The sequence below is a fragment of the Lepidochelys kempii genome, chromosome 1 (assembly GCF_965140285.1).
Source record: "Lepidochelys kempii isolate rLepKem1 chromosome 1, rLepKem1.hap1, whole genome shotgun sequence".
NCBI lineage: Eukaryota > Metazoa > Chordata > Testudines > Cheloniidae > Lepidochelys > Lepidochelys kempii.
In genome coordinates this window covers 81983430-82105927 of record NC_136380.1, presented here as the reverse complement: position 1 = coordinate 82105927, position 122498 = coordinate 81983430, and the positions used below count along the sequence as shown (strand labels likewise).

The following is a 122498-nucleotide window of genomic DNA, read 5'->3' as shown; positions in this document are numbered from 1 at the left end:
GTACTGTTACATAGGGTGGCTCCTATGCTGGCATTTCCTTTTTTATAAACTATATAATTAGAGTCTGGTAGCGTAGGGGGTTATAATTATGCAGATTTAGCTTGGTAGGGATGAAAAAAATCACACATAGAAGCCTTTATTCTGAAATAAATGCGTTAACCAGATGTTCATTTGTCACGCTATAGCCATGTATATGTGTGTGGGTGAGTGGGAGAATATATGTATTTGGGCGCCTGTAGTGCGTTGGGGTCTTTGAGTTGCTAATAAGGAATGTGCAAATATGTGGTCGAGAAAATACAGTAGCCATAGATAAAGCTGGAAAGAAATTTAATCGAAACTGAGTGAAATACTAGATAAACAACTGTTTATACATTTCAGAGTCACTGATTTTAACTCCCCTCCCCGCGAGATAGATTTCCTTTTTTGCTCAAAACATTTCGATTATCTTGTACTACAGTTTGAGTCTTAGTTTAATAATGGAATGATTAATAATTTTTATAGAGCTGAATTTGTTCAGTGTTTAAACAACACTATTGTTGTTTTACTCACTTCCGACTGGCAGTGAGACTGAAAGCTTATGTCTGTTCCACATGGTAGTTTACATCTGAAGAAGTTGGGGGTTACCCAGGAAAACTTATGCTCAAAAAAATCTGTTAGTCTTTAAGGTGCCACCGGACTCCTTGTTGTTTTTACTTGAATGCTGGCGCTCATAAAATGTAGTGTGTCTGTTTGCATGTTGCCCTTCCAAGATGGAAGGTAGGGATCATATAGTGAGTCTAATAACAGAAATTTAAAGAGCACACAGATACAACAGTAAACTAACTCCAAGTTATTCACTCTTAACAGTGAAGATAACAGTACTGGTGCATAGCCAATTAAGCAGTAGTTAAATGAATAACACTTTGCACTTAAATGGCACTTGACCCATTCAAATCACTGAACAAACATTAAACTAATTAATCAGCATAACATCCCTCTTAGGTAAATTAGGACTACTATCCCCATTTTAGAGAATGAGAAAGCAAGAGTAGTGATGTTATATGCCCAAGGTCTCTTAAGGAGTTAATTATAGAGCCAAATATGTCCAAAACCATGCTTTATGTACACCAATTTACACCAGATACACTACTATATTTTTATTTTAATCTGCATATTCACAGTGCCAACTCCCTACCTGGGATTTGACCTGAAGAGAAGATTAACCCTAATTTCCCTGTCCAGAATCCAAGTAGACATTGGACTCATTCAGTCCAGCACCATTTTGTCTTGTCTATTTAGATTCTTTGGAGCCAGACTGCCTTAATTTATGCTTGTACAGCGCCTAGCACAATTGGCCTCAGATCTTGTTTTGGGCTCCTAGGCACAATTGTTATTTGCATCACAATAACAGTAACTGTAATTGGGTGGAAGGGAAGATATGACAGGTTCTGAACGTTTTTGACTTCCAGATATTGTAAGTTTTCTCATTGTAGGATTAATACAATACCCAATGTAGGGGACAGTACCAAGATCCCCTTTAAAACAAGCAAATGAAAAGGGTTTTTTTTTCCTGTACTCTCTACCCATTACATAAAGGACATTTCAAAATATTAATAGAATAAAAAATTACTGAGGCCCCAATTCTGCCATCTTTACTTACAGTGAATAATACATTCCAGTTTTCTCAGCTACTGATAGGTGCAATCATTATTCCAGTTAGGTGAAGAAGAATAAGCTCCTACATATCTGCCTATGCATAGATGCAAGCCCCAGGCAAATTGCTGATCTCTCATTATACTGCAATAGATTTTATCATTGATTTTCTCATTTATCTTCAAGTAATCTATCCAGCGGTTGCTATCTAATTCTAAAAGGCAAATTGTATATTGTTTCTATTTTTTCTGAAATCTCACATATGACGGTCTTTCTTTCTCATCCACTTTATACTGTCATGAACTTTGCTCCTAACTTTTAGATACTTTTGAACTGATCTGACAGTTAACAAATTTCATCATCTTAAAGCTTGAGGTTGAAGAGGTAGTGAGTTTAAACCAATTCTTCAAAGACTGAATTGCTTTAATAAAATCCCTGCAGTATTTAGGGTCCAAATCATAAAATCAACATCAGTGAAAACACAATCTTATCTGGAAAAGCAGGTGTTAATATTACTAAGGCCAGGATGTCAAAGTAATTTACTAAATTACTAAGAAATTATCAACACATTTTCATAAATTTGCTAAAAGTGTTAACTAGCCATTTTTAGTATGAGAACCAAAGCAAGCTGGTCTTTGTTTATAATACTTGCTATTATTCTTTGTTCTACACTAACTCAAAAAGTAACATTAAAATTGTTCAGTTATGCATGCACTTCTATGAGAAGCAGAAATAGAAATATATTCAAGGACAAAGGAATGCACCAATTGCCATTAGGTATTTAACCACTAACAAAAGCAGTAAGCACTAACATTCAGAAGTATGCATGTGTTAACCCAGTAGGATTTATCACAAGACAACCAGAAGTGTATGTGAGTCAATGGCAAACACTAAATGTCAGTGTTAACATCAGCGGTGCACACACAGGAAGATGTGTGTGTGTGGATAGAGATACAGAAATAGAAAATGAACTTTGCTCCTTGAACCAGACAACCAAAGCAATTTAGTCAATTAGTGAGAATAGGTTATTGAATACCTGACTACCTTAGCTCTTTTCTGCACTAGACATTTTCTAAATTTTCCAACCATTTTTACCACTAGTTCAGCTACAAGGAGAGGTACTAGTGTGGACATGACACCAATTGTCCCCCTTGAACTGGACTAATGCTGTCACCATTGCAGACAGAGCCTCGGAGATGCCTTCTCATGTGACACCACAGCGAGAGGCAATGGAGGTAAAAGCCCCCAAGTTTAAACAGAAGGAACGTTGTGGCAGGTTCTTTTCCAGGAAGGGTCCTCAAGTTTGGAATTCATTGTCCTACCCTTTCCCCTTTCTTGGACGGAGCTTGAATTTGTTGACCATTAAGGAATATTACAGAGCCAGCCTATTTATTTTCCCAGGCATTCCTTAAAGGGGTGCATTGAGTAAGGAAGAGGTTCTTCTCTTTTGTGACCATTCTTTTAAATTTGCATGTATTTTTAATAATATTGTGCATGCACTCAGAGCTCTGGATGGGCACATTTTTATTAACAAAAATAAATGCATGTGCTAGAGCAAGGGTTATGGGGGCTTCAGTGCTTGTCTACGCATGTCCTTGTCTACACTCATGACAAAATCATATTTACCGTCATGTTCTTTAACAGTGCAGTTAACACATTTTCTACCCTGGCACATTTTTTCAGTGTTCACGTGACTAATGTCTCAACAGGGATCAACAGCTTTCGTCATCGACTCAATATTTGCCAACAAGGTTGGGCAAAAGAAAAAATGTTACCAGCTAGTTACATACCACAATGAAGTCCTTGTCATTTCATATTTCCTCCCTTTTTATTTATTGATCAATCTGTCTGATTCAAACTTATAATATTGTAACATGTGCCTGCCACCTGCTACTCCCAATCCTGAAAGAGTAAGCTAGCCCAAAGGGTGTCAAAACATTGGTCGAGTTAAACTACTTAGGTCTTCATGTAGTATTGTACAAATCTTTAAATCAAAACACATGCCAATAGACACCCACTGCAGAGAACAAAGCAGCAGGGGGACTGAGTCCCATCTGCCCATCCCTGATAATAAGCATGTTGCTCTCTTCCATAATAGCTACAGGCTAAAGCTGCTTCTTAGGCAACCCAAGATAGAAGGCACAGCAGTAATCCAGTCTTAATTACACAAAGGGATGTGTTGCATTAAAGACAGAACAGAGAAGGTAAGACCAAGGTCTGCTGATATTCTTAAAGTACAGTTCCACTGTGAAAAGTTATTGCAATAATGGATTATCGAGAGTTCTAGTTTGTCTCATCAATTCCATATCAAATTTTAAAATAATTTCTTTAGCCTCCCACCCGCCCCCTAAATGCTATAACTGAAAACCAAAATTCTAAAATTCACAGAGGGATGTTTCCTTCTCATGCATCATCATCATCACCAATAATAAAGACTGTACAAGCCAAATTACGCTCTCAGGGCCACTTGTGCAGCTGCATTTTCCTTCATGTACACCTGTAAATGAGGGTATAATTTGACCCACAGAGCCTGTATCACATATGCATGAAAAGTAAAGAACACAATCAGCCAGGTGTGCGTTCTGGGGACAGATGGGGTTACAGCTTATCATTAATGACATGATACTGTTAGAGTATCCATGTTTAAGATTATGCATGATCTGTCATGACAATGAACCAACCCATACAGCCTACCTCTGGAGAGAGAGACTTAAAAAGAGAGATTTAAAGCCCATGCATTTTGCCTTTAAACCAGATTTCAGCCTGACTTAACCCTACACCACAGCCTCTGCTTAACCAAAAGACATGCTCCCTGCTTCATCATGATGTAAAATATCACTACATACAACTCACAGTGATAGTTTTTCTTCCCTGTTTTCTCCTTTTCTGTCTTCCTTTTTATTTCTTTGTCTGTGTTTGGTTAGGGAAGCTGATTTAATAAAATCAACATATTTGTTATTAAGCTGAGAACAATTTTGATAGCAACTATGTCAGCACCTCCTCCATTCAGATAAATATACCTAGTTTTATAATTTGCAGTTTTCCTGTGAATTTAGGGTAATAGAATTGAATGCTAACTAACCTTCTTGTATTTAGAAATTAAAACTTAGACTGTGAAAAAGAACCCTGTATTTAGCATTGGCCACATGATGCATCAAGATGTGACGAGTTCCTTCTGGGGTGCCATCTGGAACTGGGTTACCACTGAGCCTCCCCACCCCAACCCACCAGGTTGGGCTCCCTTTACACTCTATTGCTGTGACAAACTCTCTCCAGGTTCCAGCCTGCATTTTCACCATCACACATACAGGCAGGGATACACCCAGCTGCAGTTACATGCAGACACTGTGATCAGCCCTGCATGGGAAGGCTCCAGCTAGGGAACTTCCCAACTACTCAGGCACGCACCCTCTCTGGAAGGTAAACCCAAAATTATACCTTCTTGTGCTGCACAGAGAACTGCACAGCGTAATGAAATGTGCCTCCTCCCTCAATGTGAAGAGGAATATACAACAGCTTTTTATCCCAAGTTATGACTCCCACACACTGGTTTTAGACAAAACAAAAACAAATTTCTTAACTACAAAAGATAGATTTTAAGTGATTATAAGGAATAGCAAACAGATCAAAGCAGTTTACCTAGCAAATAAACAAAACACAGAGACTAAGCTTAATATACTGTATAGATCAGATATGAATAGCAAAGTCTCACCCTAAGTGATGATACAAGCAGGCTGCAGATTCTTAAGGGGCAAGCTGCACTTGCTTACAGCTTGGAATCCCCAGGTGTTCCATTCATAGGCTCAAAATACCTTTAGCCTGGGTCTAGCATTTCCCCCAATTCTGTCTTTGTTCCACAGGTGCTTCCAGGAGTCTCTTTGGGTGGGGAGTCAGTGAAGAACCAAGATGATGTCACTCCCCTGCCTTATATAGCTTTTGCATATGGCAGGAACCCTTTGTTTCAAAGCTTGGTTCCCATGCCAGTCAGTGGAAAAATATTGATATCTCAAGATGGAGTCCAGCACCAGGTGACCTGGTCACATGTCTTTGTAGTGTCACAGCAGCCATTACTCAGAGGCTGTTTGTAGCCTCCTCAGAAAGGCCCCCAGGTAGGAGATAAGCTTCTTCTAAGGTCTATTGTTTTCTCTAATGGCCCTTCCCTACCCAGATTTTCAGAATGAAAGCATCTTGTTTGGTGGGCGTGCCTCATGTATAAACACATTTGTAATACAGATACATAGTCAATATTCCTAACTTCAGATACAAAAATGATATATGCATACAAATAGGATATCATATTCAGTAAATCATAATCTTTTCAATATCATCTCACATGACCTATCTTGCATAAAATACATCATAACTATGTCATAATCATATCATGATATCACTATGAAGAATATGGGGTGCAGTGTCACACAAGGAACATCTGAATAATTCACACACCACATCAGTCCCTATAGTAGATTTGTTTCCTGAGAAGGAAAAGATTGAAGGACAAGGTGAAAAAACAGGATACTGTGATTGAATAAAACCCCAAAGAACATAGTATGTTAGGTTGGATGTCCTTTTCTTGCTGTAAAACTGTATAAGCATATTATTGGGAATTGTTTAAGACTACTTTGCTAGGCGCCCCAAAAGCCACAATTCTACAGTCAAGGAAGAAGGCCATACTGGTTTAAAAATGACGTGATTTAAAAGGGGAGTGAAGCTAGCTATAAAAATATATATATAACAAGTGGAAGAAAGTAGAAGTTAATAGTAATTAATATAAATCAGAATCTAGCAATGGTAGAAAATAGATAAGAGAAGCAAAGGGGCACAAGGAGAAATCTATGGCCAGCACAGTTAAGAGCAATAAGAAGGCATTTTCAAGTATATTAGGAACAAAAAGAATCCTAACAATGGTATTGGTCCATTACTAGATGGAAATGGTGGAATTATCCATAATAGTGCAGAAAAGGCAGAAGTGTTCAATAAATCTGTTCTGTATTTGTGAAAGAACAGATGATGTAGTCATTCATATGATGGTGACAATGCTCTTTCCACTCCACTAGTATCTCTGGAGGATGTTAATCAGAAGCTACTAAAGTCAGACATTTTAAAATCAGCAGGTCCAGTTAACTTGCATCCAAGAGTTTTAAAAGAGATGGCTGAGGAGTTCACTGGACCATTAATGTTGAATGTCAGTAAGTCTTGGAAAACTAAGGAAGTTCCAGGAGACTGGAAGAAAGTTAATTTGTGCCAACAGTGTAAAAAGAATGAACCAGGTAATTATAGTCAGTCTTATATTGAGCCTGGACAAGGTAATGGAATGGCTGATATGGGACTTGATTAATAAAGAACTGAAGGAGAGTAATATAGAATGCCAATCAACATGGGTTTATGGCAAATAGAACCTGTCAAACTAATTTAATTTTTTTAATGAGATTACAAGTTTGGTTGATAAAAGCAATAGCGTAGCTAAAATACAGTTAGACTTCAGTATGGCATTTAAATTGACACCACAGATACATAATTAACATGGCACACATGAAATGGCTTAAAAACTGCCTACCTGATAGGTCCCATAATACAATTGTAAACAAGGAATCAACCATACAAGGCCTAAGGCCTTTGTCTGCAACCATATTAGGAGAGCAGCAGCCATTAGCCAAGAAGTAGAAAGTCAAAACCTCACATTCCATTTAAATTACATTAAAACAATGTAATATCAGGCTGTTAAGAAGATGATCCTGTCCTAATAGCATCCATCATCACCAGATAAAGAAACAGATCTTAAGATGATTAAAGAAAACTTAGTTTGATAGCATTCTGTCTGGCAAGAAATCACTTATCAATAGTTGTGTTGTGAAATCCTCATTTCTTTATTGTTTTGTCTTTGTGGTCCCCACTTCTCTATTGTTTATCTGTATGGTCTCTGTCTGGTTCTTGATTCTTTCTGTCTGTTACATAATTAATTTTGCTGATGTAAATCAATTAAGGTGATGGGGTATAATTGGTTAAAGGATTGTTTTACAGTCTGTTAGGATTGGTTAGAAAATTGTTTAGTAATATTTTAGTAAAATGATTTGTTAAGGTACAGCTAAGGAAGACTTAAGTTTCACTATATAAACTAGGGTCCAAAAGGAAGTGCTTGGGAACCAACTCCAGGACACAGCCTCAAGATCAGAGCTGCCAGATCTCAATATCCTACCAACCACACTGTGAAGAAGTGCCTGGGATCTGCCTGAGAGGAGGGCTGCATTAGGGAGGCTGTGTTGGTAAGTATCTGAGTGTCTGTTGTGGGGACAGTTTGACCGTGTGCTTGACTGGTTGTTTGAAAAGTGTGAATTGGGAGTGCTTTGTTCCAGGTGAGCCTTGAGTGGGCCTGACTGTTATAAAAAGCCAGTCAGCTGCGAACCAGCTGAGCAGCGAACAGCAGAGAGGCTAACAGAGGGAGTTTGCCTGGGGAGAGCCCACTGAGGCTTACATCTTGCCGGCTTCTCTGAGTAGTCACTACAACTCCTGAGGAAGCTCATAGTAGGATGGTAATATGGATGGGGAGTGTTCAGCTGTTGTGACCTGTACTGGATGTGCCATGTTTGTCTTTCTTCCACAGGACAGAAGCGACTTTGTCTGTACAAAGTGCAAGCTGGTCTCCATATTGGACGAGAAGCTTCAAGGTCTGGAGAAACAAGTATCGACCCTGCATTGCATAAGAGAAACTGAAGATTTCCTGGACAGACATCAGGATATGCTTCAACGGACACAATGTTCTGAAGATTCAGAGCAGGCTGCACTGCGGGGACAGGAGGACAGTGAAGAAATTTGGCAGCATGTGACCTCCAGAAGAAGAAAGGGGAGCGTCCATGTACCAGCAATGCAGATACAGGTAAGCAACCATTTTCATGGTCTCTCTACAGGTACTAATGCGGAGAGTGGACTAGATGATACATCTGAGGGAAGGGAACAGAAGGAGACTCCACCGATTGGAAGGCATGAAATGCACTGTCCTAGGGATGGGGGTTCCACGACCACCGCTCCCAAGAGAAGGAGGCGGGTGGTGTTGGTCGGGGACTCTCTCCTCAGGGGGACTGAGTCATCTATCTGCTGCCCCGACTGGGAAAACCGAGAAGTCTCCTGCTTGCCAGGAGCTAGGATACACGATGTGACGGAGAGACTGCCGAGACTCATCAAGCCCTCAGATCGCTACCCCTTCCTGCTTCTCCACATGGGCACCAATGATACTGCCAAGAATGACCTTGAGGGGATCACTGCAGACTACGTGGCTCTGGGAAGAAGGATAAAGGAGTTTGAGGTGCAAGTGGTGTTCTCGTTCATCCTCCCCGTGGAAGGAAAAGGCCTGGGTAGAGACCATCGAATTGTGGAAGTCAACGAACGGCTATGCAGGTGGTGTTGGAGAGAAGGCTTTGGATTCTTTGACCACGGGATGGTGTTCCAAGAAGGAGGAGTGCTAGGCAGAGTCAGGCTCCACCTAATGAAGAGAGGGAAGAGCATCTTCGCAAGCAGGCTGGCTAACCTAATGAGGAGGGCTTTAAACTAGGTTCACTGGGGGAAGGAGACCAAAGCCCTGAGGTAAGTGGGAAAGTGGGATACTAGGAGGAAGCATGAGCAGGAGAGCGCAAGAGGGGATAGCTCCTGCCTCATACTGAGAAAGCGAGACGATCAGCAAGTTATCTCAAGTGCCTATACACAAATGCACGAAGCCTGGGAAACAAGCAGGGAGAACTGGAAGTCTTGGCACAGTCAAGGAATTATGATGTGATTGGAATAACAGAGAGTTGGTGGGATAACTCACATGACTGGAGTACTGTCATGGATGGATATAAACTGTTCAGGAAGGACAGGCAGGGCAGAAAAGGTGGGGGAGTTGCCCTGTATGTAAGAGAGCAGTATGACTGCTCAGAGCTCCGGTATGAAACTACAGAAAAACCTGAGAGTCTCTGGATTAAGTTTAGAAGTGTGAGCAACAAGGGTGATGTTGTGGTGGGAGTCTGCTATAGACCACCAGACCAGGGGGATGAGGTGGACGAGGCTTTCTTCCGGCAACTAATGGAAGTTACTAGATCGCAGGCCCTAATTCTCATGGGAGACTTCAATTCCCTGATATCTGCTGGGAGAGCAATACAGAGGTGCACAGGTAATCCAGGAAGTTTTTGGAAAATGTAGGGGACAATTTCCTGGTGCAAGTGCTGGAGGAACCAACTAGGGGCAGAGCTCTTCTTCACCTGTTGATCACAAATCAGGAAGAATTCGTAGGGGAAGCAAAAGTGGATGGGAACCTGGGAGGCAGTGACCATGAGATGGTCAAGTTCAGGATCCTGACACAAGGAAGAAAGGAGAGCAGCAGAATACGGACCCTGGACTTCAGAAAAGCAGACTTTGACACCCTCAGGGAACTAATGGGCAGGATCCCCTGGGAGAATAACATGAGGCGGAAGAGAGTCCAGGAGAGCTGGCTGTATTTTAAAGAATCCTTATTGAGGTTACAGGGTCAAAACATCCTGATGTGTAGGAAGAATAGTAAATATGGCAGGCGACCAGCTTGGCTTAACAGTGAAATCCTTGCTGATCTTAAACACAAAAAAGAAGCTTACAAGAAGAGGAAGATTGGACAAATAACCAGGGATGAGTATAAAAATATTGCTCGGGCATGCAGGAGTGAAACCAGGATGGCCAAATCACACTTGGAGTTGCAGCTAGCAAGAGATGTTAAGAGTAACAAGAAGGGTTTCTTCAGGTATGTCAGCAACAAGAAGAAAGTCAAGGAAAGTGTGGGCCCCTTACAGAATGAGGGAGGCAACCTAGTGACAGAGGATGTGGAAATAGCTAATGTACTCAATGCTTTTTTTACCTCTGTCTTCACGAACAAGGTCAGCTCCCAGACTATTGCACTGGGCAGCACAGCATGGGGCGGAGGTGACTTGCCCTCTGTGGAGAAAGAAGTGGTTCGGGACTATTTAGAAAAGCTGGACAAGCACAAGTCCATGGGGCTGGATGCGCTGCATCCGAGAGTGCTAAAGGAGTTGGCAGTTGTGATTGCAAAGCCATTGGCCATTATCTTTGAAAACTCATGGCGATTGGGGGAGGTCCCGGATGACTGGAAAAAGGCTAATGTAATGCCCATCTTTAAAAAAGGGAAGAAGGAGGATCCTGGGAACTACAGGCCAGTCAGCCTCACCTCAGTCCCTGGAAAAATCATGGAACAGGCCCTCAAGGAATCAATTCTGAAGCACTTGCATGAGAGGAAAGTGATCAGGAACAGTCAGCATGGATTCACCAAGGGCAAGTCATGCCTGACTAATCTAATTGCCTTCTATGACGAGATAACTGGCTTTGTGGATGAGGGGAAAGCAGTGGACGTGTTGTTCCTTGACTTTAGCAAAGCTTTTGACACAGTATTCTTGCCAGCAAGTTAAAGAAGTATGGGCTGGATGAATGGACTATAAGGTGGATAGAAAGCTGGCTAAATTGTTGGGCTCAACGGGTAGTGATCAATGACTCCATATCTAGTTGGCAGCCGGTATCAAGTGGAGTGTCCCAAAGGTCAGTCCTCAGGCCGGTTTTGTTCAATATCTTCGTTAATGATCTGGAGGATGGCGTGGATTGCACCCTCAGCAAGTTTGCAGATGACACTGAACTGGGAGGAGAGGTAGATACGCTGGAGGGTAGAGATAGGATACAGAGGGCCCTAGACAAATTAGAGGATTGGGCCAAAAGAAATCTGATGAGGTTCAACAAGGACAAGTGCAGAGTCCTGCGCTTAGGATGGAAGAATCCCATGCACCGCTACAGACTAGGGACCAAATGGCTCGGCAGCAGTTCTGCAGAAAAGGACCTAGGGGTTACAGTGGACGAGAAGCTGGGTATGAGTCAGTGTGCCCTTGTTGCCAAGAAGGCCAATGGCATTTTGGGATATATAAGTAGGGGCATTGCCAGCAGATCGAGGGACATGATCATTCCCCTCTATTCGACATTGGTGAGGCCTCATCTGGAGTACTGTGTCCAGTTTTGGGCCCCACACTACAAGGAGGATGTGGAAAAATTGGAAAACGTCCAGCAGAGGGCAACAAAAATGATTAGGGGACTGGAACACATGACTTATGAGAAGAGACTGAGGGAACTGGGATTGTTTAGTCTGCAGAAGAGAAAAATGAGGGGGGATTTGATAGTTGCTTTCAACTACCTGAAAGGGGGTTCCAAAGAGGATGGATCTAGACTGTTCTCAGTGGTAGCAGATGACAGAACAAGAAGTAATGGTCTCAAGTTGCAGTGGGGGAGGTTTAGGTTGGATATTAGGAAAAAAATTTTCACTAGGAGGGTGGTGAAGCACTGGAATGCGTTACCTAGGGAGGTGGTGGAATCTCCTTCCTTAGAAGTTTTTAAGGTCAGGCTTGACAAAGCCCTGGCTGGGGTGATTTAGTTGGGGATTGGTCCTGCTTTGAGCAGGGGGTTGGACTAGGTGACCTCCTGAGGTCCCTTCCAACCCTGATATTCTATGATTCTTAAGCTGGAGTCCCCTAGATGACCTGATCCTGATTGGCCATCAAGAAAAGTTCATCTGCCTTACTGCAGTGAGCATTGTATGTTTAGCATGTGCATTCTGTTTTGCTAATTGTTAATAAATAGAGGTTAGGTCGGATATTACTGTGTAAGGCTCTTTCACTGGTAAAAGACCCTGCAAACTCACAGAGCGTAAGGTCATGCCTGAGCCCGAGGAATGGGGTAAGGGTGGGTGCCCCTAGAGTGTGTGAATGAAATATAATTTTGTGCGGGTAACTGCAGGTGTATTTCCAGCAGCAACGGGCAGGGATTGTTTCTTCGGTCTTATGCTATTTATCATCTTTATCAATAACATGGAAGAAAACATCACTGATAAAGTTTGCAGAGAACATAAGTATTGGGGGAGTGATAAATAATGTAAAGGATAAATCAATGATACAGAGCGATCTGAATCACTTGGTACGATGGACAAAAGCAAATTATATGAGTTTCAGTATGGCTATATTTAAATGAATACATCTAGGAACAAAGAATGTACGCCATACTTACAGGATGGGGACTCTATCCTGTGAAGCAGTGACTCTGAAAAACATGTGGGAATAGATTATCACTGAACAAGAGCTCCCAGTCCAATGCTGAGGCCAAAAGGGGCTAACACAATCCTGTGATGCATAAACGAGAATCTCGAGTAGGTTATTTTATCTCTGTATTTGGCACTGGTATGACTGCTGCTAGAATATTGCATCCAGTTCTGGTGTCCAAAAATTAGAAAGGATGTTGATAAATCGAAGAGGATTCAAAGAAGAGCCACAAGAATTGGATTAAGAAACATGCCTTATAGTAATAGACTAAAGGAGTTCAATGTATTTAGCTTAACAAAAATGAGGTTACAAGGTGACTTGACTAGTTGACTACCTATATGAGGAACAAATATTTGATAATGGGCTTTTCAGTCTAGCAGAGAAAGGTATAACATAATCCAATGGGTGGCATAAATGGGAATAAACATAAACGAATATATAAATTCAGACTGGACATAAGATATATATTTTTAACAGTGAAAGTAGTTAACCACTGGAACAATTGACCAAGGGTTGTGGTGGCAATTTTTAAATCAAAATGGTATGTTTTTCTAAAAGGAATTATTTTGGGAAAGTTATATGGTCTGAGTTATACAGGAGATCAGACTAGATGATCACAATGGTCTCTTCTGGCCTTCGAATCTACGAGTCTATATTAAGGGACCGATGGTTAAAAAATAAACCACCTAAACTTTCTTTCAAATTCAAATTGGACCAGGCACAAAACTTTTCTGAATTTCCAGAAATGTTCGTGTAATGAACCACTACACTTCCTGAATCTAGATGGGATTAGAACAGGAACTACCACACAAATCACTCTTCCTGCACCATTTCCGACCCATCTTTGTGAGAATTCCCATACACTTTCTCAACAGAGATTTGGATAAGGATGCAACAATTTGAATTCTTATGTAAACCAAGCATCTCACCTTTAAAGTTTTTTGCTCATCACTAGATGTATTTTAATCAAAGACTGAATTACCAACAAAAAGAAAAAAAAAGTGATGGTCAGTCTATGGAAACTCAAAAAGATAGGGTGTCACAACCATCATTCCAGTGCTGCTCTCTCAAGGGACACCAGACTGTTGTGATGGGCTCCAACTTCTGAATTCCACATTCTGCTAAGCCCCCGAGGTCTGGGTTGTGACTGATCACTGAGCCTCGCTCAGGGTCTCTCAGGTGCACAACTCGGGTGCAGACCCTCTGTCTGACACCACTCTTGAGCAGTAGGATCACACAGTCTGGCCACCTAGACCCCAGAACCAGTACCTCAGCCCATCCAAGCCCCCAGTTTGTTCAGACACCTTCCTCCCAGAGATCACCTAGCTATGGGGAGTGCTGTTTTCTAGTTAACACCTTCAGGCACAACATAACAGTACAGCAAGGAACACTGTCTTATCAAAGGAACTTCTTAAACAAACACACGTTGCTCCTAAAAAGCACAGGATTGTTACAGATCTATGGAAAACAACAAACTCCTGAACGTAACCTCCTTAGTCTGACCTTACACCCTTTTGTGAGTGCTGAGTTTGATCCAAGTCCTTTAGGGGAGGCAAAAATCTCTCCTGCTTCCACTCCTTCCAGTTGTGTCTACTGTTCTTGGCTATGAAAGGGATTCCCTGGCTTAGAAAGCAGCTACCTTTTGAAACGGTCCCTTGCCATCTTTGGATAGGTGGTCAAGCAGAGAAACTGTCAGTGTCCCAGCCATGTATTTAAACCTGGGAGAAGCAGGGGCAAATGCAGCTGTCTCCAACTCCCTTCTACCCTAACAGGCTACAGTGAAGAGTCCATTCAAAGGCCAAGGCTCTGCCAACAGAAACTCCATTGTTCAAGCAAAAGAGAGTGGTTCAGTGTTGTTCACCTGTGATTGCTCTATAACAGCTTTCCGGATATAGTCTCCTCACTCCATATTAAATCACTGTTATAAAATGGATGGTGTAATCCATAATGATGCAATTATGGCTGCAATTACAAATTACATTAATAAAACCAAATGAAATGCATTACTGGGCACAGACATGTTCCCCAAACTATCACAGTGGGGGTAAGAGGCTTGACTGAATGAGAAGTGTAAACTAAGGCTGACAAGTGATTAAAAAAAGTAATCGCAATAAAAAAAATTAATCACGATTAATCACACTGTTAAACAATAATAGAATACCATTTATTGAAATATTTTTAAACATATTGATTTCAACTGCAACACAAAATACAAAATGCAACACAGAATACACAGTGCTCGCTTTATATTATTATTTTTGATTACCAGTATTTGCTCTGTAAAAAAACAAAAGAAATAGTATTCTTCAATTCACCTAATACAAGTACTGTAGTGCAATCTCTTTATCGTGAAAGTTGAACTTACAAATGTAGAATTATGTACAAAAATAACTGCATTCAAAAATAAAACAACATAACACTTTAGAGCCTACAAGTCCATTCAGTCCTACTTCTTGTTCAGCCAATCACTCAGACAAACAAGTTTGTTTACATTTGCAGGAGATAATGCTGCCTGTTTCTTGTTTACAATAGTACCTGAAAGTGAGAACAGGCGTTCGCATGGCACTGTTGTAGCCATTGTCGCAAGATATTTATGTGGCAGATGCACTAAAGATTCATATGTCCCTTCATGCTTCAACCACCATTCCAGGGGACGTGCATCCATGCTGGTAACGGGTTCTGCTCAATAACCATCCAAAGCAGTGCAGACTGAAGCGAGTTCATTTTCATTATCTGAGTCAGAAGCCACCAGCAGAAGGTTGATTTTCTTTTTTGGTGTTTCGGATTCTGTAGTTTCCGCATCAGATTGTTGCTCTTTTAAGACTTCTGAAAGCATGCTCCACACCTCATCCCCCTCAGATTTTGGAAGGCACTTCAGATTCTTAAACCTTGAGTTGAGTGATGTAGCTATCTTTAGAAATCTCACATTGGTACCTTCTTTGTTTTTTTGTGAAATCTGCAGTGAAAGTGTTCTTAGAATGAACAGCATGTGTTGGGTCATCATCTGAGACTGTTATAATGAAATATATGGCAGAATGTGGGTAAAATAAAGTAGGAGACATACAATTCTCCCCCAAGGAGTTAAGTCACAATTTTATTTATGCATTATTTTTTTTAACAAGCATCATCAGCATGGAAGCATGTCCTCTGGAATGGTGGCCAAAGCGTGAAGGGACATACAAATGTTTAGCATATCTGGTACATAAATACCTTGCAATGCTGGCTACAAAAGTGCCATGCAAATGCCAGTTCTCACTTTCAGGTGACATTGTAAATAAGCGGGCAGCATTATCTCCCGGAAATGTAAACAAACTGGTTTGTCTTAGCGATTGGCTGAACAAGAAGTAGGACTGAGTGGACTTGTAGGCTCTAAAGTTTTACATTGTTTTGTTTTTGAGTGCAGATATGTAAGAAAAAAATCTATGATAAAGAGATTGCACTACAGCACTTGTATGAGGTGAATTGAAAAATACTATTTCTTTTGTTTGCCATTTTTACAGTGCAAATATTTGTAATAAAAATAATAATATAAAGTGAGCACTATCCACTTTGTATACTGTGTTGTAATTGAAATCAATATATTTTAAAATGTAGAAAAACAGCCAAAATATTTAATAAATTTCAATTGGTTTTCTATTGTTTAACAGTGCAATTAAAACGGCGACTAATTGTGATTAATTTTTTAATCGCAATTAATTTTTTAAAGTTAATCGTGAGTTAACTTTTTTAATCGCGATTAATCGACAGCCCTAGTGTAAACTGCTATAACTACACCAATGTAAACACATGGGCACAAAACCCTAATCTAGACACACTTGCCAATGCAGAATAGGGCTTGAACCTGTAAGCACCATGTAATATGGGAATATACACATTGCTAACATAGGAGTATGAATACATACCACCTTCACTTGTAAATAGCTTTATCTCCTAACTCCCTGCAGTAAAGTAAAATGCAAGCACCAATTACACTACTTTGTACACCTTCAAAACACTTTATAATTCAAAATATTTGATGGTTTTAAATCATAATAATAGAACTTCAGGGGGTTGCAGGTGCAGGTGGGGGGAATGAGGGCTCCGGCTCGGGGTACAGGCTCTGGGGTGCAGGAGGGTGGGACTGAGGGGTTCAGAGGGCAGGAGGGGGATCAGGGCTGGGGAAAAGGAGGGGGTCAAGGGTGCAGCCTCTGGGCAGCATTTACCTCAAGCATCTCCCAGAAGCAGCAGCATGTCCCCCCTCTGGCTCCTACATGGAGGTGTGGCCAGGCAGCTCTGCGCACTGCCCTGTCTGTAGGCGCCACCCCTGCACTTCCCATTGGCCCCTTTTGCTGGCCAATGGGAGCTACGGGGGCAGCGCTTGGGGTGGGGCAGCATACAGAGCCCCCTGGCTGCCCCTGCATGTAGGAGCCAGAGGGGGGATGTGCCACTGCTTTTGGGAGCCGCGCAGAGCAAGCCCTTGACCCCACTCCCTGGCAGGACCTTGAGGGCCAGATTAAAACGTCTGAAGGACCAGATGTGGCCCCCGGGCTGTACTTTGCCCACAAGGATAAAACAAATGTTTGCAAGGACCCCAGTTTTAAACACAAAAGGTTGGAGCCTGCTTCTTTTGAAATCACTGGAAGTTTTACCATTAACTTCAGTGGCAACAGAATATATGCCAACACTCCATGAATGGACATGTCCTGAGATTGTATGCTTATTATTGCTTTCCAAATTCTCATCCTCCACTTTTAAAAGCTCTGCGTCTACTTGTCCTTAACTTTTTTCTTTAAAGTTCTGCCTCTAATCTGTCTCCTCCTCCTGTCTCTTTTATGCTTCTTTTGAATACTTTGGTATAAAAGTACTCTCATGAACATCAGTTGCAGATTAGCAAAAATTCCTTGTTCCACATTAGGAGATATATTGGCTTGAACTTTTTCTCAGAAACAATTCAGATCTTGTGTTGTTGTCTTGGTAGGTGATTTTAAGTTCTGGATGCCCTTTTTTTAAACTCACTAACTGGCTGATTACTTTGAAAATAGGTGTCCGTTGAATGCATAATAGTGTCATGACTGACCCATGGGTTGTCTGCATGATTTAAACTCTGATATTGACTTTTATAGGACAAAACCAAGTAATTGCAAGTCTTGGTGTAGAGAATGAGAATGTAGCTGTTAATGTATAATTGTGATACGGCACTGAAGCTCCTAGCCAGTTATTAAAACTACAAGGTAGTTATTTTGAGGAAGATGTTCTGCTTTTGTCATGATCCATACACATAGTTATTAATTATGTTTTGATATGGTAGTAGTGCAGAGAGGCCCCAATCAGAATTGGGGCCCCATTGTGCTAGGCACTGCACCAAGATATACAAGATAAAGTCCCTGCCCTAAATAGCTCACAGTCTAGGAAGACAAGTGCATATTAAGGTTGAGAAAAGAGAGATTCAGTCAAATTAGTACAATTGTTACATATATTTGTATTTCAATAGTTGTAAATATTTATTATATTATTAATAATGATGAATTATCTATAAATAAAGTGCTAACTAAACTGCCTATGCCCTGAAAACCATCACTGGCTGAGTTCTTAAAAGCACCACAACAGACGTGGGTCTTAAAGAGAGATCTTAAGAACCACACAGTGGCCTGATGAATCACGTAAGAGTTAGCATTAAAAGAGGCATACTAAAAGAGGTGATTGTTGGAGAAACAGATGATTGGGTTAGCAGGGCTGGCACTGCTGGCAAAAGGGAGCGAGGCAGCAGGGATGATGAGGCAAGAAATAAGAGCAGACCAGTAAGGAGAGGGGTTGTAAAGAGTCTCGAAGGTTAGAATGAGAAGTGGGATCTCAATGTGGTGCCATTGCTATTAATCTTTGGTTTTGTTACAAAAAAGTCAACAAAAACCTCCGTTTTAGTCCTGAGCCACTTGTCACTGTCCTTTTAGCAGTAGAGATAAAAGGAGAGAGGGGGAATTTACACAGAAAAGAACCACAAGGCCAAGAACTGACCCTTGGGGAGGCCCACAGAAAAGAGGGCTCAGATACCACACTGATGTCCAGGAGAATGAGGAGGGAGGAGCCTGTGCCTGGTGCAGCTGAGGAGTGGGCAACATGGTGCTACCTTTCCATTCTCCTGACCTTGCACGAAAACAACCCCTGGTGTAACTTACAGCAGCTTTAAGATTTCTCTAAATGATGCTGCCTGCAGACAGTGCCTGAGGCAGCAGTATCAGAGTATCACTCTATCCCACCCACCCTGCTTCTGGCACATATCATAAGGCACATGCTAGGGATGAGTGGTGAGACAGGTAACATAGGAGGCTTTGCATATATTGATATAGGAATGATTATTCACGGCTCTGCACCTTGTGTAGTCATTGACATCTATGCAGATTGGGGTAAAATGCGACCGTTCCAATTTGGTATGTTCCATACCCACTTTGCATTCAGCTTTGAATCGCTGTAAATGATTTCACAAGGTGCAGGGAAATGGGGAATCCGCTTTCTTCTCCACTCACTCACACCTGTATAAATCAGGAGTCACTCCACGGATGTCAATAGATTTACACTGATTTTACATCACGGTAAGTAAGAGCAAAATCAGACCTGTGGTGGGGGGTATATAGAGATTTAATAAGTAAGCAGAAAAATGATATATATTAGAGAGTTAGAAAAGTTAGCCTCTGGTGCCTCCCCTTGTGCCCAGTCCTGCCCCTTCCCATCTGCCCCCCCCCCACGCCTGCAGGAACCAAGGTCACCCCCGCCCTGGCCCCCAGCCTCAGCGCTGGGCAGCCAGGGGGTGAGGCCTCAGCCCTGATGTGCCAGGCAGCAGTGCTCCTGGCCCCGGTGCTCCAGGAGGCGTGGCCAGCCCCCATGCTCCAGGCGGCACGGCCCCAGCACCAGCCGCCCTGACCTCCTGTAGGAAGCAGGCCAGCCAGCCCTAGCCAAGCAGTGTGCTTTGGAAACTGCAGGAGGGGGCCTGGCCTGGGGGCGGAGCATGGGCAGGGCCATGCTAGGTTGTTTGAGAAGGTACAGCCTACCCTTGCCTTTGATACCTGCCACCCAAGCACACAACATAGGGAGCCAAGAACAAATCACTGGGGAGGGAAGAGGCCTAAGAAGCAGGTAAAGTGACCAGATTATGTTAGAAGTGTCAGGAGAGCAAGGATGAGGGAGCAGAGACTAAAGAACCAGATCCAGATATCTATATAGAGTCCAAGTAAATGGGCTGCGCACAAACTACCCAGCCTATGAAAGGTGTAATAAAGTGGCCATGACATTTTGCTTTGGCTCAGAGGTCTGACTACAAGCATAAGGTTTCACCCTGGCTTTCTTCAGCCAAGTTACTCCTTGCAGAGTGCCCTCAACAACACCTTCTGGTCCCAAGTCTCCACAAATCTGTTTCCCAGAATTCTTAACTACCAGACACTTGGGCTTTTCCCCTCTGGTTCATCACAGAATGGCATGAAACCTGCCCCAAATATCAGTTCACTTTGGCACACACACAGTCTGCACACTAGAGACCTGCTTGGGGTAAAAATAAACAAAAAGTTTATTTAATGGAAAAATCACAGATTCAAAGATGGAAATAGTAAGGAAAAGCGAAAACATACAAGTTACTCAGAAAATAAACCATAAAGACGCATCATCAGGCATTGTACGTCTATGTTAGCTAAATTCCCTTTTCTAATACAAATTAACCACTGCCTCTGAACAGTTTCCCAGCATGCCCTCTGTCTGAAAGGGGATCCAGTGTTTCACAGACAGCACCCCACTTAGATGTTGGCCCTCTGTTTCTATAAACGTCACTTCAAAATCCTCCCTTCCTTTGTAACAGAGTTTGCAGGTTTTTTTCCTCTTTCTTTCAGACAATAGTAACGCAGAGCAGGGGAAACTTCCTCCTCCTTAGTCTTCTAAGGCCAGGTCTATACTACAAATTCAACCTTATGTCGACTTAGCCCTGTGTCTACACTACAGCACAATGCAGCCACTATAAGTCCTCCACTACACTGACCTAATAACTCTACCTCCACAAGAGGAGTAGTGCTTAGGTTGATGTAGTTAGGACAATGCAGTGTCTGTGTAGACCCTGCACTATTTACATTGCCTGTCAGTGCCATGCAGGCGGTCAGCACTGGTCAGCGGGGCTCCGCGCAGAGCCAACAGCCCAAGCTGTCAGCATCAGGCAGTGGGGCTCTGCACAGAGCCGACAGCCCGGGCTATCAACATCCAACAGTGGAACTCCCAGCTGAAGGATTCATGCAGAGTCTACAGAACTGGGCTGTCAGCGCCTCACACTGCCACACTTAAGTTGGTGCAAGCACTTGTGGTGAGGATTAGCACCACTGGCAGGGGAACTGTAGTGTGGACATGAAAAACCAAAGTAATTAGTGCGATGGCTGTACGTCTGTTACGTCAACTTAACCGTGTAGTGTAGACAAGGCCTAAGAATGGTGTTTCCTTTTCAGTGTCAATGTCTTTCCATTAACATTAATGATCCATCATTGATTTTTTCTGGGTTGTAAAATGCTAGGTGCTGGGAGTTTTATGTAAACAACTAGCCTGGAAGGTCCCCCAATTACAATTGCCATTTTCTACACGCATATACATGCATACATTCATAAACATAACCTGCATACATATCTCCTAATGACTCTTAAGTTCAGAACATTACAAGCTTTCAGCAGAGACTTTACGAGACATATTTATACATAACATTATATACAAGCTGTTGATTCAGTTGCTTGTTCTTTGGGGTTTCAGACACCCTTTTCTCTATTTAGGGTGTCTGGACCCTAATTGTCACACCTGTGTTATTCAATAAGTGAGTAATCCTCAAGTAAACTACATCTTTGAAACATATTAATATCTACTTTCCCATTCTATAAAGATTATTTCTTTCTCCATGCTTGTATTATTTTTTTCCTTATTGCTTGATTCCTCCCCTTCTTTGGAGCTGTGCCCCTGCTTTGTAAAATGAAGTATCCATTACATGTCGAGAAAATGGTCTTGATGAATCACAAAAACCCACATAATTTACTATAGCATCCCTCAATGCAGCTTTTCAGTATAATTTAAAGGCATTATTGAAGATAAAGGATTCATTAAAACAGCTGCCTGCAAAACTGTTCCTTTGGATGTTTCCATGAAGCACCAGTCAAAGAAAAATTAAACATTATACGCTAATGATATGCAAAAAGGATGCAAAAGAGATTTAGTTTTGCTACATGAGCATTGAGATGTTAATATGATATTTTTAAATAGATACTACTCTCCAGTCCTTTTATGTGCTAAACTTCAAGCGCCAAAAAACTGTTATTATTTTTCAGCACATATATACATATAATAAAAACAACAATAAAACATATGGCACAATTACCGTGGCTGCTTATCAAGTATGAATTCATGAGCACAGAATTATGTATTATTATTTTTATATTGCTGCTTCCCAGCCACTAAACATTTTTATTATGGATGGGCCTGAATCAAATCCCCAGATCTAAATGCCCCCACATTTGTTTAGATTTTCTACTGGCCCCTAACCTTTGCAATGGACTGAAACAAAATATCAGATGTGGACAACACTGGCCTCTAGATCCCAGTGCTATGTTTCTAATTCATAACTTCTTCTGTAACCACACACGGCCAATCTCTGCAGGCTTCCACTAGGACTGAATATGTATCCTCTAGTGTTAAATATTTTGGACCAACTCTCTCCACGTCATTGTGGACATTGTTCCCTTATGAAACAGAGAAGTCCCAGCACTCTAACTGGAAAGTATTTGTCAGCAGTTGGCTCAAACCAGGATTCATATTTACAATAACATGTTTATTAAAGTTGCTTTAATTAATTCACAAGAAGGTTTCATAAAAACCAGTAGGCCAAATAATCTTTTATGTAAGCGCTGCCTTGCCCTACACAATCTTAACTAGGCCCTGAAAGAGGGTACAGCTGAGGGACTTTCATGCCTATTACCCCTACTGCTACAGATTTGACAGGAAAGACAGGGGCGGGCATGTCTGGACGAAGGAAGTATGGACAGGACACCCTGCACTATGCTAATCTTCACCTGTTTTTAGCCCCTTGTGACCACTGCAACTCTGCTTAAATTGCAGCAGCCCTCACACTGCAGGGGGACTGAACTGCACAGAATAGTAGCAAAATCATAGGACTGCAAAGGTGAACTTTAAGCCACACCCCTGCACAGACTATACATGACGTGCACTCCACGCTGCTTGACCACATTGCAAGATCTAGCCCATTAAGTTTAACTTTTCCTCAAATAAATTGTTTTGATCTGCATTACCCAGTTGTCTTCTAAGTAACAGCAGAGAAGGAATAAGAAATACCCAGGTAGTTCTTTCAACTAAACGCTCCTTTCACCAGTAGGTTTTTGTCTGGGAACCAGTTGATTTCCACATGCATTTTTATTTTTTTTTACCCCTTTGAAAAAAAAGTATTCTTTCATAGTCACACTTGATCAATGATTTTTTGCTGAGATACAAAGGAGAAAAAATTAATGTTAATAATGTCAAATAATGTTAATGATGTAAAAGATCAAGCAAAGATCCCAAGACAGAATGCAGGAGCCAAAACCTATCACTGTAGCTCAATAAATCACTGAACTACTTTATGACTCTCAGTGAATAATGCAGAATATTGCTGACTCTTTGTGAACAGATGTATTATGACAAATAATGAACAGTTCTTTTCATTTCTTTAATATATTTTCTATGCCAAGAAAAGTGCTTTTTATGTTCTTTATAATTAGCAGTCACAAGGTGTTTGCATCCACCACCTTGCAAAAGTGTATACTGTATATAAGAAAGTAATGTCATGTAGAGTATACATTTTATAACTGTACTGGATAACCATAAGACCACTGGTTTTCAAAAACACATTGATTACAAATGTATCAATATTAAAAACATAGCATATAAAGATAACAATTCTTTATTTGTTACCAGGCATATTTTGGATAAACAGAAAACAGGTCCTTCAAAACTCACAGGCAGAGATATGTCCTTCCATATGATACATTTCTACTTTTGCTAAATCACATGTAGAAATAACTTTCATTCATCTGATGGACATACTGAACCATACATTCTGTTGCTTTCTGGAAGTATTTATAGTCATTTTAAGTCTCATAGATTATGTTCCTATAGTGACTATTTAGTAATATTATATTTAGAATATGTCAGTCTTAACAAAAAAAATTAAACATTTTACATAGGTTTAATTATTAGGAAGATGTATTTAACTAAATACTGGTGTATCTTTATCCTAGTTTCTGGAAGCCAAAACTAGTAGATCCATTTTTCTGCAAGACAAAGAAAAGACTGAGTAGAAGCATCACAGCAAATAGACAATCAACACTTTCTAAACACACAAAAATGAAGGCAATTGAATTGTTGTAAAGAGATATTGGGGCCAGATACTTAGTGGTCAGATACTATGGGTAGGCATCACCGTGCTAGGGTTGGGCTTCCTATGAGTAGGCATCCCCACCCCAGCATTACAGTTCTTCTGGGTAGGCATCTCCTCCCTAGCATTAGGGTTTCTATGGGTAGGGGACTTTGGGCTAGGCTTACCGTTCCTATGGGTAGCGGTCCCGGCCCAAGTTTTAGGGTAACGTAAGATCGAAACAATGTTAAGTGGAGAGTTACTGTATCACTAAGTTCAGCTTGCGTTGGTGGCAAGTTAGACTGGACTGCCCAATAAGACTGTCTGTGACTCCATGGTAAGATGGTTATAATGCTTAGAAATTCACACTTGTTACTGGGTTGGTGCAATCTAATTACAGAACATACAACTAGTTTGGGGTCTCTGCCCTGCTTCTTGACAGTCTGCCCTGATGTTGGCACTCACGGCTGTGAGCCACTCTAGACAGTGTGACAGATGTCACCAGAAACCGTCACTGAAACAAAAATGGTATTGCATTTTGTGAAAGATACTTTGGAAATTTGAGAGAGAAAACAGAGCATTTAATCCAATCTGCTACAGTGTAATCTTCCTACAACTTACCTTTAATTTTGAAATAGCAGGGTTCACAATGTACAGTATTTCTGTAAATCCAAATGCTGTCTCCTGCTTTCAGATCTTCCAGAGGTCTTTTGCACACTTCACACTTTAACACATAATTATATGCACAGTCTTATGTAAAAAAGACATCCAAAAATCTGTCTAATATTTATTTAAGTTCCAGCATGTAAGCATCCAAGGACAGAATTGTGGCCAATAGTATTTCAGTGTCACTGAACACAATCTCTCCAAGGAATAGCAATCCTAATCAGCATAGTCAAATTATTATTTTCATGCGGTGCCCAAGGTTCAGTACCTTCTGCCTTGCAAACTGTAGATTTTCCTCCCCAATATTCTTAATTCCCTTTTCCACTAAGGTGGTTCAGATAAGTGTGCTGTTTAACAATCTTGACCTTTATGAAATAGATAGCTGAAACAGGATTCACTTCCCAAAACACAGGCCATGCAAGACTGGTACAGAAACTGAGCTCTGAGTGCAAGAGCGAGGTGCATTCAGAAACACCACAAAAGGAGACCAAAAAAGGCAGCAAGGAAGAACCAGACACAGAAGCACTGATAGTTTGCCACTGAGAAAAAACTAAAAGCGTTGACTAGAAAAGGGCTTGGAACTGTGAGCAGTGAAATTGTCTCTTGCTTGATTCTTACTGTGTTCAGGGAAATGGGACTTTACATACATTCTAAATAAACATGATTACGTGAAAGAAATATCTGATTCCATCATCAATTTCTCTCCTAATAGAGACAACCCACAAGATTCCACATTTTGGCTAACTGTTCACATCAAAGGGGTAACTTTACCTATGCTGTACTGCCCAGCCTCACTAACTCCTACTAGTCCCTGGAAAATACAGCTCCTTCATAAGATTTCCAGAGCATCCTAACAATTAATGTCCCCTAAACTCCTCCTAGAAAGGAGTGGTAAGAGGGTTCTGTGACATGTAGGGGATAAGACTGCAAGTCAATACAACTGAAGGCTTCTCTTGCAGGATTAGCGGGTGGGAAAATCTGAAGCAGCCCTGCTGGTTCCCTCACCACCCATAGGACCGGAAGAGGGGAAAAAGAGGTGCATGGTGCCAAGGTAAAAACTTCTGTCTCCCAGTGCAGGCTCTGTTCTGCTCCTGGAGGGAGAGGTGCTAAGGCCTACACATTGTTTTATGATATATGTAATATAATTCATGTTGTTCAGGATATATTTTTATTTATATTTCATGGCAGGAAGTGAAACCCCTTCTTACCTTGAAGCAAGTTGAGTGACAGCAAATCTGTAAGGCATCTAAGATCATTTTGGAATCTATGCCCAACGGCTTCCGGCAGTATGTACACATATCTTTTTCAATTATACTCCTGTGTGTACATAATATAACACCAACTGTGAGAAAAGCAGCCCCCATTGAAATCAAGAGGGAGAACTGATTAATTTAGTATATTACTGTGGAAGGCCATTAGTATACAGCACATCGGTCAGGAATGTAATAATGATGCATCGATATTCCATGTTCTAATTAATGGTAGTGATGTATGCACTGCAGGGATGGGCAACCTGATTAATACATTTACCAGGTAGCAAGAATACTGGCCTTATTTGGTGAGCTGAATGATTCTAAATAGCAGTCAGAATGTATTAAGTTGCTGGCTACCTGGGAGTGTACACAGTAAGGTACCTGTGTACCCAGTAGCTGGGAGGGTGTTGCTCAGCACAGGTAGACAGTATCTCTGCTCCAGGTAGCACACTAAAACAGCAGTGTGGCTGCAACAGCATGGGTGGTGGGTCAGGCTAGCTGACTGAATATGTACCTGGAGGGGCCACACAAACGAGATTGTACTCGGATGGCTGGCCTGAGCCATCATCCATGCCACTACAGCCACACTGCTATTTTTAGCACACTGGCTCAAGAAGTTGCTGTACAGACATACCTTAAGTGGAGGGAGCAGGGATGGAAGCTAGTGATTAGGAGAACTTAATATCTCAGAGGAGCATTCCCAGCAACTTGATGGTTGGATTTAGACTCTCAGTCGAGTGCCCAATCATGCACTGAGTTTTGGTGCAGAAGCAGCTGGAAGCAGTTTCCTGCTCTCATTGCCGTCAAATTAACATGTGTACTGTTTGGATCATAGATATTAAGGTCAGAAGGGACCATTATGATCATCTAGTCTGACCTCCTGCACAATGCAGGCCACAGAATCTCACCCACCCACTCCTGCGATAAACCTCTCACCTATGTCTGAGCTATCGAAGTCCTCAAATTGTGGTTTAAAGACTTCAAGGAGCAGAGAATCCTCCAGCAAGTGACCTGTGCCCCATGCTACAGAGGAAGGCAAAAAACCTCCAGGGCCTCTTCCAATCTCCCCTGGGGGGAAATTCCTTCCCGCCTGCCCTGGGGGGAAATTCCTTCCCGACCCCAAATATGGTGATCAGCTGAACCCTGAGCATATGGGCAAGATTCACCAGCCAGATACCCAGGAAAGAATTTTCTGTAGTAACTCATCCTCTCAGTTCTCTTTACCGTTTTTTGTCATATTGTCCCCGATCTTTTCTCTAGACATCCTCATCTGCTGTTGCTGTGCTGGCTGCATAAATTGAACTAATTTTGCTCACATCCACACACTGTTATGCTCCTGTATCCATTCCCATTTACTGCTGCTGTTTGCTCTATAAGACTATCCATACCTACACCCCTAAACATTCACATTTTAGCCCTATTTTCATTATGAGTTTTTCTGACTGTGATTATTCCCAAATAATGGGAATGTGAATATTATCTGAATTTAAAATAGTGGGCACAGTTAAAAACTTATTTTTATTAATAGGTGAGGTATTACTGATTTGAGCAGGTATTCCCTCCGTACTTGGAAATATCTTACCTACTGTTACAAATAAAACTTAAGTGCACACCACCTCCCACTCCCCACATCAGTCTATTTATCCATCTCTGTGGTCTAAACATTTGTTCATTACAGACTGTCTCCACTATAGCAAAGAGAATTGTCCAAAACCAACATCTGCCAAAAGTAGATATATACAGAGCCAACTCTATCACCTAAAGCACTGGCCATTGTTTTATTAAAGATTGTAAATGTCAGCACTGGCAAGACTAAGGGCATGGCTATATGAACAGTTAGTGCATGGCAGGCTGGGGTATAAATCTACTTCGTGTTAGTCTGCCGTGCACTAACTGTCTGTGTGGATCTGTTGATCAAAGGGCACTAGGGAACATTTAGTGCATGGCAGGAGGATCTACACAAACAGTTAGTGTGCAGCAGGCTAGTTTGAGGTAGATTTGCACCCCAGCTTGTCGCAAACTGACTGTTTGTATAGACAAGCCCTAACGTAATGTAACCTATAACGCAGAGCACAAGGTCATGGAAATGGCAAGGTTCCATTGAAAGGCAGGCCTGTCTGAGTAGACAGTCTGATCATGATTGTGGTGGCTTCCACTCTGCTTGTTTGTCTGTAGATATGGGTGCTATTGTAAAATGTCAGTGTTCCTCGATAGCACACTGCACTATTCATAGATAGATACTTACCGATCAGAAGTAGAGTAAACAGTTTTGATAGACTTTCCAGCGACATTTTCTTCATATGCATCATTGGGTGATTTGCTGTAATGTAGTGAATGATTTGTAGTTAGCAAGCAATACTTTTGGCTTTTCAAAGCTTTCCTGAAATAAGGAAAATGTGCACTTCATAAATGCTAACATGTACCCGAACCAGTGGTCTCGTGGTAAAAATAAATTGAGAGATGAGTTTTGTCATTTTTTGTTTTAACACTCAATTGAGAAAATAAATCTCAGTTTAATGTAAATTAAAACTAAATGCTAAGTTTTATGCTGTGCTGTTTTATAATTCCTTAGCATTTCAAACTGAAATCACAAACCCATCAAGGAAAATCTGAAAAATGATATTTTTACTGCATGTGATCTAAATGTTATAGATTGATCAGTTATAAGGTCAGAAGAGATCACTATGATCATCTAGTCTGACCTCCTGTATTACCCAGGCCAGAGGACTCCCCTGAATTAATTCCTGTTTGAACTGAAGCATATCTGTTAGAAAAAGCATCAGGAGCCAGAGCAATGCCTTTTTTTTCTACCAGTGCAAGAAGAGCTGCCCTTTTAGTACTAGCCAATCATTTTTTGCTAAAATTGTGATGTATCCCTAGAAGTACAGTGAGCACCATTAAAATATAAAGTTGTTTGTTACAGAATGGTATGTCTAGTTACCACAGTAATTGTAAAGCTCCTTATACTGAGAACAGGAAATACTGTAGTAAATTTAACTATTTGGGGAGCTAAATGTTCAGTTTTTTAACAGAGCTTGTTCTGGCTACTTTATTGTCAAGAATAAATTTCATTGAGCACACCAATAACCAATATTTGCTTCAGGTTGGGGGGCTGTCTGTAGGCAAGGACTGGTCTGTCTCCCAGGATTTGAGAGAGTTTTGGGTCATCCTTCAGGATAGGTTGTAGATCCTTAATAATGCGTTGGAGGGGATTTAGTTGGGGGCTGAAGGTGACGGCTAGTGGCGTTCTGTTATTTTCTTTGTTAGGCCTGTCCTGTAGTAGGTGGCCAGAAGTCACCAATTCTTCAACAAAAAAAACTTCAAATCCAGACTCCAGCGAGAAACTGTTGAATTGGAATTCATTTGCAAACTGGATACAATTAACTTAGGCTTGAATAGAGACTGGGAGTGGCTAAGTCATTATGCAAGGTAACCTATTTCCCCTTGTTTTTTCCTAAGCCCCCCCCCCCCCCCCCGACGTTCTTGTTAAACCCTGGATTTGTGCTGGAAATGGCCTACCTTGATTATCATACACATTGTAAGGAGAGTGATCACTTTAGATAAGCTATTGCCAGCAGGAGAGTGGGGTTGGGGGAGGTATTTTTTCATGCTTTGTGTGTATAAAAGATCTTCTACACTTTCCACAGTATGCATCCGATGAAGTGAGCTGTAGCTCACGAAAGCTTATGCTCAAATAAATTGGTTAGTCTCTAAGGTGCCACAAGTACTCCTTTTCTTTTTGCGAATACAGACTAACACGGCTGTTACTCTGAAACCTGTCATAAAGTAATAATTACATAGTTTGTATCACCATTTTATAAATACAGTTAAAAATAAGTTTACAGTAGTGGTTACTTGTCTTAGATGCCTTCTTTCAGAGAGTGTAAGGGCGGTTTTGTGATTAAGGCACTAATTGGGACTCAGGAAATCCTGGTTCCATGCCTAGTTGTGCCACAGACTTCCAGACTCTCATGGGAGTTCCACCATGGCAGGACATCTCTAATTTTCACTAGAAAACTCCACAGTAGCCCAGGTGGCAGAGGCTGCCCCAAAGGGTTACAATGAACTGCATCCCACAGTCTGCATGACCATAACACTTCACGCATCTAGTGCTACCTACTTTTTAGGCTGTGTTGGCTTTTGAGGGGAGGCTGTAGTCGCATTACATCATTGCAACCTCTTTCCAGTGAGCGTCCCTCTGCTGAGAAACTTGTACCCTGGCTTTACACCAAGCCACCAAAAAACAGATCTGAATTTAGTTTGCCATGGTCTTTACTTTAATCACAAGTGGCCAAGTCAGAGAGGTTGCTATGCATGTGTAAACATCCATATAAGTCAGAGTCTCCTGTTCATCTCTGCATTTTTATATCTGTATTTTTCAGTTGTACCTGGCCTCTCTGAACTTCTCTTTGCTGTTCCAATTGTTTCTCTCCAATCTGCTCTCCAACTACCTTACATTAAGCTGCCCTATCTGATATTGGGATGTTATGATAGTTCAAACTTTAAAACTAAATCAGGGATGGAGATGTCATTGTATGTACTATGCATCCAGCACTCAACATAATTTTCATATTGGGTGCACTATGCCTGAAAATAACATTGTTCGTGCTTAAACTGATATTTTCAGAACTATTGCATAAATAAAAACTATAGAGAAAAATACCTGGACGAATCTTTCCCGTACCTAGTCTCCTCGTATGTCCTTGTGTACACGACTTTATTCTTTGGACTTGAGTAACTGGTTGAAGTATTATTTCTGAAATACACAAACACATGTATAACTACATCTTTAAAAAAAGATTAATTATACTATATGCAAAACAATTATGAGAGGCTGTAAATAATAACAAGGATAATTCCTAAACCTGAATTTCACTGATTATTTTAGGCTCCAATCTTGCCCTCATAAAGTTCCGGGGAGCCTGGGCCCTCAGTCAGCAACTGAGTGCATGTTGTTTCATATGATAGCAGGAAACTATTCACTACATAGAATAGAGATGTACAAAAATAATTAACATTGGGATGAAATCTAATCCTCCTTCCCCTGGAAATTCCATATTCTGAAGAATTGTTTTTAGTTTCAATCCTGCCACTCTCCCCTTAATTTGCCATGTTGCTACCTGGTCTAGTACCTATAGCACAGTACTTAGCACTCTTCTGAAGAATTAACTATGTAAAAATAGATAGAACAACATATGAGGACATTTCATTTCATTTAAATACTTTTAATGAATTAATCTGGTTTTCTAGTCCCAGTAAAGGGTACATATTCTGTCAAGTTTAAAGAGAACACTACATGCTGCAGCTCACTCTTTGCCTACTATTATGGTTTTATTTCCATTACACTACTCAAAGCTAGTCACAAGGTTACAAAAGCCATGACAACTGAGAAATTGTATGCCAGCTGCAAAATGTTGATGAATGTGTGTGTTGAATATTTATTCTGAGTCCTGAAGTTATGTTTCCTTTCATTCTTAGCCAAATTGTCGCCCAGGCCTATGTGGCAATGCACAAGTGTAAGAGTAAGCAAGAACCCTCAGCATCCTGTTGCAGATGTAGGAAGAAGAGCAAGGATTGTACACCTGGTTCTTTCTTCCCCTCTAAGCAAGAGGTAGGGAGTGGGTGGAGAGGGCAGGGATGGGTGGAGCCTTGGCTCCAGCTGACACAATGCACGTCCCATTCCTCAGGACTGAATGGCATCTTGAACTGCTTTGGATAAAGGTCAGTAGCAGAATTCTTCCACCCTCCTCTCTGACAAGGAGCAAGTGAGGAGGAGTGAAGGAATTATGGTTCAAAGTCACAGTTCCTTCCCTTTACTCCTCCTAGGTACGTGAAGTTATGGACTGCCACTTACACAGGACTGTGCTTAAAGGCACAGTCTAGCCCTGTGTTAGTAATATGGTTGTGCTGTTTGTTTTTGAAGAGTGACTATACTCATTTTCATGTTTAAACAGAAATGTCACTGAGGCTTTCAATTCCTCATCCAGAATGTTCTTTCAGTCAGGCAGAATGATATACTGTTTATTTGTTGTCAAAAGGTTTTTAATCATTTGATAATCCTGTTATGACTTTGTGCAGAAAAACATGTTATTTCTTATTTTCACCTGCTTTCCTGCTACCCTTCAATAAGTGGCAAATTGGTACTTTTTCCAGGCATCCAGCATATAAATTTGGTCAATTTTCACTGAGATTTACAATATAAGTGTCTGTAGTTACAGATTCTAGCTAAAGGAAGAGACTCCAGCACTGAAAGGGAAGCATCTTTTAAAAAAATCTATTTTGCTTCAGTCTGTGCATGGCCTGTAAGGCAGAAAACTCAGTACAGTTCTGCTGAGAAAGGTGAGAGATGACACACGGTGTCTCTGCCCACCATATGCCTTGGAGCAGTGTGACCTGGAGGTTCTGTCCATAGCAGCATGGAAGGAGGTTTCTGGGTGGGGCAGAGAGTGTAAGGGCACAACCCCAGTAAATATATCCTTTGTTTTCCTTGCCACTCCACAGGCTGGTGGGAGGATTCCAGTCTCTATGGAACTTCTGCACATAAAGCCTGTTCACCTGGATTTTGTGTAAGGAAGAGTGCTTGAGGCATTATTTATTTATTTAAACTTTGTAACTCATTGACTACAGCACCTGGATCCTCTGTTGTCATAAAAGTAGTTTGTGTCAGATCGGTTATTTGGAGCATTAGCAGAATCAGAGGGTTGCTCAGTTGTCCTGAAATAAACCAAGGACAAGACAAAGATTTATGACACAAAGTATATTTTTAAATCATGCACAGTCAGACCACTTTCAGTGACGCCTGAATGTGGCCCTGTGTTACTAACATTAGAAAGTGAACAGGAGACGTTTTTTCTTTCCTTTTTTTTAAAAAAGGGTGTGAATTTAGAAGCCATGAAATATGGCAGATTGGCAGTCCAGCAGACTAAATCCTTCTGCGTGCCCCCAGAGATCTCAAGCTGTGGGGGCAGCAACCATACAAGTTCTCATATAGCTTCTATGGTGACCTGGAGGGACCATCTCTAGGTTGTGAGCCAATTGTTCAGTGTCCATCCGCAAACAGTCCCTGGCAACTCTAATGAGAGTGGTGACAAGGTTGCCAATTAGTGCCTTGTGGCGGTGGTTTTGTGATGTGGACATTTACCAGTTGGCAACTGGACCAAGACCTCCAAATAAAGGATGGTCAAAACAAGAACCATTTTATTCACCCCCCGAACTCCTAAACTTTGGAAAGAGTTATTCAGCTGAAGATGACCCACATCCAAACTGATCTTAGTAGTTTGGGTCTATTTTCTGTCTGGAGCTAGTACTGGCTCTAGTTTGGTCATCACACACCTCCATCCTTTTGTCCAAGCCCATTCCCTGGCACATCCACTCTCGCCACCTGTCCAACGCCCAGTGATGTCACTTACCCGGGGAAGGAGCTTGGTGGCTTTTACCAACTGCTCCTCCTTGATAACTTCAGGGAGTCCTTATCAGCCATTTCAGGTGGCTCACTGAATGCTCCCTAATCCTTGAAGACACTAATAAGGAGCTACTACCTAGCCCTCTTGCCCTGAAGACATCAGGAGGGTGAAAGCTATAAAGACCACTACCCACACGAAAACAAGACATCTGCAGGTATGCGGTCAGCAAGGATAGGGGCAAGAAGAATCCCTTGTGGGTCTGTGAAAGAGGGAGAGAGCTGGGGAGGGTGGGGGGATAAAGAGGCTGTGCTTCCACCAGACAGGGTGCACAAATACACACATAGAATCTGAAAATGAGGCCACTAAAGACACCAAAAGGCCATAGAACCTCATGTCAAGATGACAACAGCAGCTAGTTTGGTATGGAGATGTTGGTATGATCACAAGACCTGTTCTGGCAAGGGGATTGTGTGGGGTACAAGGCTCTGGGTTTTGTTGGGGACCTCTGTAGACTTGGATACATGTCCAAACTTTTAAATGTTTTTCTCATTAATTGAATGCCAAACTCTGTAAGGTTCCCATTAATAGTTTTCATTTCTACTGTCAAATTGCTGTGTTGATTGTGGGGTTTTTATATGTTATCTGTATTTCTGCAATGTTGGCAATGGATTTTTGGATACATATTACATTTTAAATGGGGACTTTAAAAATACCAGCACAGAACAGATACACAGATTTTTAACAACAAAAAATAAGGAATCAATATTGGGGTTAATTTTTTTTAGAACTAGAGTTTTATTTCAGTTCAGGAACAAGCCACATGGAAAACAGGGTCCAAAGAACATGTTTTGGTGCAATACGGTGATGGGTGCATTAGAAATGACTAGCTAGCTGCTAGATAGACAAACAAAGCAGCACCAGGATTCCTGTATACATATCCCAGTTTCCTAGAGTTTTCATGGCTCTAAACAGGACATTCTACAGAGCATAAACTTAACCTCATCAACCTAATGCAGTGATTTAAATAGGAAATACTAACAATATTTGTGACTTTTTTTAAACAGTGAAGCTCAAACAAAAGGCGACTATCACCGTATGTCAAAAGTTACAACTCTGCCAAAAGTTAAATTCAGAGAGAAAGTGATAACCAGGAGCCTGAACACTGGTTATTTTGCCTGCTGTTTGATTTGCTGCAGTGAGATTGCCAAGGTCTGGATTCTCCACTAAATGAATCTTCCTCCATTTCAGTGTTTTACATGCACAGCATGTAGCATGAAGCGGTACCCTCCCTTGTGCCTCAACCTTGATGTGGCAGAACTAGTTTAAGAGCTGAGAGAGAAGTTGATTCTCTATATACTTTCAGTCTTTGCCTCTCTGATGAGACTGCTAGCCAGGGTAGTATCTTGATAGGGACTTTTGTGATGTGAACACCTCTATTTTAAGAAAAGGATTGAAATTATTCATTTACTGAAATGACTAATTCTTCTTAAATATTTAGAGTGGGAGGGGGTTCCATTCAGATATAAAGTTTAATGAAGGATTCTCTCTAAATGAAGACAAAATACCATGAATGTTTTCCCTGAAAGACTGACTGCTAAATTTAGTTACATTAAATGAATCAAGCATCAGAGGGGTCGCCGTGTTAGTCTGGATCTGTAAAAGCGGCAAAGGGTCCTGTGGCACCTTATAGACTAACAGACGTATTGGAGCATAAGCTTTCGTGGGTGAATACCCACTTCGTTGGATGCACACCCACGAAAGCTTATGCTCCAATATGACTGTTAGTCTATAAGGTGCCACAGGACTCTTTGCCGCTTTTAAATGAATCAAGACTTCAACAGCTCAAGTGACCAGGAACCCTAGAAGCACTGATGTACGCTTTAAACTATCAAACACCTTAATACACCTACAAGTACTTCTTTGTGACACCAAGACATTTGCATGCACTAAGGGAGTAATGTTTTCTGACTTTTTAAAAAAATAAATAAATACAGCTATATATTTATTATATTAGGCAAATTTATAAATACATTCATATGTCTTTCTAAAGATCTGAAACTTTGACATGCTTACATTGGTAAGGAACATTCCCATGCACAGTACTGCACAGGAAAATGCTCCACCACTACAAACCATTTTAATTTTCAATGACTGTAAGACCGTGCTATGAATTAAGTCTTACCGATTTTTATTTTGCTCCACAGGAGCCTTTACTTCAATGCGATCGTCAAGATCTTGGCCTCTGTGAAAATGAAATATACCTCAGTGTTGGTCAAAATGTTCAATTCAACTACAAATTAGCTATAAGGATGGACTTGCATTTTAAAAAGGAAAAAGCATAGAATTTTTCCACAAGTAAGAGATTGCTGACTACACTGCACCATTGTCCTGGTTGCTGACAAACACTACTTTCCAGGAGAGAGTCCCCCATCTTTATTATTTATTAAAGCAGATGTATGCTGAGCATTTTCAGTTTCAATAATAGAAAATAAAATCCTCTGTAATATCTACATTGAATTATTTCCATTTACTATCTTGTATTTATTTGCAAGTTAAAAAGAAATTAACATGGTTTTACTTTAATAACCTAGACCAAGACAATTAATTGTTGTTAGTTTTGACGCCTGTAACCACATTTACTGAAATAAACCCTCAGTAACAAGACTCACACTTAAGCAGCTACCCAACTACAAACTCTTCTACAATATGCGAGAAACCTCACTACAGGCCTTGCCTCTTATTTTTCTATGCAGCAGTATTTACAACAGTGAGATCATCAAGGTCTTTTCCTCTGTGAAACAACAAAAATAGAGTGATGTTAAAATATTCTGCTTGATTATAAAATTGGATATAAGTAGGATTTCTGTTTAAAAAATGAAGAAAAACATGCACATTCCCCAGGAAATAATGCATACTGAATAAGTTTGTTAATAGTTCACAAATAGTTATGCCAAATTGTTATTGATAGTCACAAAAATATGCTTAATTTTCCATTTGCAAGAGGAAAAATTCTGATGCTTCCCACAGAAGTATTCCCTTTTGTGGATCTAAATATATGAAAACTATCAAATGATTTAGATTCCTACTCTACATTATATGTGCCAGTGAAAAAAGAAATGAAGTTTCTGAAGAATTCTGACATTAATTCACAATCTTCTATGGCATAGATTTCTGTTTCTAGCATTAGTTCACAAAGATAAGAAATATTGTGAACACTAAAACTAAAGAAGCTTGCATTCTGCTAAGGAACTTCTGAATAAATATACATTTGTCCAGTTAGTGTGTTTTTTGGAATGACAGAAGTGATCTACTGTCATATATGATTACTGAGGCTTTATTTAAATTTCCGTCCTTGGACTAAAAATGTAAGCATTTAAAAACTAACAAAAATTAGAATTAAAAACATTAATTTTTCCACTTATTCTATTAAATTATTATACCAATAAATTATGGTAGATTTAAAGCTGTGCTAATCATCTTATGTTGTGAAGTATTTTAATACCACCTTCCTTAAATTAATATGAAGAATTAAACCATAACACATGACTGTATTACAAATACAACACGATTACAGTTTAAATGTAGAGAAACACTTTCACTTTTACAAGTAAGATTAAACAAGTAGCTGAATTTTAATACAGAACTTTATTTTGACTTTAAATAACTCTCTCTTTCTCTACTGACTTGAAAAAAATGGAACAATGTGTAACCAGTTGTAACCAGTACAACAAAAGGATAAATCCTTTCTAGGGCTGCAGGTGGGGAGTAAAACCATAAAGTTAACTTCACTCCAACTAGCCAGTTAGCTCTGACTACAAACTTCTTTTTTAGCTTGTTTTTTAAAGTTGTTCTTTGTGAACCAAGAAGATGCTAGTATAGATTTCATGTTGATGTGGAGGCCTCTCACACAGTTCAGCCTGCAAAGGGGAACATAGTTAACTGAGTCTACTCATAGTAGCTTAATCCTGCAAAAAGATGGATGCTTCCTAAGAGTCACTGAGCACCTCAACTTCCAGTTGTGTCAGTGACATGCAGGCCAGATCCACAAAGGGACTTAGGTATTGTGATGCTGTGGATATTCACTGTGAACAAATAATTAGTTACTGGTCCAGAGACAAAATGTCCAAGAGTTGTTAGGGCACCCACCTGGGAGACAGGAGACCTAGTGTCCAGTCCTCCTGCTCCAATGACTTTTTACCCACAGAGGAACAGCTTCAACTGGAGAGACTGAGGGAACCCCACATCAGAATATCCCACCTCTCAGTGGTTAGAGCACTCACCTGAGAGGTGGGAGATCCCTGTCCAAATCCTGTGTCTCCCTCTGCTGGGCAGGAGAGGGGGAATTAAACCGGGGCCTCCCACATCCTAGGTGAGTGCTCTAACCACTAAGCTAAACATTATAAGGTGAGCATCATGACCTCCATCTCCTTCTAGATTTTGAATGGGACTTGATCCAGTAGGCAGCCTCTGAGCATACCTACCAGATTGGGCCCTGCACACAAATTAGGTAGAAGGTGCCTATCTTTCTCCAGTTCGTGGATCGCTCTGAGGCTTAGGTGGGCGATGGTATCTGGGTACCTAGAGAGAAGTGGCAGTGTGCATGCCAAAAGGCAGAAATCTTCTACCCTGAAAATTTAGGCACTGAGCAAGTTTAGGCATCTACAGGGTTCAGCAGGAGTTTTGTGGATCACAGTGGAGCTTAAAACTGGAATTTAAACACTTAAGTACCTTTGTAGTTCCAGGCCTCTGTGTCTCTCAGACTCTGGCTCAATGTGAAAGCTACATTTCCCTTTAAATTAAAATTTGGACTGGATATGGTAGCACTGATGCTCAGGGAGTTATAGCTATGCCCAGACTGAGGGGGAAGGGGCGTAAAATAATGGGAGTGGTATGGAGTGGAAATCTATCAAGTTCATGAAAAAACTCATACAGATACAGACAGACATCTTCCTCTCCAAATGCAAACAGATGGACATCACACCAAAAGGACTGACGGTAAAAAATCCATTACAATCTACATACCACACAGACTATTCTGACAGCTTGTGCCACACGCTCTCAAAGAAACTGCGGAACCACCTGATCAACATCCTCTACAGCAAACAGGGAAAGATTAAAAATGAGCTCTCAAAACTGGATACTCTCATAAAAAAACAACCTTCCACACAAACTTCCTCGTGGCTGGACTTTACAAAAACTAGACAAGCCATTTACAACACACACTTTGCTTCTCTACAAAAGAAAAAGGACACTAAACTATCTAAACTACTACATGCCACAAGAGGCCACAACAGTGGTTCCCTTAACCCACCCAGCAATATTGTTAATCTATCCAACCATACTCTTAGCCCAGCAGAAGAATCTGTCCTATCTCGGGGCCTCTCCTTCTGCCCCTCCACCCCCACGAACATGATACAGTTCTGTGGTGACCTAGAATCCTATTTTCGACGTCCTTGACTCAAGGAATATTTCCAACACACTTCTGAACAACATACTAATCCACAGAGACCTTCCTAACAAGATTATAAAAAGAAGGATTCTGGGTGGACTCCTCCTGAAGGTCAAAACAGCAGACTGGACTTCTACATAGAGTGCTTCCGCCAACATGCACGGGCTGAAATTGTGGAAAGGCAGCATTACTTGCCCCATAACCTCAGCCATGCAGAACACAATGCCATCCACAGCCTCAGAAACAACATCATAATCAAAAAGGCTGACAAAGGAGGTGGCGTTGTCATCATGAATAGGTCGGAATATAAACAAGAGGCTGCTAGGCAGCTCTCCAATACCACTTTCTATAAGCCATTACCCTCTGATCCCACTGAGAGTTACCAAAAGAAACTACAGCATTTGCTCAAGAAACTCCCTGAAAAAGCACAAGAACAAATCTGCACAGACACACCCCTGGAACCCCGACCTGGGGTATTCTATCTGCTACCCAAGATCCATAAACCTGGAAATCCTGGACGCCCCATCATCTCAGGCATTGGCACCCTGACAGCAGGATTGTCTGGCTATGTAGACTCCCTCCTCAGGCCCTACGCTACTAGCACGCCCAGCTATCTTTGAGATGCCACTGACTTCCTGAGGAAACTACAATCCATCGGTGATCTTCCTGAAAACACCATCCTGGCCACTATGGATGTAGAAGTCCTCTACACCAACATTCCACACAAAGATGGACTACACGCCGTCAGGAACAGTATCCCCGATAATGTCACGGCAAACCTGGTGGCTGAACTTTGTGACTTTGTCCTCACCCATAACTATTTCACATTTGGGGACAACGTATACCTTCAAATCAGCAGCACTGCTATGGGTACCCGCATGGCCCCACAGTATGCCAACATTTTTATGGTTGACTTAGAACAATGCTTCCTCAGCTCTTGTCCCCTAATGCCCCTACTCTACTTGCGCTACACTGATGACATCATCATCATCTGGACCCATGGAAAAGAAGCTCTTGAGGAATTCCACCATGATTTCAACAATTTCCATCCCACCACCAACCTCAGCCTGGACCAGTCCACACAAGAGATCCACTTCCTGGACACTACCATGCTAATAAGCGATGGTCACATAAACACCACCCTATACGGAAAACCTACTGACTACTATTCCTACCTACATGCCTCCAGCTTTCACCCAGATCACACCACACGATCCATTGTCTACAGCCAAGCTCTACGATACAACCGCATTTTCTCCCACCCCTCAGACAGAGACAAACACCTACAAGATCTCTATCAAGCATTCTTACAACTACAGTACCCACCTGCGGAAGTGAAGAAACAGATTGACAGAGCCAGAAGAGTACCCAGAAGTCGCCTACTACAGGACAGGCCTAACAAAGAAAAGAACAGAACACCACTAGCCATCACCTTCAGCCCTCAACTAAAACCCCTCCAACGCATTATCAAGGATCTATAACCTATCCTGAAGGATGACCCATCACTCACAGATCTTGGGAGACAGGCCAGTCCTTGCTTACAGACAGCCCCCCAACCTGAAGCAAATACTCACCAGCAACCACACACCACACAGCAGAACCAACTAACCCAGGAACCTATCCTTGCAACAAAGCCCGTTGCCAACTGTGTCCACATATCTATTCAGGGGACGCCATCATAGGACCTAATCATATCAGCCACACTATCAGAGGCTCGTTCACCTGCACATCCACCAATGTGATATGCGCCATCATGTGCCAGCAATGCCCCTCTGCCATGTACATTGGCCAAACTGCACAGTCTCTACGTAAAAGAATAAATGGACACAAATCAGACGTCAAGAATTATAACATTCAAAAAACAGTCAGAGAACACTTCAATCTCTCTGGTCACTCGATTAGAGACCTAAATGTGACAATTCTTCAACAAAAAAACTTCAAAAACAGACTCCAATGAGAGACTGCTGAATTGGAATTCATTTGCAAATTGGATACAATTAACTTAGGCTTGAACAGAGACTGGGAGTGGATGGGTCATTACACAAAGTAAAACTATTTCCCCATGTTTATTCCCCCCCACACACCGTTCCTGAGACGTTCTTGTCAACTGCTGGAAATGGCCCACCTTGATTATCACTGCAAAAGGCTCCCGCCCCCACCCCACCCCCTGCTCTCCTGCTGGTATTAGCTCATCTTAAATAATCACTCTCCTTACATTGTGTATGGTAACACCATTGTTTCATCTTCTCTGTGTAAATAAATCTCCTCACTGTATTTTCCACTGAATGCATCCGATGAAGTGAGCTGTAGCTCATGAAAGCTTATGCTCAAATAAATTTGTTAGTCTCTAAGGTGCCACAAGTACTCCTTTTCTTTTTGCAAATACAGACTAACACGGCTGCTACTCTGAAACTGCTCCTAAGTGTGGAGATCATTGTCTAGCTCCTACTAGCAAAGTAGTGTGGCAGCTTCCTGCTTTAGCTCATTCCTAAAATGGTTTATGGACAACAAGGACCTTGGTCTGAATCTCTCTCTATTGACATTGAGGTCCAACACACAAGTCAGTCCCTTTAGAATGTGGGGCAATTTATTAACTGCTTAACTCTGCTCTGTCTCTGGCAAACACAGCTATTCTGAGTTCTTCAAAATTTTGTTTAATCCCCTACAAAATATATCTAAAGTTACATAGGAAGTTGTGCTGGACACTGATGAACTCTGAGGCAGCTATAAACGTGCATGGAGATTGCCAATGATTCTCACACAAACACACACACACCCTCCTGGGCTGGGGTGCTGGAAAAATTTGTGTAGTGAGAGTGCTGAGAGCCATTGAACCAAACCATAAACCCTATATATAATGGAAACCACTTCAAGCCGGGGGTACGGCAGAACCCCCATCATCCCTAGTCCCAGCACCTGGGTGCTGACTGATTAGTTAATAGTGCATAAGTGTTATTTCATCATTGCTATTATTTACATTCTAATGCCATCCTGTACTTCTGAACAGCCGGTGCTACTTTTTAGTCCTTTAAGGACTTTATGGATTTTAATATTAGTCTTTTTTCAAACTCCAATAGTTATACACTACCACCTGCATCAGAAAAATAGAAACCGAGATGCTTCCAAGACTTACCCCTTGTCATCTGTGTGAGTTGTGGGATTTTTTTTTAGATTATCAAGATCTTGGCTCCTATAAAAGATAAAGCAAAACCAGAGCAGGTCACAGTCAGTACATACAATTGTCCATTTGCTAAAATTAAGGACTTGCTTAAAGTAAAGAGGTTATTGACACATTTTTCAAGAAAGATGGAGTTAAATTGATGGCAAAGTTGAAAGCCTACATTGCTAATTCAATGATATATAACCTGTAAATATATACCCATTCAGGTATTTCCATTTGATCCAAGTAACACCTGATTATGTTTTAGAAACAACCAACTACACCTAACATATGCAACAAAAGGGTAAATGCCTTCTTAGCATTCATAATCATGATTTAAAAACCCCTACTTCAATAACTTTAAAAAAAATTGCATGCCTTTTAGCCAGCAATGAACTTTAAACCATGAGATTACTGAATCATAAAATCAGCAGAATATTACTATGATGTATGAAGAATGAGTCCTTGCTGAGAAAAAAAAACATAGCATAAACTAGAAGAAGCTAATCAGAGGGAAGACTATTCAATACAAGCCAAGAAGATTCAACAGTCACCCCTCTGGACCAGCAGAATTCTGATTTAATTCTCACTGTGTTGGTGGGACAGCATGTCCAGCTATGAACTGGGAGGCATGTTACTTGGATAAACCCACTCATTCTAGACCCTCTCGTCTCTAGCTGGCAGACAACACTTCCATTGTCTGACATATCACAATTTAAAGTTTGCTCTCCATAAAATTACAGCTGGTTGGAAAACAGAATTTCTGTTCCATGGAAAATTGTCACTTGTCAAAATGTATTTTCATTCCAAATCAGAAAGAAAAGCTGAAAATTTTAATATTTATTGCAGAATGAAAATTCCAAACAAATTCTGATTACAGAGCTATTCAAATATTTAGTTTCAGTAGCACTGAATCACTTCATTTCAAAAATGTTGAAGCAATATAAAATAATGTAATATATGATAATAAATTATGGTAATAATAAATGTTGAAATGAAATGAGTCAAAATGAAACATTTTTACCTTATTATAATTTCCTATTTCAACGTGTGTTTGCAAAATGTTTCCATTTCAGTAAACTGCATTTTCTAATGTAAAATTTTTGGTCAAAAACTTTTGCAACCAGCTGTACCTAAAAATCAATCCTAACATTGCCTGTATACTTTAATTAGGTTAATATCTTGTATCATTGATTTGTGAAGGAAATGAGAGTTGGGTTGGAAGTATAAAGCTGTTCTTAAATAGAGGACAACAAGAAAACAGCAATTCCCACTACAGTAACACTCTGACTTCCTGTAGAGCGCAGTCTCATTCTCCTAGTGCACAGTGTTGCATGTCTTATTACTTGACGTTCCAATAGCTGCACATTAAACAGTTCTATCTTCAAACACACATTTCGTGAAAGATAAAGACAAAGGGCTCTGCAAGATTTCCCCTTGTCATTTGTCAGCTGTGGGATTCACTTTGGGATTACCAAGATCTTGTCTTCTTTAAGGATCAAACAAAATTAGCATGAGGGACTCAGAGGACATTCAACATCAATTGTCTAACATTACGTAAGAGCTATTAATAAATATGTATTCTACATATTCTTCTAGAATCACGGGTAAGTTCAAATTTGTTATGTTTGTAATTCTGATATATTTGTGGCCACTAACACAGTGTTGCCAACTCTCACTATGTTATCACAAGTCTCATGGTATTTAATGTTTTTCTTAAAGCTCCAGATTCATTTGATTATGTGAGAATCTCAGCTTTCATTAAAAGAAAAGTAAGTTTCTAGCCCCTGGTTGTAGAGAAATGCTTGAAAACAAACCTTAAGGCTCAAAAAAGAAGGCGGATTAAAAGAATCCAAAATTTATTATTTTTAAGCCTATCTCATGATGATGCTCTCCCGCCCACATAGCTACCGCTGCTCATTTGAGATGGTTTAATTACGCTGATAGCGTGCCGCTGTAAGTCTCTAGTGTATAGCCCTAACATAGCCCTAGTTGTTTCTAACTCACCTGGGGCCTGATCCAAAGCCTATTGCAGTCAATGGGAGTCAGGCACTTGTTACATCTTGTCTTAATTAAACCCTGATCCTGGAATTGAAGACATGTCAAATGCCACAGATCTCATGTGACACTAATGTATGTAGGCAGACCTTCACACATTCCTGCATCCCAGAATGAATGTTACACATTCACTTGGGCTCTAGAAAGCAGGAGGGCTTGGACTGCTGCCACTACAGGGGCTACTGTGGTGCCTGATGAAGCATGCAGGTGCAAGATGAAGACCTCTCTGCCTTCCCCTTTGGCTGCTTTCAAATTGCCCTGCAGTTTCTCAGACACAAGGAGCAACAGAAAGGGGAAGAGGTAGCATTGGTGACATGACATGAGTGCTCCACAGGCAGGAAAGGTGAGGGGCTTCTGGGAATGTGTGAAGTGACAGGAACCATGGGGGCAGTTGGGAAACAAGGCAGGACCTACTGGAGGGTGGGGAGATAGGGGACAGGGTACTGGGGAGGACAAGGGAGACCAGAACTACAGGGGGACAGGAAGTAGTATCTGGCTGATGAATCTTGCCCATATGCTCAGGGTTTAGCTGATCGCCATATTTGGGGTCGGGAAGGAATTTTCCTCCAGGGCAGATTGGAAGGCCCTGGAGGTTTTTCGCCTTCCTCTGTAGCATGGGGCATGGGTCACTTGCTGGAGGATTCTCTGCTCCTTGAGGTCTTCAAACTACAATTTGAGGACTTCAATAGCACAGATATAGGTGTGAGGTCTTTTTTAGGAGTGGTGGGTGAAATTCTGTGGCCTGCATTGTGCAGGAGGTCAGACTAGATGATCATAATGGTCCCTTCTGACCTAAATATCTATGAATCTATGAATCTATAAGTAAGGGAGGAGCAGGAGCTGCTGAAGGGAGGAAGAGCAAATGGGGAAACAGAGTGGGTGGACAGAATAGGGACGGGAGCCTGCAGGAGGAAAGCAGCTAATAGTGCTAGTGCCGCCAGGTTGCCGACTCATGATTCTATCCTGATATTTGGTGTTTTTCTTAAAGCTGCAGCTCCTGGAGTCATGAGATTACACATGAAACTCAGTTTATCCTCACCATTGCTTTGTGACGTAATCCCTAAAGACAGAGCATTGGATGGTGGGGTTTTGGTTTGTTTTTTTTAAAGTATTCAAGAATATAGTGTGGCAGGGTGGGGGGGGGGGGGAGGGAATAGGATATATATGACTATTATTTTCCATATAGTAGTGATTCTTAAACTATTCTCCAGAAAGAGCTTGCTGGTCACATGATTCCAACTCTCCTGCTTGTTTCAAAAGGCTAAGTAACACAAAAAGCCATCTAAAAGCAAGATTAAAATACTTTCTATTACTTTTCCATGTAATTACTTTAGTTGCCACACAAATGTTATTTGCTCATCAGTAAGAGACAAGTTGGTCTGAGCAATCAGGGATGTTCCAAGAGACAGTCTCACTATTAAGATGAAAGATAAAGTTTTCAATAGTGCCTAAGTAACTTAGGATCCTAAGTCCCGTTGACTTTTAAAGAGACTTAGAGCTTGTCTACACAGTGCTGCGGAGTACTCTACAAGGGGTATGAACTGCAAAGTGCTCTACCATGTTGTGCTCTAACTGCCCCATATAGATCTTGCTGGAATATCCTACTGTTAATTGGCGCAAACTAAAAAGGTGCCTAGTTCACGTCGGTGTGATCCCATTCGGAGCCTCACTCACTTAGAGGTTTTTGAAAAATTGTACCCAAAGTCTGCAATAAAAAAATTTTGGCCACTCCTGCCTTATAAAAATTGTGTCACAATTTACAATTAACGGTATGTCGGCCCTACCTTGTTGTTCTTTCTGTTGTGATTCTTCTTTCAGCAGCAAATATGCCAGGTTTTGTTGGAGATACCTGCCTATAAAAAATTAAATGCTATTAATATAGTTATATGTTTTTATATAAATATATACAAGCACCTGCTCCAAAGAAGTTCAATCTAACACCCAAACTGCTACAGCTCTTCCTGTATTAATATTAGAGTCAAATGTTAAAAAGAATCCAGTGGTTTCCTACCAAATATTGCATAATAGGTACGGAAGTTAAAAATACAAACAAAATAGATTGAAATATTAAATTAATACATATTCAAGAAATCTCTATCTTAGGTACTTATAGAGCTCAAAACGTTACATTGTCTTAGTATCACAATGCAGTATTTAAGAATAGCACAAAAGTATAATCAAAGAGGGCTTTGTTGTTGCTATTCTAAGGGCTGGCCACATATAAACTGGGGAGGAGGGAGGGTTTCTTGAAGTCACAGCTTTTCTATGTTTGAGTGTTTTCCCTAGTGGCTGACATTTCTCTGTTAATGGAGAAGAAAGAAACTGCATTAAAAACACTTCTGATTTTCAACCCTGGTTTAGGTAAATTTCAATATGTATTTTAAAATTCTTTCCAGGTAAACATAGTTTATTTTAGCTAACTTATACTCCCAGACAGTGTCCAGAAATTTCAGATAAAGAAGAATTCCTTCGGATAGTCTATCCTTTATTCTTCATCATTGCTCCCTTAGAAATCTTCATCCTACTACACTCAGAGCAGAGGGTAGGTGAGATCAGGCCGCAGGGTGAGAAGGAGGATGTTTGTGCGGGAATCGCAGTCTGGGCTAAGGAAAGAAACAGATCACAGATATGCCATTTCTCTGGCAGGGCGAGTTATTTATTTTCATCTGGAAATCATGACAATAAAATAAAACCCAAACTTACGGCAACTCTCAGACAACATCCAATGTTTTAAATTAATCTTAAATTTTAATTAATACCTCCTCAGCTAACTGCATTTTTTTCCTTATAAGCTATTCTCAGTACACTGGGGAATAGAGTGTTGATTGGCTTGGGGAGGAGGGTGTAATTTCATTTCCTGTCTAAAGGGACATGAACAAAAAAGAGATACTTCTTCTGTAATAAAATATGAGTTCTACACTGTATTTACCCACCCTGTCAATTACTCCGATTTATAGAACAAAGTTGAATAATCCTAATAAATTATATATGTTGTGATCTGTGTGACTGATCTGTTTGGCTATGCTTTATGGTTCTCCTGGAACAAACGCTTCTTCCATAAAATGTAACCTGGATGATATATTAAAGTTTACACAGGTAACACTTCCTTAGTTCTCTCTCTCTCTCTCTCATGCAGCATCTGCTTGGCAGGATTAAAGTAAGTAATCAAGACTGATGTCTTGCAAATTCCTTCAGTTAGGGCAACTGGCTGACTGAAGGGAGTGGTAATAGGCTATAGATCCCTACCGCTCAGGTTAAAAACTACAGTTAAGATTTGATGGTTATTTATAAAGACACATAGCATAATAACTTCAATGGGATTACCTGCAGGACTAGTTAGATGAATCAGCATTTGCAAGACCCAGTCTGTCTGCAGTGAGCTTTTTCTTAAAAACTCCTACAGTTGCCTGATGAAGCTACACCTATGGTAGCAAAAATGTACTATAAAGCATCTGCCAGTGTTCATGCCTCTGTCTAATCTAATCTCTCTCAGAACAGGTCTGGCAGCTATTTACTGTAGTGCTTTCACCATTTCTACCACCAGTGTAGCTCCAGCGGTGGCGTATAACAGTGAGAGACTGAGAAAAACCTCAGTGTAAACACTGCTTAAATTAAGATGTAACTCACTGAGTGATGATTCCAAGAGCTGAGGCATTCCCTCCCTGAAGTTCCCAGCCAGCTCTGCTCTAGGACTCTAGACGCTCAGGACTCTGAACTTTCTGTCCTTTGGGCTCTCTCCCATTACTAACTCCCAATGGCAGTTCCTCTGTCCTAATTACACCATACTAGGGCACCCCTGGACTGGAACAAGAGAGCCAGCCCGAATTTAATTTAATAAGTCAGCTACCCTCTTACACCCACAAAGAGAGCAGTAGTGTTTGTGGCCAGAGCTCCCAATCCCTCTGTATCAGTTCATGGGGACAATGACTGCACCTGTAGAAGTCTGGCAGAACCCATCCAGCTGGTGTGTGCTGCTGCATAGTTCCCAAAGGCATTCTCACGGAGTTACCCAGAAGGCCACCATGAATTCTTATGGCTGCACAGCCCTTTTGCACAACACCCGCAAATAGGCTGTGGCTTTAAATATTACAGTACTTTTTTTTTTTTTACCACTTTTACAGTGGGAAAGCTCTGCTTGTGTTCGCACATCCATTAATACAAAGGTGAAAACTATTCTACAAGAGATATGGCTTTCTGGTCCAGCAAGCCAACAGCCACAATAATTTTAGAAGACTTGCGGTCATTCTATTTAAATAATGACTTGCAGTCATTAAGAGATAAGCCCCTCAGGTCTTAAGTCAGTCACTATACAACCAAGAAAAGGTTGACAAAACCCTTGAATACACTGACACTTCAATAATGAAGTTGAACTAAAACCTCAGAAGACATCACTGTCCTAATAACATCAGCATGGACAAGGGCAGTTTCAGGTTACAAAAACAACTACAAATTTCCAGCTGGAACATCCAAATTCTGGATCAAAAGGAATCGCACCCTGAAACGTAGTAAGTAATTCAGGATTTTCATGAGACGAAGATTGACATAACAGGCCTTTCTGAGCATTGACTGACTGTTCAGGGCCCCTTCAACACTCCTGTAACAGACTTTGTAAATGTGTAAATGAGAAAGAAAAAGTAAGTCGAGAAAGGAACAGCATTTATTCTGAATTAGCCTGCGTTTTCATTCCTGTTGCGATCCAGACTAATCAATGCCAGGTTTCTTTCAAAGGAGCCCTCATTTAAGCCTTGCACCAACAGAAGCCAAGGATGATGAAATTGAAGAGGTCTGCAGCTGACTGTGAAAACCCATTTATACAGTGCCAAAACACAATGTGCTGCATAGCACAGAGAATTTCAGAGCTTTAAATGCAGAGGAAAAGTTGTTTAGAATATTTTGAGGGGATGTGGACTGGGAAAGATCACTGAATAAAGGACAGCAATTCATTCAATTCTGCTTTGAGGAGAAGTATGACCTTGTAAACACTACAAGAAATAATGCATTTGGATCTCTTCACAGCAGCTCTGCAATGGCACATCATTTATATCATTGAACAGAAGAGATGCAAACCAGCACTTCTAACTTTAAAACTATCGGGTGCCATGTATACTAGAAATGAGATGCAGAATCTCTCACTCAGTATAAAGGCAGTTAACATGGGGCCTTTTTCGTATTTTGCTTTGGTGCAAAACTCTCTCACCAGAAATTTGTGTGTTAATTTTCAGAAGAAAAAGCAGTCTTGAAAGTCAAAAGCTACTTTTTATAACAATCAGCCTTTTCAGCCAAGCCCAGATGTGACAGCAGTTATTAGCACCATACACTCTATACCTGCTCCAGGATCAATCCTACTTTTTTAGTAACTAGGTACCCAACAGTCTTGTGGGTGAGTGAGTGGTGTCCCATGTCACATTCTAGTAGTCTGCCCAAATATATTACCTAGAAAGGGAAGATAAATTAGGAAGGCATCAAAGTGAGACAGCCAGAAAGGAAGACCTAGTGATGTTTTAGTGGGATACTTAAGCAGGGTGAGAGGCTAGATTAGACACAACTGAAAGATTCTTATTTATATATAGTAATAGAGTTTACTAAAGGCTTCAGGCCAGGGATAATTACCATCAAGTACAAATACTAGGAAAAAAGCAGATGAGCACAAGAAATAGCTAACTTTTTTATAGAGGATCTCAGTGTAAGTATTTGTATTGGTGTAAATATGTCAGAGATAGGTGTGGGGTTTTTTTGTTTGACCAAAAATAGTGATACAACTTTTCATATGGAAGCAGTTATGCCAGTATAAGACACCTTTATACCAGGATAGTTTATTCCTTTTCCCATATGAGTATAAGCTACACCAGTATTAGCATTTTTATACCAACATAATTGCACCCACATTAGGAAAGTTGTACCACCTTAACTGTAGCAGTACATTTGAAGCAGTACAACTTGTATGTTTAGACAAGACCATAGACTCTCAATTCCATCAGCCTGGAAGAACTCCAAGCTATTGTTGATTTCATAATAATCATTTGAAAAATTAGGGTGTCTGACTTTGCAGAAAGGTTAAAAAAATTCCTATTGTCAAAGTTTTGGCATGTTGGTAATATTCCATATATTATATGTTCTCACAAAATACACCACCATTACAAGAGGGAGTGAATGTGTTGTTCTTTTTATGAATTACTTTTATTTTTTTAAATGAAAGTTGGCAATGCATCTTAATTCCCAAACAAGAATATTACAAAAATGGAATATATAGATATATACAGCTACCATCTAAATTTGTTATTGCCTGACAGGAGTCTTTACCTCACGTTCCCTGAAGGAGACCCCAATGCCCCTCCAGAAGTACTAACATTCAGGTGACCATATGTCAGATTTAATGGAGAAAGAAATTCTCAGTATGATTCAGCCTATGTTGAAAGTGAAAAGGTTAATCTCTCATCTACCTGAGTCCCACATTTAAATCAGGCAAGGAGCTCTCACCACATATTACTAACTAAAATGTAACTACGCAAATTTAGGCCACTTACTCAAAAACATAGCTCAGAACCATAAGTCACTATCTAAGTACATGTGCTGTTATAAATAGCCAGTGGGAAGGACATATACATCAGTGTGGAAAAGCTACACTTGTGCGTTGTAAGAACTGAGGCACAGGTCATAATGGTATCCACTCTCCATATATGCTGTTTGCATGTAATTGGAACATCACCCTTTGCAAACATATTTTGTGTAGCAGCACATCCCTGCCCAAGTATTGCCCTATCCATGGCAGCTTCAACCTCCACCTTAAAAACAGCAGAAGGCTCTAGAAATGGCAGCAGTCAATGAAAAAGCAGAAAGTCACTTTTACATTTTTTCATTGTTCCACTGGATTGTTTTTAAATTACAACTTTCATCTCATATTAAATGGGATGACTATGGGAATGATCATTAGCTAGACAGAATCAAACCCCATGATTTCTGAAATTGTGGCATTTCATTTCCTTTTGAAAAGCAGTGGTTAGGGCAGCTTGAACAATGAAAGATGCTGAAAACACCTGCATAAAATAGACAATGGAAAGCTGGAGCTTGGTCTCTTCACCTCCACCCCCATCTCCTTCCAAGACAAAAGTTACTTAGTAAGACTACTCTTTGTAGACTTGCTCTCAAAGTACCTCCCTTCATTCACATACACACCACTGAAACATCTTACTCAACCCGCGTTTACTACACAGCCTGCAAAAAAGACAGGCTTAACACCTCTGCAGTGTTTACAGTACTCCTACAGTCTGACATTGAAGTTCAAGGCAGCAGCCAGCAGAACTAGAGGCAATTTGGCAGCTGAGTAAGATCTCTATCCAAGTTTTATAAGGCTCTCATGACCATAGTGTCTGAGCGACTTTTCAAATACTCCAAAACAGCTTGTGAATTTTAGAACTGATTAATAATTGAAGTTATTCTGTTATAGATTCATTATATTCTATTTAAATTCTTTGTGGCAATCCCTTCATTAATTATTTTAAACATACTGGCACAAATTCGTTCCTGGTATAATTCAGATTAAGTCAGCAGAGGTGCATTAGAGTTGTATCTGGCCCAGTGTATCCAATACTGACAGATGCTTTTAGATAGGTTTCACTGTGTGTGGACTTTATGTATAGTCTTTACCTAACCCTAAGACACCTACGTTGCTTGCCTACTAAAGGAGATCATTAATAGACAGTTGAATAAAATTATACTGGGAACCTTGAGGATGATTTATAATAGACAAACTGTATCACCTGTTGAACATACTGCTTAATGCAGGTTTTGAAATATTTGCAACGAACAAAAAAGAGTAACTATTATCATAGGTGTTACAATTATCTCATATCATAAAGTTATTGCTCAAGGCAAAGGGCAAAATAATCCTCTCAGTGCCTCATTGAAAGGGGAACATCACATAACAAACAGGCACAGGATAGTGATAACACAGCATGAATAAGATCCATCACACAGATCTGAAGGAAAAAGTGTGTCTATCTATGTTTCCTTTAGTAGTTATATACCATCATATGGGTATAAGATGGTAAGGCCCCTGCCCTGAGGAGCCTACTATCTAAATTATACATAATACACACAAATAATTTTTAGACACAAGGAGGAAAAATACAGGTGGGGAAGAGATGCAACATAAAAGAATATATGACTAGAAAGGTTAGTTTTAAGTTTTAATTTTTCAGTGTTAAAATATATATAATTTTAAAATGATATAACTAAATTGAAATTACTTACTTTAGTCATGTCAAGCACACGCTGATTGAATGTGAGAGTTAAGGAAATGTTACTAATGTGCCAGATGCTTCAGAGGAAACTCCCTGAAAAAGCACAAGAACAAATCTGCACAGACACACCCCTGGAACCCCGACCAGGGGTATTCTATCTGCTACCCAAGATCCATAAACCTGGAAATCCTGGATGCCCCATCATCTCAGGCATTGGCACCCTGACAGCAGGATGATCTGGCTATATAGACTCCCTCCTCAGGCCCTACGCTACCAGCATGCTCAGCTATCTTTGAGATGCCACTGACTTCCTGAGGAAACTACAATCCATCGGTGATCTTCCTGAAAACACCATCCTGGCCACTATGGATGTAGAAGTCCTCTACACCAACATTCCACACAAAGATGGACTACACGCCATCAGGAACAGTATCCCCGATAATGTCACGGCAAACCTGGTGGCTGAACTTTGTGACTTTGTCCTCACCCATAACTATTTCACATTTGGGGACAACGTATACCTTCAAATCAGCAGCACTGCTATGGGTACCCGCATGGCCCCACAGTATGCCAACATTTTTATGGTTGACTTAGAACAATGCTTCCTCAGCTCTTGTCCCCTAATGCCCCTACTCTACTTGCGCTACACTGATGACATCATCATCATCTGGACCCATGGAAAAGAAGCTCTTGAGGAATTCCACCATGATTTCAACAATTTCCATCCCACCACCAACCTCAGCCTGGACCAGTCCACACAAGAGATCCACTTCCTGGACACTACCGTGCTAATAAGCGATGGTCACATAAACACCACCCTATACCGGAAACCTACTGACCGCTATTCCTACCTACATGCCTCCAGCTTTCATCCAGACCACACCACAGATCCATTGTCTACAGCCAAGCTCTACGATACAACCGCATTTGCTCCAACCCCTCAGACAGAGACAAACACCTACAAGATCTCTATCAAGCATTCTTACAACTACAGTACCCACCTGCGGAAGTGAAGAAACAGATTGACAGAGCCAGAAGAGTACCCAGAAGTTACCTACTACAGGACAGGCCCAACAAAGAAAAGAACAGAACGCCACTAGCCATCACCTTCAGCCCCCAACTAAAACCTCTCCAGCGCATCCTCAAGGATCTATAACCTATCTTGAAGGATGACCCATCACTCTCACAGATCTTGGGAGACAGGCCAGTCCTTGCTTACAGACAGCCCCCCAACCTGAAACAAATACTCACCAGCAACCACACACCACACAGCAGAACCACTAACCCAGGAACCTATCCTTGCAACAAAGCCCGTTGCCAACTGTGTCCACATATCTATTCAGGGGACACCATCATAGGGCCTAATTACATCAGCCACACTATCAGAGGCTCGTTCACTTGCACACCTACCAATGTGATATATGCCATCATGTGCCAGCAATGCCCCTCTGCCATGTACATTGGTCAAACTGGACAGTCTCTACGTAAAAGAATAAATGGACATAAATCAGACGTCAAGAATTATAACATTCAAAAACCAATCGGAGAACACTTCAATCTCTTTTGTCACTCGACTACAGACCTAAAAGTGACAATTCTTCAACAAAAAAACTTCAAAAACAGACTCCAACGAGAGACTGCTGAATTCGAATTAATTTGCAAACTGGATACAATTAACTTAGGCTTGAATAGAGACTGGGAGAGGATGGGTCATTACACAAAGTAAAACTATTTCCCCACGTTTATTCCACTCCCCCCCTCCCCACTGTTCCTCAGACATTCTTGTCAACTGCTGGAAATGGCCCACCTTGATTATCACTACAAAAGGTTTTCTTCCCCCACTCCCCCCCTCGGGCTTCCTGCTGGTAATAGCTCACCTTACCTAATCACTCTTGTTACAGTGTGTATGGTAACACCTATTGTTTCATGTTCTCTGTGTATACAAATCTCCCCACTGTATTTTCCACTGAATGCATCCAATGAAGTGAGCTGTAGCTCACAAAAGCTTATGCTCAAATAAATTTGTTAGTCTCTAAGGTGCCACAAGTCCTCTTTTTCTTTTTTAGGGAGATTAATGAAGCCCCAGGGCTCTGCATGTCCTTTGCAAGAAATAGAGGGGCCAACATACACAGAAGCCCAGTGGCGGACTCATTCCCAACTATACCAAAGAGTCATGTTTGGCACTTTGGCCCAGATCCACAAAGGGACTTAAGTCCCAATTTTAGGCACCACTGTGATCCACAAAAACCCCACTCAGCCGCTGCCTGACCCTGTAGGTGCCTACATTTTTGCTGCAAAAGTTTCCTAAACTGTGGCCTCTGAGCATGGGCACTGCTGCCCCACTCTAGAGATCTGGATGCCGAAGCCCCAGTGCAATACTCAAACTGGGGGGAGATAGGTGGAGGAGCGCCTATCTTGCATGCGGGGCCCAATTCAGTACCCTCAGTGCATACCTACTAGATCAGGACCCATTCAAAATCATCCTTCTGCTCCAAGTGACCAGAAACTTTTAGCATAGTGGTTAGTGCACTCATCTGGGATGTGGGAGACTCGGATTCAATTCTCCTCTCTGTCTGACAGGGAGAAATTATTTGAACAGGGGTCTCCCACCTCTCAGGACAGTGCCCTAACCACTGAGCTATGCAATATTCTGAATGAGGAGGATGGGTGTCTCTCTCAGTCTCTCCTGTTGACACGGTTTCACTTTGAACAACTGCTTCAAACAGTCACTGAACCAGAGACAGAGAGAATGACTCTGTAGCCTGGGAGCTCCAGATTCCAGTCCCCCTGCTCCAAAGACTCTTGCATGATAAACTGCCCTGTGGACTTAACATTCGTTGCACCTTACAGCCATCTCAGCTAACCTCCCTCCAAATGATGCTCCTGCTAGCAATGACAGCTTCCACAGTGAGTCAGTTACAGTTCTCCTCAAAAGGGGTGATTTACCACAACTTGGATCCTATGTGGATGGCAAAGAAAATCAAGGACTGATTTGCCATAAAATGTAAACTGTAGTATCCAATAGCATACTTGACTGTTCCAGTTATATGTTTTTGCTTGCTAATACAGCCCTCTCAAAATGAAGAGGATTTGATAGCTATCGTGCCCTCATAAATATTAATAAGAATCCGTATTTAAGAATCACATAAGAATGAATAGAATGCTGTACTCTTACCCTACAGAAGACAAGGCAGGTGAATTAAGTATCATGGTCCGGTCATTTTAAATGGGGATTAATTCATTAATACTTTCACATCTCTCCAGAGAACAAACAAAATCCAAGTAAATATGTATCTTTAAAAATGCATTTAAATGTTACAGTTCTGAGTAAAATTACATGACAGTAAAGTATTTCACACTGAAGCTAAAATATTACCTTAATATTATTTTGGTGAACTTCATCATTATTAGACAATAGATTTACTGTTAATTTTCCTTGGTGTGGCATAAATATTTTTTGCCAAAATTATAGCATTAATGCAGGATTTTTAACAGAAAATGATGTTTCTGTTGAGCACTATTGGATATGTACATTTAGCAGAATTTGTAGGTTCATGAAACTGTAGGATTGGTTACATCAGGGATAAAGGGATAAATTTAGCCTCTGTTTTCCAGGCTACTTATAGTTTACATAGTGACACAAATAACTACAGAGCAAGGTTACCATAGTAACATAGTAGATCAGTCAAATACTGTTCCTACAGCTCTCCTCCAATGGAGGAACTGGAATATAAAGCTTGATATGTTAATGAGAACCACTAGGGGAGGATGGATCTGAACTGAATGAGAATGGGGATTAAGGAAGACTTTAAGAAGCCTTTATAGTGGGGAATGGCTGTAACATCCCTAATTAATGAACTGGTATATTTTATTCTGTAAAATCTCCAAGATTTGTGGATAGGAATGTTTCACTGAAGCATTGCTTTCTTCCTGGAGAATTACACTGCCAGACATCTTTGGTGTGTTTTCCTTGATTTTGTACTGTTCTAATGTACTGTAGAATTTACTGGAGAATACAAGGTAACATATGCTATGGCTCCAGATCTCCAAAAATTATACTTTGTTAATCAAATCAATTAAATTGAGCTAATTTAAACTGACTTAAAATCTGTAACCTTTCCTATTAAAAATAGCAAATTGTGAGCTACTATAATTCTCAGTACATCTCTAAATGTATCTTTATTTTAATGCATTCACAGTTTTAACCATGTAGCTGAATTGCATAGTCAGGGCACTATATTACAGGCAAGGGCGCAGAGTCAATGTTAGTGCACAGTTATTACTGAATACATTGAAAAAATTTACCATTTCCATGCTGACAAGCCTCCCAATTTGCCTGGATTTTAAATAATCAGCATTTTCACATTCTTCATTGACAACTTTTATAATTGATTAATATTATCTATGTGTATTTCAAAATACAGTACCATATACACTAACTCTTAAAAACACATTTTAATATTTGTCACATTAAATTGTGTTTACATTTTTCTCTCTAACACTAACATGGCTCTTTTACCCACATAGCACTGTGCAGACATTAACTATATGCTGCCTGTGAGTTGTGTTAAGCAGGTATAAACTACTATCATCCAGCCTCTTGCCCTTTAATGTGCTCCCTTGTGGCCAAACCTTTGAAAAAAAGGCAGCCGTGCCTCAGTTTCCTTTTTGGTATCCACTCCAAAATGTGGCCTGTAGTGCTCAGCCTCTTTTAATAGCTCCACACTGTGGCTGGGTCATTTGAGTCCCTCCCCTTTCAAGGCAGTAAGGGGTCTCACCCCAAGATCCTAAAGGTCCTGTGATGGGCTTCCAACCACCAGCCCTGACACCCAATATCCCTATCTCTCTTCTTCATCAGGAAGGAACAAAGAAAGTTAAAACAGGAACAAATATAAAGTCCAATAGTCTTAAGATAGGGCTGCCAGCCTGAATCTGGAGCTTCAGCAGTCCCTTCCTCCTTCTGTCCAGAAGGCTGTAGGAGGACCCAAGCTCACCTCTCCTCTGGGTCTCAGCATTAGGCAGGCAAGGACTGTTTGTTTAGGTCCCCTGCTGCCACCCTGGTCTGCTTATTACGTACAGCCTTTTCAGTCATTTTCCATGTAAACCTTTTCCTGGATCCTTCTGCCCGGAAGTTGCTCTCGCTAGATAGCTTCCCCCCAATCTAATGCTGTAGAACTTCTCCCTGGTGGCTCCCAACTTCTCCAGCAGCCACCCTGCTCTGTCTGGGTTGCAAATTTTTATCCCAGCTGTTACAAACTAGCCATGCAGCAGCACCTGGGGAGTGATTGCTCTCTTCATTAACCCTTTAGTATCTGCTGCTGCCTGTGGGGGGGGTCTTTACTTCCCACCACACTACTCCCATTTGACAGCTGTGGAAATTGAAGCACAAAAAGGTGTAATGACTTCTCCAAGATAATGCAGCAAATCACTGACAGAACCAAGGTTAGCACTCATGGAGTTCCTGGCTTCTAGTCCTAAACTTGGTCCACACTGCTTCCCCTCATCCACAGAACCCATGTAACCCACCAAATATTGAGGTCTAATAAATCTATTACAGTATATTTCTCTATCCCATTCCGTACCAATCATTCTGATTATGTCTATTTGTAATACCTTGTTCTGGTTTGATTGTCTACAGCAGTTTTTGATCTCTCAGGTGTAGTTTGTTCTGATGAATAGATAGTCCTGCAATACAATGTTAAATATATATTTAATCCATGAGTAACATGCCTGAGTTATATAAATCTCATTCCATATATATAAGTTATAATAGTACCCATCATTGTATCTCCTATGTTTATAATATAGTAATGAGTTAGGGTTTTTTTGAGAAAGGACAACTACTTTCCACAGATTTTTTATAATTACATATATACCCACACATACAACACTTCTTTGCACATCAGTGCTGTGACCCATTCAGCTTTGTGAAAAACTGGTGTTTCCGGATTGGTTGTTTTAACATTATGGATTTAGTAATAAATTGTGGTTTGTTTAAGGTTTGAAAATACTTGTAGTAAAAAAATCCCTGAAGATCTGATATGAACTTTTTCATATGAAGAGTAATGTGAGCAGAATACTGGTTGATTTTTCTTAACTTTTAAGATTATTTTTCTCTCTCACCAAAATAATAATTGCAACACCTTTAGCAGACTAAGGCCTTGATACTGCAAACACTTATGCACTTGAATAACTTTCCCATGAGTCAACAGGGCTACTTGTGGAAGTAAAGTTAAGCATGTGCAAAAGTGTTAGTAGGATCAAGAACTAACTAGACATTTTATTGTGCAGCAATGAATAGATGTGATATGAATGTCAAAAAGATCTGAGACCAGTGACTCTCAAACTGCTGTGTGGAACTTTTGTAATTAGTCCAAAGAGAGCAGGCTGTATATAGATCTAAGGGCTAAATCACATTAAAAGACAGCTAAAATACCTTAAATCATGCATAATATTAATTATTAATAATAATAATTAATATTATTGTTAATAAGTGGGGTTGTCTCTACAGGGATGTTATAAGATCATAAATGGGAGGGAAGGTGGGCTATCGGATTGGGAATAGGAGTGTGTGGTCAAAGAGACAATCTGTCTATTAAAATGGAATCTATACTATAACAAAGTTTGAGAACTGCTGTAGTAGATAGACCCAATCCATGAAATTACAGGTCAGTTAAGTGTTCTCTATGTGTGAATATTTTACTTATTTAACTAATAGGTTTAGAAACTGATTTAGTTAAACTGGCACAGGTCCTCTGTGTGGGCGCTCTTAAATCGGTCAGAGGGCCTTATATGGATTTAGCTTAAGTTAAGTCTTTACCTTAAATAATACCTTCATTTACCATTTCCCCTCCTATTATTTTGCTCTTTCCCTCATTTACTCTTCTTCCATTTATTGATTGCCTCCAAAGAGTCAGTTCAACATTGAGGGACATTAGTTGTGGTAATAACGACAACTGTGGAATTAAAATCAGGGAACAGTTTGGGGGGTGTGGGGGAGAGGGGTTGTTCGTTTTTTAAATGCTGAGCTCTGTACACTGAAATGCTCAAACTATTTGAAGGATAAGGAGATTTATACTGGGTGGTATGTCCTCTTTGCTTGCTCCTGTGTGATCAGGAAAATCTCAGATAAATTATCTATTCATTCTGTTATAAGCAAGTACACAACAATACGCACAGAACTGTGCTGTATTTCCAAGCTTAAGAGCTTTACAAGCGTAATATTTAAAATACCACAAACTTACATCTTTGGCCCTTCTGAATTTTCTGAAGAAGCAATTCTGTAGAAAGAGAACCATACGCGCTTCAGATGTGAAGTAGCAAACACTAGTATTGGAGCACCTCACAAGTATTTAAAAATCTAACCGTCCATCTTACTTTTCCTTCCTTATAAGACAATGTTTTCTTAGTGTATGAATAAAGCATAAATCAACATAGATAACATATTGAAAATAAAATACTAAGACATTTCTATCATATTTTTACATATTGTTTTTACTTTAGACAATCATGCCTCAATTAACTATTCTCCAAAGTACATACTCAGATCAATGCATCTTTGATTTCAGCACTCAGTTGACAGCCAAAAGCTCAATTATAGTGGAACTGATAAGATACTTAACATGGATTGCACGTTTCTTTTAAGTGTCCTGTAATTAGTGCTTAACTAACATGGAATTGAAATGGGACATCATAGAAATTCATGTCATGCTTGGACATAGTGAGTTCAGAAAAATTCAGAGCAGCTCTTTGGCTCATAAGACTACCTGAAAACTAGTGACAGCTTTCTTTGAAGTCAGACCATGTTTGGGTAACTCCCTTCCTGAAGATATCAGGACAACCTTGTATCTCACTGCTTTCAGATCCAAAGGAACGATTCATCTCTACGCTCTAGCTTTCTCTTAATAGCAATAATACAAATTTTAATTTTAAAAATCTGATGTCTAGCAAATTACCCTTTGCTACCACAGCAATGGGCCACCTGCTTGTTATCCGACTGCCTTCCAAGAAACCATAGTAATAAACATGGGATAGACAGACAGGGTCTTTTTCCTAGAATTAAGCTAGTGGTGCTCTGACTCACCACGCTTGGCCATGTTATGGTAGTCCTGCTTATGTAGTTTCCACATCTCTCTGTTTGCTTCTGATTTTAATCTTACTGCAACTCTGCTCAACACGCCACTTCATGGCCTTCGTGCTTCAAGCAAAGTGGGAAGCTCTCCTTTGATTGGTGGCTATTATTAGCTATAATAATACTGAGCACTGAAAAATAGCATGTCCATCTTCAAAGCGCTTTACGAATATGAACAACTGATCACTTCACTCCCATCTTTGATGGCCAAGTACAGGGTGGCAACACCAATCAGAGGTAGGGTGACCATATTTCCCAAAGGGAAATCAGAACGCCGCGTGGGGCTGGCCTGAGCCACTCACCTGAACCCTGCCCCCCCCCGCTACATGTGGTACTGGCCCTTTCCCTCCTCCCACCACACATGGGGCTAGCCCCAGCCCTGCCCCCCTCGCTCCCCATGCAAGCCCTCATCCAAGCCCAGCCTGCTCCCCATGTGGGGCTGGTGTCACTCATCATCCGAGCCCTGCTGCCCCCCACACCCTGTGTGGGTCTGGCATTGCCTAAGCCTGGCCTGTCCCCCTGCTTGGCTGGTGCTGCTGCTCGCCAAAACCCTGTCTCCCCACAGATTGCCGGAGCCCTTTCTCCTCCCCCCCCAGCCCCAAGAGCTGGCATTGCCACTCCCCCGTACCTGCATGTTCCTCTGCACCCACCTAAGGACGCGTGCCCCACTTTTTTTTGGCAAAAGTGGGCATTTGTCCTGTTTGTTCTTGCCAACTGATGATCAATTGGCAAAAGCAAATGGGACAAATGCCCACTTTTGCCAAAAAAGTTAGGACAGCCAGGACAGGTCTTAATAAAGGGACAGTCCCGGCCAAAACAGGACATATGGTCACCATAATCAGAGGTGCTCCAGGAATTAATTGTGTCATGAAAGTCTCATGAGGACAATGCCTGCCTTGCGGGGCAATTGTGTGTGTATGGGGTATGCACTGTGGGAGAAGAGAAGTAATGAAGGCAGGGGAATATACTAGCAGTGGGAAGGCCAGAATAAGGTGGAAAGAAGAAAGGAGGCCAAGGAATAGAATCATATCAATTTTGTCCAAAACAGGTTGTTATAAACATACAGTTATGGGTAGCATAAAATCCCTCCTTTACCTGTAAGGGGTTAAAAAGCTCAAATAACCTGGTTGGCACCTTACCAAAAGAACCAATAAGGAAAAAAGATACTTTCAAATCTGGGGGTTGCGGGGGAAGGTTTTATTTGTGGTCTCTTTGTTGTTCCCTCTCAGGACAAAGAGAAAGACCAAGCAGGTAACCCAGCTCCTACTGAAATGATACAGTTAAAATTACAAAACTTGTAAGTAATAGCAAAAAAGTGTGTTAGATTATCTTTTGTTTTAGCTTGTAAATTTTCTCTATGCTAAAAGGGAGGTTTATTCCTGTTTTTGTAACTTTAAAGTTAAGCCTAGAGGGAAATCTTTTTATTACCCTGTAAAATTACCTTCCATCCTAATTTTACAGAGGTGCTTCTTTTACTTTTTTCTTTATAATAAAGTTCTTCTTTTAAAAACCTGATTGGTTTTTAGTGTCCTAAAAACCCAAGAGTCGGGTCTGTGCTCACTTTGTTAACCTATTCGTTGGTCTATTATTCTCAAGCCTCCCCAGGAAAGGGGGTGAAGAGGTTTGGGGTGATATTTTGGGGAAATAGGAACTCCAAGTGGTCCTTTTCCTAAATCTTTGTCTAAATCACTCGGTGGCGACAGCAATGCCGTCCAAGGACAAGGAAAGAATTTGTGCTTTGGGGAAGTTTTTAACCTAAGATGGTAGAAATAAGCTTAAGGGGTCTTTCATATGGGTCCCCACATCTGTACCCCAAAATTCAGAGTGGGAAGGAACCCTAACACAGGTAAAACTCTCTACTCCTCCCTTGCTCAATACTTGGTGGTTGTCTGCTGGGAAGACATTACCAGTCATTCTGCAGTTCTCTTACTTGGGATACTTCTACAATTGCCATGACAGTAGTGAGATATTGAAATTAATCCAAAATAAATGCATTATGATCAGCATTTCTAAAAAAAATCCATCATTTTGATGAGAATGGGAGCAGCAAGCAATGATGTAACAGAAACTAAACTTCGGCATCAGGTGCCGTACTTCTATTGAGCAGTGATTTTGAATCTTGGTTAAACAGATAGATGATAGCGAACTAAGAAGGTTAAAATAATTGCAATGCTTACATCTTCATTTGACTCAAAACAGTCCTTGTATAGCAGGTTGGATAAAACCATAAAAGAAATATTATATGCTATGTGTATACAGTAGAAATACCTCTCACCATCTTTAAAAATTAAAATATGTTATGGTAAAACAAACAAAAAAAGAGTTGGAGTAATAAGAAGTGTCATAGTTCAACTCCTCTTTTTGCCAGTAGGCATAGCTGCAGTCATCTAAAATTATATAGTGGGCTAGATTATATGAAAATGACAGTGGCAGAAGATTAAATCAGCATAAAAACCCATATAGACAAAGATAGAAATTTCCTTATAAAATGCCACAAGCTGTTTGTTGGGCAGGGGGGAGGGCAATGGTTTATGCAGTGTATGTTTGTGTATTTTGTTGTTGGGTTTTGTAGTTGTTATTGTTGTTTTTTGCTTTCTTGTTTGCAACTTTCTATGGGCACAATCATGCCATCTCCACTGTAAAAGGAGGGAAAAGTGGGGAGCCTTTCCTCCCACAAAGCAAATAGTAGGGCATGATTAATACATTGCGCACAGATGTGGACTGCTGTGAGATCAAAACAGCTAATGCTCATGTCTATGCATCATATCCCCAAGAGGACTTAATCTGCTGCGTAGAGAACAGGACTCTTCCCCCTATGTTGGCTGGTGCGTGTCCTCTCTCAACAGCAAGCACTAGATGGCAGATGACGGGATGCAGGTTGCTTCCACTCACAGGAGCAGCAAAATGCACCCCACATCATGGAGCTGCAGCCCTCTGATGGAATCCTGCCCTGCCAGGATAACTATAGCAGACAACACCCCAGATTCCATTTCTGCTCTCCCCACAGTTACACTAGCCAGGGTATGAGTTAGTCATAAATCTTAGATACATACCCTACACTACAGCAAGAAAACAGTTTTTTATAGAAGGGTATGAAATTGGCTGTAATGTAATTTCCAGAAGAGCCCTAAAAGTCTTATGCATATAGACAGTTACTGAAGCTACGTTAATCGCATCCATGCTGAATTCTAACTTCCTGAAACTGCTGACTCTATGAACAGGGATATGGTGGGTGAGGTAATATCTTTTATTGAATCAACTTCTGTTAGTGAAAGAAGTTTTTGAGCTCCACAGAACTCCCTATCTCTTTCATATCTTGAGATCTACACAGCTACAACAACTCTATGGATACACACATAGTAAAGAAAATGAAAGGGGGAAAAAGAAAAAGAGCACAAGTGTTCAGGAAAATGCCAGGATACAAATTGTTTTTGAAATCAAAAGCAAAAGGAAGCAGAAGTATTGCATCTACTTATCCATTTGGAAGTTTATCCATTGGCAAAAGACCTCCAGAGAATACTCAGGATTATCACAGAGTTGCTATTCTGTAGTGCAGTGGTTCCCAAACTTGTTCCACAGCTTGTGCAGGCCAGTTTGTTTACTCGGGTCCACAGGTTTGGCCGATTGCGGCTCCCAGTGGCCGCGGTTCGCTGCTCCAGGCCAATGGGAGCTGCTGGAAGCGGCGCGGCCCGAGGGACGTACTGGCCGCCGCTTCCAGCAGCTCCCATTGGCCTGGAGCAGCGAACCGCAGCCAATGGGAGCCACGATAGGCCGAACCTGCGGACATGGCAGGTAAACAAACCGGCCCGGGCCACCAGGTGCTTTTCCCGCACAAGCGGCAGAATAAGTTTGGGAAGCACTGCTGTAGTGAGCTAAATGGCTTGAAAGGAACTGTACTGCAGCACAGAAAAAAACTCACTTCTACAGTATGTTTCAGAATTAATTATAACATAAACAGCGTGCTCATTCTTACCGTTTAGTATCAACTATGGTTGTGGTTGTTGAATCTGGTAGGGTTCTGGACTGCCTGTAGTAAAATATGCAATGAAAGGAATCGAAGCATTTTTCTTTAAGAAGAAAATTTATTTGCTAATTTACCATTTAGAAAGAGGTTCAAGAGGTGCAATAGAATACTGAGAATGGTGAAATTAGTGTGCTCCTTCACAAAAAGCTATACATTCATTTGTTATTACAGAAATATTCATAGCCACTCCACAGTAAAATTGGAAAGAGCATTCCAATGAAAGGCCAGTTTTCAGACTTCCACCCCCACAACTCCCAACAACTTAGTAAAAACAAAACAAAAGCAGCTGAAATTTGTCCGTATTGCATCCTACCATAAGAGAGTTAGTGGGTTTGTTTGTTTGTTTGTTTCTTTGACTGTTTGTTTCTTTGTTTGTTTGTGGCTTTTTGTTTTAATAAATTTTTGGGTAAATCAGATATCACATTTCAAGTTATGTAGGTATAAATTTTTTGACAGGTTGAAGATTTATTCAGCTTTATACATATAAAACTCCACATTTTATATACATACTTTTTATGCATAATTTGTATGTGCAAAGTTTTTCTTTTTACTGAGAAAAGTGCACGTGCTCAATATATGCAAGAATATATTTAAACAATTATAAGCAGGTCAACAATGGGCCCATGTGTTCATATAAGCTTTCACGTTTGCATACAACTTGGCAAAGTTTGGGTGGATTTTCATAGGAAAAAGGCTTATCCCTGACATAGGGCAACCCCCTATCAAATTTCAATGCCTTGCTCCAAAGCATAGACTTGCGAGAACGTCTCAGCAAAACATCTGTAGGAATTTTTTACATGAGCTAAGCAACATTTTCCCCCTAATTTTTTGTTTGTTTTAATTCTGCAGTCTGAGGCAGACACCTGACATAGGAAGTTTCAGCCCAGATGGTTAAAAGTTTGCAAACTGAAAACAGAGTCTTATAGTGGAAAGTGTCGGAAAGCACCGCCTATAACATATAAACAGATATCTACAAATAAAGCTTATGTACACATTTCTAACCACCATACTATCCTTCCTCATTCACTTCCCTGCAACAAAAATCATGCTCTGTGTCACTAAGAGGTAATGTTTTTAGGCCACAGTGGGGCCCGCAGGCATCACAAGTGAATTAGTGGCTAGCTCACTACAGCTTCAGAGGAGGTAGTGTAATCTGTCATTAGTCACCCACAGGTGGAAGCTGTGAAGAAAAAGACCAGGGCCCAAAAATTAAGAGACTGTGAAACCTTCTCTCTTGAACAACTCTAAGCTTTCAATAAATCAGTCCTTATGATGCTTCAGAAAATGGAGTGAGTGAAAGCCACCAATATACTCCTGACTAGTACATCCACCCCTGTCCTTATTTCACTGGGGAAGAAGAGAGAGGGAAATATAATCTTTACTAGACTACCCGCAGTATCGCAATGTAATAATTCTCCAACACTGTTGAAATTCATTGTAGTCTTTTTGCTTGTTTGTGTTTTTCCTCTCATAACTTTTTTAAATTGTATTTCTTTTTCAAAACAAACATTCTGGGCCAAATTCCCCACCACTTCTACAGCTACACACACTTCAGGGAGAATTTTACACACATAGCTGAGAGCAGAACTGCCATTTAGGCCCCAATCCTGCAAATATGTATGCACCTGCTTAAATTTATACATGTGAGTAGTCCAACTAAGTTCCATTAATATAATTTTGCTTCTGTAAATACAATTTCACTTAGAAACACTGAGATCACAAAGCAATTTTTCACTAGTATGAATAATAAAGATAACGCCCACATCTTATGTGTGCATATATACACATTTTCAATAATTCATCCATATTTAACATTGAGATGTGAGCAGTTTCATTATTCATCAGATAGAAAGCAGATGCAGCTGTAGCATTAAAAACTAAACATTCACTTCTTACATAACTACAGCTAATTTTAGCACAAGTTTTTCTGAATATCCTAAACATCTGTTACTGAGAGCTGATTCAGTGGAAATTAAGGGTCCTCAGCACCTTGCAGGATCAGGTATAATAATAATAATAAACACCTAAATGCAATTTTTAGTTCTTACCCTTTGTTTTCCACAGTAACTGTGGTGTTCTTATAACCGGAGACTGGTGGTGGCATCCAAGACTGCCTGTTAAGTATTAATGAATAATTCAATTATAGAGTATGAGCACATAGCGTTTAGTGGATGAACAGCAATTTAATTCTATTTATCCCTACAATATTTGGAAAGGAGAATATTAGAATATCAGAGGTAACATAGAAAATGCTTATAACATTTCCTAAATTATTTTTCTTCTCTTAAACTTATTTTCCAGTGCCTTCATAGCAACCACCATCTTGACACACCATTCTGTTCACTCTGTTAGAGCATTTTTATGGAAATTTAATGCAAGTGGACATAAAGCGAAACCTTTAATTATAATGGTGCCACCAATGTACAAAATACAATCTCTGGTCCAAGGTCTTCTTTGATGCAAGTCAAGTGAAATAAGAATTTAGCCCCTTGTGCCAATAAAACAGGTCTCATGAGGGACAACCGGATGGGTGAAACACCCAAGCCCAGCTGACAGATCTGGACAGCTTGATGTATTTACGTGGCCTCCATAACACATTCAGATTCTGCAGAATCTAAATTTTCATTTGAACAAAAGTAAGTTTGTAGCCATCATTGCTGTGAAGAAAATCCTTCCAAATGTGAACCAAGTATAATTCATGCAGTGGTGTCTTCCCAAGTCTGCAGACAGCCTAAGGAAAAAGCCTAATGACTGAGGGGAGTAAACTGTCTGACCTCCATTAATCTCATTAGGGATGTTAATGCTAGCACACAACAATACTTTAATTTCAATGTCAACAATTTAATTGCTGATCATGTTAATATATGGAATGGAGATGGAACTGGAGCAAAGCCAGAAGGGACGGAATTTGGGAGGTGCTGCCAGGAAGGAAACGCACGAGAAAATGGATATCCACCAGCAGCCTATTTTTAGTTAATAATTCAGTTCTCTGCTAGGGGTGCCACCTGGGCAGGTTTTCCCAGAATCTCCCTTTTCTGAGGTAACTTTCCTGGGAAATCTGTAAGGGTACTCAGTACACACTGCCAGTTGTCCAGTTTTATCGACTCAGGATCCAACTGCGTGTCCCGGTGTTCTGAACCTTACAGGTGGCAACTCTGTTCTCTATTCCATAGCCAATTCTCTCCATCTCCCAGCTAATGCCATTGAAATCAAACAAGTTTCTAACCCTCGTTTTTATCCATTATAGAAGACAGTACTATTATTGTTCATTGGTAGTGCAGTAGTGTGTAGCGGCTCTAATCAAGAATCAGTGGTAGACCCCACCCAAATAGGCAGTAAAAAGAATGTCCCGGCCCTCACAGTGGTCCAGTGGGGAATAGCCAGATAATGATAATTTTCAGGAGCAGAATTCTTTTTAAAAGAATTCCAAACTTGTTAGAGGAAGTCATTGTTCCAATATATCTTAACACATTACTGATGCACAACAGTACTGTATATATCCTCGGAGAGCAAAACAAAGGTGACCTTGAATACCTTTTGTGCTTCACAGGAGGTGTAGAGGTGGTGGCTGATGTGTTAGAAGGAGTCCAGGACTGTCTGTTAACGAAAGAGACTTAGTTTGCTCATTGTTCTTCAGTGAAGTTATGATTTTAATTGATAAACTAAGGAATGAGATCTTTACTATCACAGCACTCTTTAATGGATGGAATTATAAACACTAATTGGTACAATTATAGTTACATATGTTGGCTAAGATTTTCAAAAGTGATTAGTGATTTCAGGACCCTCAGTTTTGGATGCCCAATTTAAGATACCTTGAAGGGTCCTTATATTCAGAGGGTATTCTGAAAAATCAGAGTACTTTAAAGTGTCTCAAATTGGGCACCCAAAATCATTAGCCACTTGTAAAAATCTTGATCATTATATATCCATCCATGTCACCACACTACATTTTATAGCCACCAAAACATTTAAAAAATCTCTTGTTTTCACATTTTGAATTGTATGTTTCTTAATCAGATACTATTATTGTGGCAATGCTGTACATTCTCGATTCCCTTCATCTTCATCTGTAACCAAAGCCAGCAACCACCTCCATCAGCACTGGTTTGGTTTCAGCTGCTTTCTTAGTACAGTCTTATTATTAGAATGGAAGTTCAACAAAGTTCAACATTTACTGAGGAATGCCGCTTTAGAGTCAGCGATCATGTAGTCACCAAAAGCTTTGGAGTTGTAATAAGATCATCAATGATGGCCATGGACTGAATATCCAGCCAGAACCATCTTAAGAACTAGAGATCAATCTGGGTGGCGCATGATTTACAAGGAGACTACATCCCTTTGGGAGTTGCCGTGATGGATGATGATGGATGATGAATGCTGTATATTTAAGTACATGCCTACAAGATTATTTGACATTCTACCCTATAGCGATTTCCTCATAAGAGTTTTGCATTTCATAAGTCCTATTGTCCTACTGTCTCAACTTTTGAACTAGTGAGGATAAATATAGTATGGAATCTATCACAATTCTTGTTATGAACATTCATCAGGGGAACATGAGTAGAGGGCTAGTGCAAATCCTATGTACCATTTAAGTTCCACATGAGTCCTCTTTTGAATTTCCCTCTAGGCATATTCAGAATTATCTTCAGCCACAACGTAAAACCCAGTTTATATAATATTTCACATATCATTACCATACTGATTTACAACAAAGTTGTGAGAAATCTTAATACGAAAGCATAGTCTCACTTGTACGTGTCATAGTCACTCAGTTTCACTTTAGAGTTATCTCACCACTTCCCAGGGTTACACTTACGTGTACTGTTTGGTTATCAAAACCAACTATATTGGACATAATTTAGCACTGATATAACTGACTTTGATGAAGTTGGACCAGCAGGGAATTTGACCAATTGCATTTATAAATATAATAGCTGAGCTTTTATGACCTTTATCTTCTTAAATGGAGACTTAAATTACTCATGTGCCAACATTAATTTAGATGGTATGTTTACAGTATTGTTCAGTCATCCCAGCATATATTTAATGTGGTCATCCCTGACTCAACAAAAAACCTAGAACAGGTCAAAACTTTTTGAGAATGGAAAATTGGGTTTGACAAAATGAAAATTTTCACAGAAAGTGTCTGGTTTCCTCAAAACTTTTCGATATTTTTCTCTGAAAAACCAAAAACCTCCAACCCATTTTTTTTATTTTTTTTTTAGTTTTCAGCTACCAAAACTGCTTTCAGTTTTTCAGTTTTCATTTGTTCAACAAAGTCAAAGTTTTCTGCTGAAAAGTTTGATGAAAAAATTTTTCACCTAAATTAAAAAAAAATTCTGACCAACTCTGAAATCTTTGTCACTTCACACACCATTGTTTATGTTCTCTATTCATCCTTGATATATGCATCACTAATAAAATAAAAGTAATAAGAATGTATAAGGATCTTTTTAAGGGTTAGCAGGTCTCAGACTCTTACCTGTCAGTTGTCCTATTTTCTGAGCGTGGGGAATTATTTGCTTTATCAGCATCTCTTGTGTCTGAAATTCTGTACAGAAATACAGAACAAAATACATTTTCATAAAACTTTAGATTAGAATCAAGTCTTTAAAAATACACTAAGAATAAAATGGCAACATCAACTATTACCTGGTGAGGCTGCATAGCTTATGACAGCCAGTACATCAAACGTTGATGAGTAAGAATAGTAACTGAACCAATATAATTTCAATGCATACATGTGTCTGAAAAAAAGGTTATAAACTGTGTCCAAATTCTGAATGGTTAAATATTCTGTAACTACCACAGTCGTCATTAAAATGAAATGATTAGAATTTTTCCTTTAAAGTGGCTGTGACTACTATTAAGATCAAACTGTTAAAAAGTCTTTTGATGAGGCAGTACTGTATATTTACAATCAAACCCCTCTTCCAGTGTCCCATGAGAGGTACAATATTCTTTCATGATGGCTTTTAGAGATCAATGTGATTTGAAGAAACTCTAGTACAGAATCAGTGATGGAACAGACGTGAGACCTTCAGGGGTAACATCAGCCAAAAAGGTTAGATCAGTGGGTCCCAAACTTGTTCCACCGCTTGTGGGGGGAAAGCCCCTGGCGGGCTGGGCCAGTTTGTTTACCAGACAGGTCCTCAGGTTCAGCCGATCGCAGCTCCCACTGGCCGCTGTTCACTGCTCCAGGCCAATGGGAGCTGCTGGAAGTGGCGACCAGTACATCCCTCGGCCCACGCCGCTTCCAGCAACTCCCATTGGCCTGGAGCAGCGAACCGCGGCCACTGGGAGCCGCGATCAGCCGAACCTGCGGAAGCAGCAGGTAAACAAACCAGCCCAGCCCACCAGGGGCTTTCCCTGCAGAAGCGGCGGAACAAGTTTGGAAACCACTGGGTTAGATTATTTGTACTTAATATTGATTTTATTCAGCCATTAGATTTGCATTAAGGATCAAGCACATGACCTTTCATGCCTTTTATTAATTCTATAGTCATTGCCTAAAACTTTTCCAAACTGTTAGTGAATTCACTATTAGGATAAGATAGCATTTTTATCTTTCATTAAAGTCTGAGTATCACAAATATTCTAGCAGAACTGGTAACACTTACCCAGTTCTATCCTCGTTCCATGTGTGGAACTCCCATTGGTATCAATAGGAGTTCTGCACAAAGATCAAGTGTACAATATATACTTTAAGGTTGATTATGACTACTAAGTTGGGGTTGTTTATATTAAATGTGCTTAAATAACTGAAAGCATTTGAAGAGCTCTGAAGAAAAAAAAATACCTGAAGAAGAGCTATGTGGCACACAAAAGCTTCTTTCTTTCACCCACAGAAGTTGGTCCAATAAAACAAGGGTTCTCAACCTTTTCCTTTCTGAAGCCCGCCCCAACATATTATTAAAAACGCCATGGCCCACCTGTGTCACAATAACTGGTTTTCTGCATCTAAAAGCCAGGGCCGGCATTACAGGGTAGCAAGCAGGGCAATTGTCTGGGGCCTTATGTCACAGGAGCCCCCACAGAGCTACATTGCTCTGCTTCAAGCTCGGGTGGGGGAGCTTAGGGCCCGGGCTTCAGCCCCATATGGCAAGGCTTTGGCTTTCTGCCCTGGGCCCCAGCAAGTCTCATGCTGGCCCTGGTTGGTGGCCTCCCTGAATCCTGCTCGTGGGCCCTCAGGAGGCCTTGGACCCCTGGTGAGAATCACTGCAATAAAAGATATTATCTCACCCACTTGTCTCTGAAAAATGGTTGTCAGTCAAGACCCATTTATTTAAATACAAAAATGAGAATAATTCCAGTATTTTTTTTATAAAAGGGTGCCTATCCAGTGCAATAGACACAGAACAATAATTAGCCATAGGACCACTAATCAGATGTCACTGACTGAAACAAAGAATTACATATTCTGCCTTCAGATACGCACGTGGGGCACCGATTGCTTTCAATGGAAATTCTTGCATAGCCATTCCAGGGCCCAGTTTGTGCAATGTGTTTTCTAGATTTTTTTTTTTTTAATTCTTAAAATTAGATATGTAAGTAGTTCAAGTTGCTCATGCCCCAGACAGTTTGTGACTGTAGCCAGCAGTTATTCAGCAGACCACTAGAGGTCTCACTAAGCTTGCTCACATTACAGGGGCCACAGGGATGAAAATTTCTTAAAGTACTGATAATTCTCAACCAGCGGTTATTCACTATGAGACTTACACACTTGTCCTTCATTCTGCTTTTTATTGAGGACATTGCAGAAAAATCCAATTCTACATCTTTAATTTCCCTAGTGTTACTGTCCCAGCACCTCAGCCTCTCATTCCAACAATGGAGTGGAAGACTGAGGTTGGCGTGAGTGTTCTTTTTATTTACTTCAGTTGCCTTTTTCAAGACTCAGATATCATAGAAGGCAATTGTTAGTGTTTATTCTTCACTGCATCAGTTTTGGAGTCAGTAATATTTTGTACAAAGAAATAAAAGCATAAAGATCATCATGATGACTAGCTGATTTTAAGGCATGTCTTCCACCTCTTCCCCACATATCTAATTAGCTCTCAGTAAGAAGGGAGAAAAAATCTGGGTAGAATAAGACACATCCCCTTCCCCTACACTTTTCATAAATAAAGTAGGGGTTTATGATCCATTGTAGGAGGGAAGTGTAGGGACTTGGAAGGAATGAGAAACTTGGGTGAGGCTTCCTCAATGTGAATGTTTTGAGGCTGGCCACATACATGACAGAGACTGTATTTGCTGGCAGAAATGTTGTATATATTTATATTATACACAGACGACCCAATTCACCACTCACTTACATGAGAGTAAATCTGAAGGAATTCCATTTACAATACTACTTTTTATAGGAGAACCTATTCAGTGCTACAGACACAGAATAATAAAAATAGGAACTCCCTATTGAACGTGCATACAAGTCTAAGCATCAACATAAGCTCATGTGCAAACTGGTACACCATTCTGCTATCTGAATGCTTTCTGGACACAGAACTATGCAACCAATATATCCCTCCTCACAAAGGCGCTGATTCCATGGGTGCTCTGGGGCTGGAGCACGCATGGAAAAAATATAGAAGGTGCTCAGCACCCACTGGCAGTCCCGCTGATCAGCGCCTCCCTCCCCCCTCCCCCCACGCCTCCCATATGCCACAAATCAGCTGTTCAGCAGCATGCAGGAGGTGCTAGGAGGGAAGGGGAGGAGCAGGGCAGGAAGAGATGGGGGACGGAGTGGAAAGAGGCAGGGCAGGGGCGGAGTGGAGGCTGGAAGAAGTGGGGCAGGGGTGAGGGCTTGGGGGAGGGGTGGAGTGGGGGCAGGACCCAGGGCAGAGCAAGGGTGGGGCCTGGGGAAGAGCGGGGACGGGAAGAGGTGAGGCAGGGGTGGGGCTTGAGAGAAGAGGTGGAGTCGGGGTGGAGGCTGGGGTGGAGCAGGGGTTGAGTGCCCCCCAGGAACAGAGGAAGTCAGCGCGTATGCCTCCTCAAGACAAAAGATCTTGGAGAGAAAAATACATGTACAGTATTTTTAAAAAATAAATAAATCAGACTACCGTGGTATAAATGCAAAAGTTAATATGCCACTTATGTCATTTTACTTGTTAATACTTTTCCTTTTGCAGACAAAACAGATACAAAACACCACTTGCATGACAATGACAAAATATTGTATATAAGAATATGCTACCTGTCTAAAATAGTATCAGATCTGTATCGGCCAAGGAAAACTTTCTGATCTTCCTTTTCATTCAAGTTACTGGTATAAAGAAAAATTAGTTAGACGTAATTAAAAACAGACTATTTTTAAAGTTTGCATTTGTTTGCAAAAATGACATTTTATTCTAAATAACCATATATACATTTTTATTCATTTGATTAAAATGAAAACAATATGCAAATATTGATGTACGACATTATGCAGTACTCCAATATATTCAGAGTTAAAGGCCAGATCCTGTTCCCATTGAAGTCGATAGGAGGTAAGTAATTAATGATAATGGGAGAAAGAGCAGGGTCAAATTGAACAAAACAGGTTCTTTGCATAAACAGGACTTTAGTGTGTGTATTTTCCTTTATCTGTGGCAATACCATTTGACAGACATAAAGACATACTGCTTACTGTACCTGTTTAAGCTATCTTGAGATTTGTATTGGTTAAGCACAACTCTGCCATAGTTTTCATTAGTACTGCAATTAAAAAAAGTCAGATCTTTGGTGAAAATCAAATTATTTAAACAAAGACCAATTTCTTGACAAAAATTTATGTCTTGACTCAGATCTAACACCAGTTTTAAACCATTTGAACTCCACTGACAGCAGCTCTTGTCTGTAAGCTCTTTGGAACAGGGACTATCTCTTACTACGTATTTGTATGGTGCTTAGCACAATGGATGCCTGAACTTAGTTGGGGTTTCTAGGCATTATTGTATCACCAATCATAATAATAGGGCACCATAAGAGGTTAAAGTATTGGTCCTGACGCAATTAAGTTCCTTAAATGAATGTGTCAACATTAAATGATTGGCATTTTTCCAGACATGAAAAATTAGGTATTCCAGTAATCAAAGCATAAGGGAATGTCATCTTGAGCCCATCCTGTGAGGTGCTGAGCACATCTGGCAAGATGCTGTGCACCCCAAACTCCCACTGAGGTAACAGCGGACGTTAAGGATGTTCACAGCTTGCAGGAGGCATTCAGCAGCACCTCAGGGTTGGGCCAATAGAGATCTTACAGTGAAATAAATGCCAACCCACTTGCTAAAGCATTACTCTTGCAAAAAATTAGATAATAGAACAAATTTAAAAAAAAACGGAAGAGTATGTTAACCTGCAGTCAGGGAAAATATGCTGCACATGATCTTTACTGCCTGAACTGAAATCAATTCTTTCCTTACCTCTCCTCCTCAGGTCTTTTCTTTATCCAGCTGCTATCCTGCAACAGGGTCCTTCGCTTGCTGTTGTCATCATGAACAACCTGTTGTCTGTTTTTCCCTGTAAGAGTGGGACTCTTTGTATCTATCAATGCAGAACACAGCTTTTGAAAATAATATGCGATAAAGGTCTAAAACTTAGAGTAGCATTAGAAATCCTTGTTTTTCTGAGAAAGTTTGCAATATACCTAGATATATTTATGGCACAAACTGAATCTTTAGATATTACACCCAAGATCAAGGCTTCTGTAATATCAGTCTGTTAAGCCACACCTGCGATCATTCAGCAGGGTCATCTGGGTGTTAGAAGTTACCTTCCTAAGAGTCCCGTGTTTTACCGATAAATAACCTGCAGTGCAGCAACCCGTGTAGAAGTCCCTGAATCCCACTTTACCAGTTTGAATTCACAATTTCAGCTTAAATATCAACAGCTTGATTTACTTTTGAACGAACACAAGGAGAGTTGATTTGATGAGTGAATTAGAAAATGTCCCGGAATGTGTTGCAAACATGCAAAATAACCTTAACAAACAGTCTTAATGCCTGGTACACTGAAGAATATTATTTCACATGATCCATGAGAACATATTCTCAGTGCACTAGACAGCTGATGAATAACTGTGCTTTTAGTGGTAGTTTGGCCCCATGGGCAAAGCCTCCCCGTTCATTCTTAAGCCTATTACGGCTATACCCTTTTCTCCCCATCTGAGCTCCCTACCATCACTTTGTTTTCTAACATTACTGCACCTTTCCTTTAATTGTGTGTTCAGCTGCAGTGGAGGCTCAATCCTGCAGTCATGACACATGGAAACTCCTTTTGAAGCCAAGTTGGAGGTGACAAATTAGACATATGACATTTACATATGAGACCCTCATTAAGGACACCCACTTACTCAATAAATTGGAGTGCTAAGAAACAATGGGTTCAGCACCCTTTCTTTTGGGAAGCCTATTGGATTATCTCTATAATGTGCCTACCCTCTGAGCACCACAGAAAAAAACTTCAAAACTCCTTGCTTCACTCAAAATGGATTTGAACAGATAGAACTAAATGTCATTCAGATAGAAAGTATATGGTTATGCTCTTCGTGTTTGGAAAAACATATCACTTCACAAACAGAGTATACACAGTCAGTATTGTGTTCATTTGTCACACTGGTATTTTGACTTATAAAAAGAGGAAACCAAGTTCCTTTTATCCATGAAATTCACGTGTAGTGACAAGTATGAAGAACCACAAATACATAGGCCAGATAGAGGAAGGGAAACACAGCAAAGGGGCTGATAGTTTGTTTTAAGGGAGAGTGCCTACAGTACATTCTTCAGAAATATTTTCTTTCGTAAAAAAACAATGTCAGAGAACAAAGATGGAATTCTGTATTACATTTAAAATCAGTAAAAGACTGCAAGCCATAACGTGTCCTCTACCATTTTCTGTGGTTCCCTGTGGGACGACTGGGATGTTCACATGCAGACCAAGTACAGATTTTTGTCACTGGACCAGTGATGTTACCAATATTTTAATATGAGCTTCCAAAAATGTCTCCCTAATTTCTCCTTCTCTTAAGCTGTGATATATCCTTTGTACCAGGCACATGTGCACATAGATTTTTAAGGCCAGAAGGAGTCATTATAATAATCTAGTCTGACTGCCTCCTAACCCAAGCCAAAGAACCTCACCCAATAATTTCTGCAGCAAGCCCATAACTTCTGTTTGAGCTATAGCATATCTTTTAATAAGATGGCCACTTTTCAATTAAAAACTTCAAGTGATAGAGAATGCAGTGCATTCCTACATAAGTTGTTCGAATGGTTAACTACCCTCACTGTTAAAATCTACACCTTAATTCTTGCAGAGTGGAGGGGTGAAGGAGTGGGGAAAGTATTTATTTCTCTTTCCATTTAAACATTTTTTTTTCTCATAGTTACAGTCAAAGATGGAGAGAGCACCAATTAGCAAACAAACCTATATTAAATGCACTTGCTATAAAATGTATACTTTGCTCAGTGTATTGATAATATATCACAGTATTCAATAGTATAGTAATGGACACGGAATAAAAATAACAAATAGAACTTCCGACATTTTACAACTGAGGATGGAGGTTTGAAGACTTTGTAAAGGGAACTGTACGCTCCCCCCGAGTAATTTTGTTTAATACCTTACATCTTGTGCAAAATGTTTGCTCTTCAAAATTACTTTTATGAGCCCCAAGCATAAAAGCCATCTTCAGCAAGAATAGTTTAGCAGTATCCAAAAGGAAGAACTCCATCGGAAGCAAGGAAATCTTCCCAGCACTCCCTTCATATTGATAACATCTTCTTAAGCAAAGAACTCCTGCAAACCCTTTCCAACACATTTAAGGCTCTGCTCTAAAGTCAGTTACATTCTCACATGTCTCTAAAAATCTGCTATTATGCATAAGCACAAGCATAGATGTGGTGTTTTCAAGATGCACATCAATATATACCCAAGAGTACATCAAGCCTAGTGTGTGGAATATTCATTTCTCCCCAGTGGCATATCATGAAAGTGAAATCACTCCAAAAGTCCATTTTGGATTTTTTAATCATAATCATAATTCTTAATTTAAATAATCCAATTAACTTGAAATGAAGCCCCATCTATAGGCAGCAGCTAAACAATATGCATTTAATGTTTGCTTGTAATACTGTAGTTCAAAGAGTTTACTGTTAATGTGCGTTTCTACTTTATGTGTGGCCCTATCTGCATCAAACAGTATCTGTACTGATTAAGTCAAGGATGAAATATATTAATGTGCTTATACAGATTTAATGTATATATATTTTGCTGCAGCTTGTCCTTAGTCCTTGAACAAGTACAAAAGGGAGGAGAGGGAAACAAGGAGCAACCTTTAATGCATGGGCAAAACTGAGCTGTAAGCTTTACATGGCGCCGAGCACATGCGGCCATTTCAAGGATGTAACGGTGGCTTTGCTCCATAAGAATTCCTGCTTGAGACATTCTCCTTTGTGTAGTGAGGTTCCTTGCTATGGCTGCTCTGTGGCAATGAAACAACTAACAAAGCCTCATATTACTGTCATTAAAAATGGCAATATAAATATATTTGCTTAAAACCAAGGAAAACATTTTAATTAGGGTTGTCAATTGATCGCAGTTAACTCAAGCGATTAACCCAAAGCAAATTAACTTGATTAAAAAAATTAATCGTGATTAATTGCAGTTTTAAGTGCACTTTTAAACAGTAATAGAATGCCAATTGAAATTTGTTATAAATAGTTTTGGATGTTTTTCTACACTTTCCAATATGTTGATTTCAATTACAACACAGAATACAAAGTGTACATTGTTACATTGTTTTGTTTTTGAGTGCAGTTATGTAACAAAAACAACCTACATTTGTAAATTACACTTTCACGATAAAGAGATTGCACTACCGTACTTTTAAGAGATGAAGTGAAAAACACTATTTCTTTTCTTTATCTTTTTTACAGTGCAAATATTTTTAATAAAAATAATAATATAAAGTGAGCACTGTACACTTTGTATTCTGTACTGTAACTAAAATAATTATACTTGAAAATGTAGAAAAACATACAAAATATTTAAATGAATGGTATTCTATTACTGTTTACCAATTTGATTAAAACTGTGATTAATCATTAATTTTTTTTATCTCACGATTAATCGTGATTAATTTTTTTAACCGTTTGACAGTCCTAATTTTAATAGATCAGGTGAAGTAAGAAGCCCATTTAGCCTTTTCTTGTTTTGGAGCTGGTTTTGAACGAAGCCTTTTCTGAGGTTCTCTAATGTTCAGCTATGAGTCTTTCCATAGCTGGGTCCTGATCCTGCTTTCAATGTAGTCAGTGGTAAAATTGTAACTGACTTTCATTTTCGTAGGAGAGGACTCTTGGTGTCCAGCCAAAACCAGAACCTGAAAGGCTTGAAATCTTTTAAGATTTTTAACACACTTGTGTCAAATGCAGATGAATAGGTGTCATTAGGCTTCTAATAAACACCTGGACATTTATCCAAGCAGAACCCAAACTCCCAACCTTCTGCCATCAGTCTTTTCCTAATCACCATCCATATTTCTCCTTTCTAAGGCATTGTTACAGACAGGGTTGACAGTAACAAAAATCTTGCCTGATAACCACCAATCAGTTACATTTTCTTTCCCTGTGTCCTGTCTTCCCAAGTCCTCTTTCCCCAGTCTCTCCCTCTCCAACAATCTCAAATTACAGGGTGTATTGGGGAGAGGGCAATGTTACAGGGAATAAGCCCGCCCCTTCCTTTCTCTCTCTGCAAAGCCTTAGCCTGCTCTGCTCATGCTGCCTGTTCTCTCTGCTTCCCTCAACAGCTGCTGGCCATGTCCCCCACTATACTGCTTCTTGGTCTCCAGGCTAACCACAGGCACTAATGCGAGCAGAAGCCATGCTCTAGCCTGGCTGTTTCCCTCCCCCACTCCTCCCTTGTGTGGTGCTGGCATTCCCAGTGCTTCAGGCAGAATGAAAATGCTGATAAGGATCAGGCAGCACTGCTGCCTCTGCCTCCCAAAGCGGTCCTTACATGCATTGCCTAATCAAATAACTAGTCCGCCATTGTTCCAGGGTGGGCAGCATGCAGTCTGATTTGAAACCGTGTTGAAACAAGAATATGGAGGCAGAGGTGAAAGTAAGCCGGTACACCGTACCAGGCCGGCTTCTCCAAGCAGCAATTTAAAGGGCCTGGGGCTCCACTGCAGCAGCAGCGGCTGGGAGCCCCTGGCCCTTTAAATCACCGCCAGAGCCCCGCCGCCACTACCCCAGGGCTCTGGCAGCAGGGCTCAGGTGGCAATTTAAAGGGCCCGGGGCTCCGGCCACCACTACCGCCCCAGGCCCTTTAAATTGCTGCTGGAGCCCCACCGCCACTACCCCAGGGCTCCGGCAGCACGGCTCCGACGGCGATTTAAAGGTTGAGGCCACACCCCTTCCGTTTAGGCCCCACCCCCTGCTCAGGACTCCAGCATACCGGTAAGTCCTTTAAATTACTTTCGCCCCTGTATGGAGGGCACAATGGCACCTGGATTAGGTTCACATACTGCACACATGCAATGAAAAGAGCTTGTTGTTTCCCCCTATGCTTTAAATACCCTGAAAGTAACAGCATCAACATACCACTTTGATTAGGGGATGATTTTCCTATGGTGAAAGTCGACATTTTATTCAGGGATGTATCCTCCTTTGGGATCTAAAAGAAAAAAACATTAAAGAACAACACTGTGGTGAGATTAAGAATTAGCCACAAAGACAGTTAGAAATGTGAAACATTCTGTCTCTTGGAGAGTTTTAGCAGGTTGTAGTATTAATAGCTAGATTTCAAAACTTAAAAGCATCTTAATAAATACTCACTACAAATCAGAACCTGATCAAGAAATACTTGAGGTCTTCAAGGAGTCATGAAAGCCTCTCATAGTCAATGATATCAGTAGAATGTGAACTGTCCAAATCTTAATACAACAGTCTGATACATGAATTCACACAAACAAAAAAAATCAAATCCAAAATATTGGGCTGCTGCAATACTTCAAATTGTTTAATAATTTGAGACATAATTTATTTAAAACGAAGCTAGCTTTCTAGAGCAACCAGCTGTAGAGTGTAGAAAATAAGATGCTTGTCCAAAAGGAGAAGGGTTCACAGGATTCACAGGATATTAGGATTCACAGGATATTTTATTAGTAAGTGTGGCCGGGTCAGGGTAGTTTGTGCAGGAGGATTTGGATGCTGGAGAAGAGAGAAAAACTACCATTCCCTTCTGTACATGTTCTATGTTTTAAGATTTTGGCTTGTTTTTCTTCCCCTTTCTCCTCTCCTTTTCCCTTTGCTTCAGCCTTCACTTTCTTTCCTCTTCCCTCTCCAGCTCTCACCTTTATAGCCTTTCCTCATTCTCTCTATCACATTCATACACTCTCTCAGTCCTTTGTCTTCCCCTTGATCCCTTCCGCTCTGTGTACCTGATCCATCACTCGCTTATACCGGTTTTACACTGATGTAAGCAAGTAGTGAATCAGGGCCTATATTTGGAGGGGATGTTTGCTGGAGGACTTTATTAGAGGTCTGGTGGCAACATTTTTGTTCTTCAACATATTCATTAATGATCTGGATGATGGGATGGATTGCACTGCTAAGGCTAGGGACCAACTGGCTAAGTGGCAGTTCTGCAGAAAAGGACCTGGGGAGTACAGTGGATGAGAAGCTGGGTATGAGTCAGCAGTGTGCCCTTCTTGCCAACTAACTAACGGCATATTGGGCTGCATTAGTAGGAGCGCTGCCAGCAGATCGAGGGAAGTGATTATTCTCCTCTATTCAGCACTGGTGAGGCCACATCTGGAGTATTGTGTCCAGTTTTGGGCCCCCTACTACAGAAAGGATGTGGACAAATTGGAGAGAGTCCAGCAGAGGGCAACAAAAATTATTAGGGGTCTGGGGCACATGACTTATGAGGAGAGGCTGAGGGAACTGGGGTTATTTAGTCTGCAGAAGAGAAGAGTGAAGGGCAATTTGATAGCCACCTTCAACTACCTGAAGGGGGGTTCCAAAGAGGATGGTGCTAGGCTGTTCTCAGTGGTGGCAGATGACAGAACAAGGAGTAATGGTCTCAAGTTTCAGTGGGGAAGGTCTAGGTTGGATATTAGGAAAAACTTTTTCACTAGGAGGGTGGTGAAACACAGGAATGGGTTACCGAGGGAGGTGGTGGAATCTCCATCCTTAGAGGTTTTTAAGGCCCAGCTTGACAAAGCCCTGGCTGGGATGATTTAGTTGGGGTTGGTCCTGCTTTGAGCAGAGGGTTGGACTAGATGACCTCCTGAGGTCTCTTCCAACCCTAATCATCTATGATTCTATGAACATTATATTAGAACATTCTCTGGGATGGCCCCCAAGGGTATGCCTACACAGTTGTTGGGAGCGTGTCTCGCAGCTCATGTCGACAGACTTGCACTAGCGGGGCTCGGGTTAGCGCGCTAAAAATAGCTGGGTAGCTGTTGCTTAGACATTTGGACTCGGGCTGGAGCTCAAGCTCTGAAGCTCACCCCACTCCTTAGGCTTCAGAGTCCGAGCTCCAGCCCAAGCCGGAATGCCCACATTGCTATTTTCAGTGCTGTAGCACAAGTCTGTCCATCCAGGCTGGAAGACTAACTCCCAATAGCTGTGTAGACATACCCTCTGGAGCTCATCAGCAGGCCTGCAGTTACTTCAGGTGTCCAGTCTGCTAGAGCTTACAAAAACCAGGACAAAACAGTTGTCTGTAAGAATGACAGAGAAATTCCCTGAAAACAGTGACATATGGTTACCCTATTTATTTATACTATTTGAGATTGATGTGATTGAACAATATAAGGCAGAGTGATATGAGAATGACAGACAAGAGTCAGGGCCAGGGGAAGGAAGAGACTTTGCGGGGAGGTGGTGGGTGACAAAAAGTTCCTCAATTTTGGAAAAAAATACTAAGGGCAGCCCTGCCAGTGTATTATTTAAAATTCACGAAAACTAGCACTGACAAGAAATTGCATTTTTACTGCATTTTTACTTATTTAATTGAGCTTTGCAAAGTCATTCAGTGAAAACGCTTAAGATTCCTGACATCATAATAATAATTGAAACAGCCAAGACTCTGATTAAAGCAAATGGGAATATTTAACAAGGTATTTCTAAAGACAAAAATCAGGTCTGAGTCAGAAAATCTTTAAAACTTTCCTACACCCTTAATATCTCACAGTTTAATAAGGAATCTAAATTCCAACATGTTGATATTAAATCACTAACAACACCCTTTCCCTGTTGACTTGTCTGTTGGTACAAAGCACGCACTGGTACTGTGTAATGTACAAAACATGTGATTGCATTATTTAGTTCCCACCCAATAAAAATATGTTCAAGGCTCTGGTAAACCTATCTGACTCTGTAATAACACATAAAATACCCTTTAAAAATTCTGCCAACACATTAAGCAGAGATATCTGAATTCTTCCAAAGACATTCAGTGTAAGTTATCATACAGGCATCTCTAGTTAGCAATGAGTTTTGTCGCATAATTTAGGGTACCTAAATTGCTATAAAAAGCAAGAAGACCAGACAGTCTCTGATCTAAAAAAACCCACAACAGCACACCATGGCAACAGCTGACCATCTATTGCTCTTCATTTCATCCAGTACTTGAATAATAGTAGGAAGTTTGACATTTTGACAAGTTTAACAAGCAATCAACTCTGGCACTGCTTCATCTGCGATAGCCCCGTTGTTTCTACAGAAAGGGATTGGGTTTATTTTCCAATAAAGACTTTGATTTTTTTTTTAAAAAGGCAGTTTTCTTAGGGAAGTGATTCCCAAACATTTGAAAGCTGAGCACCTCTTTAGGAAATGAAATCAGCTATGGCCCCAACAATCTCAACATGATTTTGGAAAGGCCTACTCTTCTTAATTTTATAGATCTTCTATGATGTCAGGGTAATGCTGATGTAGGTCTTCATAATATCATACCCTTTCCTTTCCTAAATGCTTTATAAGCAGTGAAATAGTTAACAATGTTGACTCTTAGAGTAGCATTATTGTTATCTGTATAGAATGAATGGGGCCATTCATTTCAGAACTGTTGTTTCAGGCTCTCTGCAAACTCAGACAGACACCACTGCATTGGCTATTTACATTTTATGTTTTTAATGTTTTCTTTGCAAAAGTAACAGCTACAAATAATTTTTTTAAAATGAAAGCCGAGATTCTGGAGAACAATTTAAAGATCTGGTTGCAGTCTTTCCCGTGGATAGGCCTCCACTTTAAGAAACCTGCTTTAGGATTAGCACCTTCAGCATGCTCCAAAAGGCCCAGTATTGCGAAATTACAATTCCAAGATATTTTTCTAGTGTTTCAGTCTTACAGTGTATGATCACATTGTCCTTAAAGTTCCATATAAGTTTTGGTATACTCAAAGGTATATCCATTAAAGCAGTGGTGGGCAACCTGTGGCCCGCAGACGGCCCATCAGGGTAATCTGACTGCGGGCTGCGAGACATTTTGTTGACATTGACCGTCTGCAGGCACGGCCTCCCACAGCTCCCAATGGCTGCGGTTTGCCGTTCCCAGCAATGGGAGCTGTGGGAAGCAGTAGCCAGCACATCCCTGTGGCAAACCGCGGCCACTGGGAGCTGCAGGAGGCCATGCCTGCAGGTGGTCAGCATCAGCAAAATGTCTCGCGGCCCGCAATCAGATTACCCTGATGGGTCACATGTGGCCTGCAGGCCTCAGGTTGCCCACCACTGCATTAAATGCAATATAAGATTTCCTGCTCTACGCTCCAGCATAGTCAATCAGGAACACAGGAGTCAGTTATTGGGTACAGCTACATTTCAAGTAGAAGGTGTAGTTTCCAGCTCCATACCATGCTAGCTTTGATCGAGCTAGTGCACTAAAAACAAAAGTGTAGTTGTGGCAGCACGGGTGGTGGCATGGGCTAGTTGCCCAAGAAAGTACCTATGGTCCTGGGAGGAATTATACTCAGGCGGCTAGCCCAAGCTGCAGCCCACGCTGTCACAGCTACACTCCTATTTTTAGCACCCTAGCTCCATCAAAGCTAATGTACATACACCTACTCTGTTTCATTCCCAACAAGTGAAGAGGAATGCAAATTAATTTGAACAAGTGAACCTTTATTAGACCCTGTGGACTGCTCTCTGCCCATGTGGCTGAGTTTCTCCCAGCCTTACTCTCTGGTGTTCCCTGTTCCATTTGTGTCTGTCAATAACCATCTCTCCAGGGAACATTGACCCTCTGACTTCATGGCACACCTTCCCTCTTTCAAAACATTTTAACATAAACACTAAAAACAAATAATTGATGTCCAAGTTCCAACCCATGTCCCTTCGGTAAGATGTTGCTAGCATACTGCCAAGTTGGTGTCTTGTCTTTACCACAGACTCAGCTGGTTACAGAGTCTTTGAGATAGCTTGGTCTCCTCAACAGACAACCCCACTGGGAAAGAGCTATCTCTGTCTTTGTCACCTGTCTCTGAGTCTGGCCTACTCTATCTCTCTGAGGGGTCTCCTCCCTCCTTGTGGGATTGGCTTCGGGATGGTTCTCTGTCTCTCCATTCAGTGACAATCTCTGTATCTCTGCAGGCTCTCTCTGGGTGTTGTATCTGCTGACTTATAAGAGTCTTCTGTTCCTTGAGATCACCTGTCCCTCTTGCATAGTTGCCTCATACGACCTGGGTGCCTCTGCAGTCCTCACAACTTCTTTAGTCCACTCCTTCTGGTGTCTCTCTAATGGTTAGATCTTCACAGGAGTCTCCAGGGCCAGTAGGTCCTTGGCTGACCTGCCATACTCTACTGCCAGCTTTCATTGATTATTGGTCATCTACTCTCTTAGGTATATCCATCCTTCTGGCTGCAATAGGTAGCAGGGTTTTGGTCCTTCATCCCATCAGTGCTTGTGCAGGACTTTTTTGGCCATCTCACCATTCCTCTGTGGGTATTTTAGGGAGGAATTGTGGTGGTCAAACTCCCATATGAGCACAAACTCCATGAATTCTTCCAAGGCAAATTGAGGTCTGGTATCAATGACTACGGTGTCCGGAATGCCATATCTTTCAAAGTGGGCCTTCAGTTTGCCAATCACTGACTTGCTTCTTTTATCAGGCAGTGCACTGACCTCCAAGAAGTTTGAGTAGAATCCACTGTAATCAAGTACTGGTTTTCTTTGAAGGTACATAAGTCCACTCCCACCTTCTCCTATGGTCAGGCGGGCAGCTCACATGGTCTCTTTCTACTGGTGATTATCACACAGCTGATAGGTATCATACCCTACTAACAAGGAGTCCAGTTGTGTATTCATTAATGGCCAGTAAATACGCTTTCATGCCCATCTAAAATAGCGGTCAGTGTCCAGGTGTGAGGTATGAATTTTTTCCACAACACTCTTTTGTAATGAGGCAAGAAAAACAACTCTCTGCCCTCGAAATATGATTCCATTCTGCTCACTCAGCACATCTTTATTTTGAAAATATGGTTCTGCTCTGAGAATAAGTTGAGCAACTGTCTTGTCAAGCTTGAATGGAATAGAAGTATTGCAAATGTTAGGCCTCAAACTTCCGTATACTTCAAAATGTAAGCCTTGCAAAAACAAAGCTTAAGCTTGTGGCCAGGACGCACTGCAACCAAATAACAATTTATGCTAACTCTTATGTACTTATCAACCCCAAATTACCCATATTCAAGATCTAATTGGCTACAGAAAATAAATAGGCCTAAATTATATGAACAACTAACAATTGGACATAAAAATTAAATACGCATCAATTATACAACTAGGGCAACCACATAAACAATGTGGCCCACCCTGATTGGTTGGTCTGTTCTAAAACACTGCCATCAGACCAGATAAAAAGAACGAAGGCACGGGACTGTGTGTGTGTGTGTTTTTGGTAAACCTGACCCACACCCCCAAACCAAAGGGACATGCACTTCTCAACTGTCTGTACCTGGTCAGTGCGGAAAGTGGCCAACTGAAGGGTAACGTATTTCCGGTCGAATGCAGGGTAAGTCTATGGAGTAAAGAAGTTTGGTCGCTCAAGCCAAATTGATCATAGTTATATCGATACTGTAGCATAAAATCAATAGTAGATGGCGGATGCATAATAGCTTTGCATGTATTTGTGCTTGTCTTTTAAGTAGTCCGAGCAGATGCATGTCGTGCTGTCATTCATCAGCTTTATGTTGCCTTTGAAATAGTTTGTCACCAGGAATAAAGAGCTGGTGAATAATAGCTTTACTTATGCTTGTCTTCGGGGTTTTTATTATGATCTCCCAGGACCAGCATATTAGAGTCACTGTTCAGGAACTCGCAAATGGTCCACAGTATTACATGTACTTGCGCTTGTCTTCAATATGATCTGCCTTTTGTATTAATCCTTATTCAGTGCTGGTCTTTGGTTTTCCTTTTCTTGTTTTGTTTATGCTGTTATTGTAGTTGGAAATCATTAAAAGCCTTTCTTGAGGAATAATTAGTAGTGCTTACTTATTCTATACGGACACCACTTCACCTCATTACATCTGTGTTGGGTGGTTGGAAGTAGCAAACACCCCGGGGTGAAATAGGGCCCCAACGCATGCCTCCTTCTTCCTTTATCTCCCCATGCTCCTACCAGTACTTGACTTTTGTCTTCTGGCCAGCCTCATAATATTTGGTTTCAGAGTAACAGCTGTGTTAGTCTGTATTTGCAAAAAGAAAAGGAGTACTTGTGGCACCTTAGAGACTAACCAATTTATTTGAGCATAAGCTTTCGTGAGCTACAGCTCACTTCATCGGATACATACTGTGGAAACTGCAGAAGACATTATATACACAGAGACCATGAAACAATACCTCCTCCCACCCCACTCTCCTGCTGGCAATAGCTTATCTAAAGTGATCACTCTCCTTACAATGTGTATGATAATCAAGTTGGGCCATTTCCAGCACAAATCCAGGTTTTCTCACCCTCCGCCCCCCCCCCCCACACACACACACAAACTCACTCTCCTGCTGGTAACAGCCCATCCAAAGCGACCACTCTCCCCACAATGTGCACGATAATCAAGGTGGGTCATTTCCAGCACAAATCCAGGTCTTCTCACCCCCACCCCCCACACACAAACTCACTCTCCTGCTGGTAATAGCTCATCCAAACTGACCACTCTCCTTACAATGTGTATGATAATCAAGGTGGGCCATTTCCAGCATAAATCCAAGTTTAACCAGAACGTCTGGGGGGAGGGTAGGAAAAAACAAGGGGAAATAGGCTACCTTGCATAATGACTTAGCCACTCCCAGTGTCTATTTAAGCCTAAATTAATAGTATCCAATTTGCAAATGAATTCCAATTCAGCAGTTTCTCGCTGGAGTCTGGATTTGAAGTTTTTTTGTTGTAAGATAGCAACCTTCATGTCTGTAATTGCGTGACAAGAAAGATTGATATTGATAATATTGCTTTCTCGACTGCCTGTACTCATAGATGTCCTTTCCCATAGCCTCTTTGATTCCATCAGCTTTGCCATTGAAATTGGGCATTAGTGGGAGCTAGAATATTAATGGATTCAATACCCTCATCCCTTTCCCCCCAACTCACTCATGCTGGGTATATATGCACTGCTCAAGGTGTCAGCTAACGTCAATAATTGTCCTGGACAATATCTGATCTCTACCTGGCAGCGCTACAGGTGCCTCAACATGCACTGCAATCTCTTTGGAGCACTGAGAAGGGGCTTTGTGATGATTGTCTCTAGGAGTTTGTAGTTTGATTGCACTATTACTAGCTGACCACAGAAGTACTGATATAATCGCTCCACCAGATACCACAGCCAGAAGCTCTTTTTCTATTTGGGTGTGCCCCTATTCAGTCTCACAGGGCTCTGCTGGCAAAAGAGACTGGCTTCTCCTGCAAAGGAGCTATACCCAAAACTTCCTCCGATGCATCACTGTGATGCGCTGGGGTTCTAACCAGTCCAGTAATCGCCTGCCCTGTAGCTCTGGCTGTTTGTTCTGGGCAGTTGTGGCTCAGAGCCCTGATACTAGCAGCCTGCTCACAGCACAGTGGCCTCACCCTGGCTTCCACCAGCCTGGTCACTCCTTTGCAGGGTTACACCAACAGCCCCTCCAGCCCCGAGTTTCCCCAAAACCATCTCCCCTGTAGTGTCCACTCCTCTCACTGGAACACACCAAACCTTACAAGTTCACTGCTCCTTTAAAGAGACAGTACACAGCACCAGCCTGTTAATTTGGCTTCACTGTTCCATTTGAAACACTAAACTGAGGTAGTTACTGAGATGAAGTTTATTAACAAAGAACAGATATGCAAGTAATACCAAGTAGAAGTAATTTGGATAGAAATGGTTACAAACAAAAGTAAAAATACACTTCTAAGACTAAAACCTCACTGAGCAAACTGGAGTCTTTTGTTGACAGCAATTTTCTCACCACAGTCCTTCTCCCAGTATGGCTGGCCAGTCCTTAGCCAGGATTGAACATGCAGAGCACAAAGCAGTTGGTTTCTTTGTCTCCTCACATGAAGAATGCCAAAATTTCTCTCTCTCTCTCCTTATATCTACCACAGTTCAATGACCTTGTTTCAGGAGGCAGGAAGGTTTCCTGGAGCTGCAGCTTCCATTCCGCGCCCCTCCTCCCCGCCTCCTTGAGAGTGTTAAGTGGCCCTCCCCAACCCTGGTTTGCCAGATGGCTTTGTCTACCTTGCATATAAATGTAATTTCGTTGTCTCTTCTTGCTTAATTTACATTGGAGACACATTCAAGCAGCCAGAACCACATTCCTTTGTCTAGGATGAGGGACTTAAGACCACCCTGCCTTACACCTTTTCAGAACATGTGAAAAATTATAAATGTGTGCTGGAAACATCACCCATACATACACTACACAATAATATTAATAACCAGCCAGTTTGCCTCTGATATCTTAACATGACAGAGGATAGCAGTGAGTTGGGGTACACTGAGCTGGTCTGGCCAGCTGTGGCTCACTACTACATACCGGAGAGCCCCTTCCCCTCTGGCATTGGGATGCTATTAGGGTCAGAAGTACACTGGAGTATCAGTGGCTCTCCCAGCTGGTAGTAGTTCTGGACAGGGACATCCATTATCATTTGTTTCAGTGTGTCAAATGCTTCCTGTTGGGGACCCACTCAGTCCCTCTCAACATCCTGCCTTGTGAGCTGATGTATGGGTTCTGTTACTCCAGCCACATGTGGACAGAACTTGGACAGAAAATTTATCATTTCAATAAAGTGCTGTATCCCTTTCACATCCACTGGAGCTGGCATGTTTCTGACTGCCTTGATCTTGTTGGGATCTGTTTTCACTTCCTCCACTGTGAGCACATGTCCATGTATGCCACCTCATGCTGTTTGAGTTGCATTATTTCTGTATTGAATTTTATGCTCTTGTCCCTGTATCAGTCTAGAAAACCTTGTAATTTTCTGTCTTTTCAATGCCTGGTTTAGTGACTCTGGGTCTGTGCAGATGGATAATTTGCCCAACTGTCATCTCCAGGTGCTATGATACCCCTGCTCTGCAAACTTTTGAGCTTTTCGTGTATTGGTTTTCATAGTGCCACCAGAATTTCCTTAGTGGTAAGCACACAGGTTTGACTGTCGGGTTGACTTCCCATCACAGCTTTCCTTTGAGTCACCTGTCACCTTTGAAAACATCCCCATATGCTTTTAAAATGGTCTCCATTGTCCATGAAACTCCCCTTTTGGTTCTTGCACTACAGCATCCTGATCAGATCCATGGCACGTATGGCCAAGAGGGATCTGTGGTGCTTACTATCCACCACCACAAACTTCAGTCAGTACTGCCTGTTATTTTTCAAGTTAGTTACTATGAGGTCACATTTTCCTATGGACTGCATTATGCTCTCATTGTACATTATTAGATTGTGCCTGAGCAATCACATTGCAGGAGGCCCTGCTGTCCAGCTGAAATCACATGGGGGATTTCCCTATTAATATTGTTGCAAGCACAGAGGTTAGTGTTGTCCCTTGTTGCTTCCCTGTTCCATTAGTCTGAACCTGTTATGCTCTCAGACTCAAGATGTCATCACCACTGTCTAATGTGCCATCCCTATCTTGTACAAGTCTGACCGAATCATGCTGGGACCATCCTCTGCTTTTAAACACACTGCTAAAATGGTTCAGCTTTCCACATTCCTTCCAATGCTGTCCTTCCCCAATGGAACTTCCTATGGATATAGAACCCTGGCTCCTCTCCTTTGCTGTCATCTCCCTGCATGCATTTCTGGGCTTTCATCCTCTCTCTTGAGGCTTCCGCTGTATGCCCCACGTCTAGGCATCTGTCTAATGTGAGATCGCCTTCCCGGAGTAGCTGCTCCTTCAGGTGGTGATCCCACGTGCCACAGACTACCTTGCCCCAAATCAGGGAGTCTGTCAAGTTCCCAAAATGGTATGTAGCAGCCAGTGTCCATAAGGCAGTAGCACAGAGGTGTATGCCTTCCTCTTCAGATTGGTGTCTAGTGAAAAACCAGTGTTACTCCATAGTTTCCTTCTGCTTTGGGGAGCAATATTTCCTCATGGCTCCTAGCACTATTGTGAGGTTTGAGGCTATGGTGAGCTTCAAAGTGCTGCAGATCTCTCTGCCTTTTTTCCCAATAAGGTAAAGTAAGAGTTTTCTTTTCCTGCTGTTGCTATCCTCTTGTACGCCCAGATGTAGATCCCACCTTGTTCCACCAGGTCCATTGCTGGGCTAGGTTTCTGTCTTAAAAATCAAGCATTCCAGGGGGCTCCAGACAAAGTTCCATGACTTATGTTGCCAGCTGGTGCACTTCAGAAAACTCCCAGCTCAGATACTGCCACCATATTTCATTTGCAATGAGTGAAGCTAAATGCAGGTTAAGTTGAACAAGTGAAACTTTAATAAACCCTGTGGACTATTCTATTCGTGTCATAAGTTGCTCCCAGCCTAACTCTCTGCATTCCCTGTTCCATTGATGTCTCATCAATAACAGTTCCTCCAGGGAACATCGACCCTCTGACTTCAATTCCACTGATCATGATACATACCCAAGCTGGAAATTACACCTCCAGCTCCAGGATAGAATCCAGACTCTTAATAGTGTGGAGGAGATCGAGCCTAAAGAGACAGTGTATGCCACAGAGAGACTATTCAACTTGTCCTTCACCAATGTGAACCATAGATGGTGGAAGTGAGGGATGCTAAAGTCCTCCTTTAGTCTCCCACTTCCAGCGCTGAAGAATTGGAGACATCACATTACTCTGAAGTAATTCTATGAGTCTTCTGAGCATTGTTTAGAGGACTGCTCAAGATAGTTAAGACCAAAGCAGACTGTGAAGAACTTCAAAAAGATCTCACAAAACTAAGTGATTGGGCAACAAAACGGCAAATGAAATTTAATGTGGATAAATGTAAAGTAATGCACACTGGAAAAAATAACCCCAACTATACATAGAATATGATGGAGCTAATTTAGCTACAACTAATCAGGAGAAAGATCTTGGCGTCATCATGGATAGTTCTCTGAAGACGTCCCCGCAGTGTGCAGCGGCAGTCAAAAAAGCAAACAGGATGTTAGGAATCATTAAAAAAGGGATAGAGAATAAGACAGAATATCTTATTGCCCTTATATAAATCCATGGTACGCCCACATCTTGAATACTGCATACAGATGTGGTCCCTTCATCTCAAAAAAGATATACTGGCATTAGAAAAGGTTCAGAAAAGGGCAAGTAAAATGATTAGGGGTTTGGAACGGGTCCCATATGAGGAAAGATTAAAGAGGCTAGGACTTTTCAGCTTGGAAAAGAGGAGACTAAGGGGGGATATGATAGAGGTATATAAAGTCATGAGTGGTGTGGAGAAAGTGAATAAGGAAAAGTTATTTACTTATTCCTATAATATAAGAACTAGGGGCCACCAAATGAAATTAATAGGTAGCAGGTTTAAAACAAATAAAAGGAAGTTCTTCACTCAGCGCACAGTCAACCTGTGGAACTCCTTGCCTGATGAGGTTGTGAAAGCTAGGACTATAACAGGATTTAAAAGAGAACTGGATAAATTCATGGAGGTTAAGTCCATTAATGGCTATTAACAGCCAGGTCCCTAGCCTCTGTTTGTCAGAGGGTGGAGATGGATGGCAGGAGAGAGATCACTAGATCATTACCTATTAGGTTCACTCCCTCTGGGGCACCTGGTATTGGCCACTGTCTGTAGACAGGATACTGGGCTGGATGGATCTTTGGTCTGACCCATTATGGCCATTCTTATGTTCTTGACATCAGAAAGAATTTTTGAAAAACTAAGTTAAAGTGAGAAAAAGAAGTTTGGCTCAATTTCAGTGTAGCAGTAAATTAAGTATCAGATGTTCACAATAAGATTTCAACCAGCAGAGCAGAACTGCTCAAACAGGAAAAACACCAGCACTACACAAACAAACTGGAATGCAGTTCCAATGAAATTCAAGCTTAAAAACAACTCCAGGATACTTTAAATGAAAATGAAAACAGCTCCAGACAGGCCCATAAGCAGCCTCCAACAAATTTTAAAAAAAGGTACTGCTGGACTCAGAAACCCTCAAAATACTTAGAAATATCTCTCTCTTCCTCCTCACCCCCCCTAATAAAATACCAAAGAAATGCAGGCAAAACTTCAAAATGACCCCACCTGAGTACAAAACCAGCCATAGCAAAGCCCAAAAGCCACTCCAAGCTGCTAAGTGATCACTCTCAGACCAGGGGCAACAAACTGCCCTCTGCTGCAACCCTTCAGGCAGCATAGAGGCCCTGACATCTTCCACATCTGCGCCCCACGGAGGGTGGAATCTGCCCTAGTGCAGACAGCCAATAGAAGGCTTGTGCACCACTTTACCCCCCAAAATAGGGCTTAAGCGATTCCTAGGCCTCCTCTACACACAGGGCTGAATTTCAGCTGGTGTAAAACAAAACAAAGCCAGCTTCCAATTCAGAATATGGATAGTCAAGTTTTCTTGCACATAAACAAATGTAACCATACATCACATGTATGCAACACTTATCCAAATCCCTCATTTGAAAATATCATAATACAAGTAATCTAAATCAGGTTCACATTTCTCCATGTCAAATTGTACTTACTCACAAGAAAGTTTCTCTGTTCTTTAGCATCTAAATACGACAATGATTAAGTGCTTATTTATAAATACTTAGAGATACTTTTTTTTTTTTTTGCTTTTAATGGACAAGTTTTCAATTTCCATCTTTAAGGTACTGCACATCAATACACCATGTCATGAGCTTGTCACTGTACACAAGGGAGGAGGAAATATGGCTTCTTACTAAAGGCTGAATGTGGGGTACACACTCAGCACATAAAAAGCGGAGGTCAGTTGTGTTTATGCTGCAGATTCCAGTTTGCAGAGGATAGTTGTTGCCTTGTTAAAAAAAGATTCAGAGCCTCTCCTGTCATCTTTCTTCTCATGTGACTACGGGCTTGTCTACACATGAAAGTTAATTCAGAATAAGATTAGGTGAATTTAAAATGGATTAAATAGTCTTGATTAACTTCCTCTATGGACACTCTTTATTCTGAAATAAATTGGGAATAGTTCACCAGGATCAGTTCCCTGTGTAGACAAGTCCTCCCTAAAGTTGTACAGTAAACTTTAACTTTGGTATTTCCTCCTTTAGAGTCCCATATGAAATAAAGCAGACTCCTTCTACACACCATAAAACTATGCAGAATTCTGGGATAAACTGCTTTTATTATTCACCTGTATTCTCTCCTGCAATCTGTCTCCCAGGAACTATTGTACTTCTAATATTCCAGCCTTCTCAATAGCTTTAAAACTTTGCTGTTAAAAAGAATAAAGCAGACAGATAATTATTTCCTGCTTTGTCCAGAATGTGGAATTTCCCCACAAAATTATACTTCCCTGAGGTGATATTCAGCTCTAGACCAGGTTGTCTCTCCAAAGCTTTGTGACCAATCAGAGTAGAAACTGGACATTTATTCCATTAGAAATCCAAGAAATCCTATTCTCGCATTGTGGTATAAGGATTTTGGTTGCTCTCTTTTTCCCCTCTTTTCCTCTCCATACTTACTGTTTCTAAAGTATGTAACATTCCAATATTATTTGTTATCAGATATATTTAGAACTGTTTAGGCTAGGGATCGGCAACATTTGGCACGCTGGTTGTTTACCTGCCATGTTTGCAGGTTTGGCCGATCGCGGCTCCCACTGGCCAGGGTTCGCCGCTGCAGGCCAATAAAGGCTGTGGGAAGCTGCGGCCAGCACATCAATCAGCCCCTGCCGCTTCCCACAGCCCCCATTGGCCTGGAGCGGCAAACGGCGGCAAGTGGGAGCCACGATCAGCCAAACCTGCAGACGTGGCAGGTAAACAAATCAGCCTGGCCCGCCAAGGAGCTTACCCTGGCGGGCCGCATGCCAAACATTGCCAATCCCTGGTTTAGGTCATTATATTTAGCCATAACCTTGTGCCCCAGCAGAATGAAAATACCTTCAGTTTGATCTTCCCGATAAAGTAGGGTTTTTTCAAATTCTGTTACAACATGAGTATGCTCTATTTGCATCTTTTTTAATCAAACGGTCAGGCCACAGTGTCACCTAATAAAACTCTACATATTGTAGACACAATAAGCAGTAGATTAAGCCAAATACAGAACTAGCAATGCAGAGCTGTGGCCCTTATTCACTGCAATGATGAAATGACATGTGTGTGTGTACCAGATATCTTGAAAGTTGTAGCATTCAGTATTATACTGATGTTTTCTGATTTTCTTAAGAACAGAAAAAATGCGAGCTTGCTAACATCTGTGTCGACTTGCAGGCAAGGCTGCAAAGGAGCCAGTTGCAGCTCCTGATCCTGGCACCAGCCCCTGTGGCAGCATAATTTAGCGTGGACTCAGGACTGCTCTAAAATACACTGGTTCAAAATGGCCCATGGAGGTCCCTGCACAAGCTGAAAATAGCCAGATGCAGCAGCACCCCACACAGGCCTTTGATGGTTAGTGTAGGGGAGTGTCCTGTGTCAGGGGAATTCCCAGATGGGGACATCCTCTGACTTTATAGCCCTTTGCCCTTAAAGGACATCACAAAGGTGCCAGTCAAAGAACCTGTTTTCAGGAAAATGAATCTACTGCTTATTTTTTAAAACTGTAAGGAGAAAGCTCATGCAAGTTTAATCAGTATAACTAAATACTATGATGAATTTCCCAGACATATAATATCTTAAAAGCCTAAGTTGTTTTGGTAACTATTCGATACACAAACTAGAAAATAAAATTTAGTGACAATGAAACCCTTCTGTTTCTCTGTAGTGGCCCATCGTATTTCTGTATTTTAAATTTCCTCATCTGAAATCCACTCAATTTTTCAGTCAAAAAACTGCTTTTCGGAACATGGTCTTAGGTTTCAATGTTACTTTTTTTTCTCCTTTTATTTACAGTAAAAGCTGTGTTATCCAGCAGTTTACCAACTGGAAGGCTCTATAAACCAGCATTTCTGATCTTCATTGAAAGTCTGGTTTACAGTCTGGTTGGCGCGGGGCCGGCAGGCTCCCAACCTGCCTCCGCGTGGCTCCCTGGAAGTGGCGACATGTCCGTGTTGCTCCTGGGTGGAGGAACAGTCACAAGGGGTTCAGAGTGCAGCAGGGGGTGCGGGGCTCAGGCTCTGGGAGGGAGTTTGGGTACGGTAGGGGATGTGGGGCTGGGGGTTGGAGCAAGGGAATGGGGGTGGGGTGCTGGCTCCAGCTGGTGCTCACCTCAGGCAGCTCCCCACAAGCAGCGACATGTCCATGCTTCTTCTAGGCAGAGGCGCAGCTGGTTGACTCTGAGCACTGACCCTGCCCCAAGTGCTGGCTCTGCAGCTCCCATTGGCGAGGAACTGCGGCCAATGGGAGCTGTGGGGGTGGTGCCTGTGGGTGGAGGTAGCGTGCAGAGCCACCTGCACGTGCCTTTGCCTAGGAGCAGGAGGGACATGTCACCTCTTGCAGGGAGCCACCCGAGGTAAACACCGCCTGGATCCAGCACCCCGCACACAAACACACCCTTGCCCCAACCCTTTGCCCTGAGCCCCCTCCTGCACCCACATACCCTCCCTCTTAGTTAACCAAAATATTTTGCTTACCGGCACCCTCCATTTCCCCAACATGCTGGATAACAAAGCTTTTGCTGTACAAAGTATACAATTCAGGGTTTCTCATAGATATACATTGTTCCACCTTCCTACTCCATAGAACAGAAATAAGCAACCAAAACAAAACAAAACAAAAAAGCACTAGATGCCTGTAAAGCATGGTGCTTTAGGGACATCTGCTATGACAAGTTTTCTTCCCAGCTACCTTACAATCTATTTCAGAATCAGGATATTAAACCAGAAGGACAAGGGAAATCATATCTTGCAAAACTGAAGTAAGAGGAGAAATTCTGTGGGAATGCATCCGATGAAGTGATCTGTAGCTCACAAAAGTTTATGCTCAAATAAATTTGTTAGTCTCTAAGGTACCACAAGTACTCCTTTTCTTTTTGTGGGACAGAAGTAATTCCACGAAAGCTTATGCTCAAATAAATTTGTTAGTCTTACGGTGCCACAAGTACTCCTTCTCTTTTTGCGGATACAGACTAACATGACTGCTACTCTGAAAAGTGTTACAATGATTTGTGTTATCTTGTGTTAATATCTTTTTTTTTGCTATGTTTACTTATTTTTGGTTTTAGTTTTATAACATTATAATGGCAAGGCAAGGGAATGGCAGCTATACCCACGTGGAGATTAGTGTTAGAATGCTAGGCTTACAGAGAGGATTTGAAGGAGGAAAGAAAAGTCACTGGGCACACAGGAGGAGTGAGATTGTTCTGAGTGTAGAAAGCAGCACAAAAAAACACAAGATGCAAAAGGAGACAAAGCGAACAATAAGGTGAGAGCAATGGACAGAGTGTAGGACCCATGTGATTTGTAAAACCTGGAAGGATAAGGAGTTTGATTGTGATGGGGAAGCAGACAGCAGGCAAGGGATTGGAGTGGAAGCTTATTTTCATTGTAGCATGTTGAATAGAGTGGAAGCTTACAATACGAGAGGTGGGAAGACAGCGATGACTAGAATTTTTCTACAAATTTTCGACAAAATTTGTCTATTGAAGCGAAAGTGTTTTGCAGAAACCGATTGGTTTTGATTAATTTTTTCTCAGGAAGGTTTCTCAGATCCAGGATGGAATTTCTGGTCAAAACATAGATGAAAACCCACAATAGCCAGAAGCCTGGTGATTAAGACTTGCCTATGAGGTGGGGAACCCAGGTTCAAGTCCCTGCTCCAAATCTTATTAAAGGGGAAAAGGCAAAATGCCACATTTATTGTGAATACAGAAAGAATCATAGTAAGCAGTTAGTTGTAGCTATAACATTCCATTCAATCTCATATTTATTCACTCATTCATTCATACACACACACACGCAGAGGTTCTGCAAGGTTGTTATCATAGGTACCAGCCTTAGAGTTGCTCATGCCAAGCCACTGGCCAGGTGGCCTGGACATGAGGAGGGAGCAGGGCCTTGTCAGATGCTCATCTGATGCTCCTGGAAGTTGGTTTGCAGAATCAGACCCCAAAGTTCTCACTTTCTAGAGTCCATTTTTATAGGAATTTCTTCCTATGCCAGTCTATGGGAATTGCTTCATCAAGCTGTTGCTGAATCAATCAGCAGATGGCACATTCCTGACGGCTCCGTGCTGCTAGATGTTATCTTGTTCTTTGGTTCTCCCATTCTTGAGGCTATTGGGTGGATTCCAGTCTGCCTTCCGGGGGTCCTCTGGTTATTTCCACTTGACTCCTTCTTCAGCTGATGGACACTGGATTCTTAGGCTGTCACCTCCCTGATCATTCAGTTATTATCCACACCAAGCATCCATCCAGATACATCCTCTATCTCTATTTTAATCACAATTGTTAACAAAGCGAGGTGAATACAACAAAAGGGCAGGGAGTCTCTGGGTGCTGTTTCTGTTGTTACAGAGTATTGCTTTGAGTCTCTCTCTGTGTGAGTAGTTGTTGTTACAAACAATTGCTTTGAGAACAGACTCTGTCTTAGAATGTACTAACACAATTAGCAGCTTGCAAGTTTCACACATAGAGGGAGAGAAACAGTACCAAAAACCAAGAGTCCTCTTAATTAGTAATACCCTGGAATTTAAACTCTGGGGAATCAAACTCATTTGTGATTTTAATACAGGACTCCTTTAATATGATCCAACAAAGACACTTGCCTATGAGGTGGGGAACCCAGGTTCAAGTCCCTGCTCCAAATCAGGCAGAATTTAGGTCTCCGATATCTCAAATGAGTGCCCAGCTACCAGGCTATTGTGAGGTGGAGAGTGACACCAGGAAGTTTTTTCACAAAGTAGAATTGGTTTCCAGCCAGTCCTAGTTGTGATAGATTGTTATTTCACATGCAAAGGAATTTTAATAAAGCTTTTAGAAGCAGGGATCTATCTAGGTTCTTATACCACATCACAGTATCTAAGCAAGTAGAATGGAGAGGAAAGGATGAATTGCACATTTTCTAATGGATTGTGCATTTAAATGCCTCCAAAAATGGGGATTTCACAGCTTCACTTAATAAGTTATGCCACAGTCTAATTCACCTCCATGTTAGGAATGTTCCTAATTAATGTTCTACATTTTCCCTGTTTTAACTTATTGCATTTATTTTTGCTTAAGTTCAAGAGACATTTTGGCAGTAAGAATCTATTCTGGTAGATTATTAGAGTAAAGGGATCTCTCTGCTCTACTTTGTTTTGTTCTCTTGAAACAACTATTAATCCTCTTCTGCATGGCTTATTGTTTACTTGTAAAATATGGCCAGGGTATATCTGACATTTTAACTGAAAAATACATTTAGTCCTATTTAACTCCAATTTCAAAAGTAAGTTAACTACAGTATTTCCTTAAAAGTTGCCATCAGTTGATGACGCAGTTGGTCAGATCAGGTCCGACAATTTTATGTTCTCCCTTCTTTCCCATGAAAATAACAAGGCTTATGAGTATGTGTCAATGAATAGTAACTATCCACACAACTAAAAACTCATTTAAACCTAAACTGTATTTTTCGCCATGCTAACAATTATAAATCTCTTGTTTGAGATTTCCAGGTGTTAGAAAGCAAACATTATGGGCAACTAATCATCATTTGGAAATATCAGTCTAACATTTGAATCCATATTTAGATAGTTTTAGAATTAATTTCACCCTTATATTCCATAACATTTCTTCAGTGCAATATGTGTCAGTGCATGGGGTGAAATCCTGACTCTTTGGAAGTCAATGATAGCTTGCTATTGACTTCTATGAGTCCAGAATTCCACTCCTAGTCTAGACACCGAATTTGGACTACCCAGCAGTATATTCTTATTTATTATTTCATTGCAGTGGTGCCCAGATACCCCATCAAGACTGGCATCCCTTGTGCTATTGGTCCTTATTAATGAAGCCTCAATTCAAATGTTTAGTTGTGTTTTTCAGCCCTTGCTTTCCCTTCCTGATTGAAGATAGGGCCTCTTCCTTCCTCTCCCACTAAACCCAGCTTTATCTACCACAGCACAGTGGTGCCACCCCGTCTCATTCCAAAGCTAATTCTTTTGGAAAGAGTAGGGTGATAAGAGGGGAAACATTTCTCCTTAACTGATGCCTTGTCTACACTACAAAGTTTTGTTGACAAAACAGTGAACGCATACACATTACGATGCGATTTTTGGCAGCAAAAATGCCCTGTTTTGGCAACAAAATACAACCACCCTGATGGGAGACATAAGTCTTTTTCCTCTAAATGTTTGTTGACAACATGCCAGTGTAGGGTTAGGCTTGATTTTATCACTTTAATTGGCTTCCAGGAGGTGTCCCACAATGCCCATTGTGACCATTCCGGTCAGCAGTTTGAACTCCACTGTCCTGCAGCCAGGTAAACAACCATCTGCCCTTCCCTCTTAGAAGCCCCAGGAATTTTTGAAATCCATCTCCTGTTAGCTCAGCATGGAGAGGTCTCATCACATCTTCCCAGGTGAGCTTGGCAGGTTATTGCAGCAAACACTGTCCCGCTTGGACCACTGTGGAGCTGCTGGAGCTGCTCAGAATATTGGGAGAGGAGGCTGTGCAGTCCCAGCTGTGCTTGAGCCGTAGGAATTGGGATACCTAAGGGCACATTTCTTGAGGCTTGTGCGAAAAGGGCTGTGATCGGGACACACTGCAGTGCAGAGCGAAGATAAAGGAGCTGAGGCAGGTGTACCATAAGGCAAGGGAGGCAAACTGTCACTCCAGTGCTGCTCCTAAAACCTGCCAGTTCTCTAAGGAGCTGGTCGCTATCCTCTGTGGTGGCCCACTTGCATCGCCAAGAGCCTCGTGGATACTTTGGAGGGCACAGAGGCAGTGGAAAGAGGTCCTAATTTGGAGGATGAAGTTATTGATGAAGAGATGGAGTTAGATGAGGATGTGGCGGGGGGGGCAGGCAGCCAGGAACTGTTCTCCACTTCAGAGGTGTCTAGCCAGGTGAGCAAGCAGCAGGAGATGAGACTCCTGATAAGTAGCTGTGGCTTGTGTAGTCCGGAGGTGGGTTCAGGGCATAGAAATGTGGGAGGCTGGCAGTGATTCTGTGAGCTGGGCATTTCCCTGCATAGCTAATCAGTACAATGGAACAGGGAGTTGATGCGCGCCGAGCTCCCACAGGAATCCTCCAGAGAGATCTCCAGGAAAGTTTCCTGGAGGTACTCGGCAATCACTTGTGCAGGGACCAAAGCAGCACACAGGGGAGCAGCATACGGAGCAGGACAGGAGCCACAAGCATGTAGTAAATGTACTTGTTTCCCTGTTACCCTTAGCAGTGAGATATCTGCTTGAATGACACCTGCCTATGGAAAAGTGTGGGAGAATTTTAGAATTTTTCCCCAAGTTGGCTGCACCACAATCCTTGCAGAGTGAGTGCTCTCTTCCCCATGTGGAGCACCCCCACGCCGCCGCCAACACTCAGCATGCTTTGAGTGTTCGCAGAGATGTGTGCTCGCCGAGGGTCAGTGAGAAAGTGATTGTTACCAGAGGTGTATTTTACTGAAATGTTTCAATGCTGTGCATGAATTTAACAATCATGCTTCTGTGCATTGTTTCTTGTGCTTCTGCAGATATGGCCTTCAGGAACACCCCTCACACGTAGGCTGAGCCTCTCTGCCAAATAAAAAAGTGCCCAAGATGGAGCAAAGAAGACATGTTCCGGGAGGTACTGCACTACTCCAATGTAGAGAAAAGGGAATGTCAAGGAGTGGTGGGAAGCTGAAAGGCAGGGCAGAAAAGAAAATAGTTTGTTAAGGACGCAACTGAGTGGATGAAGCAAACGCAGATGCTAAAGTCCTTAATAATGCTGCAGACTGAGCAGATCTGTGCCCACCCTCCCCTGCAGCACATTCAGAATTCTTTTCCATGCTCCCCCCCCAAAACTCCACCCACACAGTCCTTTCCGCTTTCCGGGATTTCTCGGTTTCCCTTTCACTCCATCCCCTTGGACAACTTTCACAATGATAGCAGGACCTACACACAGCTTTGAAAGTCTGCCCTTTCCTGGTACCTCCTTTCCCAGCAGGCATCTGTGTGTGTGTGTGTGTGTGTGTGTGTGTTGCTTCTTGTGCAACAAAAGCAACGGTTTTGAATGGTAACTCAGCTTTATTCGTTTCCTACGAATTGAGATTGCAGGCGTTACCAATACATGCACAGGCAGTTTATTCCTGTGCTTGCTGGAATGTAAAGCCCCAAATGTCACCATTCCTTCCTGGGAAAACTACATGTGATGTAACCTTGCAGCACCAATCAGAGTGACAGTACTGGTTCCCATTTTCAAAGTGTTGCTTCAAAGCCTCCACGCTTCAAATTGCCCCCCTCTGTGCTCCTCTGATAGCACTGGTATCTGGCTGCTCAAAATCAGCAGCCAAGTGGTCTGCCTCAACACTCCACCCCTGAGCAAACCTTTCACCCTTAGCTTCACAAAGATGATGCGACATACAACACGCGGCTATGACCATGGGAATATTATCCATATTAAGGTCTAACCTGCCATAAAGGCATTGCCAGCGTGCCTTTAATCTACCAAAGGTACATTCCACTGTCATCCGGCACCTACTCAGCCTGTTGTTGAACTGCTTCTTATTGCTATCCAGGTGTCCCGTGTAAGGTTTCATGAGCCACGGCTGTAAGGGGTAAGCTGGGTCTTCCAGGATCACTATGGGCATTTCAATATCCTGCACTGTAATCTTCTGGTTTGCAAAGAAAGTCCCTGCTTGTAGCTTTCTATACAGGCTGATGTTCTTGAAGATGTGTGCGACATGAACCTTCCCGGACCACCCCATGCTGATGTCAGTGAAATGCCCTCAGTGATCCACAAGTGCCTGCATGGAGAAGTACATGGAGAAGTACCTCTTCCTATTCATGTACTCTGTCGCAAGGTGGTCTGGTGCCAAAATTGAAACATGTGTGCCATCTATCACCCTGCCACAGTTAGGGAAACCCATTTCTGCAAAGCCATCCACTATTTCCGGCACATTTCCCAGAGTCATGGTCCTTCGTAGCAGGATGTGATTAATTGCCCTGCACACTTGCATTAAAGCAGCCCCAATGGTTGACTTCACAACTCCAAATTGATTTGCGACTGACCGGTAGCAATCTGGAGTCGCCAGCTTCTACACAGCATTTGCCACATGCTTCTCTACCAATAGGGCAGCTCTCATTCTGGTGTCCTTGCACCACAGAGCTGGGGCGAGCTCCGCACGCAGTTGCAGGATGGTGGTTTTCTGCATCCAAAAGCTCTGTAGCCACTGCTCATCCTCCCACACCTGCATGACGATACAATCCCACCATTCAGTGCTTGTTTCCCGAGCCCAAAAGCAACATCTGTCCTATGCAGCTGTTTTGTGAATGCCAAAAGCAATCTAAAGTTGCTCCTATCCATATCATGCAGCGTGTTGAGCAACTGGGAGTCTTCTTCAATTAGGAACTTCATGATTAATTGCATTGCTATCCATGATGTCTTCATGACAGTTATCAGATCATAGGAGAGCGGAGTGGGATCCATCTCTTCTCACAAAGGTGCACAGCAAAGAAGGACCATTGAAAAATGCCATGAAAGATAGCTAGAAGCCCATGGAGTGCTGGGACAGAAAGCAATGCATCATGGGACATTGAGCCCGGTCCCAAGATGCACCGCAATCCACTCCGCCTTCCCACAACACCAAGCGACAGAAGACGTCGACCTGGACTGTGGGATAGGTACCCGCTCTGCCAACAGAGGGAGCGAGTGTAAACATGACATTCCTGTGACGTTGCACCCCATAATGCTTTATGGAAATATGCTTATGGATGTATATATGACATAACTGGAATATGTCTTATGCTACATTTGCCATGTAACATATCTCTGTAAACATACATATGATCTACTGAATATATTCATCCTACTTGTATGCATATATCACTTTTGTATTCAAAGTTATGAATGTTGACTGTGTACTTGTTTGATTTTAAGTAGCCCTAGTAAGACATTTGGTCAGCTTCTTAAGAACTGAATTTGCAAGTTAAGTGCCCAATCAAGAAACACTTAATGAACAATGGAACCTTGGAAGACTCCAATCCACATAAGACGTCTACCTGGGGACATTCAAGGTAGCATGTGAACAATGACTGCCACCTGTAAAGTTCTGAGTCATGCATAGAAATGTGACTTGCCGATGTGACTCCAAAACTCCAGCTTGCAGCTGGATTCTGCATAGGAGAGAAGAGGGGGTCTCCACCCACAAGAGAAAGTTTATTTAAGCCCCTGGGAGACCCCTCCATTTTGTCTTCAGCTGGTTCCAGAGATAGCCTCTCCACTCCCAAAGGATACCCGAAAGAAACTGGAACAAAGGACAGTAACCACAGGGGTGTGAGTGATTGCTGGACTCAGACTAGAAGGAGAGATTTCATCTGTAATCACTTACTTACCATATTAAGTTTAGACTTGGGTGTTTTATTTTATTTTGCTTCGTAATTCATTTTGTTCTGTCTTTTATTACTTGGAACCACTTAAATCCCACTTTTTGTATTTAATAACATCACTTTTTACTTATTAATTAACCCAGAGTATGTATTAATACCTTGGGGGGAGGGCAAACAGCTTTGCATATTTCTCTGTCAGTGTTATAGAGGGTGAACAGTTTATGAGTTTGCCCTGCTTAAGCTTTACACAGGGTTGTCAAGGTTCCTTCCCCACTCTGAACTCTAGGGTACAGATGTGGGGACCTGCATGAAAACCCCCTAAGCTTACTTTTACCAGCTTAGGTTAAAACTTCCCCAAGGTACAAACTATTTTACCTTTTGCCCTTGGACTTTATCGCTGCCACCACCAAAGGTCTAACCGGTATATTACTGGGAAAGAGTCCATTTGGAAACGTCTTTCCCCCCAAAATCCTCCCAAACCCATTTACACCCATTTTCCTGGGGAAGGTTTGATAAAAATCCTCACCAATTTGCATAGGTGAACACAGACCCAAACCCTTGGATCTTAAGAACAATGAAAAAGCATTCAGATTCTTAAAAGAAGAATTTTAATAGAAGAAAAAGTAAAAAGAATCACCTCTGTAAAACCAGGATGCTAAATACCTTACAGGGTAATCAGATTCAAAACATAGAGAACCCCTCTAGGCAAAACCTTAAGTTACAAAGAGACACAAAACCAGGAATATCCATTCCATTCTGCACAGCTTATTTTCTCAGCCATTTAAAGAAATCAGAATCTAACGCATATCTAGCTAGATTACTTACTAAGTTCTAAGACTCCATTCCTGTTCTGTCCCCGGCAAAAGCATCACACTGACCGAGAGAGAGAGGCTTTGTTTCTCCCTCCCCCCAGCTTTTGAAAGTATCTTGTCTCTTCATTGGTCATTTTGGTCAGGTGCCAGCGAGGTTATCCTAGCTTCTTAACCCTTTACAGGTGAAAGGGTTTTTCCTCTGGCCAGGAGGGATTTTAAAGGTGTTTACCCTTCCCTTTATATTTATGAAAAGGGTAAAACAAATTTATTTGGGGTTTGGACCACATTGGGAGCTGGGTACCTGAGTCTTGGAGACAGGAACACTTCTTAAGCTGTTTTCAGTTAAGCCTGCAGCATTTGGGGGATGTGGTTCAGACCTGGGTAGTCTCAGCACATCACTTGGCAGTTCCTAAGGGGATTTTTTGTGATCCAAGCCATCACAATTCTGATTTTTATTATGCCGATTTTTGAGTGTCAACATCACTTTTGTCAACCAAACTTGGCAGTGTAGACAAGGCCTGAGTCAGAGTTCCAGCTTTTCAGCTGGGATCCTGCACAAGGGGGGCTGATCAGGTGCTATTTCCCCCAATCTATTACCAGAGCAGAACCTTGCCTTCAATTCTGAAGTGGAGACAAGGAGACTAAAAGTAGGGAAATTCAGTTGCTAAGTAAACACAATACCTAGTACATTGTTGTGCCTAGCAAATAAATACACACAGTTAAATTCCACCCTCATTTACACCCTTGAGAAATTGACTCACAATTTTTTTAATCCCAAATTGGAGTTTACCTAGCAAGGGCTGACTATTTCAAGTGCCCTTATTGTTGAGAGCCACACTTCCAAGTAGCCACACACATTTTACACAAATTTAAATAAAAAATGACTCCCAGGCTCAAAATTTCTTCTCAAGACTCAGGCTTTAGCAACATTGTTACAGCACAGTTCAAAAAACAGGTCCGTGTACTTTATAGGATATTTTAACATTTAGATTGGGCTGAGGAGTTGCTCATAACTTTAAGAGAGGTCATTAATATCCCATATATCTGAATTACAGGAAAAATTACAAGTTAAAAAGGAAAAAGTTTACCAAAAGAGCAGATGAGTGTAAGACAGAAATAAGTTGTCAATCCACAGCACAGAGAGCTACCAAAACTGGTTTTTCAGGACATGGGTGGAGAAGATTCTGTTTTGAAAGAAATTAAGCTTTGAAATTGTAACTAGTAGAAAAAACACCCTACAAGGTCAGAACACTGAGTTTTATGCACCTTGTTTTCACTAAGAAATATATGAAAGATTAATTTTAAAATTTTGCATACAGTGCAGCAGGGTTTTTTTTTCAACTGTATAACTTTTACTGCAACCTGAATATCTCTGAAATATTTTCAGTGAAGAAACTAAATGCCTTGTTATCCATAAGCATATGTTTCATTTCATGATGCACTAAAATGACTGTCTTGTATCTAAACAGCTATTTTACTCCTTTATACACACTTTGCAAGTGTGTTAGTATCTTCTAGATACTTTACTGATAATTTACCCCTAAAAGGTTAACTACTGATGGTGTTTTCAGCATTTACCATAAGTTCAAGTAAAATGAGATCTGTTTATTTTATCACCTCTATTTCCTGTGATATTTTCATTTTAAAGAAGAAATGCCATAGAAATTATAAAGAAGCATCAAAACAAAGGGAAAATACCAGTAAAACACCTCTCATTGAAAGCTGGGTGAGCAGCCAGTTTGTCGATTGAGAAATAAAAAATATAATTAAATAAAATCAAACGCAAGATAACAAATGATAATATATAATGTAATGCACACACTGTGGCCAAGATTTCTAAAAGTGTGCAGTGATTTTGGGTTTCCAGCTTGAGACACCATAAAGTTGCTTGACTTTCACAGGGCGTGCAGTCCTTTCTGAAAAATCAGGCCCCTTTATGGGGCACAAATTGGGCATCCTAAATTACTGCACACTTCTTAAAATCTTGCACTTTAAACATATGGTATATTTTAAAAAGTAAAGCTTACCACTATACGATAAATAAGTCCTCTGTAGCTGGCCCACTCCAGTGATTGTCTTGGTGGTCACCTGGAACTGATGTGTAGTTAAAGTTCACAGAGAGCAGTATCACACTCCATCTGACTGTCTGAAAGGCTCAGAGGTTTCTCCTTCAGAGGCTGAGTCACTTATGGAGGAGGTGGGAGGTGTGGAAAAGGGTGTCACCCAGTACAAATACTAATTCAATTAAAAATACCTGTGAGATTACTATAGTCCTGTACTTCTGTATTCTTTACATAAAGCAGGGCTGGGTTCACAAAGTAAAAATGCTTTCATGGACCCAGAAATAGCCCACAGGCTGTTGATACCTATACTATACATGATTTAGTCTGGATTCTCCACGCAAATAAAAGCTCACTGGGCAATGGACCTGCCTCTCAAATAGAGGTTTTAATGAATGTAATACACATATTTACATGCAAAAAGTATGTGAGGAAGCACCATCTTTCATAAAGGAAAGGTCTCCAGAAGTGTTATGCGAGGAATGTACACTGGAATCTGACACCCATTAAATAGCTGTCTCATTTTGTTATGTTAGAAGAGAAAAACCACCAGCCAAGAAAAAAAAATCTCATGCCAGAACCTGTTTCAAATCCCTGCCATTTGTGTTTCATTTTATTACTGCTAATATTAACAGGGCAAAGGCAAAAGATTGCCTCCATTTTCCTCTGCTGTTGCAATTCATTACTCTGTACGTTAAGAAGAGGCTCTATCCATGAGCAAGGGACAAAGGAACACAGGATTCTATAGCACTGAAACGGCCACGCTCAAGATCTAGGGGCGACAAAAAGTGCATATTAAACAGGCCCACATTGGTTCTATAATTTGGGGACATTTTTATAGTAACAAATGTAAGACCGGATATTGCAAGCTGACTTCACTGGGAGTTGACATTGCTCAGCCCCCCATAAGATCAGGTGTGTAGATGTATTAACATAGCAAATGTGCCTTTAGAGCAAAATTTTGTAACCTCTGTTCTTGGTAAAGGGTACTTCATGTCAGAAAAGTAAGCTCCGTACTTTGCTGAATGAAGATATATTCTGCACATGTCTTATATTTTACAAAACACAGTTGATTAAAATAATTCTGCCAGCGGGGCAGCTCTTGAAAAGTAAAAGTAGTATATAAGTTGCCAACCACCACAAACTTCAGAATTAATTAATGGAAGCTAATGGGCCTTTCTATACCTCTGAATTACCTGGTTTCTAGAGGTGAAATATTTACAGGAGATAGGGCATGTTCAGGGAAACTATTCAGTATGTTTATCTTTTCAATATCAAACAAACTGCTGAGTGAATCCATCCTTCTAAATAAATGTTAGATATGAGGAAAACCTTTGGGCTTGGCTACACTTGCGAGTTGGGGCGCATTAAAGGAGCCCCAGGCGCACTAGCTCACTACCCGTCCACACTGGCAAGGCACGTAGAGCACTCTGACTCTGCAGCTAGAGTGCTCCTGGTACTCCACCTCGGCGAGTGGAATAAGGTTTTGTGCGCCCCCACTGAAGCGCCGCGGTGCCAGTGTGGACTCCCTGATCTGCTAGTGCACTCTGACCGGCCTCCAGAAGTGTCCCACAATGCCTGTTCTAGCCACTCTGGTCATCACTTTGAACTCTACTGCCCTGCCCTCAGGTGACCAACCGTCACACCCACCTTTTAAATTTTCTGGTAATTTTGAAAATCCCCTTCCTGTTTGCTCAGCCAGGCATGGAATGCTCTCAGCGAATCTTTCCAGGTGTCCATGCCTCCACGCGCCAGCCGATCCCCAGTATGGAGCAATGGCGAGGTGCTGGACCTCATCAGTGTTTGGCGGGAGGAAGCTGTCCAGTCCCAGCCACGCTCCAGCCATAGGAATTACGATACCTTCGGGCAGATATCAAGGGACAGGCTGGAAAGGGGCCATGACCGGGACGCATTGCAGTGCAGGGTTAAAGTTAAGGAGCTGTGGAATGCCTACCGCAAAGCCCATGAGGCAAAAAGCTGCTCTGGTGCTGCCCCGGAGACCTGCAGTTTCTACAAAGAGCTGGCTGCAATACTTGGGAGTGAACCCACCTCCACTCCGAGTACCACCATGGACACTTCAAAGCCCAGTCCAACAAGGAGGGAGGAGGGGGAGGAGGAGCAAAGTGAGAGCAAGGGTGCTGAGGTGGAGGAAGACACGCCAGAAACCCTAGATGCATGCAGCCAGGAGCTGTTCTCAAGCCAGGAGGAAGGTAGCCAGTCGCGGCAGCCGATGCTTGGGGAAGGACAAATACCAGAGCAGGTTCCTGATAAGGGGCTTTTATTTTGGGAAGGAAGTTATTTGTTGCGGGCTCTTGGGGCGAGGAGGGTTAGGGCAGCATGCATGCCTAGATGTGGAATAGGGCGTTGATGTGCTCTCTCACATTGCAGCAATCGGCCTCAGTGATCTCTTCAAAGATCTCACCCAGAACTTGGGCAATGCGCTTGCACAGGTTTCTCGGGAGAGCCACTGTGGTCCTTGTCCCAGTAAGGCTAACTTGTCCGCACCACTGTGCTGTGAGGGGTGGGGAGACCATTGCTGCACACAGGCAAGCTGCATATGGGCCAAGGTGGAATCCACATTGCAGTAGAAGACCCTCCCTTACTTCCCAGGTCACCCTCAGCAGCAAGATATCTTCCAGGACGAACTCCTGTGGAAAACATGGGGACAGTGTTCAGCATAGGGGTCCCCTGCCGCTGTTGGCTCTCCCCAAGGCACAGAAACCCAGAGGACAGCACAGCCATGAAACAGTCAGTCACGCTTGACCCTGTGCTTACTCACCATTTTGGGGTTCCTGTGGGTTATGTGTGCTCGCTTTGGGATGGGCAAATTATGCTGTTGTGTAGACTGTACTTGCCCTTAAGTATAGGGGAATCATTGCTCTGTCTGGTGTGAACAATGCTGCCTTTGTTAAGTGTTGCATTTTGCCTTTACAGATGCAACCTTGAGATCGCAGCCATCTGTGTTATCACTGGCCAAAAGACTCCAACGAATCAGAAAGAGGCCACGTAGAAGCAAGGAAGACATGTTGCATGAAGTAATGCAGCATTCAAGTAATGAAAATCAAAAAGTGCAGGAGTGGAGGGAGAGTAAAAGGAGGATCCGCCAGCAGAATGAGGCGCTCCGGCACAAAAGCACAATGCTCCGGCAGCAAAGCACGGCTCGGCTGATAAGCATAATGGAGCGCCAAGCGGACTCTATCCAGGCGCTCGTAGCCATGCAGGCGGAGCACTACCTCGCCTGTCCTCCCCGCAGCCCTTGTCCCAAAACTCTTTCCCTTGCACTCCCATGTCACCTCCAAACCACTTTCCCCAACATCCGGGTTCTTACCACCACCAGCTGCCTCCAACACCTGTAGCTTCACCACCCAGCCCTGAAAACCACGACCCTTACCCACTGCACTCAACCCCCATCACGATGCTGTATAGCCATCCTGAAATGCAGCACTCATTGCACAGCACTCCAGACAGGAGGGCTGAGTATGATAACAGGACATACACAAATCTGTGATTGTATCGTTCCCCACCCCACCCCCTTGCCCTTTCTGTTTCCCAAGCAGTTGTGTTTCTTTTCAATAAATGAATTTTCTTTTCAATAACTGGATTTTTGGCTTTAAAAACATTCTTTATTATTGCATAAAGTAAAAGATACCTTAGCCCAGGCACTGCAAGTCAGCGTAGCAAACACAGATTCCTACTAACATTGGAATCACTGCACTTCACTCCTGTGCAGGGCACCAGACATTTCAGTCTCAAATTGTTCCCTCAAGGCATCCCTAATCCTTGCAGCCCCGCGCTGGGCCCCTCTAAGAGCCCTGCTCTCTGGATGTTCAAATTCAGCCTCCAGGTGTTGAACCTCCGAGTTCCATGCCTGAATGAATTGTTCACCCTTCCCTTCACAAATGTTATGGAGGGTACAGCATGCAGATATAACAGCAGAGGTGCTGTCATCGGTCAGGTCCAGCTTCCCATACAGAGAGCGCCAGCAGCCCTTTAAGTGGCCAAAAGCACACTCCACAGTCATTCTGCATCGGCTCAGCCTGTTGCTGAACTGCTCCTTGCTGCTGTCAAGGCTCCCTGTGTAGGGTTTCATGAGCCACAGCATTAAAGGGTAAGCGTGGTCTCCAAGGATCACAATGGGCATTTCGACTTCCCCTATGGTGATCTTCTGGTCTGGGAAAAAAGTCCTGGCTTGCAGCTTCCTGAACAGGCCCATGTTCCAAAAGATGCGTGAGTCATGCACCTTTCTGGGCCAGCCTGCATTAATGTCAATGAAACGCCCACGGTGATCCACAAGCACCTGGAGAACCATAGAGAAATACCCCTTCTGATTAACGTACTCGGAGGCTATGTGGACTGGTGCCAGAATTGGAATACATGTGCCATGTATTGCCCCTCCACAGTTAGGGAAACCCATTTGTGCAAAGCCAGCCACAATGTCATGCACTTTACCCAGAGTCACGGTTCTTCTGAGCAGGATAAGATTAATGGCCCTGCAAACTTGCATCAACACGATTCCAGCGGTCGACTTTCCCACTCCAAACTGATTAGCGACCAATCGGTAGCTGTCTGGAGTTGCTAGCTTCCAGATTGCAACCTGCTTCTCCACCATCAGGGCAGCTCTCAATCTCATGTCCTTGCGCCACAGGGTGGGGACGAGCTCCTCACACAGTCCCATGAAAGTGGCTTTTCTCATCCAAAAGTTCTGCAGCCACTGCTCGTCATCCCAGACTTGCAGAATGATGTGATCCCACCACTCGGTGCTTGTTTCCCAAGCCCAAAAGCGCCGTTCCATGGTGGTGAGCATGTCCGTGAATGCCACAAGCAAACTTGTGTCATATGCGATACTCGAGTCGATATCATCGTCAGAGCCCTCACTGTCACTTTGGATCTTAAGGAATAACTTGACTGCCAAATGTGACATGCTGGTGAGACTCGTCAGCATACTCCTCAGTAATTCAGGCTCCATTCCCGCAGACCGAAAGGGCAGACAGAGTGCACAGTACAAAAACCATTGAAAGATGGCGCCAAATTTGGATGGAGACATAGGGATTGCTGGGATGCGAACCGATGCATCATGGAGTGTTGGGCCAGGATCCAGAATGCCCTGCAGCCCCCGCCCCCTTCCCACAAGCCACAGCGCCAGAATGGGAAGAGGTGCTCTGTGGGATAAGTGCCCATAATGCACTGCTCCCAATGCCACTGCAAGTGCCACAAATGTGACCCCACCAGTGCACTTGGAGCTGTCAGTGTGGACAGACTGCAGCACTTTCCCTACTGCACTCTCCGAAGGCGGGTTTAACTCAAAGCGCTCTACATCTGCAAGTGTAGCCATGCCCTTTCTAACTGTATGGGTAGTTAAGCTCTGGAATTGGCTTCCAAGGGAGGTTGTGGAATCCCCATCAATGGAGGTGTTTAAAAACAGGTTGGACAAAACCTGACTGGGATGGTCTAGGACCGGTTTACTTGGTCCTACCACAGCACAGAGGGCTGGACTTGACAACTTCTCAAGGTCTCTTCCAGTCCTTCATTGCTATGATTCTAACTCAGAGTTCAGGTGCTGGGTATGATCCATTGGTCATCATTCTACATTTGCTAGTCAAATGCTGCTCACAAAGCACATAGAGGTAACCTCCAACTGTCTTCCAGTGCTGCCCCATTTAGCCAAAAATTTCAGAAGACTGCTATCAGTTTCCGATAGAGTTTTGGAAAAATTAACATCCAGCTTCGAAAAGGTCACACTCTGTATCACAGCTTTGAAACTCAGAGAAGAAACTGCACCAGAGACAGACAGACAGACAGCATATAGAGCCCTGCAAATCTGCGGATATCCGCGGATGCGAATGAGGTTATTTGTTTCCCATCTTTGCGGATCACAGATTGGATGTGGATCTAATTTTTTTTCAATCTGTGCAGGGCTCTAGATTAGTGGATCTCAATGTGGGCTTCAATCCAAAGCCCAGAGCACTGGTGCCCACTGTGAGGCTGAAGCCCCGAGACCTGGCATCCCCAACAGGGCTAAAGCTTGGAGCCCTGCAGGAAGGGAGTACCGAGGCTCGAAGCTCCAGGCTTGGGGGAGGGGAGGCGCCAGCAGGCTCTGGGCTTTAGCCCCATGGGAGAGGAGGAGACATTGGGGCTCAGGCTCTACAGCAGCAGTTCTCAAGGGGGCCACGGTTTCAAGGGTCTGCCTGCAGGGCTGAAGCCTAGAGCACCAAGCTCTGGTGATGCTGTGGAGCTAAAGCCCCAAGCCCTGGTGGCCCATATGGTGGGTAGCGCTGAGGCTCCAGGCTCTAACCCTGTGGGGGGGAGGACATTGCAGCTCCGGGCTTTAGCTCTGCGGGGGTGGGGGAGCACCGGGGCTTGGAGCTTCAGCCCTGTGGGACCACGGACCCCCTGAAACCAGCTTACAGCCCCCCGGGGCTCAACAGACACCCAGTTGAGAACTGCTGCTCTAGAGGATGCTGCTGTGGGTGCAGATGAAGATCTATATAAAAGGTGGAGTGCAGATCACGGGTTGGATACAATTTAATTACCAGGGATGCAGATCAGGTACAGATCCAAATTTTTGTATCCATGCAGGGCTCTATTCGTTAACCATAAGCAGAGCTTCCCTGAACAGGTGTTGATACAACAAGTGAAAGCTGTACATGAAAATGTTGATAAATATAAGATAAATATGGAATGATACTGGGTTTCCCTTAAGTATAGAGTAGACCTATCACAAAACAAATTACTCTTGTGCTGTCTGCAGATTCAATAAATGGAGGCTGTTTGATAAAGAGGAATGCTACAGAAGTTGATTGTGTGGCTTACCCATATTTCAAGGCTGAAACTGGAAGAAGGAAAAGAGAGAAAACTTTTACACATTTCTACAGAGTACAGCAGCCCATCACACAGATTACAAGCCATTCTCCTCTATCTCTGTTGCTGTCATGTGCAAGTGAACTATATGGTCAAAAAGAAATACCCACACAGTATGCCAAAAAATAAACATTTAAAAATATATACACAATAAAAATGACCCAAATCCACCCTCAGAAACAAACATCCCCAAACTCTTAGGAAATTCAGATTAGGACACATACTTTATGTCTGGATCTCAATATGAGAGGTCAAACCAAGACCACAAATCCCCAGACATTTTGAACTGCACACTCAGAGTTCTGAACTCTGCTTATTTCTAGTATACAGTGCTTCATAAATTATTTAATTATTATTTGTATTATCATATTATTTGTTCTACTGCTTTTTGAAACAGCAGTACACGAAGTGCACTACGGAACTTTTAGTGCATCGCAGGCTAGCACATGGTAGATTTAGCTCCCCGCTTGCGCATGGTAGATTTAGCTCCCCACTTGCTCCTTGTAGACATGCCCAGCCTAAGTAGCTGTAAAAGAGAGAAGAAAACCCGTCCACGTAACTATCATAGTGCATCCTCACCGCACAGGCAGCATCACCATCTCCTCCATCAAAGAACCATTCAAAATTGCTGCAGTTTTCCCAGAGCTAGGTAACCTTGCGGACAAAAACATGTTCTGTGTTCTTCCGAGAACAGCTTTGCAGAGCAGCGCAACAAATGCAGAGGACCACATACCTAAATGTCACCCACCAATAGCTTTCTTCCCCAAAGGACATAATTTCTGATTCATCTCTTACCTAATACACTAGCTTAAGGCATGGGATCATGGTTTGCTCCGAGAGCCTGCTATTTTACTCAGAGCTAAGGAATTCTCCTTTAGCTCAAGCAGTAAAGTCCTGTGGTTTGTTCATAACAGCCCCCGTTTGATCCCTATCTACTGCTTTGGTGCCTTATGTAAACAGTCATGGTTCATTGTTCTTAGGAGATAATCAAATACCATTGGCTGGAGCATACTAGGGCATGCACTTAGCGTTAAATTGCTAGAGCGTTACAAAAAATCTTAGAAAACAAAAGAGAAACAGCCCCCAAAATAAGCATATGAATAAGGGGCCAGGTGCTCACCTGGTGTAAACTGGTGCAGCTCTACTGAATTTAATAGTATTATGCTGATTTAGAATCTGGCCCAAAAAAGTCATGGTATACCAAAAGCATAAGGCTTAAGGGAGGAATCAAGAAAAAGTCTTGAGAAGATCTGAGTTGGGGTCTCTGATACGACCCATTTATCTGCAAACACTTTCCAAAATTTCCTAATGATAACCAGCATAGAGAATTTATTAACAAGTAATCAAAGGTCAGCTTCCCTAACTGACTAGATGGTTAGGAAACCATGTAAATCAGCTTCAATTTAAATATCATTGATCAAAAGTGAACAGTTGATACTTATGCTTCAAAGAGCTGTTAAAATGGCTTCTGGGAAATTGCCAGTAATGGCTGTTGACTTTTAAAATTCAGTGGCATTAAGATAAAACTGTTCATAACCATAAGAACAGCCATCCTGGGTCAGACAAAAGGGTCCATCTAGCCGAGTGTCCTGTCCTCTGACAGTGGCCAATGCTATGTGCCCCAGAAGGCATGAACAGAACAGGCAATCATCAAGCAATCCATCCCCTGTTGCCCATTCCCAGCTTCTGGCAAACAGAGGCTAGGGACACCATCCCTGCTCATCCTGGCAAATAACCATTGATGGACCTATCGTCCATGATTTTTTCTAGTTCTTTTTGGGACCCTGTTATAGTCTTGGCCTTCACAACATCCTCTGGCAAAGAGTTCCACCGGTTGACTGTGCATTGTGTGAAGAAATATTTCCTTTTGTTTGTTTTAAACCTGCTGCCGTTTGGTGACCCCTAGTTCTTGTGTTATGAGAAGGAGTAAATAACACTTCCTTATTTACTTTTTCCACACCAATCATGATTTTATAGACCTCTATTATATCCCCCCTTAGTTGTCTCTTTTCCAAGCTGAAAAGTCCCAGATTTATTAATCTCTCCTCATATGAAAGCTGTTCCATACCCCTAATCATTTTTGTTGCCCATTTCTGAACCTTTTCCAATGCCAATATATCTTTTTTGAGATGGGGTGACCACATCTGCATGCAGTATTCAAGATGTGGGCAAACCATGGATTTACAGTAGAACCACAGAGTTATGGATACCTCAGGAATGGAGGTTGTCCATAACTTTGAAATGTTTGTAACTCTGAACAAAACGTAGCTCCGGCTCCAGGAGTTCACACTCTGGGCCAGGTTCCAGAGGCAAGTAGGCAGCTTCTTTCCCAGCCTGAGCAAGCTTGTCCCTCTCACAACTCAGGGTAGAGAGTGGTGGTGAAAGCAGTGTGTCCCCCTCCAGCTGGTGGAGGGGAGTGAAAACAGCACACATGGCTTACAGAAAAGCAGCGCAGACCCCAATCCCGCTCCTGCTCCGCCTGCCTTGCAGGGCCTTGCAGCTTTGCCCGGGAATCTCAACATCTTCAACTCCTAGCTGTAAGTGGGTGCCCCACGCATGCGAGTGGGTATAGGGGTAGGGATAGAGACAGGCAGCCCAGATGTGCCTACCTTTAAAATACAATACAGGCACAGGACAGTATTGGCTTCTTTTTCTTTTTTTTTTTGTCTCCACTGCTGCCTGATTGATTACTTCTAATTCCATATGGTGCCCGGTTGACCAGTCAGTCCATAACTCTGGTGTTCGTATCTTTGAGGTTCTACTGTATATAGAGGCAACATGATATTTTCTGCAATTTCACATTTGAGTTTCTTCAGAACACTTGGGTGAATACCATCTGGTCCTGGTGACTTATTACTGTTTAATTTATCAATTTGTTCCAAAACCTCCTCTAATGACACCAGTATAGGAACATTAGGGTTTGCATAGAGATTGAACCCCACTGTAGTACTGTTAGTGTAGCAAATGATTTCACACCATACAGTGTTAATATGCTGTATTGCTTCCTGATTTCTATTTTACCCTGAGTTAACAAGATGGTATTGTGTTGTTTAGTTAGTTTTAACCTATCCTTTGCTGTGAGGTCACTGTGTCTTGATATTCAGCGAGATGTATTTTCTGTACTTGATTTACCTGTTGTGTTTTTAAATATAAAAACCTATTACAAATTCATGTTCCCACCCCATATTCTTGCTAAGGGTTTAGCAAGATAGCCATATGAAAACATCAGAATATAGTCTAGTGCAGTACAGCTGTTACACAAATGTATGAGAGAGAGAGAGAGAGGGTTGACAATTGATTCACCAGGTATATCCTGCAGCCAGGAATACTTAGGAGGAGTATCATTTGTGACAATTCCAAAACAGGGAGTATGCAGCTACTTGTCTGATGTAATGTTTCCTTTCTGCAGTCTTCCAAGAAAGATTCCCATACTATTCAGAATCCTGCAGGTTGGATTTGTACATTATTTCCTCCAGGACCTATCATTATTATGGCCAAAATTTTCAGAAGTATCACTAATTTGTGGTACCTCAGTTTAAGACACTGTGGACCTGATTTTTCAGAAGTGCTGCCATAACTGTTGCTGAAGTGAGTGTGCTAACCGAACCTCAGTTCTCTAGAAATACATATAGCATCTCTGTTGTGTGTGCTAGCCAATGGCCAGACACTAAAACAGAGTTAACTAACTAGTGCAATCCCCATCTGGTGGCTGGATTCTGTTCATGCATGTGGCACATTTTTCTAATTGAAACCTGATCTTGAACCTACAAGGTCTGTAGGCAGCAGCTTTTCAAGTGAGTCATATGGGGGCAGTCAGTGAAAGTGAAAAACAACAAATACCAAACCACTGAAAAAACCATCTCTCCCAGAGAATCAGGATAAGACATATTCACCATCTAAGTCCCAGTTAAGTCCTAAATACAGGGCTGGCTTTCATCCACAATGCATAATTAATTTTGGCAACTCATTACCATCAAACATCAATGAGGCCAAGGGCTAAGTATGACTCAGAAAAGGATTGGACATTTATATGGATAATCGGAACATCCACAGTTACATTGAAGAGGAAAGGAAATAAACAATGGTTAAGGATACGATTTGGTCATGGAGGTCAAGGATTCTGTGACTTTAATAGATCCCCATGTGCAACTTTCGCTTCAGACCCCCATAAGGGCCAGCGGGGCTCGGACAATTAGTCCCCCACCCCTGTGCAGGGTTCAGCTTCAGCACTCCAGTTTCCATGATTTATGGTTTATTGCCTGCATCCTGCCTGTGAATTTTAATAAAAATTCCTGTGCCAAAATTTTAACCTTAAAAATGGCTATAAATCTTCATGCTTCAGGGCATACATTGACAACTGACAGGATTAGGAAGAAATTTCTCTGTGGGCAGGTGTTCTATAATTGTCCACTATGGGTAGAGCCCTACCAAATTCACAGCCATGAAAAACGCATCATGGACCATGAAGTCTGGTTTCCCACCATGAAATCTGGTCTTTTGTGTGCTTTTACACTATACTATATAGATTTCACAGAGGAGACAAGAGTTTCTGAAATCGGGGGTCCTGACCCAAAAGGGAATTGCAGGGGGGTCACAAGGTTATTTTAGGAAGGTCACGGTATTGCCACCCTTACTTCTGCGCTGCCTTCAGAGCTTGGCAGACGGAGAGCGGCAGCTGCTGGCCAGACGCCCAGTTCTGACGGCAGCACCCTGCCAGCAGCAGCACAGACTTAAGGGTGACAATACCATACTACGCCACGCTTACTTCTGCGCTGTTGCCTTCAGAGCTGGGCAGCCAGAGAGTGGTGGCTGCTGACTGAGGGCCCAGCTCTGCAGGTAGTAGAGCAGAAGTAAGGGTGGCAATACCATATCATGCCAGCCTTACTTCTGCAGTGCTGCTGGCGGCAGCTCTGCCTTCAGAGCTGGGTTCCCAGCCAGCAGCCACCACTCTTCAGCTGCCCAGCTCTGAACGCAGCACCGCCATCAGCAACAGTGCAGAAGTAAGGGTAGCAGTACCACAGACCCCCCTACAATAACTTTGTGACACCACCACCACCACACACACACACACACACACAGCTCCTTTTTGGGTCAGGATCCCTACAATTACAACACCATGAAATTTCAGATTTAAATAGCTGACATCATGAAAGTTTACGGTTTTTATAATCCCTTGACCATGAAATTGACCAAAATGGGCCATGAATTTGGTAGGGCCCTAACTATGGAATTTCTTGAACTTTCCTCTAAAGTATCAGGCACCGCCACTGTTAGTGACGGAACACTGGACTAGATGGATTACTGGTCAGATCCAGTGTGGATATTCTTATTGTCCAGTAGCGACCGTGGTTCTACCTACAGCCCAGATTTTTAAGATATTTAGGCATCACTTCATGCAACATTGTCTAAATAACTTTAAAAACCTGGGCCTAAATCAGTAGGAGCAGTGCTAAACTAGCCTCAGTTGGAAGCCAGCCTTTTCTCATATGTTATAACTACGTATATGTGTCTATGTAGAATGAAAAGTATGTTGTCCTCCAACCATGCAACTGGTTTGTCCTGAGAGCATTCCTTTCTTTAACTCTTCCCCAAAATCCTCTCTCTTCTCCTTCCTTTTCCAAGAAGGAAATCTCTAGCTACATAGAGACGCCACACTCTTCTGTGTCTTCCTCTGCAGTGGCATGTCCACTGGAATGTTAACAAGGGTAGAGAGAGGAGCGATATCATGTGACAGGAGCTGTTATGCAGAGGCAAACAAGTTAAGGCTGTTTTCAATGTTTGCAGTTATCAAAATGAATATATTTCAGGGGGCCACAAATTGATAAGCAATGCACCCTGAAAAATGCACCAGTGGCTGTGCCTTGCCTCATGGATTAATTCTTGCAACATAAGTTGCATCAGTCCTAGCAACCACTGTTATTGTACATAGCCTTTCTCAGGGAAGGCACTCCAGTTCTGAAGTTTAAGGTATGTAGCACGATATCTGTGCCACACCTTTCTAAGCACAAGAAAGAGCACTGCCAGAGCCGTCAAAGCTTTGCAAATACATTTTTTAGATGCCAAGCAATCCTTCAGTGACAATGAAAAAGTATCGGGCAGGGTATTATTCTCCTACAAGGTGTGGCACGGAGAGAAGGTGTGGAGAAGTTCATACGCCAGAGATAGCAAGGAGGAGCTGCTCTAAGAGAGATGCACAAAAATGCCCTAACGCCTTCATTGCTCATAGTTTCATCAGAAAACTGCTATACAGGCTCTTATTTTCCTTTTTAAAGCACGTTTCATGAAGGTATGTGATCTTCAGTGCAAAGGGGTTAAGTTAAGGCCAGCTTCTGCCACGCTGGCACTGGATACTAGCTTACTTCATGAATCAATGGGACTGCTCAGATGAGTAAGGTACTAATCAGCAAGGCAAGCTTAGCTCATGCTGTGCTCCATTTGTATGTTCACATCTAGCATCACTGTCATTGCTACACTAGCGAAAAGAATACAAAGAGAGTTACTGATAAAATCATAGTTGTCCAAGGAAAAAGTGCTGAAAACTGGCAGAGATGAGATATCAGTTAGACAGAAGCTGAATGGGTAGAGCCTATTTGTAGCTTATGTTATTGATAAACAGCTTATATGTTTGTTTTATTGCCATCTGGTATAATGAACATCAAGCGTGTGGGAAGAGTGTGGCTAGAGAAAGGAAGGTTAGATAGGTTAATTTCTCAGGATTCTGGGTTCCAAACCAGGTAATAGTGGGGTGGGACAGAGTTATGACTGGATAAGGTATGTGTATGGAGGGCAAGCAGAACTTAGAATTTGCAGGTGTGTGTAATTGTTGTTGGTAGCCCTTGGGAAGAGCTAAAGCAAACAAGAGAGTGAAATTAATCAAATTTAAAATGTTAGACAAACAATCATAGAATTATAGAATCTCAGAAATGTAGAGCTGAAAAGGACCTTGGAAGATCTATCTGGCTTTTCGATTAAACTCGATAAGTTTATGGAGGAGATGCTATGATGGGATAACATGATTTTGGTAATTAATTGATCTTTAAATATTCATGGTAAATAGGCCTAATGGCCTGTAATTGGGTGGGATCTGAGTTACCCAGGAAAGAATTTTCTGTAGTATCTGACTGATGAATCTTGCCCATATGCTCAGGGTTTAGCTGATCGCCATATTTGGGGTCGGGAAGGAATTTTCCTCCAGGGCAGATTGGAAGAGGCCCTGGAGGTTTTTCACCTTCCTCTGTAGCATGGGGCATGGGTCACTTGCTGAAGGATTCTCTGCTCCTTGAAGTCTTTAAACCACGATTTGAGGACTTCAGTAGCTCAAACATAGGTGAGAGGTTTTTCGCAGGAGTGGGTGGGTGAGATTCTGTGGCCTGCGTTGTGCAGGAGGTCAGACTAGATGATCATAATGGTCCCTTCTGATCTTAGTATCTATGAATCCAAGTTACCAAGTCCAGCCCTCTTGTGCTGTGGCAAGACCAAGTAAACCTATACTGTGCCTGACAGATGTTATTCCATTCCTCCCTTGGAAACCTATTCCAGAGTTTCACTACCCTTATCATTAAACTCTGGACTCTCTCCAGTTTGTCCACATCTTTCCTAAAGTGTGGTGCCCAGAATTGGAACAAGTACTCCAGCCTCACCAGTGCTGAGTAGAGCAGAACAATTACCCCCTGTATCTTACATAAAACAACACTCATATTAACACACCACAGAAGGATATTAGCCTTTTTCGCCACTGCATCACATTATTGACTCGTGTTCAGTTTGTGAACCACTATAAGCCCCAGATCCTTTTCAGCAGTACTACCAGCTAGCCAGTTATTCCCCATTTTGTACTTATGCATTAGATTTTTCCTTCCTAAATGTAGTACTTTGCACTTCGTTTTTCTTCAGTTTAACCTTATTGATTTCAGACCTATTCTCCAATTTGTCAACGTCCTTTTGAATTCTAATCCTGTCCTCCAAAGCTCTTGCAACCCCTCCCAATTTGGTATCATACGCATTTACAATCAGTTTTCAACCAAAAGTTTTTGCTTTTCAATGTTTTGCCAAAAAGTTGAAATTTGCTGCAGGGAACACTCCCCCTCTTCCATTCTCCAACCAGCTCTAATCTCTTTGGATACTAATTAATCTGAGTACTAATGTTCAATTTATATTGTTTACTATATACTCACAAACATATGGATAAATAATGAGTTGTATTGAAGTACATTACTACAGACAATTAGTAACCTCAATTAATTAGCTAATATTTGTACAGCACTAATATCAAGCAGTAGCTCATACAGTGTCAACTATAAATG

The 122498-nt window shown here is 41.7% G+C and overlaps 1 protein-coding gene across 4 annotated transcripts; it reads right to left on the bottom strand.

Moving 5' to 3' along the window:
* Nucleotides 1-23959: 23959 nt before the first annotated feature.
* Nucleotides 23960-107408, bottom strand: SCEL (sciellin). Of its 4 annotated transcripts, none has more exons than XM_073326255.1 (20): nt 107305-107408; nt 80077-80149; nt 74899-75019; nt 74129-74191; nt 73692-73760; nt 69981-70049; nt 68027-68089; nt 66541-66606; nt 64442-64495; nt 59582-59617; nt 57951-58022; nt 45882-45950; nt 42013-42069; nt 35613-35672; nt 32658-32741; nt 30691-30783; nt 28273-28347; nt 25983-26091; nt 24730-24832; nt 23960-24025 (listed from the first exon to the last, which is right to left on the bottom strand). In XM_073326255.1, exons 2-20 carry the CDS (start codon nt 80117-80119, stop codon nt 24009-24011), a joined length of 1323 nt encoding a protein of 440 aa, XP_073182356.1. In that variant the 5' UTR covers nt 80120-80149; nt 107305-107408; the 3' UTR covers nt 23960-24008. The 4 variants fall into 4 exon arrangements, with proteins under 4 accessions (XP_073182356.1, XP_073182450.1, XP_073182538.1 ...); XM_073326349.1 differs by having other exon boundaries at nt 30712-30783; XM_073326437.1 differs by having other exon boundaries at nt 74899-74995.
* Between the last annotated feature and the right edge of the window lie 15090 nt (nt 107409-122498).

Coding starts and splice junctions, on each gene's coding strand:
- SCEL (XM_073326255.1), bottom strand. CDS start 80,119: ATGTCGACTTTCACCATAGGAAAATCATCCCCTAATCAAAGTG. Junction 58,023..59,581: donor AATTCAGAAGGGCCAAAGAT/GTAAGTTTGTGG, acceptor ATTGTATTGCAG/GACTATCTATTCATCAGAAC. Junction 35,673..42,012: donor ACTCACACAGATGACAAGGG/GTAAGTCTTGGA, acceptor TCATTTTCACAG/AGGCCAAGATCTTGACGATC.